General features: G+C 44.0%; 1 protein-coding gene across 1 annotated transcript; it reads left to right on the top strand.

Annotated features, from left to right (window-relative positions):
* The first annotated feature begins 7,349 nt into the window (after positions 1-7,349).
* TTC8 (tetratricopeptide repeat domain 8) lies at positions 7,350-71,345 on the top strand. The gene is given in 17 exon segments (XM_068965840.1): positions 7,350-7,429; positions 7,560-8,043; positions 18,578-18,607; positions 28,445-28,565; positions 29,871-29,934; positions 30,061-30,220; positions 30,425-30,514; positions 33,004-33,048; positions 35,743-35,784; positions 38,320-38,444; positions 49,268-49,355; positions 52,154-52,264; positions 64,218-64,357; positions 65,658-65,832; positions 66,146-66,268; positions 68,935-69,018; positions 71,229-71,345. Coding segments are annotated over 17 exon segments (2,079 nt in total).
* The last annotated feature ends 54,594 nt before the right edge of the window (positions 71,346-125,939 follow it).

Here is a 125,939-nt window from a genome sequence, read left to right as displayed (position 1 = left end):
GGATGACAGCTTTACCACGCTGTGTTGGTTTCTGCCATACATCACCAGGAATCCGCGGTGAACGTATGCACACCTGCACCTCCCCGGGCCTCCGTCCCACCCTACACCTCTAGGTCGTCACAGAGCACGCGGCTGAGCTCCCTGCTACAAGGCTGTGAAGAAATTTCAAGTTACAACTTGAACAAGTTTAACAGTTACTCAGAGCATTAGCCTAAAAGCGGGGCTTCCCCAGGCAGCTCAGCTGTAAAGAACGCCACACACCAGCAGCAGCCTAAAGAAATGGGCCCAGACTAGAGCCCAGGGTGTGCAGCAGTGTTGAAGCTGTTGTTCAGTTGCTCAGTCGTGTCTATTTTTCCACCCCATGGACTGAAGCCCGCCAAGCTGCTCTGCCCATGGGATTCTGCAGGCAAGAAGACTGGAGTGGGTTGCCATGCCCTTCTCCCGGGGATCTTCCGGACCCAGGGATCAAGCCCGTGTCTCGTGCATTGCAGGCAGATTCTTCATCACAGAGCCATCTGGGAAGCCCAGGGTTAAATTTGGGATATAAAAAATGTTGTGTAAGGTAGGGCCACAAGTATCCTCTAAAGGAATGTTAAAATTTAGTGAGTAGAAACAGTTTAAGCTGGGCCTAAATTTTGGTAGGTAGATAACTCATAAAGGAGGAGGACATTCCTGGAACGAGTAAGGCTATTACAAAGCATAGAGGTGCACATGGGGTGGAGACTGGAAGGGCGATACTAAATTTTTAAATTTATATTGTAAAAGTAGTATATTGATTTTCACTATAAAAATTGAAGATACATTAAGGGCGTGCTCTTTTTCTCCTTGAAAGCTAAGTTTCTAAAAGTGAGATTAAAAAAAAAAAACCCAAATAAGTAAAAGTGAGATCAAAGGTTTTTTGTATTTCAATCTTTAGATTATTTTCTAAAGAAATTGTCAGAATCCCCAATAAGCCTATAGGGCATGAAAGGGTTTCTTTGTATTCTAACCAACACAATTTTTTTTATCTTTCTAACTTTCCCTAATCTACTGAGTGAAAAATAAGTGCTGCTTTTCATTTTTATTTCTCTGATTAATAGGAGGTGGATTGACTCTAAATATGTTTATACTTTCTCTCCTACAGTTTTTTAAAGAAAATGTTATTCTTAGTTTCTTTTGTTTTATAGGAGTTTAAAAGGGGTTTTATAGTCAAATAAGCCTATCTTTTCAATGGCAACTTTTGAGTTTTGGGGCGTATTTGGTAAAGATTCCTTCTATCCAAGATTAAAAAAAAAGTCTTCCTAACTTTTTTTCTTTTACTTTTGGAGTTTGTTTTAACCAAGAGATCTTTATTTTTGTACACTGGTGAGTTGACTCATTTTTTTTCCCCAAACGGAAAGCTAACTATCCCCTACACAATCTGCCGGAAAGGCTATCTTTTCCTTACTGTTTTGAAATACCATGTTGGTCATATGTTAAGCTGTCACATATCTGTAACCATATCTGGCTTCTCTATTCTATCCCATTGATCTCTTTGTGAACCTGTTCAGATACCTCCTTGTTGTGATTACTATAGCTTCACTGTAGGTTTCTGATGGCTTGTAAGGCAAATCCCCCCTTATAATTATTCTTTCTCACTTTTAGGGGTGGGAAGATACTCTTCCTGATGATTGTCAGATTCAACTATTCTAGTTGTTAAAAAAACACAGAATTTACAGGGTAATTTGAAGAGAACTGAAACATCAGTATCTGATCTTTCAATCTAGGACCAGGGTATTTATTTGTTTCTTTTTTATATGACTTTCAGTAACATTTAGTAGTGTCATTCATGTGGGAGTTAGCGACATCTTGCTAATTAGTATATGTCCAAACTCTAATTATGGGAGACAAAGAAATGATGATGAAGGTATTAGTGTTTGTCAGCTTTGCTGCTGTAACAAATGATCAAATGTCTCAGTAACTTTCAGCAATCACCTTTCCTTCTGGTTCAAGTTGCATGTTGGCAGTTGTGCAGAGCTGTGGCTTGGCTGCGCTTGGCTCAATCCGTCTTTTCATCCTAAAACTCAGGCTGAAGAAGCAGAGGAGAAAAAGCAAGAGACAACCATAAAGGCTCTAGAAGATTCTGTGTTTTTTTCCTGCTCATAATCCATTGACCGCAGCAAGTCATGTGGCCAACTCCAATGTCAACGGGGCCAGGGCAGTCATGTGGCAGTGGTGGGTAGATGTTTAACCTTCCTGTAGAGGAGGGGATAAATGGATAACCGGGACAGTAATACAGTCTGCCACAGTATCCTCAGGAAAAGGAATTATGTAAGGGAATTCAAAACTCTATAAATGCTTAAAACTTTGGAACGTCCAGAGTAAAGTGGAAAATTTTTCAGAATATGAGGGAGGGAAAAGGGGAACGCCAGGAAGTATAAATATGGGACTTTCACAAGAAGACAAAAATATGTTCCACCATGCAGGGAAAAGTTAGCTCTCACTGTTCAACCTTCTCAGGTTCCAGCAGGGATTCAGGGATGGGCGGTCAGGCTGGGAATGAGAGTGGGTGTGCCGGGCAGACGACTCCTCTGGATTCCCTTTCATTGCCTTTCTCTCCGAATTCCATCTGGGAAGGACACCATAGGGTAGCACTCTGTTACTGACTCTAACAGGGCCAAGGCCAGGCATTGTGAAGAGATTGGAATAAAGGTGCAGAAATTCTTGAGATGACTGTTTTATGTTTGGTTTGATGATAAGGTATTATGTTCAGTTAAATAATCTATACTACCAAGTCTTAACATTTATCAAGATGCTAATTAATAGTTAGATCTTAAAACTTAAATAGTAAACCAGAACTTGCATTACTCAGTATAATATTATTGGAAGGAAAGCTATTTATTCAGAAATTTTTTTTTTTTGAGCCCATATTATGTCCAAACACTATTCTAGGCACTGAGGATGCAGGCAGCTTTCTACTTTCGGTGCTTGCTTTCTGGGGAAGAGTGGGTAAGGGTAGAGAGAGAGGTGAATATATGCATGCATACATGTAAAATATGTCAGGTGGTTACAGACGCTGCAAAGGAAAAAGTGGCAGGGAAATGAGATGGGAATGGTTTTCAGGGAGGACCTCTTTGATAAAGTGATATATCAGTGGGGAATTTTATGAACGGACAGAGTGATGTAGGTGGCTACCTCGAGGCAGAGTGTGGCTGTCAGCAAACACTACCCTAAGCCCAGACAAGCACCAGCAAGGAGGCCCGTGAACCGAGTAAGCAAGTCAGAGGGGCTGAGATATGGCCAGAGAAGCAGGCAGGAGCTAGGACCTGCAGGACCTTCAGATCTTGGTAGAGAGTTTGGGTGGTGGCGTTAGAGCCTTTCAGAACTTTTTTTTTTTTAAAGAGCAGTACTCTAGCCAAATCAAAGATACTGCCTTACTCACTGCCCTTCTGCCATGAGTGTGCATAAGTGTCCTTGTGGTGGACCAAAGTAGCAAGCAGGGATGTAAGAATATAGAGCATATCGCACTTTGAAAACCACTGCTTTCAGTTTGCATCTAAACTTTTTATACCAGGATTCCTTGTATATAAATGCCATATGATAGGTAGGTTTTGGTTTGATCAAAATGCCATTATTTTAGCTAAAAAAAGAGACTAGGTTTATTTTTCTTTTTAAAAATGATTTAAAAAGGATCCTCATGACCCCTTCCCAATGAGTAGAAATAAGGCACTCTTTCAGATCATGTTCAATGGAATGAGGATGAGATGGAGCCAGAAGTGGCTGCCACATAAATAGAATTTATACCAACAGAGTTCTAAGCTTACTTCAATTGTTGAAATTAATTTGTTTTCAGACTTCCGAATCTGATTTTCAGAGTACAAGAAGCTTGATGGAAAAAGCAATTGAATGCAATCAGCCTCTCTTTATGGGCTTAGTTTAAAACTGTTTAGGCTGTCGTGTGTGATATGAGTCAGAGACTCGATAAACGTTCCTAAGAACACCTAGAGGCTCTCCTTCAGGGATGTGTAATTGCCTGTGAAACTCAGACTGAAACAAGCAAATTTAGAATAAAAGGGAACGTTGAACCATTGTATTTTTACATTTCTGAGTCTTTGGCCAAAATACCAGGTGACGACTTCATTGGAGAGTCACGAGAGAGAAGAAAATGGGTCTTGGCTGATGGTCAGTTATTTGAGGTCAATGTAGGGTAGCTCATGTACAGAAATCGAGAGGCATTTTATTATTTTCAGGGAAGTCACTAGTTTTACAGCGTTTTTCAACTTGGACATTATAATGGTAGTAACAGTGTGTGAAGAGAATACATCCCATCAATTTAGGAAAAATTATTGTTCAAGTATTTGAAATGCCAGTAATATTTGATTGTGACTAACTTTATGGCATAAAATAGCTTTTCTGTGAGTAAAGGCTTACATAGGCTTGAACACTTGAGAAAACGTGAAGATTTATAAAGAGAGCTATAGTAATTAAAGCTGTGATAGACTTTCTTAAATATTGACCTTCATATCACTAGCCTTGAATACACAATCCAGAAAGAGCATTCATTCTATGCTATAATCTGCAATACAATTAAGGTGGCATTCAAAAATCACTGAATCAGTGTCTAGTAAACTATGGAATACAAAATACACATTAAAAAAAAACACCAAGAGCTTTCCTGCATAACAAAATTTTCTAGAAAGACAGTTATCTGCATTTGGCAAATAATAACTTTGGCTCTGCCCTTCCAATAACCAAATGTATTATGTTCATGGCATTGACTATAATTTTCTGCACAATCTTAAATAATAGTGGTGCTAGCCTGTCTTGTCCCATATTCTAATGGAGATGTGTCTAAGGGTGTACTGTGGAGTGTGGTTTAAGATAGGATACTCTAACAAGCCAAGGGGACTTCCTGGTGGCTCAGATGGTAAAGAATCTGCCTGCAATGCAGGAGACCTGGGATTTCTGAGTTGGGAAGATCCCCTGGAAAAGGGAACACCAACTCATTCCAGTATTCTTGCCCAGACAAGACCATGGACAGAGGAGCCTGGCAAGCTATAGTCTATGGGACTCCAAAGAGTCGGCCACGACTGAGCAACTAACACTTCACTTGCAAAGGGAAAATCCTTATATTGCCAGTTTGTGGTGGTGGTTTGGTTGCTTAGTCATGTCGAACCTTGTCACCTTATGGTGGGTAGACTTCCAGGCTCCTCTATCCAAGTTTACCAAGAGCTATAACTTCCTCTCCCTTCCATGAGAGAGGAGAGTCTTTGCTACATCCCCATAGTTTAGAAAGTGTCTGGTACAGGTGGGCACTCAATAAATGCTTGGTGAGTAAATAAGAAGTTATTAGGAGGACTGAGTTAAGAAGACATGTGATGTGTCTATAAAATTATCTGGAAAAGTTTGAGATCTTAAGAATAATTTATCTAACAATATTGGAATTATACATATATTAAAGTTGTATTAGAAAAATGTAGGTTCCTTCTTTGTGTCATATGAGCCATCGGTTCAGTTTAGTCGCTCAGCTGTGACCGACGCTTTGTGACACCATGGACTGCAGCACACCAGACTTCCCTGTCCATCACCAACTCCTGGAGCTTGCTCAAACTCGTGTCCATTGAGTCTGTGATGCTATCCAATCATTTCGCTCTCTGTCGTCCCCTTCTCCTGCCTTCAGTCTTTCCCAGCAACAGGGTCTTTTCCAATGAGTCAGTTCTTTGCATCAGGTGGCCAAAGTATTGGAGTTTCAGCTTCAGTATAAGTCCCTCCAAATGAGTATTCAGGATTGATTTCTTTGAGGATTGACAGGTTTGATCTTCCAGTCCAAGGGATCTAGTTTCCTCACCAGCTATTGAACCAGGGTGCCCTGTATTAGGAGTACGGAATCTTAGCCACTGGACTGCCAGGGAAGTTCCCATATGAGCCATAGTAATGTCCTTAACCACAGGGAAACCTGAGTGAAGAGGATACAGGAACTCTCTGTATTATCTTTGTAACTTTTCCATGAATCTGAATGTATCCTAAGGAAAAACTGAAGGTGGGAGGAGAAGGAGATGACAGAGGATGAGATGGTTGGATGGCATCACCGACTCAATGGACATGAGTTTGAGTAAACTCCAGGAGTTGGTGATGGACAGGGAGGCCTGGTGCACAGCAGCAGTCCATGGGGTCACAAAGAATCAGACACGACTGAGTGACTGAACTGAACTGAGTGTTTAGAAAATCTGTCTAATATGAAACAGGGGTTGGGAATCAGTTATATAGAAACCACTTACATTGCACCAGAAAAAAAAAAGTGCCCCGTGAAATATTGAGTCCAACTGCCAGTTCCAGCATGCACAGCCCTAAAAACCTGAACCCTAGAAGCAATGGGCTGCTGCTTTGGAACAGGTTACATTTCTAGAAGCACTTCCAGGGAAACAAAAATGGAGTAATTGCAATAAATAACTGGAATAATCACAGTTCTGATAATTAATTGCCTCTAAGATACAGAAATTCAAGAAAGACTGCTTAGTAAAGGAGAAAAAACTACTCACAATCCATTTCTGAGTTTAGAAAGGTGTCATTTTGATATATATGAAAGGTATATATATCTGGATTCAACATAATGTCATTGTGGTACCCTCGTGACTTGAGAAAATTATCATTTATCTTTGCTAAGAGCTGTTGTCAGTTTGCTTTTGATCTGTAAAGGAGATTTAGACCTGATCAGAAAGTTCTTCAATACTGAGTTACTATTTCTCCTGCCTCACCCACTGTGGTAGGAAGAAGGCAAGGAAAAAAGATCCCCTGGCCCTACATAATGAAGTTAACCTGGATTTAGCTTGGTCTCATGTCTCTTTTCCTAATCATTAAAGATATTTGTCATCTGTGTAAATCTCCAGAGGAAAGTTAGAACTGTATAAAGAAATCACTGTGCACAAGTGAACATTTGACAAACAAGTGCTTGGAGATGGCGTTTCTAAAAGATCCTTAAAAAATTTATTTTTTGCTGACATTATTTTGTTTAGTAAAAATATCTGATTTATAAATCCAGAACCCCAAGGCATCTTCAAGTTAACAAATGGTATTAGCAGTTTGTAATGATCCAGATAACAATCCAGCTCCTTAACTCCATGTGACAGCACATTAATAATTTCTCTGAGCCTATCCCAGTTTCTCATCTGTAAAATGAAGAATTTGAGAATATACTGAGAATACATTTGAGGATAAGCAGTTCTCAATGTACCTTTTCATTGGGACACAAGGACTCGGCGAGAAGGACTTAAGAGAAACAGACTGGAGTGTTTGCGGATTTAGGGCTTGGAGTTCTGGTGGGCAGGATGCTGCTGAAGAAAGGTGTCCCCTGTGTTTCTGAAGTCGGAGGGGTAAGTGACAGGGGTATAGGAATGTCTGAAGTGGAAGAGCAGGACGGCTACTGCTGGAAGATCAGCTCCCGGGACTTTTCTGGCACTGGCGGAGGACGCGCGTTCGGTTGCTAGGCAACCGGGGGTCCTCGGGGCGGGCGGAGGACCCCAGTAGAGGTGTCTCAGTCCGTGCCTGCCCGCTTGGGTGCGGTACCGGCCTCGAAACTAACGAAGTAGGTCGCCTTTTCAAAGGTGCACAGTTTCTGGAGCCAAGGCTTGGCGAGCCCCAGAGCTGAGCTCCGCCCGCGGCGCGTTTCCCTGTCCCAGTCCTTGGGCGCGAGGCGGGGCGCCTCTCGGGCCAGGCCCCCGTCGCCGAGCGTTGCTGGGCGGGACCGGACGCCGCCGCCCGCGACCCCCGCCCGCCCCGGCCGGCCCGAGCCCCCTGCGCCCCTCACGGCCGCTCCGGTCCCGGCGCCCCCAGCGCCTCCCGCCAGCCCGAGCACTGCGCTCGCTGGCCCGCCCCCCACCGGCCCCCAGCACCCCCCGCCCGCCGGGCCCGCGCCCCGCACCCGCCCTGGCCCCTGGCCCCGGCCCCGGCCCCGCGCCCCCGCCCGCGGGCGCGCCGGGCTCGGACATGGAGCCGCTGCTCCTGGCCTGGAGCTGCTTCAGGCGCAGGAGGTTCCAGCTCTGCGCCGATCTGTGCACGCAGATGCTGGAGAAGTCCCCTTGTGACCAGGTACCGGCCGGACCCCGCCGGGACTGCGGGTCTTGGCAAGAGGGCTCCGGGGGCTCCCCGGGACCCCACCGGGAGGGGGCAGCAGGGAGGAGGACGCAGGGCGAGGGTGACCCTGTGGTCAGCACGGACGCGTGGAGCCCAGATCCTCCGGGACCGCGGCCTCTGGGTCCTGACTGCGGCGACCGCGCCCTCCGCTAACTTCAGCTGCTGAAAGATGCTGAAAGACAGCAGCTAGGAGACCACCCTCAGATGTCGCTGAAAAGATGATGAACTCTGTTAGGTCCTGTATTCTTGCCTATCAGTTCAGTCCAGTCGCTCAGTCGTGTCCGACTCTTTGCGACCCCATGGACTGCAGCACGTCAGGCCTCCCTTGTTCATCACCAGCTCCCGGAGTTTACTCACACTCGGGTCCATCGAGTCGGTGATGCGTATATTCTTGCGTAGAGGTGGGCTTTTAAGCTCGCTGCCAGTTACCTCTTAATTTCCAAAACAGTTATGTATAAACTTAAAAATCTGTAACTCCCTGCCCTCCTCCCCAATGAAATAGCTGCCTTTTTTTCTTTTGGATCAAACGTATAATCCTTCCAGTTCCTCTTAAGATGGTTGTCCAAAAGTGGGGAGCTTTGGATTCTGGGCCTTGAGTGCAGCTTGAGGCAAACAATTCAAGTTAGGGGAATGAGAACCTAGGAAGGGAAAAGATACATTTATTATTAGGAGGGTGGGGTGAGAAAAATAATCCCCCTAAAAGAAGGAAATGATGGCATTGATTGTAGTTTACTCTTAAATAAAGTACAGTGTTAAATAAGTGAGTGAAAACGGTTATATGCCGCTTGTGAGAGGGGCACCGCTGCGGTGGTCAGGTAGCTCTGGAGGAGGCCAAGAAAGGAGAAAAGTGCCTCTAGTAAATGCAAAATGTACGTATGGAGCTCGAGTTCCCCAGCTTTTCCTCTAGTGGTGTTGGCTTGGGGATGTTAGAGAAAAAAGGAAAATTGATAAGAGTTACATTCACGGAGGTGTGACAATTGTTGCTCCGCTCTGCCTTAGCTCCTAGCAAGTGGATAGTGGAGAGCCTGTCAGGGAGAATAGTTGGGCCTTCAGATAGACAGCACATCTCCCTTAGAACAGTCTTCCTTAGTGGGGATGCTAAACTAGGTTCTGTTTGGGTTAGTTCCTATTGGTTAATAAGACTCTTATTTCCATAGGCAAGCATTTTTCCGAGTGTGTTTCTTAGCACAGTCGTCCCAGAAATACTGCTAAAAAAAAAAGATTCCACCCTCAGGTTTGTTTGAGAACCATGACAAAATATGGACCCCTTTACAGTTTGTACAACCAGAGTTTGTTACGCACCAGTGATGTACCAGACATTGTTTTTCCGTTGAGTCAGGGTAGTTTCCATTCTGTGGAACAACAGTCCCTGGAGGAAGAAAATTTCTTCATTAAATGCATTTGGGAAACGTATATTCCCTACTTAGAGATTCATACTAAAGGCTCTGAGAATTTCTGCAAAAAGGAACTTAACTTTGCCTGATTTTGATGAATACAATAGTTACAATAGTTATGAAACTTAATTGACCACTGATTCCTTTTGTGGCTGTGGGTGAGGGTCAGATCACCCTAGAGAGATGTCACATTGGGAAATGTGTTATAGGCAAAGCAGCAGTGTTTTCTATTAATAGTTAAGACATTGTAATCTTTATAAAAACCATTTTTGTGTTAGTTTTCAGGTGTTAGAGTGAAGTGATTCATATATATATATTCATATATATATATTTTTTCAGCTTCTTTCCTATTATATAAGTTGTAATAAGATATTGATATAGTTTCCTGAGCTATATAGAAGGTCTTTGTTGGGTATATAGCAGTTGGGTATATGTTACTGCCTAAATCCTAACTTATCCAACTCCTAGCCCACTTTCCACTTTGGTAACCATAGTTTGCTTTCTGTGTCTGTCGTCTTAATGGCATAGTCACAGTGACATTCAGTATTGCAATTCCGGCCTCATTTGTGCTGGGCACTGTGGTTAGGTCTTTAGTGTTGAGTGATCTTTTATAGAGTGCTTACTACTTGCCAGGGATAAATTCTATAAATTGTGTGTATTTCTTTGCTGAGAATAGCCTTGCAAAGTAGGTAACAAATCGCTAACATTTATTGAGTATCCATTGAGCCTCTGTCAGGCTTGATTCGGAGGGTTTTCTGTTATCTCATTTGATCCTCAGCTAGTTTAGGAAGTTTTCGCTATTTGCACCATTTTGCCGGTTGAGCCCAGTGAAGCACCAGGTGAAACAGTTGTCTGAGGTTACAGAGCCGGTAAGCCTGTTCCCTTTGTCTATACGATGCAGCTTCTTTGGTGCTTATGGAGCCTCATTTTTCAAAAATCTACGTCTCCAGACTTTTCCTAGTACATTTTCTCATCCACTGTTCCTTTTTCAAGATTTCGGCTAAACGGTAAGGAACTCGACATAGCTGTGTACTTGGGCTAAAGGCTCTGAGAAGTCCGGAAGGAAGGCAGCCTGCCTAATTTTGGTTAAGGCAGCATTCTAAAACTTATTTGTTGCCTGGTTTCTTGTTTGGGGTTGAGGTACAAATACTTCCCGGGGAGGTGTTGTCACTTTGGGAATGCACAGGCAAAATCTTGGCGTTGTGATTGGTGAAGACCCAGCTGTAGAGGAGACCGTGACTCCTTTCCTCGTACCTAGGGAGAACAGGGTGAAGAAGTTAAGAACTTCATTTAAAATCTCCTGAGTTGAGAGCTAAACCAGTAATAACTGGAATCTCTTCACTTGGTCTCTTATGTGGGTCCCTTTAGGCTTTGCTGGCCCTCTTGGAAAATTAAGACTCGTTACCAGGAATGTTTAGTGGTTCTAATTTTGATAACGGCGACGAAGAACAGCAGACACAACCTCATACTGGGAAATACCACTGGTGTCGCCGGTTACCCGTCTGACGTGGTTTACATCATTATGGCAGAAGATCTTGGTACTTCTTGTTGCTTCTTGCCACTGTCCTGTTTGTTGTAGATTTGAGATGATGCTTCAAAATGTGATGTAAGTGGAAGTGTTAGTCGCTCAGTTGTGTCTGACTCTTTGGGACCCATGGACTGTAGCCCACCAGTCTCCTCTGCCCATGGAATTTCCCAGGCAAGAATACCGGTGTGGGTTGCCATACCCTCCTTCAGGGGATCTTCCCGACCCAGGGGTCGAACCCAGGTCTCCTGCCATTGCTGGCAGATTGTTTACCATCTGAGCCACCGAGAAAGCTTGGTGATACATAATTTTAATATCCTAGAAATGTTTTTTAAAATGTGATTCTTTGCTCCTGGTTTTTTGTTATGAGCAGGGGTTGATATGTTCAGCTGCTATGAGTGTCGGAGGTGGCCTGGGAGAATCAGTACCAGATTTAGAAGAGATTGAGGACATGCTTTTCCTCTCGAATCCTTTTGTTAGGCCGAGGTGGTTTATTCTTTATTTATGTTGTCAGAATGGTGAGCAGCTCTTTGCCGGGAACAGAAGTTTGAAGATGATGTTACCTTACCAACCTGGCCCTCGGATGCCCGGCTTGGGCCTTTGTAGAGTTGGCACGGCTCACTGCTGCTGGTTATCCTTGAGCCGGCCTTTCAGTGCTGTGCTCTCTCTGGTGCGCTTTCCTTAGCACCGATTTGTGCTTGTTGTATCCAAATGTTACTTTGTTTTGGAAACATTGTCCAGTATGATTTTCCCCACCCTTAAAGAAGTTGTGCTTTTTTTCCTTAATTAAAAAGAATTTCAATATTTATGTTCGAGTGCTGATGGAATTAATGAAGAGCTTTAGGAAGCTTAAGGAGGTTTTCCTATGATTAAAAGCCCCCAAATTCTTTTTTCCTCTTAGCATGTGAGTCCAGGATGGCAGGTCTGTGTGGGATGGCAAGGCATCTGGCACACGGGTGTCCTCATTACTTATTAATATTTGCTGAACGAGTGCAGCAGTCACATTTACAGGTGCATTGGGAGGGTGTTATTTATGTGTGCCAGCTTCCGCTCTGTTTACCAAGATCACCCTAGCTGCCTGATGGCCTCTGCCGCTCCCTGCCCCTATCTTAATTCTCAGCACCATAGGTTCTTTTTATTTTTTTTCCTTAATACTTATTTTTACTTCTTTAATTATTTGGCTGCACCGAATCTCAGTTGCGGCACATGGGATCTAGTTTCCCAACCAGGGATCGAACCCAGGCCCCCTACATCGGGAGCTTGGAGCCTTAGCCACCAGACCACCAGGGAAGCCCCACCGTAGTTTCTTTAAATGGATTCACCTTTTCAAATAAGTGTGATTGCATTATGGGGCATTCTTACTTCATTTCTTGTTTCAAGGATGAATTTTTTTTTTTTTTAAACCAGTTGAGCAGTTTCTTCCTGGATCCTTCCAGGAGAGTATTTCTGGTCGTAATTATCATCACTGGTATTTCTCACCAGTTGCTGTTCCTCTGGAGGAAGTTCAGAGACTGGCAGTCAATGAAGAGCTAACAGAAATACGCGATCAGAGCAGAAGCAGATGGTCCTCAGCCCGCAGTTAGCTGGTTTGCCTTCGCATGTCTCTTTAGCCTCATGGGCTTTGTTTGGTTGTTTTTTGAGGCGTCTGTATTTTAGACCCTTTTTCCCCTGCAGCTCCTTGAAGTACCGTTTCTATGCCACCCAGCTGATTTCAGTACAAACGAGTGACTCTGAGTGCCTGGACACAGGGAAGAGAAAGGAAATGAAACTAGTTCTCCTGAGTGCTGAATGGATTCATTTTTGCTCTTGCTTTTTTTTTCCCCTCCCAGAACAAAAATAGCTTTTGTTTTTTATGTTAATTTTCACTTTTTAGCTTTGCTTATTTTTCTCCCAGATGAGGAAAACCTCTCTAAACTGAATTGCTCTTTGTTAATCTTTTCATAAGCTGGTCCAGGGAGCTTCATGAAGATAACATTTCAGTCATGATACATTATTAACCTTGGGAAATGAAGCCCACCTCTCAGACTACTTCTACATTTAGGTCTCCTTTTTAAGAGATAACATTTTGGTGTCATATCAAAAATAATGAGTACTTTGTACTTTTTATTAGGGCTTTCCATGTACTCAGTGGTAAAGATTCCACCTGCCAATGCAGGAGACCTGGGTTCGATGCCTGGTTCAGGAAGATCCCCTGGAGGAGGAAATGGCAACCACTCCAGTATTCCTGCCTGGGAAATCCCATGGACAGAGGAGCCTGGTGGGCTACAGTTCACGGGGTCACAACGAGTTGGACACGACTGAGTGGCTGAGCACGCACACATACTTTCTACTAGGATGTGTGAATTTTAGTTTGATTCTTGCCAATGTCAGAGTAGTCAGGTTGACTAGAGAGTTTAGAGAGAAAAATAAGCAAAGCTAAAAAGTGAAAATTAACATAAAAAACAAAAGCTATTTTTGTTCTGGGAGGGGAAAAAAAAGGCAAGAGCAAAAATGAATCCATTCGGCACTCAGGAGAACTAGTTTCATTTCCTTTCTCTTCCCTGTGTCCTGGTTGGCTATGGACTAGCTTGTTTCCTTAGAGTAAAACGTTTGTATTGGGGTACAGAAGGCCTGACGGGTAGGTTGAAGATGATAACGTGATGTTTGGCAGTGCGGAAGGGCTCCTGAAAAAGATGGATTCTGAACTGCTTTTCCAGATGCAGAGTGGTAAGGGACAGAGGATAGGGTCCGTAAGCATGAAGGACTAAGGTGCTGACCGGTTAAGAGTAAAGGACAACCGATGAATTCATCAGAGTTTTCCCATTTGACAAAACACAGTAAGAACAATCAGTTCATAGAGAAGCGTTGTCTCTTTTCTGAGTTTTTCCTAAATCGTAACTGGGAAAGTGGTTAAAAGTTGTAAGATACAAAAAAGAGAAATGCAAAATGGCCTTCTGTGCAGCAATACGACCTAGAGGGAATGCTTGCATTCACAGCTCCTGTCGGTCATCCCGATGAGTTGCTTAATCTGATTACTGTTCTTTGTGTTCCATATGTCAGATTCACGGCTTTGAAAAAAAGCAGCCCCGATTTTAGCTCCAGTATAATTCAGCAGTTCATGAAACATACAGGGTTTTCAGGTAGCGTGTGTTTTTTAAAGATAATATACTTTTCTTAATGGGGTAGATTTCCAATAAATTTTTAAAGTACTAGAATCAGTGGCTCTGGGAGTGGGAGGGTGAGCTGTGATTCAGAATAGGGGTAGCTCACACCTTCCTTCCCCGCCACCAGTCTCTGCTTATAACAAGAGATGTTGCCGTGGAGAGTTGTGACTGTAAATGGTCTGAGTGTGGAGAAAAGGCCGAAAGCCGCTGGCTTAGGTGAACGGTAGGGAAGCAGGGGTCCCCAGCGAGATGTATGTTAGTAGTTGTTTGAGACAAGGATCTGGTGCTGCAAGCCAAATAAACATCTTTCTGTGTGATTACCTAATTTATTTCCTCACTGGGGCCATGGAGACTTACAGCCAGACAGTCTTTTGATTCGAGACACTGCAGAGCAGTTCACTTTGCTGAATTTTACAGATTACATTCCCTCTTGGCTCCCTGGTCGCTAAATCTCGCTAAACCTTCTGAAATCCGTTCATTTCTCTCCCACATTCTTTCCCTTCCTGTTATTGCTAAATTCTGAATGATGACCCCGTGGTTTATGAGCAGAGCTGGTTAGACTCTTTAGCCAGAGTAAGTATTGATGGCAATTAGGAAGTCACATTCAGAACTAGCTGGAGATTTTAATTCCCTAAAGTAATAGCAACAACCTAGGGAAAGCTGTTCCCTCGGGAGGAAGGAAGCCTGCTGCTGTGAACTGAGGTTTATGCTCATCAGCTGGTTCTAGGCAGTGGCCCTCTATTCTCTGTCTTCTTACTTACTCACTTCGAAGGAGATTCAAAGGGAAGTTTTGATTTGATGCGCCATAAATTGGGAGTCAGTTCTGAGTTCTGAAGAAGGAAGTAATAGAGAGCTGGGTGCGTTCCTGCTCATTAGATACATGTTTTTATAAGGAAATTCTGTGTGGTTGATACTTGTTGAAAGTGCTACCACCTTAAACCTCACAAACTAAGACTGTATATGTAAAAGAACTCTGAAAACTATGAAATGGTGTTTAAGGTGCCGGGTTTTATTTTTAAAGCTCTCCTGTAAAGTAGGCACTAGGGCTCTTGAGTTAAGAGGGGGACGGAGTCATGGAAACCTGACTTGTTCAAGGTCCTGCAGCTGAGTGGCCCCCTGGGGGTCAAGCCCAGGTCTTCTGATGCTGACGCTGCTGCTTTCTGCTCATCTGTGCTGACGCCCCTGGGAATAATCCGCTGGACCAAGTGAACCTAACTTGTGGTTCCTCATGTGCGTGGGTTAATTTAAATCATAAAACTGTAATTGACAGAGACCCGAAGGTCAAGGTCTCAGTGATTTAAAAAGAGTTTTGCCCTACCTCTAGATTAAAATATCCTGACTCTTTCCCTGTGTTGTCCTGCCATTCCTGATGGGTCTGCAGACCAGCCTTGATCTTCCACACCCTACAGCAGTCTGCCTTCCAGCCTTGCTGAGATCTCACTACAAAGCTAAGTGCATGCTCTTGACTGAGAGTGTCTAGGCTCAAATATTCCCTGTACACTTTGATCTCTGAGTTTCCTCATCCATCAAATGGCTGTGTAAATATGCCTGTCTCAAAGGACTGTTGTGTGGGCTAAGTTCATCAACACGTGTAAGTGAGCTCTTTTTGTCTGTATAGCTAGAGATAGGCAGAAGGAGATGGCAACCCACTCCAGTATTCTTGCCTAGAGACTTCTATGGACAGAGGAGCCTGGTGGGCTGCTGTCCATGGGGTCGCAGAGAGTCGGATGCAACTGAAGCAACTTAGCATGCATGCATGCATTGGAGAAGGAAATGGCAACCCACTCCAGTTTCTTGCCTGGAGAATCCTAGGGATGGAGGAGCCTGGTGGGCTGCCGTCTATGGGGTCGCACAGAATCAGGCACGACTGAAGCGACTTAGCAGCAGCAGCAGCAGCTAGAGGTATTTGCAGGCAGTGTTCTGCCATTTTTATTTTTCTTAAAGGATTGTTGGTAATCTGGAAAACATCTATGCGGAAAGTGTTCAGTGAAATGGTGATAACATTATGAATATAGTTCATAGAATATTGGCGCTCAGCGAACTTCCAGAATCATCTCTCTCTCCTCTGATCTCCTTGTCTCTCGTCATGCTTTTCTCTCACCCCTCTAAGTCATCGATGATTGGCTCAGGCTTGAGTGCAGCATTTGCCACATTGCACTCTAATCTATTTACCTATGTGCCTTCCCCCATAGAAAGTTCTCAGTGCCTGTCCAGGGAAGCCAGGAGAATGTGGTGGAATCAATGTTTTCTCTGCCTCCCTTGTGGTTCAGCCTCGTCTCCATCTTCAGCCACATCTCCTGGACCAGCTCTGCGCCTTTCCAGCCTCTGATTTTCTTCTCCTTTCTCGCCATTTCCCCAATGTCCTTTACTCGCACAGGAAATCGTCCTTGTGATCCCCAGAGACATAGAGACTGTGGAGGCCTTCATCAGTGAGCAGAGGGCACAGGCTGGGCTGCTGGTGCCAGTTTGGGCCGCTGGAGGAATCTTTGTGCCCTTGACCGAATAGCAGGCATCCCGCATCTGTCTCCTCTCTGTGGCCCTTCTTCCTTTAACTTCTCTTTTCCTTGTCAGATGCTGTCTGCAATCACCTCTAGTGAACATTTTTACCCCTTTCTATACGGAACTTATCTTGTACCTCTCCTTCACTTTATCTTTCAATCCTGCCTTGTTATGTCCAGCTCATTTTTTATCTCCAAGGTGGACCGGCAAGAATGAGCTCTGGCTTCTTTGTGAGACCTTGAGCAAATTACATGACATCTCTGAATTTGTTTCCTTATCTGTAAAATGGATGATAACACTTACCCGCCTCCCTGAGATGGTTGTTGTGGGACTCAAGTGAGATAATGGGTCATTTAGACATGTACACCAATAAATAAAAGGAAGAACAGAGGGGTTATTTCTTCTGTCATCTCACTGCCTGTACTGGTATCTTTCTCTAAATATGGACTGTGAGATCTCGGAGATCTGTTCTTTTTCCAGCTCTTTCTTACGCACACTGGCATTCAGTCGAGTTGCTCAGTCGTGTCCGACTCTTTGCGACCACGCCAGGCTTCCCTGTCCTTCACTGTTTCCCGGTGTCTGCTCAAACTCACGTCCATCGAGTCGGTGATGCCATCCAACCATCTCCTCTGTCGTCCCCTTCTCCTCCTGGCTTCAGCCTTCCCCAGCATCAGGGTCTGTTCCAGTGAGTCAGTTCTTCGCATCAGGTGTCTAAAGTGTTGGAGTATGAAACAGTGTGAAAGGCTCTGGCGCTGAAAAACTGCAGTTGCTGTGTCTTATAAGTTGCCGTTTTGTGTTTGGTTCAGCTAATTGCCAGTGTTAGTTGCTCAGTTGTGCCAGACTCTGCGACCCCATGGGCTGTAGCCCACCAGGCTCCTCTGTCCATGGAATTCTCCAGGCAAGAATACTGGAGTGGGTTGTCATTTCCTTCTCCAGGGGATCTTCCTGACCCGAGGATCGCACCCAGGTCTCCTGCGTCGCAGGGAGATTCTTTAGCATCTGAACCACCAGGGCCTCGCTGGACTCTCCCTTTCTGGCCTAGTCTATCGTTTTCCTTTCATGCTGCTATGGCGTGTCATGCTAAAGAAATTGCTTATCCTTGCCCGGTGACCAGATGGTTTACATATTGCTTCCACACATATTCTTAAATATTTTAGGGTATTCTTGTTGGATTTTAGAACTGTAGAAAGCAAGGATCTTTTTTTTTCCCCTTTCTTCCCTTTTTCTGTTTCTTGGTAACTTTCCTAGTAAAACATGCTGCAGATTGAGTGTTCAGAGGTTGCTGACTATAAACATGTGAGTGTAGATCTTTTATAAATAAATTTGTTATGAATCTGTTTTTTTTTTTTTAACCAGTGGACTTCCATTTAATTTGGGATAGGAAAAAACCCGAGTTTATCAGCACCTAGCACCGATATATATTACATAGTCTATTTACAAACATTTCTCAGAGGACATGACAGTCAGAATTAATTTTTTATCTTCAGCCACTAATCCCATTATGTTTATGCAGAGCAGAAGGGTTTATAGTATGTGGATTTTCCTCCTCCCCAAGTGATTAAAGTCTGAATGTTTTAACCACCACCAACTTATTTTTGAATATAAAAAAAATTTCCTTGGTATAGTTGTAAAATTATTTTTAATTCCTGAGATGCTGCAATTTCATAAATACATAGATTTCTTCTCTGTGCTCTAAGTGAGGTTAGAGTAATTAGAATTTTCTGATAATAGAAAATTTAGCACTCTTCCCTGGATATTAGTCATACAGAAGTCTTGAGTGCACTTTTGGGGAAGGATTAGAGTTAATGTTTGGGTTTTTATTGAATGATTTTTAGTCTACCTACAAACACTCGGTTAATCATTAAGACTTTTTATTTTAGAAACTGTATTATCCTAAAGATGTTCACTACCTTCTTAATGCTTTCCAGGAACCAGATCCTGCATTGCCAATGTCTCAGGTAAAGGTTTAGCTGCAATCTTTAGTTTAGAGAATAGTTTAATTACTATTACTTAGTAGTTGCTATAGATTAGTAAGTTTGCTACCTATCTACTGTGCTGTTATAAATAGCTAAATCTACCAGGCATTCTGTACCTTTGTACATAAATATAAACTATTATATTTCCAATACTTTTGTCTCTATAGGTGTAAAACTAGGGCACTCTACTCATGAAGACTTGGAGCTTAAATAGAAATAACCAATACTGACCCAGAGGATGAGATACCAAAGAGGGGGCAAGGGGAGCCAGGGGCTTAGAAAGGGAGTCAGAACATCCGCAGAGCCAGGAGCGTGCGGAAAGACTGTGATGGATGGGATTGTCGGTCCTGAGGAAGGAGGAGGCTGACTCTGCTTGGAAAGATCTTGTCTTTAGAGAGAGGTGCCTGCCACCCTGAGGAGGAAAGGAAGACTTGGCCAGACAGCCACATCTCCCGAATCAGCTTTGTTAGAAGGGGAGAGGCAGCCAGAAAGAGCTGCCGACTGGGTGAGATGGTGGGTGGGTCAGAAGGGAACCAAGGGAGAGGAAGTCTGGGTCGGGGGGCGGGGGGCTCCTGGCCAGTGAAGTTTTTAGCCTAAGGGTTTCTAGTAAGTGGGAATAAGGAGAGGGGATGAGAGAGCTGTAAATCAGAGAACTTAAATATTTCCAGGTGTTTGCCCTGCCAAGCCAGAGACAACTCTTGTCTTTTAGGTAAATAAAGAGTTTGAATCTCATGGGGTTCAAATGTGTAGTCATCAGGCCTTTCTAGAAGAAAGTGGTATACAGAGCACCCTGAAGGAGGCCTGTGTGGTATCAAAGATGGTGAATAGGTTAAAATGTAGTACTCTCTTCTTTAGAAGGATGACATTCGTCATTAGAATATTCATTATAGTTTCTGTATTGATAGATGTGCAAAACTATTTTTTTTTTGCATACTATATGTACAAGTCATAAGAAGGACCTAAAGTGTGATAAGCAGAGTAAGTAACGTGCCTTTTGTTTTCAGTAATTTTGCAAGATTTTGATTAAGATTAAATTAAAACATCAACCATTTGCATTGTTGGTCTGGTTTTAAAACTTTACATGGAATTTGAAAGTTTCAAAGCCAGCACAAGGACTTCGTGAAGGACCTGCATTTGGTATGTCCTGTCCTGTTCCTGTTGACTTAATTGGACCGTGATCTAAAAGAATCAGAAGGGAGCAGGGCTGACTGGATTCTTTGAAGCTCACTATTCAGACTTTGCGCCTTTGCGCTCTCTCAGGTATTAACCACTTCAAAGTAAATGAGGCTTTACAATAACAACTCAACATTTTGTGCCTGAATTTTCATTCTCATGGAGTAGGCAGAGTGTCAATTGTTACTGATTCTCATGATGTCTAAGTGAGGTTAGACAGACCATTCTTTTGGTGGCTTTATTCTAAGAACTGAAAGTGAAAGTGAAGTTGCTCAGTCGTGTCCGACTCTTTGCGACCCCATGGACTGTAGCCTATCAGGCTCCTCCATCCATGGGATTTTCCAGGCAAGAGTGCTGGAGTGGATTACCATTTCCTTCTCCAGGGGATCTTCCCGACCCAGGAATCGAACCCAGGTCTCCCGCATTGCAGGCAGACGCTTTACCATCTGAGCCACCAGGGAAGCCCCCTTTTTCTAAGAATAACTTGGGAGAATTGTTTGTCACCAGCCTTAGGCCTCACATGGCTTTGCATTCTGTATGAAGAGGAACAGAACAATTTAAACATGTTTTACTCAGTCAGTAGAGTTTTACCCTTTCCATTTGTCTATTTTTATCACTAAAATTGGGTTAACCTCCCAGAAGGTAGTACAAGTAAGTCAATATTTTCCTAATGTTAGCAGGCAGATATTTGCCTCTGGAGTAATGTCCTATAGACTAACTCAGTAGGTGAATGAGTTGGGATTATGTTTCACAGATAAAAAAGGAAATAATTGATGTGATAATTACTCATTTATCAAGGAGAATCTCTGTTTTTCTATGAAAAAACTCCTAAGCATCTATTATTTTATCAGTTTCACAGTACTTCCAATTTATCATCAGTATTCAAAATTCTTTGCATAAACCACACGACCCTGTCATTTATTAACAAGTGTATCTGATACAAACAATTTGCAATTTTATTTAGATTCTAGTGGCAGTGTAGGATTACCAATTTGCTTTGTTATGCATTTTATTTCACTAATTAGTTTTGAACTTAAAAATTTAAACAGGCAGAGGAATTTAGGGTTGTAACGAGGCTTTCCTCCAAAATAAGATGCTTTCATTAAAATTCCAAGAATTGTTCCTGTTGCCCAGAGCAGTTCCTTGAATACAATCTGATGTTTAATCAAGCAGTGATATATATTTTTTTCAAGGGCATTTTTGTCAGGATAGAAATAAAGTTAGGACTATTCTCAAATACTGATAAAATTTAAAATTAAATAATTGTGTAGGATTTTATTGCAGATATTTAAATATCAAGAATTCACATGATTATTTCTACTTAAGAGTGAGATTTTAGAAATTGAAACAAGTATAAGTCTATTTACTTTTTTGAAAAAACGAATTCTTATGGAATTTTAAAAACTAAATCTCCCTTTTTGGCTTCTGAAGCATATATTCATTTGGTGAGGGAGGGAATAGTGGGTTTACTTTCCTCTCCTGGTATAAAAAAGCTGCCCTCCCTTAGTATTTGAGGGTTTAGTAGGAGGATGGAAGTCAAGAAGCCTGATGGATTGGACTCTGAGCTGACAGGATGGGTATGAAAATGGTTTTACAAAATATGTGCATTGATAATTAATTGATATCCAGCTGTCTAAATGATAACTATACTAATAAAAGCTTGACTTTTAGAAAGTTAATTTAACTAGGGTTCCAAATCATGTAAGTCCCCTACACACGAGCCTTTGGGCTGTGAACCTGCAGACATGCCATCGGACTCATGTGTTCGGTCGCGTCAGTGTGAGTGAGGCTGCGTGAGCGTGAGTGACGCTGCGTGAGCGTGAGTGACGCTGCGTGAGCGTGAGTGACGTCAGCGTCAGTGACGCCAGCGTGAGTGAGGCTGCTCTGCCGTGGCTTCCGCCCTGACGGGCCTTCGGCTCCGCCCTCTCCCACCTCGTCTCTCTCGCCGCCGGTAACCCCGCTTGCCTGTTTACTCGATGCCGGCCGCTGCGTGCCGGCTGCTGTACTACCGTCCTTCCCAAGGTCCTGTACTGTAAGATTAAAGCTGTTTTGTGTTTTTGTGTTTGTTTTTTTTACGTGTTATTTGTGTGAAAAGCATCATAAAGCTACATAACAGCACAGTATTCTATAGCCGGTTATGTTAGCTGGGTACCTAGGCTGACTTTGTTGGACGTAGGAACAAATTGGACCTCTGTGCTCTTGGGACTAAACTTGCTCGTACGTAGGGGACTCCCTGTTCTCCTGAAACTTGACTAGCTCCTCCTCCTCAGGGGGGAAGTCCGCACCCCTCTCCGGGGCAGACAGGGTCCCGCGTTTGCCCCTGACTCTCCCTCCAGAGAAGGTGATGGCACCCCACTCCAGCACTCTTCCCTGGAAAATCCCATGGACATAGGAGCCTGGTAGGCTGCAGTCCATGGGGTCGCGAAGAGTCGGACACGACTGAGCGACTTCCCTTTGCCTTCCCTCCCTCCAGCTTCTTCCCAAGCAGCTTCTCCTCAGCCGAGCCCAGCCCTTTAGTTTCTCCAGATTAGCTCCAAAGTGGGGCTTCCTCCTCCTCATATCACCTGGCACTCGCTCTCCTGCCTTTGCCTGGGTGCTAAACTCTTCACCTTTCCCTTCACCCCAAGGCATCCGGTCCCATCACTTCATGGCAAATAGATGGGGAAACAGTGGCAGACTTCGTTTTGGGGGCTCCAAAATCACTGCAGATGGTGACTGTAGCCATGACATTAAAAGATGCTTGCTCCTTGGAATAGAAGTTATGACCAACCTAGACAGCATGTTAAAAAGCAGAGATGTTACTTTGCTAGCAAAGGCCCGTCTAGTCAATGCTGTGGTTTTTCCAGTAGTCATGTATGGATGTGAGAGTTGGACTATATATAAAGAAAGCTGAGCATCAAAAGAATTGATGCTTTTGAACTGTGGTATTGGAGAAGACTCTTGAGAATCCCTTGGACTGCAAGGAGATCCAACCAGTCCATCCTAAAGGAAATCAAGCCTGGGTGTTCATTGGAAGGACTGATGTTGAAGCTGAAGCTCCAATATTTTGGCTAGCTGATGTGAAGAACAAACTCATTGGAAAAGACCCTGATGCTGGGAAAGACTGAAGGCAGGAGGAGAGGGTGACAACAGAGGATGAGATGGTTGGATGGCATCACTGACTCAATGGATATGAGTTTGAATGAACTCTGGGAGTTGGTGATGGACAGGGAAGCCTGGTGGAGCGATTCATGGGGTCGCAAAGAGTCGGACGTGACTGAACTGAACTGGCAAGGCCTTTGGATGCCTTTCTCTGCTATGTTCCAGATTTTTGTTTTTACACCCTCCCTGTAACACTGATATCAATAACCTCAGACATGCAGATGACACCACCCTTATGGCAGAAAGTGAAGAGGAACTAAAAAGCCTCTTGATGAAAGTGAAAGAGGAGAGTGAAAATGTTGGCTTAAAGCTCAACATTCAGAAAACGAAGATCATGGCATCTGGTCCCATCACTTCATGGCAAATAGATGGGGAAACAGTGGAAATAGTGTCAGACTTCATTGTTTTGGGCTCCAGAGTCACTGCAGATGGTGACTGCAGCCATGAAATTAAAAGATGCTTACTCCTTGGAAGAAAAGTTATGACCAACCTTGCCGGGGTCCAGCCCCGGTGGATCCAGGGTGATTCGAAGGGGAGACGGATAGGCGGGGAAAACATGTATTTAGAGATATAAGATTCGATTAGGAAGAAATAGTGTAGTAGGAAAATTAAGTGGAGAAAAGAGGCTGAATAATGTGGTTTACGTGGAAAGCCAATGACGTTCCAGACAAGGAACCTGCACCATCTACGTTAGGCCGCCGGCGCCTGTTTGAATATCAGAGAGTGCCCTGCCTTGGGCTCGCTCTCTTACGGATCTTAGAAGCCAGGACAAGTAAGCAGACATGGTGAGCCTCCACGCCCCAGATGGGAATTCAGCCAAAAAAGGGAGAAAGGAACGACGTGGGGAAGCCCAGCATCGGAGCAAGACTCCAAAAACTATTTTTTAAAATCAGCTTATATACCCCAAGTTGTACATAAAGAAATAATGGAATATGCAGAGTTATGTAGGGGCAGCAGTCCTGACCCTCATTGAGACAAACAAGGCTTTCTTTTTGCATACCCTCCTGTATACAAAAGGTCTCAGGTGGTTTACATTATCTTCTGGCCAAGAGGCCTGTTAACATTTTTATGGCTCTCTTCCTGGATAATTGTCTATCAACCAGAAAACTCCTTTTCCCTAGAAGAGTTTTTTCTTTACTCTGCATCACCCTCAAAGTACTAAATAAAGTTACATTCCTGTAGAACAAAGGTGCAGTGGGTTATAACAAAGAAAGTACTTAACTCAAAGATCTAATGTTGCTAATACCAGGTCTACAGCCTGTTTTTCTATATACCAACTATCTCTACAAATAAAAGATATAAAATTTGGCAGCAAGTATTGGCTCAACAAATGAAACCTTTAATCAGTCCTATTCTAATGATTTTGACTCCTCAGAAGCCCCTACATTCCTAGGATGTTTTAAGGTTCCTGTGCCTCCCGCGGTTGGGAGGCCTCAAACAATCACATGCGCAGCTGTACGAGTCCTTCAGGCAGGCTAAAAAGCCATCAGAGGGGTTTTCAGATTGAAACACCCTTTCAAATGCAGAAGACTAAAGCCTTGAGATGACTTTTTCCAGAGTGTGTCAGGAGAGTGGAAAAGTAAAATACAATAAGACAGGCATATTCTTATTTTTGGGGGTACATGCTCAGGAAATACCAGGGGGAAAACCTGAGCTCTGACTCAACCTTGCCCATCAGATCTCTGCCGCATGACCTTGTCACGGGTGGGATTCCTCATGCTGGCTCCTGGCACAACCTAGATAGCATATTAAAAAGCAGCATATTACTTTGCAGCTATAACAAGATAGCATATTACTTTGCCAACAAAGGCCCGTCTAGTCAAGGCTATGGTTTTTCCAGTGGTCATGTATGGATGTGAGAGTTGAACTATAAAAAAAGCTGAGCACAGAAGAATTGATGCTTTTGAACTGTGGTGTTGGAGAAGACTCTTGAGAGTCCCTTGGACTGCAAGGAGATCAAACCTGGGTGTTCATTGGAAGGACTGATGATGAAGCTGAAACTCCAATACTTTGGCCACCTCATGTGAAGAGTTGACTCATTGGAAAAGACCTTGATGCTGGAAGGGATTGGGGGCAGGAGGTGAAGGGAACAACAGAGGATGAGATGGCTGGATGGCATCATCGACTCGATGGACATGAGTTTGGGTATACTCTGGGAGCTGGTGATGGACAGGGAGGCCTGGCATGCTGTGATTCATGGGGTCGCAAAGAGTCAGACATGACTGACTGACTGACCTGACCTGAACTGTAACACTGAAATTCTTAGAAGCTAGAACTTGGGCTGTGGCTTACCCAGCTCTGTTCTCAGGACCTGGGGTGCAGTGTATGCCCCCTGGGAATGTGAGAAGGAACCAGTGAGGCCCGTGTCTTGCTTTCCTATGTGAACAAAAAGTGCCGCAGTCCTTCCCATCCACCAGAGGGAGTGGAGCAAAGAATACCCTTTTGAAAAAAAGCCTTCAAAGATGCTCAACATCACTCATTATTAGAGAAATGCAAATCAAGACCACAATGAGGTACCACTTCACACCAGTCAGAATGGCTGTGATCCAAAAGTCTGCAAGCAATAAATGCTGGAGAGGGTGTGGAGAGAAGGGAACCCTCTTACACTGTTGGTGGGAATGCAAACTAGTACAGCCACTATGGAGAACAGTGTGGAGATTCCTTAAAAAATTGCAAATAGAACTGCCTTATGACCCAGCAATCCCACTGCTGGGCATACACACCGAGGAAACCAGAATTGAAAGAGACACGTGTACCCCAATGTTCATCGCAGCACTGTTTATAATAGCCAGGACATGGAAACAACCTAGATGTCCATCAGCAGATGAATGGATAAGAAAGCTGTGGTACACATACACAATGGAGTATTACTCAGCCATTAAAAAGCATACATTTGAATCAGTTCTAATGAGATGGATGAAATTGGAGCCTATTATACAGAGTGAAGTAAGCCAGAAAGAAGAACACCAATACAGTATACTAACACATATATATGGAATTTAGAAAGATGGCAATGATGACCCTGTATGCGAGATAGCAAAAGAGACACAGATGTATAGAGCGGACTTTTGGACTCAGAGGGAGAGCGAGAGGGTGGGATGATTTGGGAGAATGGCACTGAAACATGTATACTATCATGTAAGAAACGAATCGCCAGTCTATGTCTGATGCAGGATACAGCATGCTTGGGGCTGGTGCACGGGGATGACCCAGAGAGATGTTACGGGGAGGGAGGTGGGAGGGGGGTTCATGTTTGGGAACGCATGTACACCCGTGGTGGATTCATGTCAATGTATGGCAAAACCAATACAGTATTGTAAAATAAAGTAAAAATAAAAATTAAAAGAAAAAAGAAAAAAAGCCTTTTGATACTTGCAGGGCAGCATAAACTGTGAGGACTTAAAGATAAATCAGGATTATTTACTTTCATCCTCAAAGTTAAACTGTAAGTCCAAGCCATTGACAACTTCTGTGACCCCTGCAGACAGCTGTATAGATCTGGCAATTTTTCGTCATCTTTTTTGTGAGTGAAGATCTCAGGTTTCTACCCTTTGGTGACTCTCACAGTTAGATGCAGCTCCAACTGAAACTGACTTTTTCTAACAAACAAATCAGTTCTTTGGACCCATGTTCTGCCCATTCAATTGTGCTGAATTTACACATAACATTTGAAATATTTTATTTTAAGTTATCTGATAAGAATCCAGTAAACCTCAGCCAGAGAAGTACAAGCCCCACATTCCACAATCTAGTCAAATGTAATTTCCCTTGAGGAGCCTAAATATGTTGTGAAATCAGCCTTCTTTGTTTCCATTAAAACGAAAGCCTGAGGACTTTCTTTTATTCTTTAAAAAAAAAAAAAAATAGACATTCTAGTTACTTCAGCCCACAAGAGGAGCTCTGCTTTCTAATTCTTGTAAAACTACTTTCCATGTCGCACATTCATCACGTGTCACACGCTCCTTGGCCCTGTCGTTTAATCCAGTAGGTGATACATTCAAGGAAATTAGGATCCATGCTTTAATGTGCTTGTGTTTCCTTCTCAGAACCTATAGCACAGTGCTATGTGATGAGGTCCTCCATCAGTACAGGCTGGTGACTGAGCTCACCTCGAGACCCCGATAAGCCCTTGGACGTCTTATTGCCTCCGTCTGTGCCTCTCTCTGTCCTTTTGTCCGCCTGCTGCATGCTTCGCAGCCCGGTTCCTGGGGCGATGAGGACTCACCTCTCTCCTTGCTGCTACCTCCTCTCCACTTTATTTACTTATTTTTTCTTTAAAAAATTGTTCCTCTCCACTTGAGAGTGGGTCCTGTACTGCTGCTTCAAGGATGCCCTTCTCCCCACAGGCACCAGGCTTTACTGCTCTCTGCTTCTATTGGGGCAGAAAGGCAAACTTTTCTGTTGAAGCAGTTTTAAATGTTTAATAAACGTTTGGGCTTATCCTGGTGGCTCAGACGGTAAAGAATCTGCTCGCAATGCAGGAGACCTGGGTTCGATCCCTGGGTTAGGAAGATCCCCTGGAAGAGGGCACGGCAACCCACTCGAGTATTCTTGCCTGGAGAATCCCATGGACAGAGGAGCCTGGTGGGCTACAGTCCATGGGGGTACCAAAGAGTCGGACACGACTGAGCAACTTTCACTTTTCTATTGAGGCAGAAAGATAAACTTTTCTGTTCAAGACGTTTTAAATGTTTAATAAGGTATTCAGTTGTGCACAGCTTTACATCTAATTTCTCAAGGTAAAGCAAAGCTGGTAAGATATTTTCTAGACTCCTTAATTATCTTTTCCATTTTTTTTTCTTCCACTCTCTAGCAGGGTTTCTACTGACTAGATCACAAAGCAACTGAGATTGTGTTGATTAGTTACTAAAAAGTGGCAAAAATTGATCTTAGTTCAAGTCAACAGTTTTGAAACAGCTATTGTGTACAAAAACCATAGGTGTTACGGAAAATTCAAAGTGAACAAGGTAAAAAAGCTTGTGTTCTGGGGGAAGGGAGGGCAAACAGATGCCCAGGGAATTACAGTGTTTGTCAAATATGGTACATACATAATAATATAAGTATAAAGAGACTGCTTTATGAGAAAGGTAAGAGGGAAGTAGGTTTAGAGTTCAACCATCAGGAAAGTTTTCGTGAAGGACCTGGCTCTGGAGGAGGAAGACAACACTGTGGTTGTAGCTTTATTCATTTGTTCTCAAGGTACTATTCTAGTAAAACTTTCTATAAAGCTCTTCTTTCACTTATAATAAGGCGTGTTAGAAGAGCGCTAGGCAGTCGCCACACTGTTGTGTCCTAGGTGGTTGATACATATAGGTTGTTTCTTGGTTAATAATGACTCTGTCTTCTTGTATTAGTTTCTAGACATAACCCTTTAAATCAGTATTATGCACTGTGTGGTAAATATGCTTGATAAAAATTAGATAATGATAAAGGATGGTTAGCTTTTCAGGCTTTGCAGTACTTCCAGTGTGAGTTGACATGCTTTATCTTATCCATGCTTATTAGGCAGCCTGGATTTTGAAAGCGCGAGCACTGACTGAAATGGTGTACGTGGATGAAATTGACGTTGATCAGGAAGGAATCGCAGAAATGGCACTGGATGAGAATGCTATTGCTCAAGTTCCCCGTAAGTGTTGATTTTTCAGTTAAGTAAATGAAATGCCATTAGGAGGTGGAAAATGCTCTCTATATACTTTTTTTGGGGGGGTAATAAAAATAAGACATTATATACATGAAACGTGTATATATGAAAAAATCTTACCTCAAGTAAATGGCCTCTATTCTGCCTAAATAGTACAAAAGCACAATTCAATTATATTATCTCAAAGTATGAGATTGATGTATAACTATTTTTCAATAGAAATTATACGTCTTAAACATGTTTTATAAAAATGCATTCAGTCTGATCTAATATAACGAGAGATTGTTTATCCAAGAGTCTGTAAACACAGGAAAGCATCCGAACAACAGAAGTGTTCTAAGAGGACTTTTAAAAGTTGACCATTTGAAAGCATCACTGTAGTAGCTGAAGATGCTTTGCTGTGATGCATGATGTGAGGTGGTGGAGTGAGTGAGTGGCTTGGCAGAGGACGCCCACCACGACTGTCACAGTGGCCTAGTCCAAGCCTGCAGGTGTGCTGCTGTGAATGGCATTGGGTGACCACCGTGACATATGGCGGTCTTGCTGGTAACTTCTTAGTTGTGACAGTGGTCAGTCATTTATACGTGTTTGGAAGGTAATAGCTGTTTTAAAGTGTCTTTTTTTCCCTATCATTTGGTCTTTTGGAGTTAAAATATCTAAATTCTAGTTATTGGGGGTAAATGATCTTTTCCTGGGAGACGAAGTTTGTATGAAAAATAAACTATGAGTATGCTGCTGCTGAGTCACTTCAGTCGTGTCCGGCTCCATGCGGCCCTGGGGACTTCAGCCCACTAGGCTTCTCTGTCCATGGGCTTCTCCAGGCAAGAATATTGGAGTAAGTTGCTATTTCCTTATCCGGGGGATCTTCCCAACCCAGGGATCGAAGCTGGGTCTGTTACGGCTTACCTTCTTTGGTAGGTGGGATCTTTACCACGAGTGCCACCTGGGAGTATAGAACTCTCATTTTGATGCGTCAGAGCTTTGGAGCCTGTCTTGTCTTGAGTGTGAATGCTGGCTCTGCTAACAGGTTGACCTGTTTACCTAAGTCTCTAAGCTTTTGCTAAATGGGTTAGTACTATCTACCGTACAGAATTAGTGTGAAGATTAAATGTGATCACAAAAGTAACTTAGGTACTCAATAAATATTAATCAAACACATTTTACTAGGTTCAGTTCTTGTTATTAAGGTCTTTTCCATCAGGCCAGCGCACTTGTGAAAATTGCGTTAGCAGACAGTTTTTACAGATTAATAAATAATATATGAATTGAACTTGCCATCTGATCTCCTAGGCCCTGGAACATCTCTGAAACTCCCTGGGACTAATCAGACAGGAGGGCCCAGCCCCGCTGTCAGGTATGTTAGCACACTCCTGTTTCATTCCCCACCCCCTCCACCGCCGCTGCTAAATACCGACCAGACTGTATGAGAGCCTTCCTTTCTTGATCTTCGTCGGACACTAACGGTTTACAATCTTCGCAGGCCGGTCACTCAAGCTGGAAGACCCATTACGGGCTTCCTGAGGCCCAGCACGCAAAGCGGAAGGCCAGGCACTATGGAGCAGGCCATCAGAACGCCGAGGACCGCCTACACCGCCCGCCCCATCTCCAGCTCGTCTGGGAGATTTGTCAGGCTGGGAACGGTAAGTTCCGGCAGCTGCACCGTAGCCTGGGATGACCAAAGTAATTTATGTAATGTTACATCATTTCCCACTCTTTTTATAGTAGGATTTTTGAAGGTGATTCTTTTTTACCTGTGTGGGCTTTATGATTTTATGCACGTTAAGTTAAATTCTTGTTTCAGGAGAAAGTTTCAGTTTTTCTTGTTCTGTCGTTTCTCCCCACAGGCCTCCATGCTTACAAGTCCTGATGGACCTTTTATAAATTTATCTAGACTGAATTTAGCAAAATATGCCCAGAAACCTAAATTGGCAAAGGTATGTACTTAAAGTTATTTTATGTTATGAAGTGATGTTCAAAGTGAAAGTGAAAGTCGCTTCGCTCAGTCGTGTCCGACTCTTGGCAACCCCATGGACTATACAGTCCGTAATTCTCCAGGCCAGAATACTGGAGTGGGTAACCTTTCCCTTCTCCAAGGGATCTTCCTAACCCAGAGATTGAACCCAGGTCTCCTGCATTGCAGGTGGATTCTTTATCAGTTGAGCCACAAGGACACCCCAAGAATACCGGAGTGGGTATAGCCTATCCCTTCTCCAGCGGATCTTCCTGGCCCAGGAATCGAACCAGGGTCTCCTGCATTGCAGGTGGATTCTTTACCAACTGAGCTATGAGGGACTTATCATAATAGCATTGCAGGAAATGGATAAAAATTTGTGGAGTAAAAAAGACTCTGACTTGATTGAAATGGAAATGTTTAATTACTCTAATATCTAAACTTTCTTTTAGTATTAAGGAAAGTCAGTCAGAAATAAAGCATATATACTATCATAATAGGAAGTTCGTTTTCTCTTAATAAAGAATAGCAGCTCATAACAAAGGAAGCAGATACACAGCACCATCTCTGGGTAATGACGTTAGGTGTCATCTGTATGTGTGTGTATTTTTCTTTTTTAGCTTGGACTATTCTCAGAAAAATAATTTTCTATCCTGTAGGATTTTAGAACTGTCAAAAAGAAGATAGAAAAATGTTCTCTTTCTAATTAGTAATTAATCCAGCATCTCAATAAAGATTACTTAAGCCAGACAATGGCAAGCCAACTAACTATTAAATTCTTTTCTAAATTAAAGAGAAAGAATGATAGAAAGAGAGAGAGAAGAGGGAGGGGGAGGAAAAGAAAGAAGGATGTTCCTGACCTTTCCAGTAGAAAAGAATTTGAAGGTGAGCATAGAATAATTCAGAGCCAGGAGCAGATGGCTTCCAGAAACTGATACAAGCCTAGCTCAGGTTTTTAGCTGTAATTCCATGAATTCTGTGCATGAGTGCTGAGCTCGTTCCTATTATCAGTTCTACTGGTGTTTAACATTTACTAAATGTTAAACATTCTAGGGACTTTCCTTGTGGCTCAGCTGGTAAAGAATCCGCCTGCAAAGCGGGAGACCTGGGTTTGATCCCTGGGTTGGGAAGATCCCCTGGAGAAGGGAAAGGATACCCACTCCAGTGTTCTGCCCTGGAGAATTCCATAGACTGAATAGTCCATGGGGTCGCAAAGAGTTGGACACGACTGAGCGACTTTCACACACAAACATTCTAGGGAAGGCAAAAAAGAACTCTAGTCATACAGACTTGAAACTTAAGTCAGAAAAAGGAATGCTAGCTGGTAAACGAAAATCAGGCGGTGACAATGCCGATGACGTTTTTCTTCGTTCCTTATTTGATAGTGGCCTAGTCAGCTTGATTTAGCAGAGTCATAAAGTTTTGCTTATTTCTTTTACCTTTATGAGGAATATCTGATTGCTTATCTTTTCAGGCCATTTATTAGAGGTGGCTCATTGGCTACTTGATACCACTGCTGTTCTCTAACGAGGGATTGTAATCAACGGAGGCATTTCCCTCAATTAAATTTGGATGCTTCCAGGACAGACCTGGTTTATGTTTTTCAAACTGAACTAGATTTTGCACTTATTTAATGTGCTGCAGAAATAATGCCAAGTTTCTCTGTCTTTGGTCTCCAACTTGCCTCGAGTTAACTTCTCAGGACATGAGCTGTACTCATAACTTTTTAAAAAAATAACTGAACAAATGGAGAATTAGGATAGATTTTTTAAAAGAGGGCTTTATCTTGATTGATTTATTCTTTTTTTGGTTGCTTCCAAGTGATCTCTGTTAATAACCTTGATATCTTCCGGGGGTAGAAGTGTACACTTTGCAAGTGTAAAATAATGGTGTTTATGGATAAATGTAGTACCACCAAGAGGCAGTCCGGTAGATGCTTATTTATCCAGATGAGTTGGGGGCAGTATTAGAATAATGGTTCTCAGCCTTGCTGCACACAGACATCTGCATATTAGGAAAAACATCTTACCTTGCAGTCAAACTCTACTTTGTTTCAGAAAGAGCTTCCAGATTTTCCCATGTCTGAGGTGTCATTATTAATATCATAATCACTGTATAATACATGCAATTTTATGGCAGTCCTAAGGTTGGTCTTTTCATTTGTTTCTTTCTGATAAAATAGCATGTGTAATATGGAAAAAAAAAACATTGAGCTTTCTAGTTCGTATTCTTGAACTTCACAGTTCATATTTTTAAAAACAGGCATCAGTTATAAGTAGCCTTGTTTTAAAATGAGTGATTGTAACAGATGTATGGATATACCCTTTACTCATAAATTCCAGGCACTTTAGAGGACTTCGTTATTTTGGTTCAATCCAGCTGCTGTCAAAATAGCCTTTGGGTTTTGCTGTAACAATAGAGCACCTTCGTTAAAATAAAATGTAATGTGTTTTTTGTATTTTTGCTTCACAGGCTCTGTTTGAGTATATCTTTCATCATGAAAATGATGTTAAGACTGTAAGTTTTGAATTTGCACTATTTTTTAATGTAATTTTTCTGATTTGGGGGATTTTGATTTGGAAATGTCCTATTTATTACCTTATAAACAGCTGGAATTATTAAAAATTGGAGAATTACTCATACTTTCAAATCCACTGTTTGTTTCAGTAGGAAAGTTTGTATAACTGTAGAAGTAGTAAGACTTGTGCCTGATCCGTGGAGTAATCGATCTCTGTTAAAGGGCAAGGTATGGGTAATTGAGAACGCTGCAGAACATGTTTTCGTTAAAGTTTATTTTTTATACTAATAGCATGGTGGATCCATTTTCTTCTTTGGTTTGAATAGTGATGATAAGTTTACTGATACCTGTATTGGACTTCCCTGGTGGCGTAGTGGTAAAGAATCTGCTTATTAATGCAGTATTTCTGGGGTTTTTTGGTAAAGTTCCCATCTCTCCCCTTCAACATTTTGTGACAGAAAATTTCAAATGTGCAGATAGAATGTATAATGAGAGTATAATGAACCTGCTTCAATCATCACCCAAATTCAACAGTAATCAATAATCAATCATCTTGGTAGCTTTTTAACAGAGAATTTTAAGGTTACGTGCATATGACTTCTCCATTTGTGGTAATTTTTACATGCTAATATGCAAGCGAGTAGTAACTTCACAGATTTTGTCAGATCAAATGAAGTTAATTCTGCAGTGTCTGATGATAGTATTTTCTGTCATTCTTTTATTCACAGAAAAAGCTTTATACCGATGTATTAAGTATGCAGGGAGACAAAAGCATTTTTCTCAGTTGTGTTTTCTATGTGTCAACCATTTTGCCATATAAAAATACATTTTTTTCTGCCTCTGTAAGCCATGTAATCTAGCTGAGGAAATAAGATTGACACAATGAAACAGTTAGAAAGGTAACTGCCAGGTTGTGATATTATTACCAGATATCAAGGGGAAAAATCAGGGGATGATATTAGTAAAAATCCAGTAAGATTTTTTTTGGAAAGGGAGGGAGAAAATGTAAAAGAAGGGTAAAAACATGATGAGGATATGGAATGAGAAATAAATAAGCCATATCCTAAACAGTGGGAGCATTTTGAGGCATTGTCAGAAAGAAGTGACAAAATGTGATACTGGATTTGGTGTGGCAGACAAAGGAGAGAGCCAGGTCAGACCTGCCTCCTGAAGATGCTGTAAGAGCGACTGTTTTACTAACAGACATGGGATTGTTAGGGAAGGAGGTTAGATTGTAAAGAAGCTGAATAACTCACTGGAAGGCATTTTCAGTTTGAAATTGTGAAAGCCGATCCAAGTGGAGATGCCACTGCATGTATCAGAAGCTGTTCCCCTAAAATGTAGAGCCCGGGCCAGATATACTGAGTATGGTAGTTATCTGTAAGGAAGTGATAGTGGATGTGGTCACATAGAGAAAAGAGAAACTAAGGCTGGAGTGACTGAGAAACCAGGCTGCTGCTGCTGCTGCTAAGTCGCTTCAGTCATGTCCGACTCTGTGCGACGCCATAGACAGCCCACCAGGCTCCCCTGTCCCTGCGATTCTCCAGGAAAGAACACTGGAGTGGGTTACCATTTCCTTCTCCAATGCATGAGAGTGAAAAGTGAAAGTGAAGTCGCTTAGTCGTATCTGATTCCTAGCGACCCCGTGGACAGCAGCCTACCAGGCTCCTCTGTCCATGGGATTTGCCAGGCAAGAGTACTGGAGTGGGTTGCCATTGCCTTCACGTTGCTGTAAATAAAAGTAAGTACAGTACATGTCATTTTCACTTAATATAAAGCTGGTCAGAGCATTATAAGGTGATATGTGAAATCACATAGTTATATTGTCATTAAAAAGAAACATTCAAATACCATCCCCTTTTATAAATGAGTAAATGTTTGTAATTACTAGATCATAGATTTCTTGACTTGTTGAAGATTGATTGATTGATTGCAGAGATGTTTATTCTTTCTTCCTACACATTCTGAGCTACCACACTGTGCCAGGCACTGTTCCAGACCCTGAGACTACAGGGTGAAGCAAAATCTCTGCTCTTTCGGAAATTACATTCTGGTTGAGCAAGGAATGGAGACAGTTAGCAAATTAAAAAAAATATATAAAATGTCATGGGATAAATAGTATAAAAATAAAGCAGGGAAACCAGGGAAGGGAATAGATTATGACATGGAGGAGGATATTATTTTAGATGAGGTAGAAGGCGGCTGCTTCCCTGGTGGCTCAGAGGGTAGAGCATCTGCCTGCAATGTGGGAGACCCAGGTTCGATCCCTGGGTTGGGAAGACCCTCCTGGAGAAGGAGATGGCAACCCACTCCAGTATTATTGCCTGGAAAATCCCATGGATGGAGGAGCCTGCTGCGCTACAATCCATGGGGTCACAAAGAGTCGGACAGCTGAGCGACCTCACTTTCACTTAGAAGGCGGTTGATAAAGTTCACTTTGAAAAGACATTTAAACAGAGGCCTGAAGGAAGGAAGACAAACCAGATGGTTCGGTGGAAGAAGAGCACGTTAAGTCAGAAAGACTGACTGCAGAGGCCCTGGGTATCAGCATTCTTGGATCGTTTAAGGAACGTTGAGGAGGCCAGTGTGGCTGGAGTGAAGTCTGAGAAGGGGGAGGTTGTAGGCGATGGGTTCAGAAAACTGATAGATCATACGCTGGTTATGGGTCATGATGATGATATCCTTATTAAGAGCTTCATCTTGAAGAGGCTCTACATCTTGGCATTTACATAATAGTGAGAAAAGGAGCTACATTGAAAAAAACAATTTGTTTTATGGAAAAATATATTTCTGCTTTTGGGTTCTTAATAAGTCTCTCCCTTTCTCTCCCTTTTTGGGGCAATGTTGGCAATATTGACAGAACTGAAGTGGCGTGTGGATTGGTGATTCTGGGATCTTTATTTCCATAAGCTGTTTAATTTCATCATGCTGACGTCGTCACAGTAATGAAAGACTGTTTAAACTTTGGTCGTTGGGGGCACTGTTTCCAACTGTTACTTAGCAGAGTCTCTGGGACACCGAGTTGGACGTATTCACAGGTGTTTTGCTGTCTGGATCTACCACGCTCCCTGTTCATAGGGACTTTTATAAACGTATTTATAACCTTGTAGGTCTTTATTAAAAGCTAGATATTAGATTGATTAGTTTATTCAAAGATCCTAAAATATAAGTATCTAGTCATTTATTTTAAAAAGCTGGCAAAGACTTCAAGGAAATACAGCTCTTCTGTCACCTCTTTAAAATTTAAAAATGTTAATAGCTTTTGATTGTGCATCTTATTACGATGACAGTTTTGTTTGATTCCTAAGCTATTTTCAGCATAAATCAGAAGTAAAGAATGAAATTAATTCCTGAAGGTCTCAACAGCATGGCACCCTTCGAGAACAGCAAAGATGTGTAAGAAGTCGGCACTTGTTCTCAGGGGATGCAGGGTCCATTTGAAATCATAATGGTGGTTTTGTCTAGTGCAGCCTCACTCATCAAATGAAGAGCGATCATTAACATGTAATTTTTGCCAATTTTATTCTATATCTGTAATTCATATTAATTTCCTTGATTGGCTTAGACAAATATGTGGGCATGTGAGTCCTATATGGGAACCATATCTGAAAGCAAAATCAACAGCCTGTAGTCAGCACTAAATCTAATCTTGGAAAATTAGAATATATAAAAAAATTCAGGATGACATATTTTTATGAGAAATAGAATGTTATATTAAGTCTGAAAGTGAATCTGATCTGTTTGCTTTAACAGGTCTAAAAGATTAAGTTAAAAGGAATATGATTCAGATATTTACAATGTACTCCTGAACTGAGCTGATTGAAATATGGTTTTCTGGTATTTCTAGAGATAATGATAATTGAAATGATGCCTTTTTTCCCCTCATTTTTCACTTCCACTTTTATCTCTGGATTCTTTTTAATTTCCATAGCTTTCAAGTAGAAATGTTGATTTTTCAAGTCCATTAGAACCTCAGCATGTGACACCATTCCTTTATAAATAGTTTGCATATTTAGAAGTCTCCCCTGGAGTGAGGGAAGATGGGGAACACAAGGAAAGTTATTAATTTTGCAGCAGGAGCTTCAAGGAACTCTTTTGGCGTTCATTTCAGATAAGAGTTAATATGAAGAAATGAACAATAATATGGGATACATTCTGAGATTATGGGCGTCCCTGGTGGCTCAGATGGTAAAGAATCTGCCTGCAATGCGGGAAACCTGGGTTCGATTCCTGGGTTGGGAAGACCCCCTGGAGAAGGGAACAGCTACACTCCAGTATTCTGGCCTGGAGAATTCCATGGACAGAGGAGCCTGGCAGGCTACAGTCCATGGGGTCACAAAGAGTCGGATATGACTGAGGGACTTTGATTTCCCTTCTGAGATTATAGAACTGAAAATATAAGAGTTACTGTAACTGAGCTATTGGATATTGTGATGATGTTAACACTGACTAAAGAATAAAGGATTTTCAATCTTAATAGAAAGGATAGTAAAAAATCAGAATTCTTTTAAAACTAATAACCAAGTCTTTACATAAGCTTCAGATTCCTGTGAACTATACATTTGTATAAAGATTGATTTGCTTCCTCTCTGTACAAATGGTTTCTGCTTTTTGGGTATAGAATCCTAATTCTTAATTAGGTATTTTTGTCTGATCTTGAATAATCACTAGAAGGGACAAACTAGCAGACGTTAGAGAGAAAGGGGTAAGCACACATAAAATACGGAAAGCAGTTAGCTCTTTCTCAGTCCATCGCAGGCAAAGCCTGACCTTTAGGATTCCTGGAACATAAGGTGATGTCAGAATAATGGAACAATGGTTGTTAAAAGATGCTAGTCACCAGTCCAGCTCTTCTTCATGACCCTGTTTTTAAACCTTTTTCTATCTCCATACTTGATCTTTCCCTGTTTCTCGACCTCTGTCTTTAAAGTGGGGCCTGCACTTGGGCCTACTTTACACAGTAAAGGCTTGACTGCCACTAAGTTTGGAAGCATTTTGGTGGGGTAAAAACTTACAATTTTTTAATGCCAGTTTTGTACTTTGTATATTAAAGCTGTATTCAGATAGATTGTACATCTGCTTCCCTTTGATTAATGTTTCCTTCTCATCTGCTGTCAGCCCTCTGGTCTGGAACTGATTATTTAGGGAAAATTGGTGGGGCCATCTGGAGACATGAGCAACTCGAGTTTCTGTCTGATTTCTAATGCATGTTTTGATTGATGCTAATTATATGGTTTATTTCATTATTTATTGTTTCTGCTTATTGTCAGAAGAGAAAATCCTAATTGAAAATGAATTGTTTTTCAAAGGCTTTGGATTTGGCTGCCCTTTCCACGGAACATTCTCAGTACAAGGACTGGTGGTGGAAAGTGCAGATTGGAAAATGTTACTACAGGTAAAATTCAGATTCTTTTCAAAGGCTGAGAAATGGCAACATATTTTAGGGCCTCAAATCCAGTAACTTTTCCTCATGAAGAAGTGAGCAAGGTGTTGCTGGCTTACTTGAGAGAGCATTTGCTTAGCAATCGCGTGATGGCTTCCCGCGAGCGGTAAAGAATCCACCTGCCAGTGCAGGAGACTCGAGAGACACGTGTTCGATACCTGGGTTGGGAGGATCCCCTGGAGTAGGAAATGGCAACTCATTCCAGTATTCTTGCCTGGAAAATTCCATAGACTGAGGAGCCTGGAGGGCTACAGTCCATGGGGCCACAGAGAGTTGGACACGACTGAGTGACTGGCTACACACATATGCGAAGGCACTGAGACACCGTTAGAACAGTGAAATTTTAGATTTGGGAAGGGGAAGCTTTGAGACCATCACACCCTTTTCAGATGAGGAAGCCGAGGCCAGAGAAACTGATCTGTATCAGGAACCAGTTAGTAACAGACCTGGGATTAGGATCGACCTGGTTCTCTGCTCCCCTTAACTCACGCCTTTATTTCTTCTTCGGCCTCACATCTGTAAAGTGCTTTACAGTGAAGAGAGAACTGGTCCATACATCACCTTATCTCAGTTAAGTCTTACGGCATTTTGGAGGTAGTTGCTATTAGTAGCCCTTTGTGCAGATGAGAAAACGTGAGCCTCAGAAGGATAGAGTGACCTTCCCAACTCCATGTAGCCTGTGAGCGGCAGAACTGGACCTGGAGCTCAGCTTTCTGATGCCAGTTCCTTCACCGTCTGCACAATCTCATAGTGTTTCCCTAGGATCTGACATTCTTACACCAGTTCGCTTAACCTTCAAACACATTTTTAAGCCGGTTGAGAGATCAAAAAAGTTATGATGAGTATTATGTACATTACACAACAGCTGGTAAGCAGGATCTGAAATGATTGCTTAACACTGAAATGCACTTGGAGCATTTGAAAAATAGAAACAAATGAATAGTTATATTTTATAAAGATAAATGTATTTTATTATTCAGAAACAAGGTAGACCAGTGACTGTGAACATCATTCAATCGTTACTAACTTTAGTTACTGAGCACTGAGGAAAAGGAAATATAAATAGAATTAAAAGGATGCTTATTTTTCTATTGTTGAACTTAAGACTATTTTCCACTTAGATATTTCACATAGAACTCTGAAGTATTTTTTCCTACTGTTAGATTGAGGAAGTATTTTCTGCTAAAAGGTAGTTCTGGATCATTATAACGTTAAGCTCTTATGAATATAATTTCTGAGGACAAGCTTGGAATCTTGAGGTTCTAAGCAAAACTCTCAGAAATCTGTAATAATGAAAGAAAAGCATAACTTGATTCCTTCTTTCCTTCACGTAAGATGGTATTTAAATGAATGTATTTTGTTATGTTAATTATTATTCTCCTCTGTTTCCTTGATTGCTTCTCATCTTTATGTATTGAGCATTCATTCATATTCACTCACAGTACCATGTTTAATGAGAAGCTCCTTTAAACGGTTTACAGCTGAACGGAAGAGAGAGAACAGGAATCATTTGCAAATGTGGTTCCCGTCCTGATAGAAGCAAGTGCAGGGCACAGGGCAAGCCCAGAGGAAGAGCCCCTTCCTCTCGGCGACAGCCAGGGAAGGTGCGGGCGGGAGCACCCGCGCTCTCTCCGCTCCTGACGGCTGAGTGCTCCTGGCTCTTTGCGCGCAGTGGCTTTCGCAGTTGCCTCCTTACTAGCCACGCCCACTCCAGTGCCCCGCTCCTGGCTTTTCCGGTCATTTGTTTGACTCACTATGTTAGTTTCTTACCTAGGTTTTCTGCCTCCGTTTCTTGTCCGATCAGTCCTTCCTAGCACTGCTGTCAGAGTGACTGCTGCAGATATTCTGTGGCTGATCTCCATTGCTTCCAAAATGAAATCTGTGTTTCACCTGTGGCATCCGCAAGCCTGTCCAAGTCTATAGCTTTGCCCACGTTTCTCACTTCTCCCATTCTGTCTCGTGTCTTGCTTTTTGGTTAAACCTAACGACTCAGCATTCCCCTATCATGCTGGGGACTTTCCTTGTGTGCTTGTGCCGATAGTTTGCGTCCGTCAGAGATGTCCCTTTACCCCACCCCACCCCACCTCACTGTCGAAATCCTGCCCGTTCCTTCCTCGTGGCGGGAACTTAGTTTGTTCCTCCTTGTGCTCTCAAAGTACTTTTTTTCCCTCATTGGCCATAATACAATTAGATCTCTTTTAAAATATGTTTTGTTTCAATCTTAATTGGTGCCTTCAGTACACGGTTGTTATCTTCATTTTTGCAACTCCTTAACATCATTAAATGCACATGCAGTTGGTCCTTGACAATGTTTATCGAATTAAATTGGAGGAAAAAACCTGGCAGTTGGTGGAGATTATCTCTGGACTCTGACTCTTTGATATTGTCCTATGTTTATGAACTTGACTGATGTTTTCATTATTCCTAGACGTTCTTTATACATGGCGCCCATTCCATTTCCTTTGCACAAGAACCCATGTGGTGGATTCCTTTTTGATAGGATCAGAGGAAATGGTCTCTTACGGGTAGAGTAATAAAACACATATGACTCATCCTTCTTTCCTTTCTTTGGTTTCCAGGTACTTCAGTAGCTCTGATTGCTTGTTGGTTTTTTAATTTCTTTATTCTTCATTGTTTTTTCTAAAATCTAGTTCTATTTTCATATTTCTTTATATGTATCTTTTTATTGTAATCCCTATAAAATTATTTTTTGCAAGAGACAACTTATTAGTTAAAAATATACAAACTAAATAGGTGTTCATGGAATTCAGTGATTCAACTTCAGCCGTGTGTTTAAGACTTAAATGTTCAGTTGAAACTCTGTATAAATATGCTGTTCTTTCAGAACCTCAGTGTTCTCTGATAACATTTTATGAACATTCCTTGTAAAAGTTGCAGGGCTTTTGAAGCAGTAGGGGCTTCTACCACATCACACATCTGCTAACTTTAGGCCAGATTGTGGGGTCACTTTAACTTCTTTGTCCCACATTGTCCAGCATCTCTTTGGGTATAGTTATACCAGTGCTTGAGGTTTATGTTAGGAAAAAAGGACACAGCTATTCTTTCAAGTCTTTAAATGAAAATAACATAATGGACTATATTGTATACTGTTTTGTCTTTATTTCATAAATAAAAGCATTATGATAAAGTGCCTAAGTAGCTCTCACATGTCTGGGATGAGTAGTTATGAGAAAGCCCCACAGATCTATTAAGGACAGGCTGAAGTGTGCTTTAGCAGTTGATTTCATGGTTAACAAAATGTTCCCTGGGCAGAAGTGGGTGTTGACATCAGGACAGTTGTATTTAAGCAAGGAAGAAATCTCAGATTCATAGACGAGGACAATCAGTATCAGATACAAAAATGGGGAAAGAAAATGTGGAATAATAAAATGGTATAGCTATATTACTCAAGTGGTAGTTAACTGTTTACCTTAAAATTGTTTAGAGTTTAAAAATGGGCTTATGCAGAGTCAAAACAGGTAACTTGAAACAAGTGAAAACTGGAATTACAACACGTCAAAACTTACGGAGTGCAGCAAAAGCTCATCCTAAGAGAGAAGTTCTGAGCAATAAATGCCTGTTCAAGAAACAAGAAAATTCTCAAATAAGCAGCCTAACTTCACACCTCAAGTAACTAGAAAAAGAAGAACAGATAAAGCTCAAAGTTAGTAGAAGGAAGGAAATAACAAAGATCAGAATAGAAATAAATGAAATAGGAACATGAGAAGGATCATGACTATGAGTAAGTGGGATTTATTCCAGGAATGTAAGGATGGTTCAGTATATGCAAATCAGTGTAATATATCACATTAACAAAATGAAGTATAAAAATCATCTGATTATCTCAATAGATGCAGAGAGAGCATTTGGCAAAGTCCAGCATCGATTTATGATAAAAACTCCTAACAAAGTGGGTGTAGAAGGAATGTACCTCCACACAGTAAAGGCCATGAGTGACAAGCCTGCTGCTGAAGTCACACTCACTGGTGTTGAAAGCTTTTGCTCTGTAAGATGAAGGCTAAGATAAGGATGCCCACTGGCTCCGTTTTTACTCAGCATACTGTTGGAAGTCCTAGCCAGAGGAGTTAGGCAAGAAGAAGAAATAAAAGGCATCCACATCAGAAAAGAAGTATAACTGTTTCTGTTTATAGTGGATGTGATGCTATATATAGAATATCCTAAAGATGCCACCAAAAAACTGTTGGAAATAGTAAGTGAATTCAGTAAACTTGCAGGATACAAAATCTGTTGCTTTCTATACATTAATAATGAGAGCAGTTCTCCTGGGTTTCCTTACCTTACTGCTCTCCACCCGGGTGCCCTTTCCCAATAAAATCTCTTGCTTTGTCAGCACATGTGTCTCCTCGGACAGTTCATTTCTGAGTGTTAGACAAGAGCCCAGTTTCGGGCCCTGGAAGGGGTCTGCCTTCCTGCAACAAATGGCGACTCTGGTGGGGACTCTTCTTCGCTGAGACTGACATCCTGACCACTCGGGGTACTCAGGGGCCAGCTTGCCTGCCAATGGACCAGACCCAGCAGCCGCAACTGGGACCCTTTTGTCCCTGGTCTTCTCCTGACATGGACAGCTGGCCAGAGTGCCCCGACCGGTAAGGAACAAGAGACTTTATTGACCTCTCTCCTTAACCCTTCCTATTCCCCGTTTTTCTAGTCCCCCGGTCCTGGATGCAGGAATCTGGTCTAAGGGCCCTTAGCCTGAGCTGAGGATTGGAGACTGATCACCTCCTCTTGGCAGAGAACTCGAATTCTGGTTCTGGTCTGGTCTGATTTCTGGTAGGGCCGAGTTCCAGTCCTCCCTTCTCTGGAGGCCCAGGGAAAAGTCTCATAACGCCTGGGTATCTGTAGGTGGCAAGAGACATCTTTAAGGCCACCCCTTTCGCCCCCCTCTCCCGCCCTCCTTCCCCTTTGAACCTGGCTTCCTTTCCTCCCTTGAAATCTTTGATGTTAGTACTTCGATCTGAAGTTCTGTGTCCCTATAGGACGTTTTCTGAGAGACTGTATTCTTGTATTTAACGGCTTCCCTGGTGGTGCACAGGTTAAAGCGTCTGCCTGCAATGTGAGACCTGGGTTTGATCCCTGGGTTGAGAAGATCCCCTGGAGAAGGAAATGGCAACCCACTCCAGTATTCTTGCCTGGAGAATCCCGTGGATGGAGGAGCTTGGTGGGCTATACAGTCCACGGGTCACAAAGAGTCGGACACGACTGAGCGACTTCACTTTCACTTACATTAATAATGAAGAAGTTAAGAAAACAGGCCCATTTACAATTCCATCAAAAAAATAAAACACCTAGGAATAAATTTAACCAAAGAGATGAAAATACCTGTACACCAAAAACTGTAAGATATTAATGAAAGAAACTGATGAAGGCACAAGTAAATTGGAAGATGTTTCACATTCTTGGATTAGAAGAATTATTATTATTAAAATGCCCCTGGTGCCTGAAGCATCTACAGATTCAGTGTGATCACTATCAAAGTTATAGGGGCATTTTTCACAGAAGTGGAGCAAGCAGTTCTAAACCTTGTGTGGAACCACAGCAGACCCCACAGAGCCAAAACAATCCTGAGAAAGAAAAACAAGCTAGAGGCATTACATTCCCTGATTTCAAAACAAATTACAGAGCTATAGGGACCAAAGCATCACTACGAACAAAGCTACTGGAGGTGATGGAATTCCAGCTGAGCTGTTTCAAATCCTGGAAGATGATGCTGTGAAAGTGCTGCACTCAATATGCCAGCAAATTTGGAAAACTCGGCAGTGGCCACAGGACTGGAAAAGGTCAGTTTTCATTCCAGTCCCAAAGAAAGACAATCCCAAAGAATGCTCAAACTACCACACAATTGCACTCATCTCACATGCTAGTATAGTAATGCTCAAAATTCTCCAAGCCAGGCTTCAGCAATACGTGAACCATGAACTTCCTGATGTTCAAGCTGGTTCTAGAAAAGGCAGAGGAACCAGAGATCACATTGCCAGCATCCACTGGATCATAGAAAAATCAAGAGAAATCCAGAAAAACATCTGCTTTATTGACTATGCCAAAGCCTTTGACTGTGTAGATCACAATAAACTGGAAAATTCTGAAGGAGATGGGAATACCAGACCACCTGACCTGCCTTTTGAGAAACCTGCATGCAGGTCAGAAAGCAACAGTTAGAACTGGACATGGAACAACAGACTGGTTCCAAATAGAACAAGGAGTCCGTCAAGGCTGTATATTGTCACCCTGCTTATTTAACTTCTATGCAGAGTACATCATGAGAAACGTTGGGCTAGAAGAAGCACAAGCTGGAATCAAGATTGCCGGGAGAAATATCAATCACCTCAGATATGCAGATGACACCACCCTTACGGCAGAAAGTGAAGAGGAGCTAAAAAGCCTCTTGATGAAAGTAAAACTTCAGTTCAGTAGCTCAGTCGTGTCCGACTCTGTGACCCCATGAATCGCAGCACCCCAGGCCTCCCTGTCCATCACCAACTCCCAGAGTTCGATCAGACTCACGTCCATCAAGTCCGTGATGTCATCCAGCCATCTCATCCTTGGTTGTCCCCTTCTCCTCCTGCCCCCAATCCCTCCTAGCATCAGTTTTTTCCAATGAGTCAACTCTTCACATGAGGTGGCCTAAGTACTGGAGCTTCAGCTTTAGCATCATTCCTTCCAAAGAAATCCCAGGGTTGATCTCCTTCAGAATGGACTGGTTAGATCTCCTTGCAGTCCAAGGGACTCTCAAGAGTCTTCTCCAACACCACAGTTCAAAAGCATCAATTCTTCGGCGCTCAGCCTCCTTCACAGTCCAACTCTCACATCCATACATGAACACTGGGAAAACCATAGCCTTGACTAGGTGGACCTTAGTCAGCAAAGTAATGTCTCTGCTTTTGAATATGCTATCTAGGTTGGTCATAACTTTTCTTCCAAGGAGTAAGCGTCTTTTAATTTCATGGCTGCAGTCACCATCTGGAGTGATTTTGGAGCCGCCGAAATTAAGCCTGACACTGTTTCCACTGTTTCCCCATCTATTTCCCATGAAGTGATGGGACCGGATGCCATGATCTTCGTTTTCTGAATGTTGCGTTTTAAGCCAACTTTTTCACTCTCCTCTTTCACTTTCATCAAGAGGCTTTTTAATTCCTCTTCACTTTCTGCCCTAAGGGTTGTGTCATCTGCATATCTGAGGTTATTGGTATTTCTCCCGGCAATCTTGATTCCAGCTTGTGTTTCTTCCAGTCCAGCGTTTCTCATGATGTACTCTGCATAGAAGTTAAATAGGCAGGGTGACAATATACAGCCTTGACGTACTCCTTGTTCTATTTGGAACCAGTCTGTTGTTCCATGTCCAGTTCTAACTGTTGCTTCCTGACCTGCATACAGATTTCTCAAGAGGCAGGTTAAAAGCTCAACATTCAGAAAACGAAGATCATGGCAACTGGTCCCATCACTTCATGGGATATGGATGGGGAAACAGTGGAGGCAGTGTCAGACTTTATTTTCTGGGGCTCCAAAGTCACTGCAGATGGTGGCTGCAGCCATGAAATTAAAAGACGCTCACTCCTTGGAAGGAAAGTTATGACAGACCTAAACAGTGTATTAAAATGCAGAGACATTACTTTGTCAACAAAGGTCCGTCTAGTCAAGGCTATGGTTTTCCCAGTGGTCATGTATGGATGTGAGAGTTGGACTGTGAAGAAAGCTGAGCGCTGAAGAATTGATGCTTTTGAACTGTGGTGTTGGAGAAGACTCCTGAGAGTCCCTTGGACTGCAAGGAGATCCAACCAGTCCATTCTAAAGGAGATCAGTCCTGGGTGTTCATTGGAAGGACTGATGTTGAAGCTGAAACTCCAATACTTTGGTACTTCATGTGAAGATTTAACTCACGGGAGAAGACCCTGATGCTGGGAGGGATTGAGGGCAGGAGGAGAAGGGGACGACAGAGGATGAAATGGCTGGATGGCATCACTGACTCGATGGACATGAGTTTGGGTAAACTCCAGGAGTTGGTGATGGACAGGGAGGCCTGGTATGCTGCAATTCATGGGGTCGCAAAGTCGGACACGCCTGAGCACCTGATTAAAACATATATCAAGAACTCATGAAACTTAATAGAAAATAAAACAAAATGAGCAGAGGCTCTGAAAAGACTTTTTTCTAAAAAACACATACAGAGGCCCAACATGAAAAGGTGCTCAACATCACTAATCCTCAGGGAAACGCAAGTCAAAACCACAGTGAGATTATCATCTTACGTCTGTTAGAATGACTATTATTGAGAAGATTAGAAATCACAAGTGTTGGTAGGATGTGAGGGAAAGAGAACCCTCGTGAACTGTTGATGAAAATGTAAATTAGTGTAGCCACAGGGAAAACAGTATGGAGGTTCCTGAAAACATTAAAAATGTGCATTAAATTAAAATGTTAAATTAATTAAATTTTAAAATTAGTTTTAAGTTAATTAAAATTTGCTGTACCATGTGTTTCAGCAATCCTTGTTCTGGATATCTGTGTGAATAAATGAAAACACTGACTTGAATAAAAGATACCCTCATCACCGTGTTCACTGCAGCATTCATAGCCAAGATATGGAGACAGTCTAATGCCCGTGAAATCTTGCTGTTCGAGATGGCATGGATGGGCTTGGAGGGCATTATGCTAAGTAAACTAAGTCTCATAGAGAAAAACAATATCCTATGATCTCCCTTATATGAGGAATCTAAAAAAAAAAGTTAACAAAGTTCATAGATACAGAGAACAGATTGGTAGTTGCCTGAGGTTGAGACTAGAGGTGGGCAGATTGTGAGAGGGAGTCCAAAGGTTCAGATGCCAGTCATAAAATAAATAAGCTGTGGGGATGTCACTTAGAGCATGGCAGCCATGGTTAGTAATGCCGTATTGTGTGTGCGAACTTTTCTAACAATGTAAGACTTAAAGGTTCTTATCACAAGAAAAAAATTCTGTAACTGTGTATGGTGATGGATGTTAATTAGACTTATTGTGGTGATCATCTGGCAATATATACAAATATCAGATTATTATGTTACATGCCTGAAGTTGATATAATGTTGTATGGCAATTATATTGAGTTGGCCGAAAAGTTCCTTCTGTTTTTTAAATTAAAAATAAAAGAGACATTTTTCATTTTCACCAAGAACTTTATTCACCATTTCTGTTCCACTACCTTCTGCCAGTTTTCAGGCATAATTCCATCTTCCCAAAACTTTTTATCTTTTTGAGCAAAGAACTATTTCAGATGTCTGTTACAATCTCCCAGGGGACTGAAATTTTTTTCCATTAAGAGAATTTTGTAAAGACCAAAATAAATGGGAATCTGAAGGTGGAATGTCTGGTGAATATGGCAGAGAAATGAGAACTACTCAGCCATGCTGTAACAATTTTTGCCTGGTCATCAAACGTGCTCTTGCACAATCCTGATGGAAGACTGCGTTTTCTGTTGACCAATTCCAGACGCTTTTTGTCGAGTGCTGCTTTTAGTTGGTCTAATTGGGAGCAGTACTTATTGGAAGTAATCATTAGGTTTTCCAGAAACAGCTCATAATAGAGGACTCCTTTCCAATCCCAGCATATCCCAGCATATCCACAACATCAGCTTCTGTGGATGAAGACCGGCCTTTGGTGTGGTTGGTGGTGGTGCGTTTCCCTGGCCCCACAATCTCTGTCATTCCACACAATTGTACAGTATCCTCTTTTCACCTGCCACAATTTGTTTTAAAAATGGAGCATTTCCCTGATGTGTAAGCAGAGAAACGCATCAGAAATCCAGTCAAGAAGATTTTTTTCTGCTCAACTTATGTGGAACCCAAACATCAAAATGGTTAGCATACCACACTGGTATAAATGATTATCAGCACTTGGTTTAGATATTTTGAGCATGTCGGCTATCTCCTGCATGGCATAACATAGATTGTTCTCAATGGATGTCTCAGTTTGATCGCTGTCAACTTCAACAGGTCTATGTGACTGTGGAGCATGGTCCAGTGAGAAATCTCCAGCACGTAACTTCACAAACCACTTTCGACTCATTTGATCAGTCGCAGTACCTTCTCCATATGCTGCTTTTTTTTTTTTATTTCAGTTGCATTTTTTTAACTCTTTCTTGAGATAATAAAGCATAGTATTCTGAAAATGTTGCTTTTTTCCCCTTCTATCTTCAGTGTTAAAATGACTACACAAAAATTCACCAGTTTTGATGTTTTTTTTTAAATGCACACTGATATGACAGCTGTCACAATACAACCTAACAAAATTGTTTTGAATGAAGTTAAAGACAGTTAAGCACTACTAGAGCCATCTTAATGGAAAAAAAACCGAATGAACCTTTTAGCCAACCCAGTACCTCAGTTTTTAAAAATGGGCTTCTATCTCTAAGTAGAAGATGTTTTTCAAAGCAATGTCATCTTCAGCTCTTCCAATAAAATGGAGGCTCTGAGCATTTCTTGAGGTCATGTGACATGTCAGCTGACACAAGCAATTTGGTTGGTGACTCACTGACATCCTGCCGTGATTAGGCTTCAGACAGACTCTACACCCCATTTAAGTGTTCAGACAGTGAATAGGGGAATGCCGGCATCTTTTTCCTAACCTGTATAAATATGCATGTGTGCATATAACATCGCCTTCTTGGTACATGCTTACTCTTAACAGATATAATTTGTCTCTAATTCATATCCTCAGGGTATGAATGAATGCTGGTCGTATTTGTTTTAAATCGAATGTCTAATTTTTAAAATGGTTGTTCTTAGGTTAGGATTGTATCGGGAAGCAGAGAAACAGTTTAAATCAGCCCTGAAGCAGCAGGAAATGGTAGATACATTTCTCTACTTGGCAAAAGTAAGTATTCTTAGATTGAGTGGAATTTGTCTTCTCTGGATAAATGTTTAAATTCCAACCAGTGCATGGGGAGAGTTGCCAGTTTCTTTAAGAACAGTTGGCAAGTTAATGTGTTCGGACTTAACTTTTTTTTTTTAATGGTAAGGGAAAAGGTGAGAACATTCAGAGGATAACCATCTCAGGAAAAATCGGTTGCCAGGGAAAGTAAGACAGCCTCTTTGAAATATTGCCTTAGATCGGAAGAACATGCTACAGGCTTACTGTCCCCAGGGGTCACAAGCCCCAGAGAGGTGTTTTTCTACAACACATTTGTTTCTCGTGTCAGCAGACTGTAGAGAACAGGATTGTTTTTATGTAGGTCCTTCACTTTTGGGCTCTGCCATTGTAACAAAAACAGTATTTCCCCTTTATTGAGCACCTACTCAGTGTAAGGCACTTTATCAAGTCTTTCCCACATATAATTTAGTTAAACTTTCTTAGCAACACCGCAAAGTGGATTTTAACATTTCCTTTGTGCTGTTGAGGAAAAGGGGACGTAAGAGGGTAAGAGCAGATTCTCAGCCTCACTTGCCTGTTAAGGGCCAGGATCCAGACCCGGGGGCTTCCCCGGTGGCCCAGCAGTGAAGAGTCCACCTGTCATCGCCAGAGACTCAGGAGATGGGGGTTCAGTCCCTGAGTTGGGAAGATCCCCTGGAGACGGAAATGGCAACCCACTCCAGTATTCTTGCCAGGAAAATCCCATGGACAGAGGAGCCTGACAGGCTACAGTCCACAGAGTCACAGAGAGTCAGACACGACAGAGACTGAACGACAACAATTCAGCCCAGGACTTTCTGATTCTAGAGCCGCCTGAGTGCCACCCCCAGCCACGACAGAGTGAAGGGCCACCTGGAATTTCCAGTGTTAAATTAGTGACTTCTTTACCCTCACCAAGGCTACTTTAAAAGAAGCATTTGATGATGTGGTGGTTAGGATATTGTCTTGTATTAATATATCTTTTAAGAATTTCTTAAATTTAAAAAGTGTTGTAAAGGAGGCTGAAAAGAAGATAAGACAGAAAAGGAAGCGCGTCTGCTGCTGCTCCTGCTAAGTCGCTTCAGTCGTGTCTGACTCTGTGCGGCCCTGTAGATGGCAGCCCACCAGGCTCCCCCGTCCACGGGATTCTCCAGGCAAGAACACTGGAGTGGGTTGCCATTTCCTTCTCCAGTACATGAAAGTGGAAAGTAAAAGTGAAGTCGCTCAGTTGTGTCCGACCTCTAGCAACCCCACGGACTGCAGCCCACCAGGCTCCTCGGTCCATGGGATTTTCCAGGCAAGAGCACTGGAGTGGGCTGCCATTGCCTTCTCCAAAGGAAGTGCTACTACTTTCTAAATATGGTATTAATGTTAGCATACTAACAGAATCAAATGGAAGTTCTGCCATATAAACTTACTGTGCTAACTTAGTATGTTTATAGTAGTTTTTAAAAAATGTTTGAAACTCTAATATCTAAGTGTCTTTATACATTATATGTTAAATTCTAAAAAGGTTTCTAAACATCACAGTAAAGTTTTCTAACAGCTTGAAATTATAATTCAGGTTACAGTATTTGACTATTATCTTCTTAATTGATAATTACTTGCCATGTGGTTAAAAATGTACTTTTTATTTTAACTATTGTTAAATACATGGTTTGATTATTTTTTCATAAATTGATTTGCTTAACTCTGTTGTTGCCTATGTGACTATAGGGTTACAATTTACTTTTTTTTTTTAATATGTGAAGGATTTACTGCTAAGTAGAGACCAAGCAGATTTTAGGAACCACATTTTCTCTAATTTAAGCTTGTTAATTTAAGAATTATTAAATACTTTATATTACTTCACATATGGAATTATTTATTATATTTTTAAAAGCAATTCAGAAGCACGTATGGTAAAAATTGAAAAGTTTTCATCCATACCCTTTCCTCTAGTCTCATTGTTTATCAGTAAACACTGCAGGCAGTTTTGTGTGTCTCCATTTGGGCTTCTTCAAAGCACAGTCTAAATGTTAGGAAGAAACGGAGGATCCAAGATCATGAAGGAAAAAAAAATGTCTTAATCTTTTGTTTCTATACATAGAACTGCAGTTCTCCTCTTAGAAATCCCTAATAGGTTACGGTTTATCCATGCCGAATGTTCTCATTGCTAATTAGGTGGTGGAAACTGTTAAATGGGAGTGTCGAGTGCTAACCCTCTCAACTCCCTGACCCTCTACCCTACACACGTGTTTCCTTCTACTTCTCAGGGTCCTTCTCCCCACCCACCCCTCCAGAGGCTTCCCCAGCTGCTCCTTCTCAGACTTTCCCATGGGGCATGCCCTCTTTCTCCAGCATCTTCAAAAGCACCCTCACAGTTGGTCCTTCATGCCCGCCTGTAGACACACTTATATCTGTTCCATCCTAAAAAAAGATTTTCCCTTGATCCTCTCTTTTTAAAAAATCAGTTTATTTTAATTGGAGGATAATTGTTTTACAGCATGTGATAGTTTTTGGTGTAAATCAGCATCCTTTTCTAGTTACTCTCTAGTCTGTGTGACAGTAGTAAGCCCACAATAAGTGTTTGCTGAAGAAATAAATGAATAAATGTGTCACATACAGCATGAGGAGATAAAGCTATAACATCATTATTGGAAATTAATCCTACACATTTCTGAAAAATGTTTACTGTAATATCTAGGAGATAATTTGTTACTAAGCAATAATTTTAAATTTGTCATAACGAATACAGTTATTTTAAGAAGCCGTACTCTTGTTGAAGTGTATCCTGGTTTTAGGTTTACATCTCATTGGATCAACCCGTGACTGCTTTAAATCTTTTCAAACAAGGCTTAGACAAGTTTCCAGGAGAGGTAACCCTACTTTGTGGAATTGCCAGGATCTATGAGGTAAGATTACTATCTTTCAAAAAGTTGATACAAGACTGAGGTTATATGCTACTTAAGTAAGTTCATACATAGTCCCTTGGGGTCTTATAAAATGTAACAGTTTGTAAAATTAAGATTGTTGGCCAGTGATTTACCAACAGAGGAAGAGATTTTAGTGTATACATTAAACAAACTTCAGTGTTTATGATGAAGTATTTCAAACACACAGAAGGCTATAGCGAATGGTTCGAGATAGGACTTTGAATCAGTTCTTCCCTCGGCATGGTTGGCTGTCCCAGCACGGTAACTGGCCCTTCTCTCAGGTCTGCAATGTCAAGCAGCAGGTTTTTTCCTGTGTGTATGGTAGATATGTTTTGGCTTTTCCATTCTGTTCTGTTGGTCTGCTTGTCTATCCTTATGCCAATATTATGCCATCTCAGCTCCTGTAGCTTTATTATGCTTACTGTTTGGGAGGGCGCTTTGTTCATCTTCATTAGGAATGTCTTGGCTATTTTGGACTTTTGCTCATTCTAATAAACTTTAGAGCCATTTTTGTCAAATTTCATCAAAAGCCCCATTGAGTTGTTCTCCCTGCTGCCTGATTAAGGTCGCACCATCATAAATCCTGATGTCAGGTTGGGAAAATTCTACCACCTGTTCTTCACAGTTGGTTATTCTTGGCCCTTTGCTCTTCCATATTAAAAAACCCTGTCGGCATGTGCTTTGGAACTGCACTGAATGTAAGAATGATGGGGGTGGAGGGTCTGCCTTTCTTCCCACGGGGGATCATGGTATAACTCTCCATTTACTTAGGTCTTTTTGTTGTTGTTGTCTTTCAATGAATATCTTGTAATTATCTTCATGAATGTTTGGTTGAGAGTCCCCAAAACCACTGGGAGGTTCAGTGATTTAGGTCTCAGGACTCGGCACACAATTGTACTCATAGCCACAATTTTTTGTAGCAAAATCAGTAAAGGGAAAAGGCATGTGGGGCAAAGTTCAGAGGAAACCAGACATAGGCTTTCCAGAGTCCCCCTGCCACCCACCCAGGCCCCTGGTGGAGTCACAGAGGACACATTAGATTGTTCCTGCAAGGTGTGGCAACATGTGTGAAGCACTGTCTGCCAGGGAAGCGCATCAGAGACCTGGCATCCATCACTTAAAGAAAGCTGAGCGCTGAAGAACTGATGCTTTCAAACTGCGGTGCTGCAGAAGACTTGAGAGTCCCTTGGACCGCAAGGAGGTCAAACCAGTCCATCCTAAAGGAAATCAGTCCTGAATATTCACTGGAAGGGCTGATACTGAAGCTCTGCCTGATGCGAAGACCCGACTCATTGCAAAAGACCCTGATGCTGGGAAAGATTGAGGGCAGGAGGAGAAAGGGATGACAGGGGATGAGAAGGTAGGATGCCATCACCACCTCAACAGACATGAGTCTGAGCAAACTCCGGGAGATAGTGAAGAACAGGGGAGCCTGGTGTGCTGCAGTTCCTGGGGTCTCAGAGAGTCGGACACGACTTAGCAACTGAACAACAACAACAGTCTGTTGCCGGGGGCCGGCCACAGAGGGAGGCACCGCCTGCCTATCACGTACCAGGACCCCAGACTCCAAGGAGTGAAGCAGGTGTTTGTACAGCACATGCGCTGCGCTTTGTACGGTTCAGGTGTAGTGAGCCACACTGTCATTTGGGGAAAGTTTCATATAAGTGTAGGGCACTAGCTGGGCTTTCCAGGCGGCGCCAATGGTAAAGAATCCGTGTGCCAATGCAAGGGATGTAAGAGATGTGGGTTCAGTCCCTGGGTCGGGAAGATCCCGTGGAGGAGGGCATGACGACCCAGTCCAGCGTTCTTGCCCGGAAGATCCCATGGACTGAGGAGCCTGTTGGGCTGTAGTCCATAGGGTTGCAAAGAGTCAGACATGATTGAAGCGACTTAGCACTCACACACACACACACACACACACACACACAAGCTAAGTTCTAAGTTACTCACCAAGGGCCAGCCTTTCACAGGCCTTTCTAAGAGTAGCAGTCCCAGGCTTACTATGTTAACTCTCTTCTGCACAGATGTATTTGTAGGTAAAATTCTGAATGAACTGCTTTTTTTTCTCTTGTGTTTCCTATGGTCATTTCTGGTGAGTTGGAATGTATTAATTTATGTTGATATGATACTAAAACCTGGCTAAATAGTCTTTTTAATAACATCATAGATTCTCTTAGATTTTCTAAGTAAAACTATCATCATCTGTGAATGTAGACAGTTTTATCGCTTAATTTCAATTATTTTACTTTAAAAAAACCTTACTGTTTAGGACTTCCAATACAGTATTGAACAGAAGCATATTTGTTCTCTTTTAAATTCCCTGAAATGCTGGGTATGATCTTTTAAAATTATTTTGTTAGAAAAAAGAATGGAAAGTATTAATAGTTGCCATACCTGGGTAGTAGTGTGTGAATGGTTTTTATTTTCCAGATTTTCTGTAATCAACATGTATTACTTGTAACATGAAAACAACAACCCTTAAATTGTTTAGAAATAGCTTTTCCTTGTGAAATGTAATTTTGATAAGCATATAAATAGAAACCTTTGACCATTGTCTAAAAAAGCAATGCAGAGTTCCAAAGAATAGCAAGAAGAGATAAGAAAGCCTTCTTCAGCGATCAATGCAAAGAAATAGAGGAAAACAATAGAATGGGGAAGACTAGAGATCTCTTCAAGAAAATTAGAGATACCAAGGGAACATTTCATGCAAAGATGGGCTCGATAAAGGACAGAAATGGTATGGCCCTAACAGAAGCAGAAGATATTAAGAAGAGGTGGTAAGAATACACAGAAGAACTGTACAAAAAAGAGCTTCATGACCCAGATAATCACGATGATATGATCACTCATCTAGAGCCAGACATCCTGGAATGTGAAGTCAAGTGGGCCTTAGAAAGCATCACTACGATCAAAGCTAGTGGAGGTGATGGAATTCCAGTTGAGCTATTTCAAATCCTGAAAGATGATGCTGTGAAAGTGCTACACTCAATATGCCACCAACTTGGGAAAACTCAGCAGTGGCCACAGGACTGGAAAAGGTCAGTTTTCATTCCAATCCCAAAGAAAGGCAATGCCAAAGAATGCTTGAACTACCGCACAATTGCACTCATCTCACACGCTAGTAAAGTAATGCTCAAAATTCTCCAAGCCAGGCTTCAGCAATACGTGAACCGTGACCTTCCAGATGTTCAAGCTGGTTTTAGAAAAGGCAGAGGAACCAGAGATCAAATTGCCAACATCTACTGGATCATGGAACAAGCAAGAGAGTTCCAGAAAAACATCTATTTCTGCTTTATTGACTATGCCAAAGCCTTTGACTGTGTGGATCACAATAAACTATGGAAAATTCTGAAAGAGATGGGAATACCAGACCACCTGACCTGCCTCTTGAGAAACCTGTATGCAAGTTAGGAAGCAACAGTTAGAATTGGACATGGAACAACAGACTGGTTCCAAATAGGACAAGGAGTACGTCAAGGTTGTATATTGTCACCCTGCTTATTTAACTTCTATGCAGAGTACATCATGAGAAACACTGGGCTGGGTGAAGTACAAGCTGGATTGCTGGGAGAAATATCAATAACCTCAGATATGCAGATGACACCACCCTTATGGCAGAAAGTGAAAAGGAACTGAAAAGCCTCTTGATGAAAGTGAAAGAAGAGAGTGGTAAAGTTGGCTTAAAGCTCAATGTTCAGAAAATGAAGATCATGGCATCTGGTCCCATCACTTCATGGGAAATAGATGGGGAAACAGTGGAAACAGTGTCAGACTTTATTTTTTTGGGCTCCAGAGTCACTGCAGATGGTGACTGCAGCCATGAAATTGAAAGACGCTTACTCCTTGGAAGAAAAGTTATGACCAACCTAGATAGTATATTCAAAAGTAGAGACATTACTTTGTCAACAAAGGTCCGTCTAGTCAAGGCTATGGTTTTTCCAGTAGTCATGTATGGATGTGAGAGTTGGACTGTGAAGAAGGCTGAGTGCCAAAGAATTGATGCTTTTGAACTGTGGTGTTGGAGAAAACTCTTGAGAGTCCCTTGGACTGCAAGGAGATCCAACCAGTCCATTCTAAAGGAGATAGCCCTGGGTGTTCTTTGGAAGGAATGATGCTAAAGCTGAAGCTCCAGTACTTTAGCCACCTCATGCGAAAAGTTGACTCATTGGAAAAGACTCTGATGCTGGGAGGGATTGGGGTCAGGAGGAGAAGGGGACGACCGAGGATGAGATGGCTGGATGGCATCACCGACTCGATGGATGTGAGTTTGAGTGAACTCTGGGAGTTGGTGATGGACAGGGAGGCCTGGCATGCTGCGATTCATGGGGTCTCAGAGTCAGATACAACTGAGCGACTGAACTGAACTGAACTGAAAAAAGCAGTATCAGTATCTCTCTGTCTTTAGTTGTATGATCTTAAATTGAACATGAACAAAATTTTGACCAAGAAGCTTAGGAAGGAAATTTTGAAAGCTGTGAAATTCATAGTGGTGACTGTCTTGATGTGGTTGGAATTGTTTGTGCCTTTTTTTCCTTTTGCCCTTCTCAGGTGGGAGCTGCTGTTATGAGGAACTGGTGGGAAGGATTCCTTCCACGCTCCCATTACAGTGATCGTTGCTATGGCTGGACAGGGGGCGGGTCTGGAGTAGATTCTTTAATCAGCTACCTTCTTCCTTCCCCTGCTCTGGGTCTGGCCAGGACTTGGAGGAGCACATTCTTTTGTAAGGGTGACAGGGGAAGGCTTTGTGAGAAAAAGTAGAATCTGAATTTTTACTCAAAGGAAGAAAGAAGTGAAAAGAGAGCATCCTAGTTTTGAGGACGACGTCGTGTACAAATCGGGTGTCTGAGGGCTGAGCACCGACTTGGAACAGCCGGATGCAGCATTTCCTCTTGAATTTACATGGTTAATTTCACTTATGGCAAAGTTTGCCTTACGAAGATTTCCGCTGTGTTCCTTTTCTCTTTATGTGACAGTGGATTGAGGGTTAATTAGTAAAGTTTGCTTCTCAGCCTTGGAGCTTACACAGCATCTGCCTTTAGGGATTTTCGTATGAATATCATACTTTTCTCTGGAGGGATTCTTTTCCTTTATGTTCTTTTTTTAAAATCACTTTCATTTTGATCTTGTTTCTTTTAAATGAACATGTTTTGCTGCCTCTTATTTATTGCTTGTTCTGTACAGAAGCTTGTTTTAAATGATGTTATCCTTGATAAATTTATTTGGTTGTGGTTTTACTTTTTCTTGGGGCCTTTTGCTTATTCATTTGAAAGGCAGGCTTTTATTTGAACTATTCTGTGGTAAAAGGTTCAGATAAAGGCCTGTATTGCTTCCCTGGTGGCTCAGATGGTAAAGAATCCACCTGCATTGCGGGAGACCTGGGTTTGATCCCTGGGTTGGGAAGATCCCCTGGAGGAGGGCATGCACCCCACTCCAGTTTTATTGCCTGGAGAATTCAATGGACAGAGGAGCCTGGCGGGTTACAGTTCAAGGAGTCGCGAAGAGTTGGACCCGACTGAGTGGCTAAGCACAGCATGCTGCAAATGTTAAAAGGTGTTTGAAACTGAATAATTACCCTAGGAAATGTTGTTCTCGTGGTCCTTGAACTTTACTTTGTGTAGAAATGACTTTGGGAGTGTTTGAGAGTGAGGTCCATCTTCCTCCTCTTGACTCACATGTCCTGGAAAGTGGGATACAGGCTTTTGTCTGCTGAGCAAGCTCACAAGGTGATTCTGATATATAACAGAATTTGAGAATCATAGCAAAATTCACTTCCCTAAGTTATTTACAGTTTTGTTTTAAATAAAACCCAGTGTTGATATTCTGTTCAGTTCAGTTGCTCAGTCATGTCTGACTCTTTGTGACCCCATGGACTGCAGCATGCCAGGCCTCCCTGTCCATCACCAACTCCCAGAGTTTACCCAAACTCATGTCCATCGAGTCGGTGATGCCATCCAACCATCTCATCCTCTGTCGTCCCCTTCTCCTCCCACCTTCAATCTTTCCCAGCATCAGGGTCTTTTCAAATGAGTCAGTTCTTTAACTCAGATGATATTCAATGGATTAGTTCAAAAAATAACCACTAATAACTACTGTAATAATCACTTAAATGATAGTTGAAGTGATATTTGTATGTTTGAAGATACTATTTTAAATCTACATTCATAAAATTTATTCTTGAGCTACTATAAATAGTTCTAATGCTGGAATAGATTAAGGAAAGCACAGAAATAGAATCTGTGTGTATTCATACATATGAAAATTTATGTGATAAAGACTGTCTATTAAACCAACTGGATTATTGGATTGTTTAATAACTTCACAATAGAGCTGGATGAGTAATGATTTCTTAGCCTGAAAGAACACATTGCTGGGACTTCCCTGGTGATCCCGTGGCTAAGACTCCATGCTCCCAATGCAGGGGGCCTGCATTTGACCCCTGGTCAGGGAACTGGATCCCACATGCCTCCACTGAAGATCTCAGATGCTGCAACCAGACTGCATGCCACAAGGAAGATCTGGGGCAGCCAAATAAATAAATACTGAAAAAAAAAAAAGGAACCCATTGCTACCAGGTGACTTGAAGATTTAAAACCATGAATGTTCCAGAAGAAAATACAGATGAGTTATTTATATAAACTTGAATTGGGACGACCTTTCTAAACACAATACTAATTCAGAAAGCCATAACAGAAAAAATTGATCAATATGAGAACATAAAGGCTACATTTTCTATACTGTAAAATCAAAAATACAAATAAAAGCAAACCCTAACAAAACAGGTAAAAATATCAAACAGGGAGCATATTTGCCAAACCTGGGATGGGGAAAAAGCTACTTTTACTGTCTTCACTTTACATGTTGCTCAACAATTGCTGGGTTTCAGGTGGTCTATAGATTGATGGGAAAATTACACACCGACACGTAAATGTGCATATCCACGCTTATAAATTCTCATTTTGGTCAAGAACATAAACATGGAAACCGCAACAGGTATTTCCTCAGAGCACTGGTGGGGGTAAAACCATGGTTTGGCTCTTGTCCTTGCAGCCCACACAGTGACGGTGGCCCCTCTCCGTGCAAGCAGCCGCTCCAGAGCTGAGACAGCAGCCAAACTCCGGCCGCAGTTCAGCAGGACCTCCGCCCTTTCGTCCTGGTGCTGGTTGACACACGTCTACAAGGACTCAAGCAAACCACCTGTGCTTTCCCCCTGAAGGGAATGTTCATGAACGCGTGGCCTTCCTGGGTTGTGAGCGGAAGTCTATGTCAGCACGCGTCCATTGTGTCAGGGAGGAGAAAGCAGGCAGTGCCCAGCGACCCTGGTGCCACAGCTGCGTCTCCAGCTCTCCTGAGCCCGGAGGGCGGTTCCCCATCCAGACTCTCACACACACAAACCAACGATAAGAGGATGAGAGCTGGGGTAGCAAAACTGACGAAAGGCATGAATCCGCAGTTCGCAGGAAAAGAAATGCATAGTGTGTTGAGTGTCTAACCTCAGTGATAATTACGGAAATGAAAACTGAAACCACAGTGTCACTTTTTACTTAAAGATGACTCAAGTTTCATGGCATTTAAGGTTGTCAAGGGTGTACAGGAACAAATGTCACATATGAACATTATTGCTGGGAGCGTATACTGGTACAACCCATTTGGAGGCTATTTGCAGTTACTTATGAGATTTTTAAATGTATATTTAAGTTTATTTAATATCAGCACATATTTTATAATAACAACTTTGAAAAACTTCATATAAGGTTGTCAAAGACATGCTGTGTGTCTGTTCATTAGCTAAGTCATGTCCAGCACTTTTGCAGCCCCATCGAATATAGCCCACCAGGCTCCTCTGTCCGTGGGATTCTCCAGGCAAGAATACTGGAGTGGATTGCCATGTCCTTCTCCAGATCTTCCCGACCCAGGGATCGAACCCTCATCTCCTGCGCTGGCAGGCAGATATTCTTCACCACTAAGCCGGTGGGGAAGCCCCAAAGACATGTTAGTTTCAGTCTAAAATTCCTAGAGATTACATAAATTAAGTCCATGACCGTCAATCAAGTATGCAGACATTCTAAGGCATTTTTTAAAAACTGGAGCATAATTGTTTGTAAAAGTGTCTTAATTTCAGGTATGCAAAGTGGAAACAGACCTAAAGACATAGGAGACAAACTTAATGGTTACCAGAGGGAAGAGGGGGTGGTGTGGGCGACAGGTTAGGAGTACAAGGTTAACAGATACTAACTTCTAAGGTAATTTTATGGAACCAAAAGCCTTGAAACAACTGACCACTCGGGCTGGAGTCTTCTTTAAATTGGATGTTGCCACCTGTGGCAGACTGAATTTTCTGCCTCCCTACCCGCGCACATTCTTATGTTGAAGCCCAGCCCCTGTGGAGGATGTCTAGAGGCAGGGCCTTGGGGAGATAATTAAGGTTAGATGAGCTCATGAGGGTGGGCCCTCGTGATGGGATTAGTGCCCCTATAAGGCAAGACACCATTCCTTCCCCGCAAGTAGGTTCATTAGTACCGTTTTCTGGGTCCCATATATATGCGTTAATATATGAGATTTGTTTTTCTGACTTGCTTCACTCTGTATAACAGGCTCTAGGTTTATACACCTCACTAGAAGTGACTCAAACTTGTTCTTTTTTATGCTGAGTAATACTCCATTGTGTGTGTGTATATATATATATATATATATATATATATACACACACACACACACACACATACCGCAGATGTAGAGAATGGACTGTGGACACGGTGGGGAGGGAGAGAGTAGGACGAATTGGGAGGTGGCATCAACATTTATACACTACCATGTGTAAAGTGGGTGGCTGGTGAGAGGTTGCTGTATGACACAGGAAGCCCAGCCTGAGGCTCTGTGATGACCTAGAGGGCTGGGATGAGGGGAGGGGTGGAAGGTTTGGGAGGGAGGGGATAGATATATAATTATGGCTGATTCGTGGTGTTGTATGGCCGAAAACAACACGACATTGTAAAAATATTTTTCGAAAGACCCCAGAAAGCACTTGAGTGCTTTCTCTTTCTCTCTCTCTCTCATGCAAGGATGGTGAGAAGGTGACCGCCTGTAGCCAGGAAGAAAGTCCTCACTAAAACACTGTGACGTCAGCTCTGTGGCCTTGAGGGCAGAGGTGTCTGTTGTCTGAGCCGCTCAGTGTGTGGTGTTCAGTTATGGCAGCCTGCGTAGATGAGTGCGCCACGTTTGGCGCCTGTGACACTGGATGAAGCCCTGTGCTGAGGAGTGCTGTTGCCGTCTGAATGTCCTCTTTGGAAAAAAAAACCTGTTCAGGTCTTCTGTCTGTTTTTTAATTGGGTTATTTGTTCTTTGATATTGCGTTATATGAGCTGCTTATGTATTTTGGATACTAACCACTCATGAGTCATGTAATTTGCATATATTTTCACCCATTCATTAGGTTGTTTCCATTCTGTCAATGGTTTTCTTTGCTGTGCAGAAGCTTTTCAGTCTATTTAGGTCCCGTTTGGTTATTTTTGCTTTCTTTCCTTTGCTTTAGGAGACAGACCCAGAAAAACTAGCGTTGTGATACCTGTCAGAGAGTGTCCTGCCTGTGTTTTCTTCCAGGAGTTTTATGGTTTCTGGTCTTAGATTTTGGTCTCTAGTCCGTTTTGAGTTGCAGCCAGCAGGGGCTGCTCGTCATCCCCGTGTACAGACTCCTCACATGGTGGCTTCTCTTGTTGTGGAGCACAGGCTCCAGGCACGTGGGCTCAGTAATGGTGACACACGGCTTAGTTGCCCTGAAGCACATGGAATCTTCCCAGACCAGGGATCGACCCCCTGTCCTCTGTATAAGTAGGCAGAGTCTTAACCGCTGGACCACCAGTGGTTAAATCCTTGCCTTTATTTTTGAATATAGTGTGAGAAAATTTTCCAACTTCATTCTTTTACATGTAGCACACCAGTTATTGAAGACACTGTCTTTTCTCCTTTGTATATTCTTGCCTCCTTTGTGGTAGATTAATTGACCATAATAAGTGTGTGGTTTTATTTCTGGGCTCTCTGTTCCAATGATCTATTAATATATGTCTCTTTTTGTGCCAGCACCATACTGTTTTGATTATTGTAGCTTTGTAGTGCAGTCTCAAATCAGGAAGCTCGATTCCTCCAGCTCCTTCTTCTTTCTTCATATTGTTTTGACTATTCAGGGTCTTTCTTGTCTCCATATAAATTTTAAAATTATTTGTTCCAGTTCTGTGAAAAATGCCATTGCTATTTTGATAGAGATTGAATCGAATCTGTAGATTGGTTTAGTCATTTTAACTATATTGATGCTTCGGATCTAAGAATATGCTGTATCTTTCCATCTGTTTGTCTTGTCTTCAGTTTCTTTCATTAGTGTCTTAAAGTTTTCCAAGTGTAGGTCTTTTACCTCCTAAGGTAGGTTTATTCCTAGTATTTTGTTCTTTTTTATGTGATGGTAAATAGGATGTTTCCTTAATTTCTCTTTCTGATAGTTTGTTGTTAATGCATAGAAGTGCAACAGATTTCTATATATACTCTTTTATCCTGAAGTGTTACCAGCTTCACTGATGAGCTCCAGTAGTTTTCTGGTGGTATCTTTAGGAATTTCTATTTATAATATCCTGTCATCTGTAAATAGCGATAGTTTCACTTCTTCCTTTCCAATTTGGATTCCTTTCATTTCTTTTTCTTGTCTGGTTGCTGTGGCTAGGACTTCCAATACTAAGTTGAATAAAAGTGGTGAGAGTGGGCCTCCTTGTCTTATTCCTGATCTTAGAGAAAATGCAGAAATCCTCAACAAAATATTAACTAACTGAATCCAATAACACATTAAAAGGATCATACACCATCATCAAGCGGGATTTATCTCAGGGATGCAAGGATTTTTCAGTATTTGCAGATCAATCAATGTGATATCCATATTTACAAATTGAAGAATAAAAACCATATCTCAATAGATGCAGAAAAGCTTTTGAGAAAATTCAACATCCGTTTATGATAAGAATTCTCCAGAAAGAGGTCGTAGAGGGATCATACCTCAACATAATAAAGTCCACATATGACAGACCCACAGCTGACATCAGACTTAATGATGGAAAGCAAAAGGCCTCCCCTAAGACAGGAAGTGTCCATGTGCTTGTCTTCCTACCGGATGTAACCTCCTCGAGGACAGTGCCGCCGTCTTTCTGGGTCCAAGGGGGTTGGTCCCAGGACACCCCCGGGTTGTCAAGATCCGTGGGCGCTCCAGTCCCTTATATAAGGCGGCAGAGTATTTGCATGCAACCTGCCCACATCTATCTGTATACTTCACTTATTTAAACATTTTTATCTGTCTGTGTTGGGTTAGTTACTTCACGTGGGACCTTTCATTGTGGTACGTGGGCTCTCTCATTGCAGCACGTGGGTGTTGTTGCCCTGCAGCCTGTGGGGTCTTAGTTCCCCAACCAGGAACTGAACCTGCACTCCCTGCATTGCAAGGAGGACCCATAGCCCCTGGACCCCCAGGAAGTCCCCATGCGTATGCTTTAGATCACCTCTAGCTAGCTCGTGATGCCGAATGCAATACAAGTGCTGTGTAAATAGCTGGAGATGCACAATAAATGGTATATAAAGAATTTCCAGTGCATCAAATTCAAGTTTTGCTTTTTGGAACTTTCTGGAATTTTTTTTCTAAATAGTTTTGATCTGTGGCTCACCGAACTCATGAATGCGAAACTACAGATGGAGGAGTGGGGTGGGGTGGTGACTGTAATTTTATCTTTTTGTTCACATTGTGTCCCCAGGGCCTAGAACAGAGTCTGGCTGTGGTAGGCTCTTAATAAATACTGAATTGGAAAAAATACTGAACTGAATAAAATAATGTAAACCAGTCATCATCGTTAACAATTTCTTGTTGAGTATTAATACAGTATTGCTCTTCCCTCTTGATGGAGACTAGGAGATGAACAATATTTCATCAGCCACTGAATACTACAAAGAGGTCTTGAAACAAGACAATACTCACGTGGAAGCCATTGCGTGCATCGGAAGCAACCACTTCTACTCTGATCAGCCGGAAGTGGCTCTCCGGTTCTACAGGTACACTACGTTCAATTTGTAAAACTGCTTTCCTGTGAAAGAGTGATGCAAAAAGTGATAAGGACAGAACGAAGATGCAGGGAAACAATGTGTGGGCCATGTCTATATGAGACCAAAAATTCAAGCACCCGGATGTTTTATGACTGTTGAAGCTATTTCTAAATAATTTGGAAATGCAGAAGTAGTTAGCATCTTGCCAAAACACACCTGGATAAAAGCCTACTTTTAACACCATGTCGGTGTATGTGAATCGGCCATTTTGTCATCAACCAATAATAGCAGTTACTAGAAGCTTCCATGTCATGACCTCCATTAATACCACTGTACATAGTGTCAAAACCTTAAAGGTAAAATGAGAATGTGATTTGTAAAGAGCAGTGGACCCCAGGCTCTAAATTTGTGAGGAGGACCTTAAAACAGAATCCCACAAATATGTTTGCAAAATCTAAGTAAGTTATTTTCACTGGTTCTTTGAGCACATACTTATTTTATCCTATAGATGGTTCCTGAGATTAATTTTTAAATTATGATTTCCTCTTTAGCCCTTGGGTAATAAGCAGGGAGATAACTGGCAGCTGATAAGAGTTCTTTCTAAGTACATGTTGGAGCACAAAAGGCAATAATGTGAGTGCCAGCCTGCGCTCACACAGCTGTCTCTACTCCCCTACCCCCGGAGCGGGTCCTCAGGGCAGCTGGGGTGATTTTCATATGCTTGTCTGAACTCTCTCATCCTTCGGGATTAATGATGAATAGAGGCAAAATAGGGTTGTTGAGCTGCAGCGTGAAAGCCAAATGGGGAACATCGGGATCCCCCGACAGTCTTGTCTCCCTGAGTAGAAGCTCATGGTGGTCACTGGATGTAGCTGAACCACACAGCACAACCAGAATCCAACTCAGCTGAAACCTCGGGAGGCTAAACAAAGGCCTCAAACTCGGTTAGAAGGACTCAGAAGTTTCCCTTCCGAGCCCCAAAGTTGCATGAGGCCAAAGTGTGTAGGGGTTTTACTTTATGTGACTATTTATTTATTATTTTGATACTCTAGCAAAGCTTTTTTGGGGAAAAAAAAATTAGATAAGTTATTTCTGACTTTGCCTCTGGATACATTTCTCATGGCTGGAACCATTACAAAAGGCATGCTTTTGAATTCGCTTTAAACTCTTTTTCATTTACTATAATACTTTCTGTTCTTTGGAGGGTATTAAAAACATATAAAATGAATTCACTTCTAACTTTGTAAAAAATATGTCAATATCTGTAAAGTTGATCTGACACCAGAGTGTGTGTGTTCTTTTCAAAAAGGCGACTCCTCCAGATGGGTGTTTACAACTGCCAGCTTTTCAACAACCTGGGGCTATGTTGCTTCTTCGCCCAGCAGTACGACATGACTCTGACCTCATTTGAACGTGCCCTTTCTCTGGCTGAAAATGAAGAAGAGGTAGCTGACGTCTGGTACAACTTGGGACACGTCGCTGTGGTACGTTGTTACCCTGGTAGAGTTTCTGTCCTAGAAAAGGTAGGTACATGTTAGTCTTGAAGAAATTTTCACGTACTGGAAATCCAGGTTTGGTTACAGTCCTTGTACCAATTTATAGAGATTGCTGGGAGTCATCCAAACTCATTGTACATCCCCAGGTTAATCCCTTTACATACAAGTCACAGCCGACTCCTGTGTCGGGACTGTTGTTTTCTCTGTGGTGGCAGGAGAGATGTGTATGAGGTGAGGCGGTCAGAGGGGCGGGAGGAAGTGGCCGGATTTGTGTGTGCAAGTCTGTGCTCTTCTCTTACAGGGAATAGGGGACACGAACCTGGCCCACCAGTGCTTCCGGCTGGCTCTGGTGAGCAACAACCACCATGCAGAGGCCTACAACAACCTGGCCGTGCTGGAGATGCGGAGGGGCCACGTGGAGCAGGTCAGCCAGCCCCGCGGGCCGCGGACAGCCTACTTGCTTCCCAGAGCGGCGGCCACGTGCAGCCATTTTCACACATGACAGTTTCAAAATGAGCTCTGGGGTCTGACTGCCCAGGGTTTGAGTCCCAGTATTGGCAGTGTGACCTTGGACAAGTCACTTAACCTTTCAATGTCCAAAATAGAACACTCGAGTTTATTAGGGCAAAACTGCACCTCCCCAGTCTGTCCTGTGGTCGTGAACCGTTCCACCGTTCACAGCCCGCCAGCTGCCACCCTGCTGCTCAGGCCCGCATCCTAGGACCACCCCCTACACATCCTAGGACCCGCTCCCACCCCCCCAGAAACTTCTCTTTCCCAGCTGCCCCTCCCCCGCCACCCCCTGCCTCCAGTGAACCCCGTCCATGCCACGCACACATCCTCCACTCTCTGCGCCCCGCCCCCTCCTCCAGGCCGCTGTCGTCTCCCGCCTGGGTGAGCACGAGAGTCTCCCAGGTGTGGTCTTTGTTTCCACTCCGTCAGCAAGGAAGTGCACCCTGTAATGTATTTTCCTCAGGACAGCCTTAGGGTATGTTTTTAAAACAAGATTATTTCCTCACCGTTTTGCTTAGCATCCTCCAAAGGCTCCTCCCTGCAACTCGGAATATGTGAACAGTTTGAACTTCAAACCTTAGCCTTCAGGGCCCTGCACTGTCTGGCCTCCGGGGCCCCCCTCAGACCACACTTTGCCACCAGTCCTTCTCCCCAGCCGTCAGATGCATGAGCTGCTGGCTGCTGGGCGGGCCCGTTCCTACTGAGGGGCCTCTGGACTAGACTTCTTTCAGATACGACAGGGACCCTTTTCTTTTTATCGTTCGGGTCTTCGCTTAATTAGCACCTCTTCAGAAAGACCCACTTGACCGTCAATCTAAAGGAGCCCTCACTATCGTCTCCTGGTGTTTTCTCCTTCCCAGTCCTTGGCATTTTATCAGACCTTTTCCGTCTGTGTGTGTAGAATGCAGAATGCTAGCTGTGTGAAAGCAGGGACCTTCTCTGTCTTCTAACTGCTGCATTTTCAACATCAGAACCATTGCCCAACACTGGGGAGGTGCTTAATGTGGGTGGAATGGGCGGATGATAAAATCGTCATCACAGCAGCTGACCTGGAGGGGTTCTTGTGAAGGTGAGCCGCTTGTGCACGTAAAGTGCTTGGAATAGTAAAGTCACATGATAGATGCTTAATACATTCTATTTGTTGTTATCATTTACCTAATGGGAAGTTTAAAAGCTAAATACACTCATACCATATTAATGACAATCAAGATAAATAGCTGTTCCATTCCCTGTATTAGAGATGATGAAACAGACTAGAGGAGGTCACAAGGTCACAGCCCCTGTGCGCAGCACGCCAGGATGGTAACCTCCAGCCTGGCCTCCGAAGCGTGTTGCTAAACCTGAGTAAACAAGCAAAGAGACCTCAGTGGATGCTGCCTTTGCTTCACAACATTTTCCCAAAGCGAGTGAAGTGGCTGTGTATTTTGTAAACAAAAGCTAACTGCTCTGAAGTGGGAACTTGTTCCGTCTTTGTATCCACTTGAAGCAGGCGCTTTTTATGATTTTCTTTGTTTCCATGTTGGTGATTTTCTTTCCCTCCTACTTATTGTTGTTTCTATAGTATGCAGTTGATTTGAAATGTTTCGGTGAAAGGTCTCACCATTATTAAAAATTATACTTCAGTTCCCCTGGAGAAGGACATGGCAACCCACTCCAGTATTCTTGCCTGGAAAATCCCATGGACAGAGGAGCCTGGCGGGCTGTGGTCTGTGGGGTCGCAAAGAGTCGGACACGACTGAGCACACACACACATGCTTCAATTAAAAAGCTAGCAAATCACAAAATTAATACCTACCATCTCATATAAGCTGTTATTTTCCTTTAAAGAAAAGGTTTAAGAATTTGTCCTCGGGGTCATACGTCGAAGCTGAGCTCCACGTTGAAAGGCTGTTTTGGCCGCTTAGGAGTGCTGAGTTTGTGGTCTTAACAGTGAGTGTACAGGCTACTCATGTCACTCCGTGGCCTCTGCAGCGAGTGATCCTTTGAGCCTGCAGGCGACAAAACATGATGTGAGGTTTGTCTTTCGAGTGCTTTAGCGAGCGGAAAGCTTGTCATTTTCGGTTGCCTTCAGTTGTCATTTTCAGGTCAGCAGTATAACAAGTGCTTGCTCGTCGTTGCCCAGCACAGAACGTGGTGATCTGAATTTGCTGTGGGTTTTGATGGCTTTGGTTGTTGCCTTAGAGAAGGTAGTTGGAAGCCCACTAAATCAATCAACAGCGACAAAAACTAGATTGATAAGACTTTTTTTTTTAGCATTGAGAGGACTATAGTTTGAGTTGTACATCATATTGAAATATAAACTATAAGAACAGTGGTTCTCACATAACTTTTCAATTCTGTTCTTTTCCCCATATTTTGAAGCATTTTATTTTAAATATAATTTTGACAAGATATAAGTAGTTAATTGTATATCTGTAAATTGTATTTCATAGAAATTCATCCATGTTTATTACAGAATCATGTTTTTAAAGTCCTTTCCTGGGTAAAGTATTCTTCTACTGAAGAAAAGTATCACCAGTATAGTGCTAATATAGACTCATATGCCTCTGGTCTCTCCTTTTTTTCTTTTCTAAACAGGCAAAAGCACTGTTACAAACTGCATCATCTTTAGCACCCCACATGTATGAGCCACATTTTAATTTTGCAACAATTTCTGATAAGGTATTCTCTTTCTTTATCAATTTATCATCTGACCTATTTGTTTTCTTCTTGTGTGTGTGTGTGTGTGTGTGTTTTCTTCCTTGGTTTTAAAAATTGTGCAGATAAATGAGGACATTCTAACTATAACTTCATGAGAGAAACGGTTTTTTAAACACTTGATTATTTACACATATGTCTTCATTTTAAGGGAATGTTTAATACACTTTAAGTATATTTATCACTGAATATTAGCTAAGTTAATACCATTATGGATTGCAGAAGAATTATTTTATGTTTTAAAAGATGACATTTAATCATTGAAAAACTGCTCATTAACTTCTGGTTTGGGGAGGATTTAGTAATTAGTGTTTTTTTTATAGGGAAATCCTGTATATCATTTATAGATCATATAGTCACCAAGTCTAGCATGATGCTATAAAATTAGGGATGTTAGTGAAAGCTGTTTCAGCAATGAACAATATAGGAAAGAAGCAACTGTTGATACTGTGTTATAAGTCAATTAACATCTAAGAGCTAAAAGAAATTGTGTGTCCTTTTACAATAAGAAGGAAGAAAGAAAAGTCATCTAATAACTTTTACTTGCAAGATTTCTTTTAACATGGAAGATGAGTTTTGAGGATAAGGAAATGGCTAAAAATGTTTGCTGATGTAAAGACTATTTCTTTATAGACCCAGAAAGTTACAAAAATCATTTTTATAACATGAATGTGAGCTCATTCATTCTCTTGTGTTTTGAAAATGAAACATACTGTTTTTTATAAATTGTCATTTTCGAGCACTTGTTAAGTGCTTGTCATTGTTCTGGGCACTCTCCACACCCCTAATTCTCTCAACAACCCTGCAGTGTGGGTAACCCTTACCTTCCCTATGCATTTTTTCATACAACTGATGTTCCACTTGTTGAACTTGTATGAACAGCTGCTACATACCAGGCGCTGCTGTAGGCACAGAAGATGTTAGTAGTGAATAAATCAGGCAGAAACTTCTGCCTCGTGCAGCTTACATTCTAACAGCAGCCAAGGCTTTGGAACTTAAAAGACTTCTCTGGAGCTCCACGGCAGTGGCAGATTCAGAATTCATACCCAGCGCCCACGTGTTTCCCAATGCGCTGTGCTGCCACTGGGCGTCCCTGATGGCTCAGACAGGAAAGAATCTGCCTGCAGTGCAGGAGACCCTGGTTCGATCCTGGGGTCAGGAAGATCCCCTGGAGGAGGGAATGGCTACCCACTCCAGTATTCTTGCCTGGAAAATTCCATGGACAGAGGAGCCTGGTGGGTTACAGTCCATGGGGTCGCAAAGACTCAGACACAACTGAGCAACTAAGCACGCATGCACTTGCTGCCAGTTAGTTAAACCACAAAGAAGCCTTGATTACTTTCTTTCAGGAGTGTTATTAAATTTTAATGATATTTAATGCAAATGGAATATTTCTGTTAGCAAAAGTCTACACTTCCATAAGAGAAAATACTATGGGTTAAAAAGAAATGCTATGATTTAAAAAAGAAAAGTTTTCAGTTCATATGTGTGTTACAGAAATACTACCAGAAGTGAATGGTCTGTATTTGTGTGTGTGTGCACACACTGCAAAGCTCTCTCCTGTTGGAAGTGTATACATGAATCAGGGTACATTCAGATGGATTCAGATACTGTATGTGTTTTCCTTTGGGACTGGATTGTAACAAAAAGTTTATTGAAAATCAAAGATACCCTTAATGAATTTTAAAAACTAGGATATCTTCCCAACATTACTGTTAGCAACCTTTTAAAAGCTCCCAGAGCATGTTGTTATATCTTAAATACAATAGTTTTTACTTAAGTTTCCTGTCTTAAGAGATATTATCCTAACCAAAACGTATCATTGTCTGTGGTAAATTACAGACTGAACTGAGTTGGCTGTTTTAGCATGCAGACGTCAGTTTATTTTTATGAGACTATCAGTGACAGGAAAAGAAAACAGGTTTATGAGTTCATAGCTAGACAACTGTAATGGAGCAGGAATTATTTACATGGTTGGTTATTTTGCTCATACTTTTTCAAGACTGAATTGTAATCTAGGTGAAAAAATTTTTATATTGAAGTAACATAGTCAAGAAGTTTGCCTTGGGTTTTTACGTTTTCCAGATACTATGTTTTGTTTTTGTTTTTAATTCATTTCTTATTTTTTCTGGTTCTCATTCTGTGGTCTTATTCTGGTCTGCTGTTCCTTACAGATTGGAGATCTACAGAGGAGTTATGCTGCTGCTAAGAAGTCTGAAGCAGCATTTCCAGATCACGTGGACACTCAACACTTAATTAAGCAGTTAAAGCAGCAATTTGCTATGCTCTGATTTTTCCTCAGTTAAATATATTCATATATATATATATGTATTTAGGGAAAAAGTAGTATTGTATATATATTTGTAATACAAACCTGTGCTTGATATTAGTGAAGGTGACGTGTAGCGGGATTTTAAACCAGAATGTTTAAAACTGTATAATAATAACTTTTTAAGATAATATCATAAAAGATAAGGTTTAATCGTTTGTAAGCAGATCATGAATTCTCCCGTATATGGTAGCTGTTTGTTTACAATGTTTACAAAACATTTTCATGAATTTCTTCAAATTCTTAAAAATACACATTGTTAATGTCCTTTAGTTGGCCATTAGCTAGCATGTAGCTTAAGAGGTGTGAAATCTGCCTTTAAAGTTGCACTTTTATGGCTAAAACTTATATACTTACCCTTGGTACAGACTTTAGAAATTAAACGTTATATTTCAAACTATTTTTTATGAAATGCTTTGTGAGACATTCTACATTTTCTTATATATTATGCTTTAAATAAATGTGTATAAAACACCATCCTTCTGTTGCTTTTCATGAGTTTTTGTTTCAGTCATTTCAGATGAAACAAGTTTTCCAGAAGTCCAGAAATGAAGTCATTATCCTAATTTTATTTTAAATGATGTACTGTCAATTTTGCTTTTTCCTAAGAAGCTATTTATGGGATATCATGTTGTCAGTCTAAGAATATCAGGATTAGAAGTGGAGTCATAAGCCACAAGTCCCGCATGGTCAGCCCCGAGAAGGTTAGGGGGGATCCAGTACGATGAGTGGAAGGCTCATCCTAGGAAGGCTCGCTCTCCAGTGTTTCCTGGACTGCTCATTGATGGCTTCTCACAAGGAAGTGCGTTCAAGGGGCGGGGCCGCTTACCATCCTGCTTTGGGCTTTGGGATCTGTCCATGGTACTTCTCATTGTTTTAACTTTGTGAAAACTGTTTCACGGGTATTTGTTTCTGTTCCGTTGATATAAATTGTACTGCTTAGCTGATGGAACACAAAAGGTGTGAATGCAGAGAATAAGATTGTTAGAGGCTGGAAGTAACTTCAGAGAATGTGTCGATAAATCTCACCGCGGGGAGGAGGCCAGGCCCCGCGTCACACCTGACCCTGCCCTTCAGGCTGGAACCTCCCCTGGTTCTCCATGAGAGGCCCCCTGCCAGGGTCCAGCCCCGGTTGGATTCAGAGATATCCAAAGCATGACGGCATTGGCGACTTGAGAGAGATAGATAAAGAGATAAGGAAAGAATTCTGCAGTTAAGAAAACAGAGGAGAGAAAGAGGCTGATATTCCTTTGTTTATGCAGAAAGCCAATAAAGCCCCAGCATGGGACTTGCACTGTTCACTTAGGCCACAGGCGCCCTCTCAAATCGCGGAAGGTGTCCCGCCTTGGGCACCCTTTCAAGTGAGTCTTAGAAGCCCAGGCAGAGAAGTGAGCTCAGAGGGCCCCTGCTCTCCAGGGAGTCAGCCTGAAAAGGAAAGAGAAAGAGAGAACGAAAGAAAGAATGACACGGGGAGACCCAACTTCGGTGAGCAAGGCCCGCAGCTTTATTTTCAAAAGGAGCTTTTATACCTTAAGTTGTACATAGAGAATAATGGAAGATGCAGAGTCATGCAGGGTCAGCAGCCCCGACCCTTATCAAGACCAGGCTTTCTTTCTGCATGCCTATCTGTACATACAGGTCTTTGGTGATTTACATCATCTTCTGGCCAGGAGGCCTGCTAACATTTTACGACTCTTTCTTCTGATAAAGGTTAGTTAACCAGAAAGCTTATTTTCTCTAAAAGTGTTTTTTCTAAAGTCAGGCGCCATTCTCCAAAAGCACTCGATAAAAGTTGCATTCCTATAGGGCAAAGGTGCAGTGAGCTATAACAGGGAAAGAATTTATTAACTCAAGGTTTAGTGTTGTTAATATCAAGGCCACTACTTATATTTCTATATATCATCTGTGTTAATTAATGTACACAATATGAAAACTTGGCAGCAAACATTGGCTCAACAATGAGACCCTTCACCAGTATCATTCTAATAATTTTAACTCCTCGAAAGGCTTTATTTAAGCTTCCTGTGCCTCTTGCAGTTGGGAGGCTATAAACAATTACAAGCGTAGTTGTAAAAGTCCAGATAAACCTGTCAGGCAAGTTAGAGAGCCATCAGAGGGATTTGAATTGAAACACTCCTATTATTCCCAGGAGATTTATTAACTAGAGCTCTAAACTGATTTTCTTCAGAGAAAGGTGGTCGGGGATAGCGCCCCCGTTGGTGTCAGAGGAGTTGGTGAAAGGCATAATATAGTAAACAGTAGACAGATTCTAGTTTTGAGGTAGATGTTCGAGCAGGTCCAGGGGGTCCCTCGAGTCCTGTTCCGCCTTGGTCGTCAGGTCTCCTTGACATGACCTTGTCATGGGTGGAATCGGCCCAGCGAGTCCCTTGAGTCCTGAAGCCTTGCTTGTCAGGTCTCCTTTGCATGACTTTGTCATGGGTGGGATCTCCCGTGCTGGCTCCTGGCAGCTACCGCTTGTTGGGTTTGCAAGAAATTCCTCAAGCACTGTCAAATTTCCTAGCACTGTATTTAGTATTTAGGCTCAAATTTTATATTGTGAATTGTTTTCTTAGTTAATTTAAAATAAGAACTAGTAACAGTGGCTAGCATTTACTGAGGATGTTGTGTGTACCGAGCACTGCTCAAGTCCTGGGTAAGGAGTGACATTTCATCCCCATTGCAGTCCTGTGAAACGCTGTTATTCCCATTTTTTTTGTAAGAAATATGAAGCACAGAGCAATCAAATAGCTTGCCCAAGTTGTCAAGCTCAGTAAGTGGCAGAGCTGGGATTCAAATGCACATTTACTCTAGTGGTTAATAACATACCCGGGAGCCAGGTGCACATTATTTGTAAAGAAATGGGTATAAGGCAGACCACAGACTTGCGTGTGGCCTCTGAGTACGTGTTTTTTAACTACTGTATCAAATCTCTTAGTGTCTCTACTCTAAATAAAGCTATCATTTAAAATGAATGTTATATGCATTAGTAAAATTGAATAATAAGGGGATATTAACCACTGTGATGAACAGTATTGCATAGGAACCTGGAATGTTAGGTCCATGAATCAAGGTAAATTGGACGTTATCAAGCAGGAGATGGTGAGAATAAACATTGACGTCTTAGGAAGCAGTGAACTAAAATGGACAGGAATGGGCAAATTTAATTCAGATGACCATTATACCTACTACTGTGGGCAAGAATCCCATAGAAGACATGGAGTAGCCATCATAATCAGCAGAAGAGTTCAAAATGCAGTAGCTGGGTGCAACCTTAAAGATGACAAGATGACCCTGGTTCATTTCCAAGGCAAGTCATTCAGCATCACAACAACCCGTCTATGTCCCTACCACCGATGCCAAAGAAACTGGAGTTGATCAGTTCTGTGAAAACCTAAAAGACCTCCTGGAACTAACACCAAAAATAGATGTTCTATTCATCACTGGGGACTGGAATGCAAAAGTAGGAAGTCAAGAGATACCTGGAGTAACAAGCAAGTTTGGCCTTGGAGAATAAAATGAAGTGGAGCAAAGGCTGACTGAATCTTCCAAGAGAATGCATTAGTCATAGAAAATAACCTTTTTTAACAACATAAGACTTCACACACGGACATCACCAAATGGCCAATACCGAAATCAAATTGATAACATTCTTTGTAGCCAAAGATGGAGAAGCTGTTTACAGTCAGCAAAAAACAAGATCAGGAACCGACTGGCTCAGATCATCAGCCTCTCATAGCAAAATTCAGGCTTAAACTAAAGAAACAGGGGGAAAACCAGCAGGCCAGCCAGGTATGACTTAAGTCTATGAATATGCAGTGAAGGTAATGAATAGATTCAAGGAATTAGAACTCGTAAACAGTGTGCCTGAAGATCTATGGAGGGGGGTCTGTGATATTGTACAGGAGGCAGCAAACCATCCCAGAGAAAAAAGAAAAGCAGGGACGTGATGTGGTTATCTGAGGAGGCCTTACAGACAGCTAAGGAAAGAAGAGAACCCAAAAAAAGCAAGGGGGAAAGGGAAAGATACATCCAACTAAATGCAGATTTCCAAAGGACAGCAGGGAGATACAGAAGGTCTTCTTCAATGACCAGCGTGTAAAACGAGAAGAAGACATCAGAGGGGAAAGACTAGAGATGTCTTCAGGAAAATTGGAGATACCAAGGCGACACTGTGCCCAAAGATGAGCACAATAAAGGACTTAAAATGTAGAGACCTAGTAAACACTGAAGAGATCAAGAAGAGACGGAGAGAATACATGGAAGAACTGTATGAAAACGTCCAGATGAGCTGATGACTGTGAGGGTGCGGTCAGCCACCCAGAGCCAGACATTCTGGAGAGCAAAGTCTAGTGGACCCTAGGAAGCACTGCTGTTCAAGTGAGTGGATGCGGTGGAATTCCAGGAGAACTATTCAAAATCCTAAAGGATGATGCCGTCAAGGTGTTGCATTCAATATGTGAGCAAATTTGGAAGACCTAGGAGTGGCCTCAGGACTGCAAAATGTCAATCCTCATCCCAGTTCCCAAGAACAGTAGTACTAAAGAATGTGCTAACCATCGGACAATTGCACTCATCTCCCATGCTAGTAAGGTCACGCTTAAAATCTTGCATGCTAGACTTTAGCATTACGTGAACTGAGAACTTCCAGATGTCCAAGCTGGAGTTAGAAAAGAGGAACCAGAGATTGAACTGCCAGCATTCACTGGATCACAGAGAAAGCTCGGGAATTCCAGAAAGACATCTACTTCTGTTTCATTGACTATGTCAAAGCCTTTGAGTGTGTGGATCATAATAAACTGTGGAAAGCTGTTAAAGAGGTGGGAATACCAGACCATCTACATGTCTCCTGAGAAACCTGTATGCAGGCCAAGAAGCAACAGTTAGAACCCTGTATAGGACAACTGACCGGTTCAAGATTGAGAAAGGAGTACGACAGGGCCGTCTGCTGTCAGCCCGTTTGTTTAACCTATACACTGAGCACGTCATGAGAAATGCAGGGCTGGATGAGTTACAAGCTGGAGTCGACAGCTGGGAGAAACATCGACAGCCTCAGATATGCAGAGGATACTGCTCTAACGGCAGAAAGTGAAGAGGAACTAAAGCGTCTCCTGATGAGCGTGAAGGAGGAGAGTGAAAGAGCCGGCTTAAAACTAAGTGTTAAAAAACCTAAGATCATGGCCTCCGGCACCACTGCTGCGTGGCAAACGGGGGAAATGTGGAAGTAGTGACGGGTTCCCTCTTCTCCCGCTCCAGAATCGCTGCAGATGCTGACTGCAGCCCTGAAATCGAAGACAGTTGCTTCTTGGCAGGAAAGCTATGACAAGCCTAGACAGTGTGTTGAAAAGCAGAGACATTACTCGGTGACGAAAGTCTGTAGAGTCAAGGCATGGTCTTCCCGGTGGTCACATACATTTGTGAGAGCTGGACTGTAAAGAAGGCAGCGCACCGAAGAATTGATGCCTTTGAATTGTGGTGCCGGAGAAGACTCCTGAGAGTCCCTTGGACAGCAAGGAGATCAAACCAGTCAGTCTTAAGGGAGATCAACCCTGAATACTCAATGGAAGGACTCACGCTGAAGCTGAAACTCCAGTATTTTAGTTTTTGGATGGGAACAGCTGACTCATTGGAAAAGTCCCTGATGCTGGGAAAAACTGAGGGCAGAAGAAGAAGGCGTCAGAGGATGAGGTGGCTGGATGGCCTCATTGACGCAATGGACATGAACTTGGGCAAACTTTGGGAGATGGTGAGGGACTGGGAGGCCTGGCGTGCTGCAGCCCATGGGGTCACAAAGAGACACGACTGGGTGACTGAACAACAAATTAACACAGCAAAAAATGAACGCGTCAGTATTCCCGAAGTGATACAGAGAGATTTTTTTGTCTTGAATTTATGTTAATTCAATGTGAACACCAGTGCAAAGAATGACTCAGGATGGCTAAGGGCAGAATGATGACATAACACTGCATCAGGGGTTACATACATCTTTGTAACAAAATTACCTCTGGGCTGCATAACTTCTGGCTTCCATGCCAACACTACTATATAAGGAAGGTTAACAACTGTCCTCTACCATGATGAAAAACGTGTCCAATCCATGTATAAATTGTTCAGCCAAAATTAACATTATTGAGCTTCCAGCTGATGAAAATGAGATATGGCAAGAAGACTGCCTGCACAATGGCTGAACGTTACGAGTCCTTCCTTCTCAGTGGGTCCCGTCTGAACCAGTCCCTGTGGCCCTGGGGCTCTGTTACGTTTCTAACTGGTGTTTGCCAGGATCAGAGCGCCATTCGGGATATAATTTATGGCCTAGAAATAGGAAAATTAATAAAGATAGCTCATTACTTTTAATGTACCACCAACTATTTATTAAAATGAGGGATTTCTATTAAGAGCTTTCAACTGGGATTGATTTTAAGCATTCAGAAAAACAGCAAAGATTTTAGAACTGATGCAAGAGGACTCAACCTTGGGGAAAAATGAATGCAGATATTAGGGGAAATGCCACTCCTGCATAGTTTCAAATTCTAGGGAACAGGTGGATTGAAATGGTCCATGGAGATGTTCCAGAGTTCCAGAATGGTTCCCTAGGCTCAGCTACCAGGGGGAAAGTTTATCAGTTTGAAAATAACTGCAGTTTTACATCCTTCCATGTTGATGGGATTAGTGCTATTTTTGGCTGACTAAAAATTTAACATTTTTGAGAGATGCTGCCATTTTACTTCCTTGATATTAAAGGCCAACTCTTGAGATTAAAGAATAAGGATTAAAGATGAAATTATAATTGTTAAAAACTCAGTTGATAAAGAATCTGCCTGCACTGCAGGAGACCTTGGTTTGATTCCTAGATAGGGAAGATCACTGAAAAGGGATAGGCTACCCACTCCAGTATTCTTGGGCTTCCCTGGTGACTCAGCTGGAGTCTTATTTCTTACAGTGTGGACTATATTTCTTATAATGTGATAAAATGTGAATAAAGGACTATATTTCTTATAACATGATCCTTTCCCTTACCTGGATCCTGACTGATAAGGAGGATAATTGATAAGGCGGAATTGATTGGTATAATGTAAATAGCACTAGTGACAAAGAAACTGCCTGCCAAGGCGGCAGACAGAAGAGACTCGGGTTTGATTCCTGGGTCAGAAAGATCCCCTGGAGGAGGCATGGGAACCCACCCCAGGATTCTGGCCTGGAGAATCCCGTGGACAGAGGAGCCTGGTGGGCTGCAGTCCACAAGGTCATAAACAGCTGGACACAACTGAGGTGACTTCGCGGAGAACACAGCACAGATTTGCAGAAAGCAACTGGGCTATCTTAGCGAAGAGAAAGTCACGCTTAGATGTTGGGAAGAACAATCTTTCCTGTTTTATTTTTTTTTAATTTTTATTTTTACTTTATGTTACTTTAAAATACTGTATTGGTTTTGACATACATCAACATGAATCTGCCACGGGTGTACATGAGTTCCCAATCCTGAACCCCCCTCCCACCTTCCACCACATATCATCTCTCTGGATCATCCCCGTGCACCAGCCCCAAGCATCCTGTATCCTGTATCGAACACAGACTGGCGATTCGTTTCTTACATGATAGTATACATGTTTCAATGCCATTCTCCCAAATCATCCCACCCTCTCGCTCTCCCTCAGAGTCCAAAAGTCTGCTCTATACATCTGCATCTCTTTTGCTGTCTCGTGTACAGGGTCATCATTGCCATCTTTCTAAATTCCATATATATGTGTCAGTATACTGTATTGGTGTTTTTCTTTCTGGCTTACTTCACTCTGTATAATCGGCTCCAGTTTCATCCATCTCATCAGAACTGATTCAAATGAATTATTTTTAATGGCTGAGTAATACTCCATAGTGTATATGTACCACAGCTTTCTTATCCATTCATCTGCTGATGGACATCTAGGTTGTTTCCATGTCCTGGCTATTATAAACAGTGCTGTGATGAACATTGGGATACATGTGTCTCTTTCAATTCTGGTTTCCTTGGAGAAGATAGACCCTCTTCCAGTGTTTGAAACTCAAGTTTCAAATGCTGGGTGCCAGCATTTTCTTTCTACTGAAATGTTTCTCTCATTCCCTGTTTAAAAAAAGAAAAACCAGTGCCTTTAAGCCCGCCCCTTTACAGCACTACCTTCCTCCCTCTGTCAGAACGTCTTCAAAGGGCAGATGATGCTTGTTGCCCGCTTCCTCATCATCCCTGTGTTTCCTGACCCTCTTCAGTCTGGCTTCAACTCCCACCCCTACTAAGCAGCTCTCGCTGAGGTCACTAATGACTCTCATTAGCAAATCCAGAGTTTTTTTTTCTTTTACAGTTATTTATTTTTTATTGGAATATAATTGCTCTACAATTTCATGTCCATTTCTGCTCTGCAACATGAATCAGCTGCATGGATACATATATCCCCTCCCTCCTGCATCTCCCTCCCACCTAAGTCATCACAGAGCGACTAGCTGAGCTCCTGTGCTACACAGCAGCTCCCCACCAGCTTTCTATTTTACACATGGTTGCTGTGATTGTTCAGTCACTTAGTCACGTCTGAATCTCTGAGACCCCATGGACTGCAGCATGCCAGGCTTCCCTGTCCTTCCCAGTCCAGGCTTCTCAGTCCTTCAGTATCTCCCGGAGTTTACTCAAATTCATGTCCATTGAGTCGGTGATGCTAACCATCTCATCCTCTGCCACCCTCATCTCTTTTTGCCTTCAATCTTTCCCAGCATCAGGGTCTGTTCCAATGAGTCAGCTCTTCACATCAGGCAGCCAAAGAATTGGTACTTTTGCAACAGTCCTTCCAATGGATATTCTGGGTTGATTTCCTTTAGGACGGACTGGTTGCATCTCCTTGGGGATTCTTGTGGCTTGTGAAGTTGCCCAGTCGTGTCCGACTCTTTGTAACCCATGGACTGTAGCTCACCAGGCTCCTCTGTCCATGGAATTTTCCAAGCAAGAGTACTGGAGTGGGTTGCCATTTCCTTCTCCAAAGGATCTTCCCAACCCTGGGATCGAACCTGGGTGTCCCACATTGCAGGCAGACGCTTTACCATCTGAGCCACCAGGAAGCTTTGGGGATTCTGATGTCCCCTAAATTTTGACTGATTTGATCTCAATCTGCACATGGTGGAGTATATATGTCAATCCTAGACAAGTACTGAGAGCAAATGGACAAACCCCTGCATGAAGGGTCAGTAGGATTTTAGCGGTCAGAGAGGAGAGAGAGGCTGTGGCAAGACATCCCAGGCAGGGCCTTGGGGGCCGTGAGAACGTGAACTTGGCTGGATGGGAGCCGGGCAGTAGCATCCTGGCCATGAGACCTGGGTTTGGAGGCTCAGGAAGGACCAGCATGTAGAAGGCTTTGAATCGCAAGTTAAGGAGTTTAAGTTTCACCTGAAGGTTGAAAAGTAAGCAGGTATTTTGTAGGGATTGATCTGGGGACAATGTTTAGGATCAGTTGGAGACCATAGAGTTGAATGTAGATTTTATTTATTTATTTTGGACATAGGTTTTTCATCAAGTTTTCCAGGAAGAGTGTGAAAATGAATATATTTACACCAGGTAATAGATACAGCTTTCTCAGCTGCCCCACATATGCAGCCGATCAGACAGTTCACGCCACACTTCTGCTTGGTTTCGTCCTTTCCCATCTGTGCCCCAGAGCAGAAAAGATGGCCTAGTCACAGCTCGTGCAAAGAACACTGCCTATCACAGATGGTGCTTCATTAATTACACATTTCAGCAAATAGCTTTCTTGACAAGATTTCTGTCTTTTCACCAAAGTGGGTCTATGAGTTAAGTGACATTTTTGTACTTCATGAAATAGGAATTTGGAGGAAAGAAAAATATTAATACTGAGTACAGTTTTCTCCACTACAATCTTTGTTTCAACTAGTGTCTGTGGCTAGGCTGCGGGGACTCTGATGTCCCCTAAATTTTGAGAACCACCTTGATACATGTTTTCTAAGAGTATTTTCACCACTAAATTCCTCAAAAGCTGCAAACTATGGAAGAGCCCTCAAGAAGAAATGTGTGTGTTGCTTGCCCAGTCATGTCCGACTCTTGTGACCCCATGGACTGTAGCCTGCCAGGCTGCTCTGTCCATGGGATTCTCCAGGCCAGAATACTGGAGTGGGTCATCATGCCCTCCTCCAGGGGACCTTTCTGACCCAGCAATCTAACCCACGTGTCTCTTGCTTTGCAGGCAGGTTCTTTACCACTGAGCCACTGGGGAAGCCTCAAGATGAAACAGATAACCTGAGTAGCCTGTATCTACGGAAGAGCCTACCTGTTAATACAACTTGAATAGTAGCCCCGTATCTACGGAAGAGCCTACCTGTTAATACAACTTGAATAGTAGCTCCGTATCTACGGAAGAGCCTACCTGTTAATACAACTTGAATACAGTGCCAGTGGGGGTGTCCCAGATCCCTTGAGGGAGGGCTTTAAATTGAAGGATTCAGGCCATCTTTTGAGACCCTCATGAAATGCCTGTGAACAGAGGTGGAGAGAAAGGACATCCAAATAATAAGTGATCATATTACTGCTGTTAGTATATATTAAGTGCCTGCTGCTTATAATCTTTGCAACTCTACACAATTATGATTTCCATTTTCCTGGTGACAGCCTCAGAAAGGTTACATCATTGTCCAAGGTTACTAGAGAGTAAAAAAGCATAGCTGGGAATCACAGCATCTGGACATGCTGTCTTCCTTCAACCAGTTAAGAACAGGCAAGCTAGCAAAAGTAGAAGACGAAGTGGTAGCTCTCGACGAGTTTGAGAAATGAGATGGGACGGAAACACATGGGCCACAGACAATGAGGTATCGCCTATCAGAATGGGTCCTGATGTTCCCACAGGTTCTATGGGTCATGATCTTGTCTGATCCTTTCAGCAACCCTATGCAGCTAGCGACCCAGCAGTTCGTATCTCCATCCTCTAAATGAGAAAAACAAAATTCCGAGAGAGAATCTGATCCATCTACAGTCACACAGCTGCCAAGAGACACATTAAGGGACTTAACAACAGGTCTTCGAATCCCTTCTACACCGTATATTTCCACTTTCCCAACCACACAGCCTTTGAATAGCAGAGAGGAACTGAAAGACAAAATTGCATGCGTTAAACTTTCCAGGCAAAGGAGAGCTGTATTTAGAAACAGCTCAGATAGTTCTGAGCACGGCTTTAGATACGTCACACTGAGTAAGCACGGACGACGTCCACCACTTCTGAGAGAAGCAGCGGAAGATTCCAAACGGCTCTGACAGAGGCGGGTTGTGTTCCCAGCCCCGCATTCAGACCTGTGCAAGCTTACAGTGGGCTTCCTGTGGTTTTAGAATCCCTGCTAAGGCTTCGATCAGAAAAAAATGTCTGAAGAGCTTAGACTGGAGAGCACCTGTGTTGCTAGCACTGAGCTGTGTTCCGATCCTGATATCCCAACACAAGGCTTCTCAGTTTCCTATCCACGAAGCCCACTGGCAAGCAGCCTTTCCAGATGTCATGGTGACTCTCAATAGGAGGAGGAGGGGAGGTGACCGGGCTGAGAAAATCCGAGTCCAGGTCACCACCCAGGAGGTCCGTCGCAAGCAGGACATTAGCAACTGGAGTCTCCCTTTGAAATAGTGGACGCAGAGATGATCATACTAAGTGAAGTAAATCGGACAAACACCGTCTGACACTGCTCATATGTGGGCTCTAAAAAGGAGATGCAGATGGCCTTCTTTACGAGACAGAACGGGACTCACAGAGGCAGGAAACGAATGCAGCTACCGAAGGGAAAGGGGAGGGGAAGGGATAAGCTAGGAGTTTGGGATTAACGGATATACACTGCTACACACAAAAGAGACAAACAGGCTGAGAGGCCAGCAGGGAGACTGTCTGTGGAATTCAGAAGGCGGTTCCAGGGAGGAGGGCTCAGCACGTATCATATACTGCAAATGATCACGTCTGTGCCCTGGGAACCGTTTTTCAGGGGTGGGGCCCAGAGTTTGAAGGGTGTCTGTTGGAAGACATTCCCCAACCTACCATCAACAAGCATCACGTCCTCAGCTCTGTCCAGCTCGGGTTACAGTTTGGATTGTTGCACTGCATATGAAGGGAAGGGTGCTGAGAGCAAGAGGGGTGGTGCGTGCATGGCACGGGATGCTGGGAGCGAGGGGCCAGTGGGGGGGGGGTGCGGGAGGAACAAGCGAGGTGTCTGTGCTGCCTTTCTCTCAAGTTTGCTGCGAACATAAAATTGCTTTAAAAAGTGAAGTTGTGAAAAAATAAACAGGGACCTCCTGCATATTCAATATCTTGTCATGACCTATAATGTAAAAGGAGTTGAAAATATATATATATTTATAGGTGGCTCAGACGGTAAAGAATCTGCCTGCAATGCGGGACACCTAGGTTCGGTCCCTGGGTCGGGAAGATCCCCTGGAGGAGGGCGTGGCCAGCCACTCCAGTGTTCTTGCCTGGAGAATCCCCATGGACAGAGGAGCCTGGAGGGCTACAGTCCGTGGGGTGGCACAGAGTTGGACACGACTGAGTGACTAAGTACAGCACAGCCTAGCTTATATCTATACATCCACACTTGAGTATATAGATAAATAACTGAATCACTTCGCTGTACACCTGAGACATTGTAAATCAACCATATTTCAATTAAAAAAAAAAGTCACCTGGATTTTGCCATTAACCCTAAAGCAAACCCGTATTTGTTTTAAGATAAACATAATGCACTCCTCACTTCTTCACATAAAGCAGCTGTTCAGGGCAAAGGTCTGTAATTTGGCCCGCGTGCTCCCCAGCAGTTGCCGTTGTTACTCCACCCTTCTATCTCTGGTTTTGGGTAGAAGAACCACGGGACTGAAGTCTGCCTTGCTTAACGCCTTGCCCTCCCCACCTCTCCCTCTGGCTCGCCCAGCCTGCTTCCCATTCTCAGGGCTCAGGATTCTGTCCTGTCCTGCTCGGCTGCCTCTCCTCTTCTGGACCTTTATGTCCCTTCACCCACATCTGCCCAGTTCTCTCTCGCCAACAAAGGTCCGTCTAGTCAAGGCTATGGTTTTCCCAGTAGTCGTGTTTGGATGTGAGAGTTGGACTATAAAGAAAGCTGAGCGCCGAAGAATTAATGCTTTTGAACTGAGGTGTTGGAGAAGACTCTTGAGAGTCCCTTGGACTGCAAGGAGATCCAACCAGTCCACCCTAAAGGAGATCAGTCCTGGGTGTTCACTGGAAGGCCTGATGCTAAAGCTGAAACTCCAATACTTCGGCCACTTGATGCAAAGAACTGACTCCTTAGAAAAGACCCTGATGCTGGGATAGATTGAAGGCAGGAGGAGAAGGGGATGACAGAGGATGAGATGGTTGGATGGCATCACTGACGTGATGCACATGAGTTTGGGTAAGCTCCAGGAGTTGGTGATGGACAGGGAGGCCTGGCGTGCTGTAGTCCGTGGGGTGCAGAGTTGGACACGACTGAGCAACTGAACTGAACTGAGCTGAAGTTTCTGTCTAATGTGGACACTTTTATGTGTTTCCTCCTCCTAAGGAAAATACTGTGGTTTCCCATGGGATTTCAGGCATCATGGCAGACTTCCATGAGCTATCTGGGGCCCAGAAGAACTCCATGGCATCCCTCAGCTCACGGGCTGAAAGCAGCTGTTGGAGTGAAGAGCAAGCCTGACTCTGTATCGGATGTTTCTTTGACTTTAACCTTTGTATTCTGTTGCTTTTGCTGCAAGTTCATCACTAAAAGGATGTTGCCTATAGCTTGAGGTACAAGTAATGGCCCAACTCTGGGAGCGCTGCCTCCGATGCGTGAGAGTTAAGCTAAAATACCTTTCTTTAGCTCACAAGAAAATCCTGACCAGGATGTTTGAATGGCTGTGAAGAGCTGCAAGAAAGAAGAAGCTAACACATCCCCTCTGGAGTCCAGCCAGAACCAGGAAGGGTTTGCAATAGCTTATCGTCCTTTGTAGTTACCTCCTCACCTCGCACTTTCTTTGGTCTAGAACAGAAGCTAGCCTCCCAACCCGGGCCAGATGGTTCTTTGGGACACCAGTCCAGCATCTTCTCCATCTGCTTGCTCCTCCTTGCCCCAGCAACTCGTCTCCCATTCAGTGAGCGGTACAAGCCTGGATAACTAAGCACAGCCAACTCAGCGGGATACTGCTCTTCCAAATCCCAAAGCTGTGAGAGTAGCTGGTGAAGTTAGAGCAGAAAGCCAGGAGGTATTAGAGTCTAGGCATTTGCATAGACTTCTGGGGTTTCACCACGGTATTGCTTAGGGCTATTCTCTGTGGGGTCTAATTTTCAAATCTGGCGAAGGGGTATGACAGCAGGGACAGAAGGAGTCAAAGGACCAGCCCACACCATGCTGGTCTCCAGAATCCCAGGAGAACAGGACGTGGTGGCTGCACTTGGTCTATCCTTTGGGTAAGGCACGGCTCACTGGGGTTGGAATCTGTTTCTAGCACGTCCTGTTAAAATGCTCAGGACCTACTCTCCCCTGAGTAAAAGTGTTAATTACAGTTTCAAAGCTGTAAACGCAGCACAGTGTTTTTGGAAGGCAGTGGGAGGGTGAGTAAGTGTTTGGAGACACTTTCTGTGCTGGCTTTGCTCACACACCCATTTCTGCCCACATGGTGCATAAAGATTATACCTTTGGGGTGCTGTGGGGTGGTTTCTTTGTGCATTCGTGTGTGTGTGTGTGTGTGTGTGGGTGGGTGTATATAGTGGAGGACATCATATTCTTTTTTTTTCTATTGCAAGTTAATCTCATCCTGAGAGTTATGCTGTAGGTGCCATTTGGGAAATCAGAATTTTCTATTTGCTTTTAATACAGAGATAATCTTTGCGGTCATGGGACCTCTCATTAGTGGCATCAGTCAGCCACATGAAAGAGGCATGTCTGTTCTGTATCCAAAGACACTATTAAAACAGCATGATCTTGCCCCCACCCCCAACTGCTTCAGCTGGGGGGACCAGAGTAGCAAAGTCACTGTCTGGCTCTCTCAAACGGTGATGTGAGCTGACAAGGCAGAGAAGAGTTAGGGCTGCCCTTGAGGAGAGTCAGAGAATATTCCCTTTAGCTTCTCTCTACTGGTCTGGAAGCCTCATAATCTCTTTCTGTGTCTTTGGTAGTTATTCTTAGTATTGAGACTTACTCAATTTAAGTCTGTTTTAAATTTAATATTTCCACCCTTTCCCTGCATAATTCAAAATCCTTTTATCTTACATGGCAACATATTACGAGTATTAGGTTGGCCAAAAAGCTCACTGGGGATTTTCCGAGGCTGTAATAAGAAAACCTGAATGAACTTTTTGGAACCCACCCCCCAAATTTGAATCTCACTTTGTATCTCTGTCTCTTTCTCTATCTCTTAAAAGAGTCATTTGTTACTATCATTGTTAATGCTTGCCCAGATATACCTATGTGATGGTGACCAGTTTCTTTGTTCACAGTTCTTGTGATTTGTGGCATATAAATTTTCAGGGAGACTTACCTTACAGTTGGTATGTGTTCCATGAACAGAAAAATATCTATTCTCTAGATAGGAGGTAATCAGACTTTTTCTCTAATATACAAATCATTTTTTATATTAAACATTTATCTTACTTTATTATTCAATGTATCTCTGTTCACACTGCCTTTTTTATCTATTAAATTTGTCATATTTTTACAAAATTATTTTAATTGGAGGATATTTACAATATTGTGGACTTTTTACAATATTGTGATGGTTTTGGCCATCCACCAACATGAATCAGGCGCAGGTATCCCTGTGTCTCCTGCACCCTGGCCCCCCTTCTGCCCCTCCCCGCCCCCTCCCTCTGGGCTGTCCCAGAGCACGGGCTTTGGGTGCCCTGCTTCACGCACCAAGCTCGCGCTGCTCATCTGCTCTACATGCGGTAATATACAGGTTCCAATGCTGGTCTCTCAAATCATCGCACCCTCGCCTTCTCCCACTCAGTCCGAAAGTCTGTTCTTCACATGTGCGTCTCCTTTGCAGCCCTGCATATAGGATTGTTGGTACCATCTTTCTAACTCATATATATATATATATATACACACACATACATATACAATATTTGTCTTTCTCGTCCTGACTTACTTCTCTCTGTATAATAGGCTCCAGGTTCACCCACCTCATTAGAACTGACTCAAATGTGCTCCTTTTTATAGCTGAATAATATTCCCGGTGTATATGTACCATAATTTCCTTATCCATTCATCTGCCGATGGACATCTAGGTTGCTTCCATGTCATAGCTATTGTAAACTGTGCTGCAGTGAACACTGAGGTACACGTGTCTCTTTCAGTTCTGGTTTAATTGGGGGGGAGGGGGGTGTTGTGTGCCCAGCAGGGGGCTTCCCCAGAGGCTTAGATGGTAAAGCATCTGCCTGCAATGTGGGAGACTGGGGTTCAATCCCTGGGTTGGGAAGATCCCTTGGAGGATGAAATGGCAACCCACTCTGTATTCTTGCCTGGAGAATCTCATGGATGGAGGAGCCCGGTAGGCTACAGCCCATGGGGTCGCAAAGAGTCGTACGTGACTGAGCAACTTTCCTTTTCTATGCCCAGCAGTGGGATTGTTGGGTTGTATGGCAGTTCTGTTCCCAGATTTTTAAGGAATCTCCACACTGTTGTCCACAGCAGCTGCACCAGTTTGCATTCCCACCAACGGGGTAAGAGGGTTCCCTGTTCTGCACACCCTCTCCAGCATTTACTGTTTGTAGACTTTTTGATGAGGGCCATTCTAACCGGGGTGAGATGATACCTCATTGTGGTTTGATTTGCATTTCTCTCATAGTGAGTGATGGAGAGCATCTTTCCGTGTGTTTATTATTTGTCAGATTCTTGACAGCATCGTATCTGGTAACCCCCATAGTATCTAAACCCCCTGTCTCACGGGGTTCAGATCTGGGTCTTCAGTAAGATTATGTCTGTCTACATCCCATGTATCTAGCTCAGTGCTTGTCTGCTGAGCCAGTGTGGGCTTGACCTCTTTCCTCCTCTTTCTTCTCCTTTCACAGTGATCTAAGATTTTGATGCCGATGGTACCATGTACAAGATGCAGAGCAATATTGTCTCACCTTAATGGGATTTTATCTGGGGAATCCCACAGTGCTGGAAGCGAGAAGTCCAAAGCCAAGTTCTCAGCAGGGCCATGCTCTCTCTGATGGCCTCTTCCTGGGTTGTTAGCTGCTCTTGGCATTCCTCGGCTTGAGCCCGCATCATTCTAGTCTCTGCCTTCATCATCACATAGCCTCCTTCCCTAGGTGTCTATATGTGCCCTCTTCTCTTACAAGGGCACCTGTTATTGGATTTAGGGCCTACTCTGATACAGTATGGCCTCATCTTAACATATTGCACCTGTAAGGACCCTATTTCCAAATTTCTGAGGTTCTGGATGGACATAAATATTTGGAGGACACTATTTAACCCATCAGAAGGAAGATCTTTTGAACCTCAAGCACTGTGGGAAATAAATGTCTGTTCTTTATGTCACTCAGTGTATGGTATGTTATTATAGCAGCTCAAGATGACTAAGACAGCCTTGTAAGCCCAGTCGCTCAGTCATGCAACCCCATGGACTGAGCCCACCAGGGTCCTCTGCGCATGAGATTCTCCAGGCAGGAATACTGGAGTGGGCAGCCGTTCCCTTCCAGGGCATCTTCCAGACCCAGGGATCAAGCCCAGGTCTCCCACATTGTAGGCAGATTCTTTACCATCTGAGCCACCAGGGAAGCCTTCTTATCCCTAAAAAATATATATAATATATAATATAATATATATTTATAATATATTATATAATATATAATAATATAAATTATATATAATATAATATAAATTATATAATTTATAAATAATTATAATAATATATAAATTATAAATTTAATATAATTATATATAAATTATATATAATATATATTTTATTATAAGCTTGTTTTTCTATTATTTCAAACAACTTTCTTCATTTGACTTCATTCTCTAAGGCAAAACAAAAGGAAAAAAAAATGGAGTTTGAAAAATAAAAGTCAAGTCCAAATACTAAAAAGCAAAGAAATGACAAACAAATAAAACCTGAATGACAAAGATAATTGAACCCTAGTGAACCTGTTTCATTGTAATTGGCATAATAAAGCTCTAGTAAATTCAGTGTGGGCAGTTCTGAACATTTGTGGATGCAAATAACAGGAACAGAGACTCTCTTAGATTATTTCAACCGGAAATTCCATGACTTTTTAAAATTAATTTTTTTGGATGATAATTGCTTTACAATGTTGTCTTGCTTTCCGCTGCACAACAGCATGCATCGGCCATAAGTATAGACATATCCCCTTACTCTTGAGCCTTCTTCCCACCCCTGTCCCATCCCTCTGTGTCATCACGGCACCCCAAGCTGAGCTTCCTGCACTATATACAACTGCTGCTGCTGCTGCTGCTAAGCCGCTTCAGTCGTGTCCGACTCTGTGTGACCCCATAGACAGCAGCTCAGCAGGCTCCCCGCCCCTGGGGTTCTCCAGGCAAGAACACTGCAGCGGGGTGCCATTGCCTTCTCTGATATACAACTCCACATTGGCTACTAATTCTTCACATGGAAATGCACGTATGTCAGTGCTCAGCTCATCCCACCCTGCCCTTCCCACATGCCTGTTCCCTACACCTGTATCTCTATTCCTGCCCCGCAAATAGGTTCATCAGTTCCATTAAAATTCCAAGATTCTTTTTTTTTTTTTTTTTTTTGCTGTTTGAAATCCTTCATTTTATCTGTAAATTATAACTGACCCATAAGGTTATTCTTTTTCAGGGGATAATTAGCCACAGATTTAGTTCCATTCCAACAATTAATTCAATTCCATCCATTTCTCTGTAGCCCAATATAACCATACATGTAAAGATTTTACATCTTCCACAGAAAAATGTAGAGGCATATCCCCGTAAGGCAAAGTAGCAAAAGTTTTCATAAAATCTATATTACTTCTTATTACAGCTGCCCTGGAGACTTGGAGATATAAAAACCCATTTCTTATGCAATCTTAACATCAAGTTAGGAGATTGAACTTTCAAATGAGAATGCATGTCTTTGCCCAAAAATCATTATTGCAAGATTTCTGAAAAAATAATGTCTATTTTCATATGAACCAGACTAGAATTAACTTTTTTTTTGCCTGCTTGTGCATATGTTTGATATTCAGGGGTTAGTGGTTTCATATTAGCTATTTGTTCATAAGTATTCTAACCATCCCTGCATAAAGAAAATATACATGAGGAAACTGAGGTTCTGTAACTAACCCAAGGGCACATCCTTAAATAGCAGACCCTACTGCAGCCACGGGTTTCCCTGGTGGCTCGGGGTAAAGAATCTGCCTGCCAAGCAGGAGATGTGAGTTCTATCCCTGGGTAAGGAAAATCCCCTGGAGAAGGAAATGGCAACCCACTCCAGGATTCTTGCCTGGAGAATCCCATGGACAGAGGAGCCTGCGTCCACGAGGTCACAGAGAGTCGGACACGAGTTAGTGACTAGCAACAATGACTACTGCAGGCACCCTTTTCTGCCCTCAGGTCACCTGGCACTCACTGGCACGCCACGTGTGCTGACGGAGGCTAGCCCACCTCACAGGGCAGCTTTGGAAGTACCGTGCCTCTCACAGTGTGCTGCAAAGACTATAGGGAAAAAAAATCTGTTTGGGCAGAGGGTGCTTTTTAAAAACACAAATTCCTGGGCCCTATATCCATCTTTCCTGAATCAGATTCTGGGGAATAAACATTTTAGACATGCTCTGTAGCTGATGTTTAGACTTACGAAGCGGTAGGATTGTTTTTAGAAGGGACATTGACTCACAGCTGAGTTATCACCATAGCAACCGAAGAACCCATGACCTGAACCATATTCCACACGCTTTCGTGTTTACTGTCTTCTACACTAAATGATAGATCAGAGAGAAAGGAAGCCACCAAGATCTGGCCAGCAACTCATCATTTATTCATTAACAGAGCTCCAGGTCCAGAAAGCTGCCTGACATGACAACTTCTCTCTCTTGGTTACGGTCCCCTCCAGACAGTCAAGTGACAGGGTCATGGATCCCCTTCAACAGAGTGAGATGTGCTTGCCCCAGGGTGCCCTCTTCAGAGACACCCCGTCATTCTGCCAGCCTTGCCAACGTGCGACATGGGGGGTCACCCCCAAGGGAACCGCTGTGTGCTAATTCTATCCCAACCCCTCAGCTCACAAGCACTCATGAATCAGATGGCATCAGAGAGAAGTAAAAGGCACTCAGAATAGTTTAGGAGAAGGAATGGGCCTTTTAGAACTCCAGAATCAAAGCATGAGAAAGGAGGGGGGAAAAAGAGAGAGAGAGAATATGAGTGTTCCAGTGTGCATTTTCTGAGGTTGTCTGCAGCTCACTCCTGAGAAAGCAGCTTGGAATAGAGCTCAGGTGATGGGCCTCTGGTTGCCATGGCAATTCCTCAGCTGCGTGCAGTTCCTGATGCGTTGCTGATTTCCCTACAGAAGTGCACGCAAGGTCAGCAGAGGACGACGCGGAGGGCCTGCCCCAGACTCCTGGGGACAGAGTTGGTCTCTGCCTGTCACATGATCCCAATGTCTTTAAAATTCACTCCATGCCTTAAAATATTAGTGCTTGCTTTGACGTGAAGTAAAATGAGGCAGTCTGGAGCTTTGGCATGTAGAAATAGAGTTTTATTTCGACATAACTCAACTTAGCTATGATTATCCTTTATCCCAGTGGGGTGGTAGGAAAACTTAATGTCTTCTGGGACCACTTCGCTTTCTTAGGGTTGTATGGAGGTTAGGGGTGGGGGGCTTGGTTCCCTGTTGTCAGGCGTGGGGAGGGGACGTCTGGGCACGCAGGTGGTCACTGAGACTGGGTTCCTTTCTGTCCTACCTCTCTCTGCTGCTCTGCTGACTCTCGAGTGGCTGACTCTCTGAGAGGCCGTTTGTGGTCCTTTCTGCACGGATACAGCACCTAGGCATCCCGCTCAGGGGCCCAGACAAGACGCAGACTTCACCTTCTGGAGCTCACCGGACTCTTCCCTCTCATCACTCTTCCAGGCCCCTCAAATATTTTTCTAGTACGTGGGCGGGAGATCTCCTTCTCCCTTTCGAGTAATTTCCAAATGTTTTGTCTACACCCTACCCTTTCTATTACCAAAGGCTTGGAGTTTTAGAAACTCAGGAAGACTTCCTCTATTTTCTGCCCAGCTGAATTTCTCCCTTGAGACATTTATTCATTTATGGAGCACCTCTTCTGCTCAATTCGTGTCTGACTCTTTGCGACCCCATGGACCGCAGCCCTCCAGGCTCCTCTGCCCATGGGATTCTCCAGGCAAGAATACTGGCACGGGTTGCCATGCCCTTCTCCAGGGGATCTTCCTGACCCAGGGGTGGACCCCTCGTCTCCTGCACTGGCAGGCGGATTCTCTACCACTGAGCCACCTTACTGAGCATCCACTACGTTACATTAAATACTGTTCTAGGCTATGAGGATATAGTCGTGGAAAAAATATGCAAAATACTTGTGAGTGTGGGGCTTATTGTGTTCAAGAAGGGGAGACGGACAATAATAAGTAAATGTGGACTTTCCTGGTGGTCCAGTGGGAAAGAATCTGCCTGCCAACGCAGAGGACACCAGTTTTACCCCTGGTCGGGGAGGATCCCGCATGACTCGGGGCGACTAAGCGCGTACACCAGAGCTGCTGAGCCTGCGCAGCGTAGAGCCCAGGCTCCGGGTAGAGACTACTCCCTGCTCGCCGCACCCAGAGAACGCCCTCGTGCAGCCGTGCAGATCCCAACACAGCCAAAACCAAGTGAAAAAAAACCACAACAAATGACCTGACTTGGGTTTAAAAAGAATCTCTCTTAAAAAGAAGAGACCATAGAGGCTAAGACTGCAAACAAGGAGTTGTTAGAAAACCATTGCAAGACCCAAGGGGTGAGACGGACCAGCAAGCCACAAGAAATGGTCAGAAATGGGGTCCGACGTCTTCCACCTCCACCTTCACCTGCTTTTTTGTCGCATTCCCTGTTTCTCCTTTTCCTCCACTGCTTGAGGCAGCTGTCAAACCCGTGTTTTACGTATAACATGTGATCGGTTTTCCAGGAGCTCTTCTTCCTAACAAGCAGAACCCCTTTCAGGGATGGTGCCGGCCAGCATTTGGGCCACTGCCCCTCCCGGTAACGCGAGTCGTTGTGAAAGACGCTGTCTGGTAACCTGATGTGGCAAATGGCCTCACACCTTGATTCACATAATCTAAAGCTTTTTAAATCCTGAAACAATATTTACCAATTAAGTACCCCCAACCTGCCCTTTTTTAAAAAAAAAGAAAAAGGAATTCAATTTCTGTGTTCTGTAGCAATTCATGTCTTCTAACAGCTATATAACAGCCTAACTTTTTATCTCTGGGGGCCTTCTGTGACTTTTTAAAAATTTATCCTATTTATTATTTTTTGGCTGCCCTGGGTCTTCGATACTTGCGCGGGTTTTCTCTAGTCACAGCCGGCGGGGCTGCCCCCTAGCTGCAGGCTGCAGGCTCCTTGCTCCGGCGTCTCTCGCTGCAGAGCACGCGCTCTTGAACCCGGGCTCGGTAGTGACGATGGACAGGCTCAGTTGCCCCGCAGCATGTGGGGTCTTGCCAGACCCTGGATTGAACGTGTCTCCTGTGTTGGCAGGCAGATTCTTAACCACTGGCCCATCACGGAAGTCTCACGTATGACCTTTGAATTACATCTCAGCTATTTCTTGTGCACCTATCCGTTGCCCACAACTATTAATACTTGGATATTATTGCTCTGGTTTAACCTACAGGAATATAGGCAGTATCGGAGCAGGATGGGCTGGCATCTGACTACCATTTCAGGGGCTGCTTTCTGTTAACACCGGAATTCCTGCTCAGGAGCCTTCTAAAGTCTAGCTGCAAATCACATATCCGTGGAAGAAAGCTTACCTGCTTACTGCCACTGCTCCGAGCTCTTCAGGTAACAGTCAAATACCCTGGGTTTTGTTTGGTTTGTTTTTTGTCTTATTTTGTGAATCTCTTTATTAGGTGCTGAAACAGTCAGGGTTTCTGGCTGCGTGTAATTGAAATGGCGGTTTGGTCACCAAGTCATGTCCAACTCCTTGTGATCCTGTGATCCTGTGGCCCACCAGGCTCCTCTGTCCATGGGATTCTCCAGGGAATATAATTGAAATAACACAAGTTAACTTGAGTGGACAGTGAATGTATCAGAAGGAGGTGAGATCACAGAAAGGGAGAGAAGCCTGGAGAACCAGGCTCCAAGGGCAGGCAGGAGCCTGGCAGGAAAAGGGAGGGTGAAGGCCAGTGCAATGGACAGAAAGTTTGTGTCCTCCCCAGATTCATATGCTGAACTCTAACCCCAGTGTGATGGTGTTTGGAGATGGGGTTTTGGGGGATAATTCATTCATGAGAATGGAGTCTTCATGGATCAGATTAGTTCTGTAAAAGAGGCCGCAGAGAGCTCTCCAGCCCCTGTTCTGCCATGGAATGTTGCAACCAGAAGTCAGCAGTCTGCAGTCTGGAAGAAGGGTCTCACCGGAATCCAACCATTTAAAAAAAATTTTCAACAGCTAATCTGTCACCAAATCCTTTGTTGTTGTTGTTGAGTTGCTCAGTTGTGTCCGAGTCTTTGTGACCCCATGGACCGCAGCACGCCTGGCCTCCCTGTCCCTCACGGACTCCAGGAGCTTGCTCAAACTCATGTCCATTGAGTTGGTGATGCCATCCAACCATCTCATCCTCTGTCGACCCCTTCTCCTCCCACCTTCAATCTTTCCCAGCATCAGGGTCTTTTCCAATGAGTTGGCTCTTCACATCAGGTGGCCAAAGTATTGGAGTTTCAGCTTCGGCATCAGTCTTTCCAGTGAATATTTAGGACTGATTTCCTTTAGGATTGACTGGTTTGATCTCCTTGCTGTTCAAGGCGCTCTCAAGAGTCTTCTCAGCACCACAGTTTAAAAGCATCAACTCTTCGGTGCTCAGCCTTCTTTATGGCCCAACTCTCACATCTGTACATGACTACTGGAAAAGCCACAGCTTCGACTATACAGACCTTTGCTGGCAGAGTGATGTCTCTGCTCCTTCATATGCCGTCTATGTTTTAAGATGTCTCTTGGAATGTATTAGTGTATATATGTGGAATCTAGAAAAAAGGTATAGATGAACCTATTTGCAGGGCAGGAATGGAGATACAGATGTAAAGAATGGACGTGTGGACCCAAGATTGAGAGGGAAGCATGGGTGGGATGAATTAAGAGATTGGGATGGACATACACACACTCCCTCGTGCAAAATCGAAAGCCCACAGGGGCCTGTCTCCTGGCGTCTGCTCAAACTCATGTCCACTGAGTCGGTGATGCCATCCAACCACCTCATCCTTTGTCACCCCCTTCTCCTCTTGCCCTCAGTCTTTCCCAGCATCCGGGGCTTTTCCTGGTGCTGGGAAAGAGTAGTGCTCAGCTCGGTGTTCTGTATGACCTAGAGGGGTGGCTGGGAGGGAGGTCCAAGAGGGAGGGGATACGTGTATACATATTGCTGATCTGCCTCAGTGTATGGCAGGAACTGGGCCTCCCCAGGGGCTCAGCGGTAAAGGATCTATCTGCAAAGCAGGAGACACCAGTTCAGTCCCTGAGTTGGGGAAGAGCCCCTGGAGGAGGGCATGGCAACCCACTCCAGTATTCTTGCCTGGAGAATTTTACAGAAAGAGGAGGCTGGCGGGCTGCCGTCCATAGGGTTACATGACTGGCGCCACTGAACACACACACACACACACACACAGGCCCAGCAGAAACTAACAAAACATTTTAAGGCAACTATAATACTCCAGTTAAAAAAAAAAAAAAGATTAACATGGTAAACAAAATCTCTTGGCTCCTTATTTCTCCTCGTGAATGACACTGTCTTGGTTTAGACCCTAGGATATCGTGTCTGGGATTTGTTCAGCTCCTAATTCGTCTCCTTGACTCCAGCTTCTCCTGCTCTAATGCCTCTCACATAGTGTTTCTCAAACCCGTACAGTGGCGCAGCTTTTTAAAGACGCTTCTAACACATCTAGGGCGAGGTCTCCAGTCTGAGGGCAAGCCCCCTCTGCTTCTATTGTCCTGATCGCCACGGGTTAGTCCCGGTTCAGTAGGCCGCCTTCTCCTTGAGTCAGAACCCAGCGATCGCGCCTGGTTCTCCGCGGCACTCAGCTCCTGCTCCTCCGCAAGGCCCGCGGACCCCCTTGCCCTCTGCCTGCCTGCATTCGGCCTCTCGCGCAGAGTGTCAAGCTGTTTTATTCCTCAGTGCTCGTTATGTTCGCCCTTCTATGCTCTCAGAATAGAATACCTGTCCCTGGCTTCCTTCTTTGCAAACGTTTACTGACCTTTAAGATTGAACTCACTCATTCCGTCCATAACTATTAAGCACCTAATGTGCGCCACCCGGCGTCCCGGGAGCTGGTCAGACAAGATTCCTGCTGGTGTTTCAGAGGCAGAAGACAGTTAACTGGAAACAAATACCTGAATAACTGCCAATAACAGTGAACACTCTCAAAGAAACAGAGCAGAGGGAGGGGGCGGCCCTTTACCCTGGGGCAGAGCAGGCTCCCTTGGAGGAAGTGCCGTGTGATCTGAGATCTAAATGGGAGCAGGAACTAGCCACACGAAGGTCAGGGGAGAAGGTCACTGCGGGCAGAGGGAGCAGCGAGTGCCAAGGCCCCGAGGCAGGGAAAGGCAGCGCCTTAGCGGAGCGGAGAGACGCCTGGAGGGGCGGGACGGCAGTGAATGAAGGGGAGAGCCCCGCGTCATACTGTTTCTTATAAGCTTTGGAAAGGAGTTTAGGTTTTTTGCTTCCCACATTGAAACTTCCCCGGCTTTCTGTCACTACTTTTTTTTTTTTTTTTTTTTTTATGTTTTCTTATTTATTGTTTGGCTGCACTGGCTCTTTGCTGTGTCCCGGGAGCTTTCGTTGTGACACACAGATTCTTTAATTGTGGTGTGGGGCCTCCGCTGGCTGCAGAATGTGGACTTGGCTGTTCTGTGGCAGGTGGGATCTTCGTTCCGCCACCAGGGGTGGAACCCACTTCCCCTGCACCGCAAGGCAGATGCTTAACCACTGGACCACCAGGGCAGTCCCCACTGAGTCTTTAAGCACTGTGACTTGCTCTTCAGTGACTGTGACACTGCGGAGGCGGAGCTTGTGGCACTGCGGAGGCGGGGCTTGTGACACTGCAGAGGCGGAGCTTGTGACACTGTGGAGGCGGAGCTTGTGGCACTGTGGAGGCGGGGCTTGTGACACTGCAGAGGCGGAGCTTGTGACACTGTGGAGGCGGAGCTTGTGACACTGTGGAGGCGGGGCTTGTCACCGGGCACTGTCATCTCAAATTCCCTTGTGGCTCTTCGGTCATTGTTTCCTGTATTCTTAGAAAATGAAATAAACCCGGTTTCTTTGTTGAAAATGGCAGCAGATTAAGGAAAAATATAAATGAAAAGTCTGAGGATCTGCTCAGGAACCCTGTGGTTCTCAGTGAACACATTATCCATATTTCCAAATTTGGGAAGGTCAAAGATCTGCAGATACTGTCTTCCCGACTGTAAAAGGCCTACTCTACTGTGACTTACCATCCTTAATATCATCCAATTGGCCATTTTTTCAGCTAAGTAATTAGCTCCTTTGGGCTTCCCAGGTGGCTCAGTGGTAAAGAATCCACCTGCCAATGCAGGAGCCCCAGGAGATGGGAGTTTGATCCTTAGGTCGGGAAGATACCCTGGAGGAGTAAATGGCAACCCACTCCAGTATTCTTGCTGGGATAATCCCATGGACACAGGAGCCTGGTGGGCTGCAGTCCATGGGGTCGTGAAGAGTCGGACATGACTGAGCGACCGAGCACGCTTGCAGGCTACTAGCACCTTCCGAGGTAAATTCTGTGTATGAAATGGACTTTCCACACAAATAAACTTCCACACAGTACCAAAAACATTTTTGTTTTCATGAAATGGTGGGTGCTTGTAAAGTTTCTAATTAAGTCTACTTTGAAGGCTTTTGTTTACACTGACAGAGAGATTGTGTAAAGAAGGCGTGTAATAGCCAATTATCAGGGTTTATGACCATCCACAGGCTTTCCTGGCGGCTCAGATGGTAAAGAACCCGCCTGCAGTGCAGGAGACCGAGGTTCTATCCCTGGTCAGGAAGATCCCCTGGAGGAGAGCATGCCAACCCACTCCAGTATTCTTGCCTGGAGAATCCCACGGACAGAGGAGCCTGGTGGGCTACAGTCCATGGGGTCACAAAGAGTTGGACATGACTGAGCTAATAACACACATATACTACACACACACACACACACACACACACACACACACACGCGTGCGCGCACACTTGACCATCCACATTGTGGGAGGACTATCCCATGATATAAATCTCTCCCCACCAATTTACATAGAAGCCAGCCTGTCTTTCTCAGCCTCCCTCGAAGCTAGGGTACAGCCTGGGGTCCTGACTTCTACAATCATTCACCCACATAACACTTGACATTGGAAGAAAGCAATTGAGTAATCAGTTGCTTCCCAGAATCCAGTTTTCGGAGAACAGGGCGGGGCGAGGTGTCCACCTATTTAAAACAGAGGGAGACGGATGTCCCTGGTGGTCCAGTGGTTAAGACTCGACGCTTTCACTGCAGGGGCTTGATGCCTGGTCAGGAACTAAGATCCTGCATGCTATGGGGTATGGCCATAAAATAAAATTAAAAACAAAAACCAAAACAACCAGAGGGAGAGGGCTGTCACCCAGAACCTGGGCTCAGCAGAGGACCGCGGATCTGTATCCCCTGACCATCTTTTCCAGAGCTGCCCGGCAGTGTGACTCACACGTTCATGAACTTTCAGTCTGACTCTGGCCCTCCAGGAATTTCTGTAAGTGACCTCATATCCTTTAATGCCTTCCTTTTTTTGTGTAAACTGATAGAATGCCTTCTATTTTTCTCAACTGAGAACTCTGACTGATGCAGGCAGGGTAGAGGAAGCAGGGACATGTTCAGTGAAGTGTTAGTGTTGCAAATGAATTAGGAATTAAAAACAGAACCTCTGTAAGTTATGATTTAAGTCAATGGGGGGGATGATGGCTGATTTATCAAAATCCAATTTGCTCACACACTCTTGGAGAGCAGAGCTATCAAAATAATATTGCTGTTAAGCATAAGTCAGGTTATTTGGCAACTAGAACCTTGTAAAGACATTTGGGCTGTAAAATACCCCAGGAGGATGCTGCGTAAGCATGTAAAATAAAGCTCTTAAAACCTCTCACTTACACGTATAGTGGCACACTGCTTGATGGTATTATATTCTGTCCCAGTGTGAGCTGTCTCCTTTTCACCCTCAGAGCCCCAAGCGTGTGTAATGCCGTGGGAGTGTTTCTACACTGAATTCCTGGCGACTGAAGGGGACATTTTGAAATACTTGGCAGAAATGGTATTCTTGTATAGTAAGTCTCCTACATATGAGTGCGTTCTGTTCTGAGAGCATGTTCGTGAGTCCTAAAATACACAAACTTCACCATTTTTTGGAAAACAGCAAAATCTAGACACAACGATGTAACATGCACAAAGTTCAGCGTCCAATTAAAAATTAGTCACCGATATCATAGGTCATCCCTTATATGTGGAATCTAAAAAGAAACGATACAAATGAACTTGCTTACAAAACAGAAAGAGACTCACAGACTTAAGAGAACGAACTGAAGGTTGCCGACGCGAGGGACCGTCAGCGAGTCTGGGAAGGTCATGCACACGCTGCTGTGTTCAAAATGGAAACCGACAAGCACCTGCTGCACAGCGCGTGGAGCTCCACCCAGTGTTATGTGCCAGCCCGGATGGGAGGGGGGTTTGGAGGAGAGTGGGTACATGTATCTGTATGGCTAAGTCCCTTCGCTGTTCATCTGAAACTATCTCAATATCGCTAATCAGCTATATCCTAATACAAAATAAAAAGTTTAAAGTTTGAAAAAAGAAAAACTAGTCAACACATTCACAACGAGGAAAAGGTGAGCCGCACCCAGGAGAAAAACCAGTCAAGTGGAACAGGCCCAGATGTTTTGACAAAGGTAATAGAATTAGCAGATAATGACTTTACAAAAGAGCAGTTATAAACACAAGTCCCCTACGTAGAAATGAGTTCCGTCCTGAGCTCATTTGTCAGTCCAATTTTGTTCAATCCAACAATTCAGCCTAGGTCCTGACCACAATCGGCTATAGAGTAATGGGTTAATAATACTTTCCACCTTTTAAAAAGTTTAACATACTTTTCTGTTGTTTTACATGAAAAAACAAGCTCAAAAATAACCATTTTTAATCTTACAGTACAGAACCTTGAAAAGGCCAGTAGCGCAGTACCGCCGCTGGCACGCGGGGGCTGGCGCCGAGTGAACAGGCGGGAAGAGGGACTGGCTGGAGGAGCGGGCGGGTGGGAGACGGCGGAGCTGAAGGGTGGTCCGCGATGGGGAAGGGTGCGTGCGGTGTCACTCACGCCTGCGCGGATGACGCAGGTTCTGCTTCCTTGCTGGCTTCAGTTCTGTCTACCCTCTTGAAAAAGATGACCCAGTGACGTCTGCGTAGTAGCTCTGTTTCGCTTGTCGTAGATGACACGGTAGCAGCCGATCGCATTCTAAACTGCTGCTGCAGTCTTCGTTACTGTTCTACGTTCGGGTCCTGGGCCTCAAAAACTCTCATTGCCTCCCCGAATAAAGAACATCCCCTTGGAAACAGTTTCAGAAGGGTAGGTGTTAGCGCTTCTCCAAATGTTTGGTAGAATTCACCTTAGAAGCCGACTGAGCTGGACTTTTGTTTGCTGGGAGTTTTTAAACCACCGTTTCCAGTTTAGGACTTGTGATGGGTCTGTTCATATTTTCTGTCTCTTCCTGGTTCAGAGCTGGGAGAACGTACCTTTCTAAGAATTTGTCCCTTTCTTCCAGGTTGTCTGTTTTATTGGCATAGAGTTGCGTGTAGCAGTCTTTTATGATCCTTTGTATTTCTGTGGCGTCAGTTGTAACTTCTCCTTTTTCATTTCTAATTTTATTGATTTAAGCCCTCTCCCTTTCTTTCTTGATGAGTCTGGCTAAAGGGCTATCAATTTTGTTTATCTTTTCAAAGAACCAGCTTTTAGTTGCATTGATTTTTCTATTGCTTCTTTAGACTCTAGTCCATTTATTTCTGCTCTGATCTTTGTGATTTCTTTCCTCCTACCAACTTCTGCCTCTGCCTTTTCTTCTTTCCCTAGTTGTGTTAGGTGTGAGGTTACGTTGTTTATTTCGGATTTTTCTTGTTTGTAAGATTGTCACGATGATCCCTGCCTTGTCAACCTTATTGAATTGCAATAGGATTTAAACAAGATAATTAAAAGATTTTAAAAACCAAGAACCATTAAAGAAATGGATGATACATATTTTTTAACACTATGTAGTTTATTTTTAAAAAATTGGTTAACTTTAATTGGAAGCTAATTACTTTACAATATAGTGATGGTTTTTGCCATACATCGACCTGAGTCAGCCACAGTGCACATGCGTCCTCCCCTCCTGAAATAGATGATACTTATTTTTACCAGTCAGGGTTATCAGTCAGAAGGCAGAAAACCCCTCTAGGGTCTTTAGATGGAGAGAAATTTTACAGAGGAATTAGGTCACAAGATGTTTGGGTGGGCTGGGGGAGCAGAAAGCAGTAGGCATGATGCTCTCTTGAGTCCAAAAAATGCAGAAATCTGCTGCTGCCCTCGAAGGGGTGCCCGTGTTCCTGGCGTTTCTGCTGGGTAGCCACCAGCAGGGCCACTGAAGTAATGGCGGCTACCTCCTCTCTCCTCCTCACCTTGGTGAGTCCTTCTTGCCAGTCAGTGGAAATGAAAGGAATTTTTCTGCTTTTGCTGAGGAGAGCTTACGAAGGTGGTTAAGGACCACAGATGAGGTGTTTTCGCTTTAAATTAATTTTTATTGGAGTACTGTTGCTTTACAGTGTTGTGCTGGTCTCTGCTGTCCAGCAGAGTGGATCGGCAACACGCACACATCTTTTTGGATTTCCGTCGGCTTTAGGTCAGGGCACTGAGCAGGGTTCTGTGAGCGATACAGTAGGCCCTCGTTAGTTCCCTGCTTATACATTGCAGTCCATACATGCCGACCCCAGTCTCCCAATTCACCCCACCCCCGCCGTTTCCCTCTTGATGTCCATATGTTTGCTCTCTGCGTTGACCACAGATGATGTTCAATCCAAGCACAATGTTTAATCCAGGTTTTCTCCTCTGTACCAGGGCTCTATTACAAAAGCAGTGTCCCTCTGGCTCCTGCTCCTTCCATAGTTATGGGTCTTTTACTCGCTCTAAAGTACCCTCCTGGGTCTTCTGGAGTGTTTCCGAGTGCTGCTAAATATCATCTTTCAGCCGATGGGGTCTTCTCTGGGGCTCTGCTTCGCAGTACCTGCCCTGGGGGGTTCTGAGGCTGGTCCTCCCGTGGCCTTCCTATTGGCTCTGCTGCTAAAGGGTCTGGTACCCTTGAAAGCTCAAGGGCTGCCATGCATGGCTGTGCCTGCCGCTCAGGCTGCTGCCGCCATCGGCTTCAGGAGCTCCCAGTTCCACCACGACGCGGTGCTGCAGGGGACGGCATCAGCTGCGGGAGCTCTGCCCTAGCAAGGTGCCACCGCCACCGTCTGCTGAAGCTGGTGCCAGGTCACCACCCAACACTGCCGGTCATCGGTTCCATCCTCCACACACACTGTGGCTGTCACAGCAGCAAGCTCCCACCCACACCACACTCTACCTCTTTATTCTGAAGGTAGCTGTGTTTGTTACCCTGAACTTATTGGCACATATGACCCCATTCCCATACAATGGGGTCGCACAGAGTCGGACACGACTGAAGCGACTTAGCAGCAGCAGCAGCAGCAGCAGTAGCAGCACTCCTTTAGTATTCTGGGTTTTTAAAAATTAAATATAATCTCTCTTTTTATTGAAGTAGTCCATGATTTATTTCCTGGTCGAGCAGCAGGGCATATGGGATGTTAGTTCCCCAACAAGGGATCGAGCTCGCACCCCCTCCAGTGGAAGGGCAGTCTTAACTACTGAGGGAAGTCCCGGTACTCTTTGCTTCTGAAGTTCACTACTCATCTTTGCCTAAGGACTGGCCCACTGCACAGAACACAATGCCCATTCACTCGCTCATTCCTTTGGGCAGCAAATGTTTACTGAAGCCTGACATTGCCAGCCCCATTCTAGGCTCTAGAGATAAAGCAGCCAACAAGACAAACGGAATTTTGGCCCTTGTTGAGCTCGTAGTCAGGCTGGAGGTTGACAATAAAGGCAGATCTCAGATAATAATTTTATAATGTTATCAGGGGGCTATGAATGTCATATCAGAATAGGGAAGACAATGATGTGTGTGTGTGTGTGTGTGTGTGTGTGTGTGTGATATTTCAGCAGTGGTTAGGGAAGACCTCCATGTAAGGTGACTTTTGAGCTCTGCCTTTGCTATGGACTGACTGAATATCTGCATCCCACGCGCCCACCCAATTCATATGTTGAAGCTCTAGGCCCCAGTGAAATGGTATTTGGAGGCGGGACTTTTGGGAAGTGATTAGATCATGAGGACTGAGCCCTCATAAGTGGGATTAGTGCCCTTATAAAGGAGATGCCAGAGAGAGAATCTCTCTCTCAGCCATGTGTTGTTGATGTTCAGTTGCTAAGCCATGTCCAACTCTCTGTGACCCCATGGACTGCAGCACTTCAGACTTTCCTGTCCTTCGCTGTCTCCCGGAGATTGCTCAAACTCATTTCTATTGAGTCAGTGATGCCATCAAACAATCGCGTCCTCTGTCATCCCCTTCTCCTTTTGCCCTCAGTCTCTCCCAGCATCAGGGTCTTTTCTAACGAGTCAGTTCTTCGCATCAGGTGGCCAAAATATTGGAGCTTCAGCTTCAGCATAAATCCTTCCAATGAACATTCAGTGTTGATTTCCTTTAGGTTGGACTGGTTGGATCTCCTTGCAGTCCAAGGGACTCTCAAGAGTCTTCTCCAACACCACAGTTCAAAAGCATCAGTTCTTTGGTGTTCAGCCTTCTTTATGGTTCAACTCTCACATCTGCACATGACTACTGGAAAAGCCACAGCTTTGACTATATGGACCTTTGCTGGCAAAGTGATGTCTCTGCCTTTTAATACGTCCTCAACCGTATGAGGACACAGCAAAAATGGCAGCAGTCTGCAAACCAGGAAGGGACTGTGCCAGACACTGAGTCTGCATCTTGATCTTGGACTTCCCAGACTCTGGAACCGAGAGAAATGAATGTCTGCTATTTAAGCCGCCCAGTCCATGGTAGTTTTATCACAGCTGCCTGAGCTGCCTGAGACGGCTATTAACTGACCGTCGCCAGTGATGCTGCTTCCGTCCACATGGAATCATCTCAGTGACCCTTTAGCAGCCGGTCCTCGGGTTGCTGCTGACACAATACCCCTTTGGTCAAATAGAATATTAGACACGCACAACCACAGCTCCAATAATTAGTGTATTCTGATCATCTCCTATGTGCCAGACACTGTTCTCTGCTTTGCATATGTGATCTAACTTAATCCTTATCTTAGTTCTCTGTGGAAAGTACTAATATTTCTCTTTCATGATAGGAAAATGGAGACAGAAATGGAGTTCCTAGTTGACATGCTATGTCCGGATCAACTTTAAGTGGACCACCTTATAAAGACATTTTCCCCTCTGTAGCACTAATGCCTCCTTACAAGCACACTGATTCACCTGAGTTGGCTGTCTTAGTTAATTAGGCTATTAGAAACCAAACTGCACTGTGAAAAAGTGCAGCCTCCATTCAGGTGCCGACTCATTGAAAAATTGGCCCTTCTAGGCTGTAATCATGAGAGAAAGAGCCCATAATTGACCCAAACAGAATAAAGGAGCAGGAGAATGATTCGAGGGCCAAGGGGCCTGGGAAGTGTCATCCATGGGTCGTACCCTTTTCAGAGGGGCTTCTTATTTTTTAATTCTCTTGTACCCTTTTGATTTGCTTTTTTATTTTTGGCTGTGCTGGGTTTCCGTTCCTGTGCACGGGCTTTCTCTGGTTGCGGCGAGCTGGGGCTTCTCTTTGCTGTGGTACATGGGCTTTTCAGAGGCGCTTCTTTCCCTTGTCTCCTAACATCTCAGCCAGGGGTAGCCCCTAGTCCTCGGGAGCTGCCTCCAGCCTTGTGGTCCCTTCACTGAAGCCCCGGGGTGCAGGGGGTTAGGGAAGAAGTCACATCCAGTGCTGGTGTGAGTGGGTGAGCCTGGGGCTGCTGAAACTGTAGGATGAATCACAGTGGGCGTTTCCCTACTCTCCGTCTCTGCATCCAGAACTTCAAGCCAAAGCAAAGGAGGCTGCCCTGAATGTCAAGGTCAGCCTTCAGAGGAAACAGCGAAGTGTAGAACAACAGGAGCAGAGGCGGCAGTCTGTTACAAGGCGTTTTCCCCTGCAATCCTGCGGAACCGGTAACCTCAGTCCCTGATGCACTCTCTCTAAAAGAAAAAAATACAGCTGAAGCAAAGCTGGCTGGGGGCTGCGACACCCGGAGCTTCTGTTGAGGTCCCGAAACGACTTTCACATCGCACTCAATTCCCCACCCCCCCCCCAGTTCTGAGCAGAGGTGCTTGTTGCCTAGTTCTTGGTGTTCCCCACTTCCAGCGTGTTCTGTGATGGTTATGGCCCACCGAGGACAGCTGTAAGACCCAAAAAGGAAGCCCAGTTTTCCTTTCTCACCTCTGCCCATTTTTGGTTTTCAGTTTAAGATCCAGAGAAGAAATGAATTCAACTGGCTTGAATTTAATTCACCAAATGCAAAGAACACTTGCAGGCAGGTGAGTGTCTGGTACCACCTATCTGTAGGGGTGGGGTGCGTGGGGGTGTCTGGTCACGTCTCACTGTCTCCCTGGTGTCTGTCCAGACTGGGATCTCTGTCTTAAACCAGGAAGTGGTGTCTTTGAACCACTTGGTGTCATCTGAGCCGAGTCGTCTTTGGCTGCTTCTCGAATGCGTTGTAGGGTAGGGTCTCCCTCAGAGAAGTGGGGCGAGCTTCCCAGGTCCGATTCCACAGTAGGCAACATAGAGAAAGATGCATCTGGGGCTTCAAAATAAGACTCTTCCAAATGAGTCCTAAATTATATTGGGAACCAGACGATCTCCCCATAATCTCCACACCCAGCCATGAGCCAGGAAATGTTTAACAACTGGCAGGGTGCCAACTGCTGTGGTGTCGATAGTCCACTGTGGCCAGCTGCGAGCTTTCCAGTGTAAGGTCACTGAGTGCAAAGTCGAGAAAAGATGGTGGTTATTGGCTCCTGTGAGTCACTGTGGCCTCAGCATACCATCAGTGTTCCACGGTCGACGACGGGAGGGCAAGAGGACTTCAACTCTCAACTCTAATTAAAGCCGTGGTGAGACCCAGAGAAGTGGTATGGGGACACACACCTTGAAAGATGGGCAGAGATCAGTTTCTCTGCATGAAAAAAAAAAAAAAAAAAAAAGCAGAGACATTGGGGAAGGTCTCTGTAGTGTGTGGCCAGGAAGAGAAAGACTTAAGAAGTATATGGGATATTTGGGCGGTGTTAGGGGTGGGAGACAGATAAAATCCTATTTGCCATTTACAACTTGTATAATTGAAAAGTGAAAAAGAAAATTAATATTAAAAGTGCTCTTTGCTATGTAACATAAGCATCCCTTTACCATCCTTTAAGAAACCTTCAGTAAAATCTTCAGATTAATTCTTCACTTATAGTTATCTGAGTAGTTGTGCTTTGGGAAGACAGGATGAAGTGCTTGGCTCCTCTGATGCCACCGTAGAACAGATTGCCTATTTATGGGACAGCAGCCATGCCTGGAGAATCCCAGGGACAGGGGAGCCTGGTGGGCTGCCGTCTATGGGGTCACACAGAGTCGGACACGACTGAAGCGACTTAGTAGCAGCAGCAGCAACCACGTCTAAGTCCATCTGATAAGGATCTCTTACATTTTCTCAAATAATCACTAGACGGTAAGTTCCACGAGAGCAAGAATTTGGTCATTTTGCTCACCTGGGTGTCATCGTCTGGCCTCTGGAACGCGCTCACTGTGTACTGAGTGTCGTGAACGGCTCTCCAGCATCTCTGTGATGCTCTAACGCAGCAAAGGGCAATAGGGCTCTCGGCAGTGATGGACATGTCCTCTGTGCTGTTCAATATGGGCGCCATCAGCCACGGGTGGCTACCGACCCCTTGAAATATTGCTACTGCAATTAACTGGATTTGAAATTAATTTAAAGTTAAGTCAAAATGGCCACACATGGCCAGTGGCTATCATAACGGGCAGCACAGCAAATAGCCTGTGACTCAAGTTGCCATCTACGGACCAGCAGCTTTGGCGTGACCGGGGAGCTTGTGGGAAATTCAGAATCTCAGGCTCCACCCCTGAACTACAGAATCAGAATCTGTTTTCCATTCCCATAGATGTGTGTGTGCATGCTAAGTCATTTCAGTCGTGTCCGACTCTGTGTGATGCTATGGAGTGTAGTCCGCCAGGCTCCTCTGTCCGTGGGATTCTCCAGGCAAGAATATTGGAGTGGGTTGCCATGCCCTCCTCCAGGGGGTCTTCCTGACCAGGGACAGAACTTGCGTCTCTTAGGTCTCCTGCACTGGCAGGTGGGTTCTTTACCCCTTGCGCTGCCTGGGAAGCGCTATGTCTGTGTACATGCATCCTTGTCTGAGAAAGTGAAAGTCGCTCAGTCATGTCTGACCCTTTGAGACCCCATGACACCAGACAGTCCATGGAATTCTCTCGGCCAGAATATGGGAGTGGGTAGCCTTTCCCTTCTCCAGGAAGCTCTGCTCTAAAATGAGCATTTTCACAAGACTTGACTTCATTTGATTCTCACAGAAAGTCTGGATTGTGGTTGTTACTCTCCCTGTTTTATAGATGACATAGTCAAGCCTCTGAAAGGTTATGTGATTTGCTCAAAACCACAAAATGGAACAGAGAACCTGGGTTCCAAGCCCAGCATTTCCTCTCTTTTGTTCTCTGTACTGTTGGGACGGAAGCGGCAAGCGAGCTCCAGGCAAGCTTAGGACTGCTGCTTCTTCCAGTGCCGTTCTTAAGTGGTGTAAGATTGCAGCACTTTACTGCTGGAAACGTGAGCTCAAGAGTAGGCGACAGTGGAGAGGGGCTGTGGAAGGACATGGACTCAGAAGGGAGGGGCGGGAATTCGCTCTCAGCTTCTAGTCTCTCCCTCAGGCCGGTTGAGTGAGGAGGAGCTAAGACATGGTGAGGTGCGATGCCAGGCTGGCTTTTAAGCAGAAAAAGTAGCCCTTTTGTGGTTCAGGATTTATTTCTATATACAAAGCCAGCTGCAACTGTCTGCTTTTCTTTTGTTTGTTATTTCATCATGTGAAAAGGTTGGAGAGATTTTTTTTTTTTTTAACAATCTGCAGATTAACTATTGATTGGTTTGTTTAAACTTTCCACAGGAAATCTTTAAGAGTAAGGGCAAGGGGACTCCCTCCAGGATGGGCTGAAGGTGAGATAAAAAGATGGAGAGAAATTAACAGTGGTTTCAAATACGAACCCCGAATCAAAAGAGGTTCACAAGGACCGAGCTGCCAAATTATGACTTGTTTTGTTGTCTAGCAGGCACTCATGGAAGCATCTCTCTGTAAGAAGCTTCAGGTTCATATTAAATAAATACAGACATGTAATTAAAGGTGGTACCTGAGTGTCCTCAGTGAAGTTAAGAAGTCTGGTCTGCAGACTGTACATGCCGGCCAGTCACTGAACTGTCACTGCGGTCGCTTTCCTCTTCAGATCAATTCAGTTCCCATCCTACACTGTTTCACTGGCCTCATCTTTGTAGATCTCACAGCCTCAAGGGAGGGGCCACGTTACAAAAAGTGGCTAAAATTAAACATGTGTACTCCTGGCTAGCTAACCAGTAGTGAGAAAGAAGAACAGGAACAAATAAGTAAACAAATGAACAAAAGTAAAATATTAATGGTTCAGGATTGTCAACCATGCCTTGAAATGATAAGCATCACCTCCTCCCGGCCCATCCACAACATGACCTGATTCGTCTCTGTTTCTTGGGTTGGAGGATGGTTACTCCTTCACACAGACTCCTGAGCCAGAAGCCCTGACATCACTGTGGATTCCTCTCTGGAGGATTCTTGACTCATCTCTCGCTCACCCTTCACATGTAATTGATCATCAGTTCTCATGAACTCTAGCTTTGAAGTAACTCCATGATATCATTTCTATTCTTAGTCACGGGTCACATCTTTATCATGTTACCTGGAATTCTGCCTCCTAACCACTCCCTCTCAACTCTGCCTTTAGAATGGCTACCCTGAAAAAGGTCAGTTTTCATTCCAATTCCAAAGAAAGGCAATGCAAAAGAATGTTCAAACTACCACACAATTGCACTCATCTCACACGCTAGTAAAGTAATGCTCAAAATTCTCCAAGCCAGGCTTCAGCAATACGTGAACCGTGAACTCCCTGATGTTCAAGCTGGTTTTAGAAAAGGCAGAGGAACCAGAGATCAAATTGCCAACATCCGCTGGATCATGGAAAAAGCAAGAGAGTTCCAGAAAAACATCTATTTCTGCTTTATTGACTATGCCAAAGCCTTTGACTGTGTGGATCACAATAAACTGTGGAAAATTCTGAAAGAGATGGGACTACCAGACCACTTAACCTGCCTCTTGAGAAATCTGTATGCAGGTCACGAAGCAACAGTTAGAACTGGACATGGAACAACAGACTGGTTCCAAATAGGAAAAGGAGTATGTCAAGGCTGTATATTGTCACCCTGCTTATTTAACTTCTATGCAGAGTACATCATGAGAAACTCTGGGCTGGAAGAAGCACAAGCTGGAATCAAGATTGCCAGGAGAAATATCAATCACCTCAGATATGCAGATGACACCACCCTTATGGCAGAAAGTGAAGAGGAACTAAAAAGCCTCTTGATGAAAGTGAAAGAGGAGAGTGAAAAAGTTGGCTTCAAGCTCAACATTCAGAAAACAAAGATCATGGCATCCGGTCCCATCTTTTCATGGGAAATAGATGGGGAAACAGTGGAAACAGTGTCAGGCTTTATTTTTGGGGGCCCCAAAATCACTGCAGATGGTGATTGCAACCATGAAATTAAAAGATGCTTACTCCTTGGAAGAAAAGTTATGACCAACCTAGATAGTATATTCAAAAGCAGAGACATTACTTTGCTGACTAAGGTCCGTCTAGTCAAGGCTATGGTTTTTCCTGTGGTCACGTATGGATGTGAGAGTTGGACTGTGAAGAAGGCTGAGCCTTGAAGAATTGATGCTTTTGAACTGTGGTGTTGGAGAAGACTCTTGAGAGTCCCTTGGACTGCAAGGAGATCCAACCAGTCCATTCTGAAGGAGATCAGCCCTGGGATTTCTTTGGAAGGAATGATGCTAAAGCTGAAGCTCCAGTACTCTGGCCACCTCATGCGAAGAGTTGACTCATTGGAAAAGACTGTGATGCTGGGAGGGATTGGGGGCAGGAGGAGAAGGGGACGACCCAGGATGAGATGGCTGGATGGCATCAAGGACTCGATGGATGTGAATCTGAGTGAACTCAGGGATTTGGTGATGGACAGGGAGGCCTGGCGTGCTGCGATTCATGGGGTTGCAAAGAGTCGAACACGACTGAGCGACTGAACTGAACTGACCCACTCCAGTGTTCTTGCCTGGAGAATGCCATGGCCAGAGGGGCCTGGAGGGCTATAGTCTGTGGAGTCGCAAAGAGTCAGACACCACCCAGCGACTAACACTTTCACTCATCAGTCTACTATTTCTGCAGAAAGAGAAAGCGAATTCCCAAGGATAAGTCAACAATAATCTCTATTTCCATCATCCAGAACCGTCGTATGCGCGTCGAGTCTTCTCTAAAATTGTGTCGCAGTTCTAGATAACATTCCCTTTATTCACGAACTCCTGTTTGCAGCCTTCTTTTCTGCTTGTCCAGAGGCAGTCACCCTAGTAAGTTTGGTGTATATGGTAGACTGTATTATTTTTTCCATAATAATTTGTTGCCGCCTCATCTTGTGTTTTTCTTGGAGGTGGGACACAACCCATCACAGGCCAACAGAGCCTGGCCAGCCTGCAGCCCTCGTGCAATGTGAGTGAGAGTAAACATTCGTTATTGTAACCCACTAAGATACTGGGGTTATTTGTTATGCAGCAAAAAAACATGACATCCAAAATACTTATGCAGGTGAACGTTTACGTCTCTTGCTGTACACACGTGTATCCACAGCCATGTGTGGCTCTGTTCAGTACGTGTTCCAAGTATACACAGATGGTTGCATTCAAGATATATTTTTCTATATCTTGCTTTTTACACTCAAGATCTGTTTTGGATAGTTCTCCATGTGGGTGTGTACCAATCTAGGTTATTCGCTTTAACAACTGTCAGAGAAATGTTTCTAAACCACAGATCTGGAGCTGCCACTTCTTTGCCTGCAAGGGCGGACAGCTGACAGTAGCCACCGTAGCGCAGGGAGCAGCTGGACTATAAACCCGCGCGGAAAGCAAACAGGTGATACATCACAGCGACTATGTGTGCAGTGGGGTCCATGCTTCGTGCCTTCCGCAGCTCAGGGGCCTCTTTCCAGACAGAAACTTAGAGAGGAAGGTGAGGAAGGCAGGCCAGGGCCCCTGCTCTTGCATCTGGTCTTAGAACCACGACTGGCATTTGTCATCTCTCTGCCATCCATCCCAGCTTCCTCTCGCCGTCCGCCAGCACCCCAGCTGCTCTGATGGCTTGTCTAGTGGTTTGACTCAGATTTGCATCCCGAGGGGTCTGTGTCCCTGGTCACCTGCCCTTTGTAGATTGGACTTGCTGCACTCGTGTATTTACTGTCCAAATGGTACAGGTGGCTAGAGGCGCTCCTGTGGGTCACCTTGGCCCCAAACCCATTCCTCCTGGTCCCCGTGGCATGGCAGCAACCCAAGTTGGTTTTACACTGAAAAAGGAAGCGAAACCCAGGAGGCTAATTCTAAAACATTTCCTGACTCCACCCTCAGATGACTAGCCATTGATTTGATTTCCTTTCCATTAATCAAACTAGGCTTATTTTAAAATTTTGATTATGATTGCGTTATCAGTTCAGTTCACTTCAGTCACTCAGCTGTGTCCAACTCTTTGCAACCCCATGGACTGCAGCACTCCAGGCCTCCCTGTCCATCACCAACTCCCGGAGTTTACTCAAACCCATGTCCATTGAGTCGGTGATGCCATCCAACCATCTCATCCTCTGTCATCCCCTTCTCCTGCCTTCAACCTTTCCCAGCATCAGAGTCTCTTACAATGAGTCATCTCTTCACATCAGGTGACCAAAGTATTGGAGTTTCAGCCTCATCATCAGCTCTTCCAAGGAACACCCAGGACTGATCTCCTTTAGGATGGACTGGTTGGATCTCCTTGCAGTCCGAGAGGCTCTCAAGAGTCTTCTCCAACACCACAGTTCAAAAGCATCAATTCTTTGGTGCTCGGCTTTCTGTTTAGTCCAACTTTCACATCCATACATGACTTCTGGAAAAATCATAGCCTTGACTACACGGACATTTGATGGCAAAGTAACATCTCTGCTTTTTAATATGCTGTCTAGGATGGTCATAACTTTTTTTCCAAGCAGCAAGCATCTTTGAATTTCATGGCTGCAGTCACCATCTGCAGTGATTTTGGAGCCCAGAAAAATAAAGTCTGCCACTGTTTCCACTGTTTCCCCATCTATTTGCCATGAAGTGATGGGACTGGATGCCGTAATCTTCGTTTTCTGAATGTTGAGCTTTAAGCCAACTTTTTCACTCTTTCTCTTTCACTGTCATCAAGAGGCTCTTTAGTTCTTCTTTGCTTTCTGCCATGAGGGTGGTGTTTCATATGTGTATAAAAATATAAGTGTTTATATGCATACGTGCATCTATACATATCAGGGGCTATAGAAAAATAAAAAGGATACCACAAAAGTCACCCACAATACCGCCATCCAGAGGGAAATATTGCTATCTTTTGATATTTTTCTTTGTAGTTTCTTTCTCTATATATTTCTTTGATTTTTCTAAAATGAAAACTACAGGTATGCATATATAAATTATCCTGCCTCTTTAAATAAATTGAATAGTATACCATGACTATTTCCCAACCCTTTTGTCTTTACACTGTATTCAAAAAAGGGCAAAAGAGTCAGACTGATTGTGATTACTTCTCAATAGCATTCTCAAAGTAATTTTTATGATAAGAACTGGCTGACTTTGAAAAATTAGAACAAAACAATTTCTCTTAGAAAGCAAAAAGCAGCATGCATAATATACAGCATATTTAATAGTGACTACCAAGATAATAAATGTATTATATTAGTTAACTCAACAGTCATATTATGAGCTCAGTATATGTTTTTAAGAATTTTTTTTTAATGTGGACCGTTTTTTAAGTCATTGAATTTGTTACACGATTGCTTCTGTTTTATGTTTTGGGGTTTGGTCATGAGGCCTGTGGGATCTCAGCTCCCTGACCAGGCATCAAACCCATGCCCCCTGCTTTGGGAGGCAAAGCCTTAAGCCCCAGACCACCGGGGGAGTCCCTGAGCTCAGCGTGTATTATGGGCCACACACCTAGAACCCTGAACCAAAGTTCAAATGTAGACATCCTGCCCTCAAGCCCCACACTCATATCTACGAAAAGCGGTTAAGACAAGTTTGTGGGGGGAGACAAAAGCCCAGGAGACAGGAGGAAGTCCAGCTGAGCAGGGGAATCATGAAGACGGGGCTGGGCCGGAGCGTCCGTCGGGCTGGGCAGCTGCCTCCAGAGGGCTCCGCTGAGGTCCCGGGACCTCTGACCTGCAGGTGAGTGGGAGAGGATGTGCAGCACCTCAGCCCAGGACCTGGAGCCCCAGGGAAACTCAGGGAGGCACCCCTGGCTCGGGTAGGAGAGAGCCCCAGGTACAAGAGACGTGGAGAAGGGAGGTGGTTGGGGAAGGAGAGAGATGGGGGCTAGAGGTCAGGCGGTGGGGATCCCCTTTCCTTCTCCTCCCCACCTCCCTCCCACTCTGGGTTACCCTGCCTCATTGTAACAAGGGGCAGGAGGCTTGTTAAAAAAAAAAAAAAAGGAGATTTAAACAGCCATACATAACAGGAGCGACTAAACACACTCACCAAAAGACGTGTGCCAGAAAGTTCCTAGCAGTCCTGTTCAAAGGGCCCCAAGCTGGAAACTGCAAATGTCCATGCAGCAGGATGCATGGATAAAGTGTGGCATAACCACGCTGTGGGACACTACACAGCAGTGAGAAAGGCAAACCAAACCGCACACAGCAATCAGGCGGCCGAATCTCGCAAACTCAGTGTCGAGGGGAAAAAGACACAGGACCATACATTCAGTAAGATTCCGGTCATGCAAATTATCAAAACAGTCCAAGCTCTTCTGTGCCCTTGGAAGTAAGGTGGGGGTAGTGACCAGCAGGGTCACGACGGGGCTTCTAATCTTTATATTTTAAATTTGGGGTGCACGTTGTGTTTGTGCATTCTGCTTATTTCATCTAAAACTCAAACACAGGCTTATTAGATTAAAAAAATAAGAAAAGAAGAAGGAGAAAAAAAAATGACCAAGAGCGGCAATGGCAATAGGCTAACCCAAATCATTATGATGGAAACTTTTAATTTCACACAACTTCCATCTATAGGGAGAAAATAGTACACTTTTGGCATGTATCTCTATACAGTTATTCCCCCCCCCCCCCCCCCCACCTCCAAAGCATCCTAGCCCAGTGATCATAAGAGAATCAGCAAAGAAGTTTCAGGCTCTCAAATAATTCATGATTGTTCCGGCCTACTTCGGAAGATTCACAGCTCTGGGCTGCAGGGCATGGTTCCAACGAGCTTTGAAGTCCTATTGCATTATTTCTATGTAATGCAAATTGACAAGGTCTCTAAATTAGGCAACTAACTAGAAAATGAGCTCTGAAAGCCTGCTTTATTAGCAGCCAGGGACCCGGTCTGAAAGATTTATCTGTTTGTGGTCAGGGCAGGGGTGGAGAGAACGTGTTCTACACAGAGACTCGGGGAGACAGGAGGGGGGGAGAGCAAACGGAGAAGCCAGCGGGTAGGTCTGGAGGTTGCCCATTTTTCTAGGCTTTATTTGGCAAATATTTATAGAGCCCTTTCTTTGCGCCAAGCACCAACTACGCACTCTGTGAACAAAGACTCGTTTAACACTTACAACAAACGGGTGAGGTGGGTGCTCTTAGCACCGTCCTGGTTTTTAAGTTGAGGAAGCCGAAGCACAGGGAGGTTAAACGATACTCAGAAGAGCACACAGCTGCCAGGCGGCAGAGCCAGAGTCCACGTCCAGCCATGCTGCTTATGCCGAGAACGGCGCGCGGCTTGCGGGTGACGACTCTGCCTCTCCTCGCCGGCGTCCCCGTCGGCAGACCTGCGGCTGGGCCCGCTTCCTGCGTGCTGTGCTTCCGAGACTGCTCAGAAGGCTCGCCCTCCCCTCACCCCCGCGCCAGCGCGTCTTCACGCGCTCTGCCGTCGATGCCTAAACGCCCACCGTTTACGTGCTCTGCGAGCGGGGCTTCCCTGCTGGCTCAGATGGTAAGAAATCTGCCTGCAGTGCAGGAGACGCGGGTTCAAGCCCTGAGTCGGGAAGATCCCCTGGAGAAGGGAAAGGGCAACCCGCTCCAGTGTTCTTGCCGAGAATGTCAAGGACAGAGGAGCCCGGCGGGCTACGGCCCATGGGGTCACAAACAGTCAGACCCGACAGAGCAGCGCTCGCGTTCTGCCTCCCCCGTGCTCCATATAAAACTGCAGATGCCCTTGCAGGACGCCTGTGAGCCAAGATCTGACTGAAGCTTCCCCGTTTTCTGAGAAGGGGCGAGCTGAGAGCGCTGAGGGCCAGCGGGCTGAGAGGACACCCAAGCCAGGTGGGGTCTGAGTGCCAGATTGACTGACCTCACTGTTCCGCCTCAGCGCAGCGGGTCTGTGGCTGTCCAGGGCACATCTCTTTATCCATCCATCCCTTTCCCACGTTTGATCCTTGCTCTAAGTGGTGTGTGGGGTATAATGGCTTTATAACCCTCAGTACCCCTTTAGGTGTTATTCATGTTTTAATTCACAGAACTCTTCTCATGTGATCCTGCAGGGTCACTCTTATTATCCCCAAGTATCACCGAAGAAGGCTGGGTTCAGAACGTTTCTGAACTTCCCAGGGTCACTGGGTCTATGTTTAGCAGGAATCAGGACCAGACCTGCAATCCATCCCAGAGGAGTAGCTGAGGAAAAAAAGGGGGAACTACTCAACAGGTACCTTTGTTTGTGTGTTTATTTGTTTTTATTGTCATAAAGTACGAAGAACATGCCTAACAACAGGCGGCTCAGGTGGTAAAGAATCTGCTTGCAATGCAGGAGACGTGGGTTCAGTCCCTGGGTTGGGAAGATCCCCTGGAGAAGGGAATGGTGACGCACTGTGGTGCTCTGGCCTGTGAATTCCCGGACAGAGGAGCCTGGCGGACTACAGTCCACGGGATGGCAGAGCTGGACACTACTGAGCGACTGACACACAGGCCCAGAGCATAGAATGTACTGTCTTAATAATTTCTTAAAAAACACGTATTGTTTATTCTGTTTTATATTTTATTTTATATATTTATTTTTTTTGGCCACACGTCACCGCACGTGGAACTTTCTTGACCAGGAATTGAACTTGTAGCCCCCGACCTTAACCCCCCTCTCGTGCAGTGGAAGCCGGAGTCTTAACCACTGGACTGCCAGGGAAGTCCCTTAATGACTTCTGAGTGTCCGGTTCAGTAGTCTTAGGTACCTTGACACTGCTGTGCAAGCCAACTCCAAATTCTTTTTAGCTTGAAAAATGGAAATTCTGTGCCCACTGAGCAGCAGCTCCCCGTTCCCTTCCTCCGCGTCCCCTGAAAGCCCCACACCACTGTCTGTCTCTGGATTGGGCGCCTCTAGGACTTCGTGTAAGTGGGGTCACCGTGTGTGTGTCTCCATCGCTGCCTTCTCTCACTCCGCACAGTGTCCTTTCTCAGGGTCCATCCGTGCGGTAGCATGGGACAGGATGTCTTTCCCTTTTAAGGCTGAATGGTGCTCTGTCGTATGTAGGGATCATATTTTGCTTCTTCTGTTTGTTGGTGAGCACTTGGGTTGCTTTCAGTTCAGTTCAGTTCAGTTCATTACAGTCACTCAGTTGTGTCCGACTCTTTGTGACCCCATGAATTGCAGCACGCCAGGCCTTCCTGTCCATCACCAACTCCCAGAGTTCACCCAAACTCATCGAGTCAGTGATGCCATCCTGCCATCTCATCCTCTGTCGTCCCCTTCTCCTCCTGCCCCCAATCCCTTCCAGCATCAGAGTCTTTTCCAATGAGTCAACTCTTCGCATCAGGTGGCCAAAGTATTGGAGTTTCAGCCTCAGCATCAGTCCTTCCAATGAACACCCAGGACTGATCTCTTTTAGGATGGACTGGTTGGATCTCCTTGCAGTCCAAGGAACTCTCAAGAGTCTTCTCCAACACCACAGTTCAAAAGCATCAATTCTTCGGCATTCAGCCTTCCTCACAGTCCAACTCTCACATCCATACATGACCACTGGAAAAACCACACCCTTGACTAGACGGACTTTTGTTGACAAAGTAATGTCTCTGCTTTTTATTTATTTATTTTTTTTATCTCTGCTTTTTAGTATGCTGACAGACCTTTGTTGGCAAAGTAATATCTCTGCTTTTGAATATACTATCTAGGTTGGTCATAACTTTTCTTCCAAGGAGTAAGTGTCTTTTAATTTCATGGCTGCAGTCACCATCTGCAGTGATTTTGGAGCTCCAAAACATAAAGTCTGACACTGTGTCCACTGTTTCCTCATATATTTCCCATGAAGTGACAGGACCGGATGCCATGATCTTTGTTTTCTGAATGTTGAGCTTTAAGCCAACTTTTTCACTCTCCTCTCTCACTTTCATCAAGAAGCTCTTTAGTTCCTCTTCACTTTCTGCCATAAGGGTGATGTCATCTGCATATCTGAGGTTATTGATATTTCTCCCGGAAATCTTGATTCCAGCTTGTGCTTCTTCCAGCCCAGCGTTTTTCATGATGTACTCTGCATGTAAGTTAAATAAGCAGGGTGACAATATACAGCCTTGATGTACTCCTTTTCCTATTTGGAACCAGTCTGTTGTTTCATGTCCAGTTCTAACTGTTGCTTCCTGACCTGCATATAGGTTTCTCAAGAGGCAGATCAGGTGGTCTGGTATTCCCATCTCTTTCAGAATTTTCCACAGTTTACTGTGATCCACACAGTCAAAGGAAAAGCTTTACCTGTTGGCAATTTCGAGTAGCATTGCTATGAACATGGGTGCAGAAATATCTGAGTCCCTGCTCTCTATTCTTTTGGATCAACAAGTATTTTTAAAATCAAGTATGAACATGAAGATTATTAAGCCTGCGAAGAGACCTTACAGAAAGTGTTGTGAAAGCCGAGGTCTGGTGATAAGAGTGTGAGCGAGCGTTTGGGGGTCAGGCTATGGGACCCAAGGAGGTGTGGTCAGAGCAAGGCTCCTTCCTTGTGTGCATGCTGGTGACCCCATCCTCCACCCCAGCCCTGGACTTTATCCTCCAGGACTGGCTAGTGCCTCTCTCACAGTTCAGTGCCCTCTGTTCTGAGTGGCTTGTCCATCTGAAGATCTGGTCAGGACCCCAGATGCCGCCCCGGACACCTTGGCTGCAGTCTAGTCCCGAGGACCCGTCCTCGATCACCTGTTTCGAGTCCCAAGTGGCTGATCCATTGCATCCAGCCTGGTGCCCAGACACGGTCCACTGTTGGGCGTGACGCTTACTGAGGTGGCAGTCCCTCAGTGAGACCACCACAGAGCTCAGGGTCCAGATTAGCGGTACCCAAGGGCCACCATCCAAGTGAACGTTGTAGTAGGACAGAACGTTGGAAACGACTAGCCCTTAAATGGCAAGAGGAAGAGAAAGAAAATAAGGCTTTCACCTAGCCCTGTACTATCTGTAACGGGCATGCTTTAAGACTCCCGTTAGGCCCATCTGATCTCAAACACAAACTGTCTCATTGTGGACGTGAGCCAGCGTCACATTTTCCATTCCGATCTTGGCCGCTTAGCCTGGCAGGGAGAAATTCGCCTTTTTCACCATCACAGACTTAATAGAGAGGCTTGGAGTCAAGGAGCAGGCTGGCACCGTGGGGAGGGAGAGGGCTGAGTGTGGATGGCTCACCAGCATGTGCAAAAAACCCCAAGCGCCCATCCTCCCAAGAGCCAGGGGTGCTGGGACTTTATAAACCCTCTGCTCATTCGCCTGGACTCATGAATGTGGTCTCCTTTGGGTGTGGGCTCGTAGAAGGCAGGAATCACAGCCATTTGTCCTTTTCATCTTGGGCAGAGTTTTTCATCTTATCTCATGACAAGACCCAAGCTTTGTGGCATCTCCGTAGCACCTCAGCATGGCAAATGGCCCCAGAAAGGACAGTCTATAAGGGGTTTCCGTTTTGGTTCAGAAGTCCCAAGTGATCCGTTTTGGAGGGCGTTTTGATCAAGGGCTGGTCTTTGATGTACAAGGGCTGCAGAATTGAGGCTGACGTTCACACTTCCTTCCCCTGCAGCTCTTCTAACACCTCAAAAGTGAATCATCAAGACCCCCCTCTGCAGGCAAAGGAGAGCCTGCAAGGGGGACAAGGAACCAAGGGAGAATTGTCTGGTTACGGATCAAAGGAGTGAAGGTCCAAGGCTCCATCCCTCCTCAGAGGATCGGGCCTTGGGTCCTCAGCCCATCTCTTTGTCTGACTGTTCCTTTAGGTAGTGGAAACAGTTCTCTGGAAGCCACAGCTTTAAGAATGGGCTGGAGAAGCGCTGCTCCGGGTGCCATCTGTGCCACACGGGTAGCCATGCCTGCCCCTCCATGAAGTCACGGGGGGTGTTTTTCAGGTTTTCCCCGCCCCACCCCAGTGTGTGTAACTCCCGTCAGTCTTCTAATGTAATACTTGGAGGTGGCTGATCTGTCATGTCCAGAATGTGTGTTTATCACCATCTCTTCTTGAGCAAAACAAAATAACACGCAGGTCAAAGGGAGACAGAACCTCTGCGGAAAGTGAGATTTAAATAAAAATCGGAAATAGATACTTTGAGAAAGGGCACTTTATTTTTAGGAAAGAAAAGGAATTAGAAGAAGGTAATGGTTGCCATGGCGACGGCAGGGCCCTGCGTATGTTCTATAGGCCTGGCTTTAGACATGAAGTGGGGAACAAAACGGATTCCCTGGTGACTGTCTGAGAAAAATACAGACAGAAATAAAAAGGCTGCCCAGAAACAGTGTCTTACATTAGTTCAACTGCCATTTCACTGCGATTTAATAGGCTCTTTACTCCAAAGCCCTGTATTAATGTCAAAACCCATTTTTAATGTTTGGCACAAAATCCATGTTAAAGGAGAGTCTTCATTTCATTTTCCTTCCCCGTTTCTAATTGTGCTGTAAAAACTGAACTGAGAGGAGCAGGCCCAGGAGCATGGCTTGGAAACCCAGGATTCTTAATTTAAACAAGGAGGCGGTGTTGGCAGCACTTGCAAGCCTTTGCACTCACCCTGGAAGGACAAAGCGAGTTCATTGCTAACGTTTCACGTCTGGAGGTCACACACAAAAATTAAATGTTCTGTCTTCGCTTACGAACTTTGGCGACCTGACCTTCCCGGATCTTCTTTTTCACGTGGTAAAAACCACCCACGGTTCTCTCGCGTCTCCACCACGTCCCCTTCCGCTAATGCGTTTTCTGACGCTGCCCTGTCTCTCTGGACGTTGGGTGGAATCCCCACCTAGTCACAGTCGAAGACCATCCTCCAGGTCAGTGCTTCTCAAGCTGTAGCGCACTCAGAATTACCCGGAGGACTTGCGGAAATGCAGTCTGCTGGATCCTACCCCCAGAGTTTCTGCTTCCAAGGGTTTCAGGTGGGCCAAGACTGCATTTCTGAGAAGTTCCCAGGGGGCGGTCTTGCTCCTAGTCTAGGGACCACACTTTGAGAACCACTGCCCTAGATGAACAGTTCCTACATTTTTGTTAGCCAAGACCCCTTTTCTTTTTACTTAAAAGTTGAAATGTAGTTCATTTACAATGTTGTATTAGTTTCAGGTGTATAGTGAAGTGATTCAGTTTTACATATACTTATAAATGTATTCTTCTCCATTATAGGTTATCACGTGATACTGAATATAGTTCCTATGCTTTACAGGAGGTAATCTTTATCTACTTTATATTTAGCACTGCATATCTGTTACTCCTGAACTAATTCACCCCTCCCCCCAGTTCCCTTTTGGTAATCACAAGATTGTTTTCTGTGTTTATAAATCTATTTCTATTTTGTAAATGTTGCATTGTTTTAGATTCCACAAATAAAGGATATCATATATCTGTCTGACTTGCTTCACTCTGTATGACAGTTCTGGGCCCATCCATATTGCTGCAAATGGCATTATTTCATTCTTTTTATGGCTGAGTAATATTCCACTGTATATAAGTACCATATCTTCTTTTTTAAAAAAATATTTTTTCTTTTTTTTTATATTCAAGCTGGTTTTATTTTTTTTTAATTTTTATTTTATGATAGTATACATGTTTCAGTGCCATTCCCCCAAACCGTCCCACCCTCGCCCTCTCCCACAGAGTCCAAAAGACTATTCTATACATCTGTGTCTCTTTTGCTGTCTCGCATACAGGGTTATTGTTACCATCTTTCTAAATTCCATATATATGCGTTAGTATACTGTACTGGTGTTTTTCTTTTTGGCTTACTTCACTCTGTATAATAGGCTCCAGTTTCATCCACGTTATTAGAACTGATTCAAATGTATTCTTTTTAATGGCTGAGTAATACTCCATTTTCTGTCTTTATTTTTTTTTAAATTGGGGTATAAGGCAACGGCACCCCACTCCAGTACTCTTGCCTGAAAAATCCCATGGACGGAGGAGCCTGATGGGCTGCAGTCCATGGGGTCTCAAAGAATCGGATACGACTGAGCGACTTCACTTTCCCTTTCATGCATTGGGGAAGGAAATGGCAACCCACTCCTAGAGAATCCCAGGGATGGGGAGCCTGGTGGGCTGCCATCTATGGGGTCACAGAGTCGGACACGACTGAAGCGACTCAGGAGCAGCAGCAGCCGGGCTTCTTCGGTGGCTCAGATGGAAAAGAATCCGCCTGCAGTGCAGAGACCAGGTTCAATCCCTGGCTTGACAAGATCCCCTGAAGAAGAAAATGGTAACCCACGCCAGTATTCTTGACTGGAGAATCCCCATGGACAGAAGAGCCTGGTGGGCTACAGTCCATGGGATCACAAAGAGCTGGGCGTGACTGAGCAGCTCACACTTTCCCATGCTTTCTCACTTCACAATGTTGTCTTGGTTTCTGCTGTGCAGCTGAAGTGAATCAGCTATATGTGTACATGGACCCCCTCTGTTTTGGATTTCCTTCCATTTAGGTCACCACAGAGCTCTAAGTAGAGTTCCTTGCTCTATAAAGCAGGTTCTCATTAGTAATCTATTTTATAAATATTCAGCTCGGTTCAGTCACTCAGTCGTGTCTGACTCTCTGCGATCCCATGGACTGGAGCATGCCAGGCCTCCCTGTCCATCACCAACTCCCGGAGTACACCCAAACTCGTGTCCATTGAGTCGGTGATGCCATCCAGCCATCTCATCCTCTGTTGGCCCCTTCTCCTCCCGCCTTCAATCTTCCCCAGCATCAGGGTCTTTTCCAATGAGTCACCTCTTCACATTAGGTGGCCAAAGTATTGTAGTTTCAGCTTCAGCATCAGTCCTTCCAATGAATATTGATCTCCTTTAGGATGGACCAGTTGGATCTCCTTGCAGTCCAAGGGACTCTCAAGAGTCTTCTCCAACACCTCAGTTCAAAAGCATCCATTCTTCAGTGCTCAGCTTTCTTTATAGTCCAACTCTCACATCCATACATGACCACTGGAAAAACCACAGCCTTGACAAGACAGACCTTTGTTGGCAAAGTAATGCCTCTGCTTTTGAATATACTATCTAGGTTGGTCATAGCTTTTCTTCCAAAGAGCGAGCATCTTTTAATTTCATGGCCTCAGTCACCATCTGCAGTGATTTTGGAGCCCCCCAAAATAAAGCCTGCCACTGTTTCCACTGTTTCCCCATCTCTTTGCCATGAAGTGATGGGACCAGATGCCATGATCTTAGTTTTTTGAATGTTGAGCTTTAAGCCAACTTTCCCACTCTCCTCTTTCACGTTCATCATGAGGCTCTTGAGTTCCTCTTCACTTTCCACCATAAGGCTCGTGTCATCCACCCTTATATTTGGGGGAAAAAGAAACAATGCCCTGGCTGTAAAGGACGTGGCCCGACTTCTTGGCCTAGACCAGGTGAGAAATGAGAAAGGAATGAAGAAAGAATGGGGACCTTAGTGTAAACTCAGTAGGAGGAGGTATCCCTGCCCATGACCCCCATCCCTGTGACCCCAAAACCTTAGTGAAGTCAACTAAGCCCACACTATGCATGGTGTGAGTGGACAGGGTGAGCATGGGTATGTGTCTATGTAAATGGCAATACAGCCTCAGAATAAAGTGGAGTTACGAGGCCGTGTGGGAAACAGAGGGTGTGGTCACCATGGGAACCAAAGCCCCCGAGGTCTGCAGATACCTCAGCGAAGGCTTTGGACTTTCGCACACCATGGTCTTGGGAGACCTGAGCCAGGCTTCTCCTAATCTCAGAGGAGCAGCGAGGCCCCAGCTGACCTCTGGCTGTCGTAAATACAAAAAGTGCCGCCTGTGCTGCGGCCGGAAGGTTTGTATCCCCCCAGATTTTTATGCTGAAATCCTGTCCCCTAAGGTGATGATTCAAAATTGAGAAAGAAGTACGTCAAGGCTGCATATTGTCACCCAGCTTATTTAACTTATATGCAGAGTACATCATGCAAAATGCTGGGCTGGATGAAGCACAAGCTGGAATCAAGATTGCCAGGAGAATATCAATTACCTCAGATATGCAGATGACACCACCCTTATGGGAGAAAGTGAAGAGGAACGAAAGAGTCTCTTGATGAAGGTGAAAGAGGAGAGTGAAAAAGTTGGCTTAAAGATCAGCATTCAGAAAACTAAGATCATGGCATCCGGTCCCATCAGTTCATGGGAAATAGATGGGGAAACAGTGGAAACAGTGGCAGACTTCATTTTTTTGGGCTCCTAAATCACTGCAGATGGTGACTGCAGCCATGAAATTCAAAGATGCTTGCTCTTTGGAAGAAAAGTTATGACCAACCTAGACAGCATATTAAAAAGCAGAGACATTACTTTGCTGACAAAGGTCCATCTAGTCAAGGCTATGGTTTTTCCAGTGGTCATGTATGGATGTGAGAGTTGGACTGTGAAGAAAGCTGAGCGCCAAAGAATTGATGCTTTTGAACCGTGGTGTTGGAGAAGACTCTTGAGAGTCCCTTGGACTGCAAGGAGATCCAACCAGTCCATTCTAAAGGAGACCAGTCCTGGGTGTTCATTGGAAGGACTGATGCTGAAGCTGAAGCTCCAGTACTTTGACCACCTGATTCAAAGAACCAATTCATTGGAAAAGACCCTGATGCTGGGAAAGATTGAAGGTAGGAGGAGAAGGGGACAACAGAGGATGAGATGGTTGGATGGCATCAGCGACTCGATGGACATGAGTTTAAGCAAACTCTGGGAGACAGTGAAGGACAGGGAAGTCTGGTGTGCTGCAGTCCATGGGTCTGCAGTCTGTGCTGGCATCGCGAAGAGTCAGACATGACTTAGCAACTGAACAACAACAATGGAAGGGTTTGAGAAGCTGGGGCTTTTGGAAGGTGATGAGGTCATGAAGACAGAGCCCTCCTGAATGGAATTAGCACTCTCACAAAAGAGCCCCAGGGAGATTGCTTGGCCGTTCATGTGAAATTACAGGGAAAAAGATAGCTGTCTAGGGAGCCAGGCTCTCACCAGACACAGACGTCTGCCCACACCATGATCTTGGACGTCCCAGCCTCCAGAACTTGAGACATACCCATTTGTTACTTATCAACCACCCAGTCTATGTTATTTTGTCATGGCACCTTAAAATACTAAGACATGCTGAGTAAAAATGTATAATTCATTTTGCCTATTTTAAAAAATTTATTTATTTTTAATTGGAGGGTAATTGCTTTATAATATCGTGTTGGTTTCTGCCATACATCAACAAGAATCGGCCACAGGGACACATGTGTCCCCTCCCTCTCGAACCTCCCTCCCACCTCCCACTCCATCCCACCCCTCTAGGTTGTTACAGAGCCCAGTTTGAGTCCCCTGAGTCATGCATCAAATTCCCATTCATTTTGCCTATTTTTAATCATCAAAGACACGAATGTGTCTGGCAAAGAATCTGAGGTCCTGTTCAGCCTGAGTTAACACCGAGGCTGACTTAATTCCAGACAAAGCAACAGCGCTTGAC

This window comes from Capricornis sumatraensis, chromosome 2 (genome assembly GCF_032405125.1).
Source record: "Capricornis sumatraensis isolate serow.1 chromosome 2, serow.2, whole genome shotgun sequence".
Lineage (NCBI taxonomy): Eukaryota > Metazoa > Chordata > Mammalia > Artiodactyla > Bovidae > Capricornis > Capricornis sumatraensis.
This window is presented reverse-complemented; position numbering and strand designations above follow the sequence as displayed.